Source organism: Accipiter gentilis, chromosome 34 (genome assembly GCF_929443795.1).
Source record: "Accipiter gentilis chromosome 34, bAccGen1.1, whole genome shotgun sequence".
NCBI lineage: Eukaryota > Metazoa > Chordata > Aves > Accipitriformes > Accipitridae > Astur > Astur gentilis.
Genome location: NC_064913.1, coordinates 11,145,646 through 11,269,197, shown reverse-complemented (window position 1 = coordinate 11,269,197; position 123,552 = coordinate 11,145,646). Strand labels below are relative to the sequence as shown.

The following is a 123,552-nucleotide window of genomic DNA, read 5'->3' as shown; positions in this document are numbered from 1 at the left end:
CTCTAGCTCAAGGCACTAATGTCAGGGTCCTACATATCATGCCCTCTATCAGTTCATACTTTTTCTTGAGCATTTCAGTCATCTTCTTGTTTTACTTTGGAGGAGAACCTACTCTGATCTGTGCTGTGAATCTGAATACCGAAATTTGACAACCGCTATGGATCATTGTATGATTTCACATAAATCATATGTGAAAATCATGATAGGTTGGAGGGAGCGTAACAAGACTAGAATATCAAATGTTCTAAGTAAACGGATGTAAGAAACTTCATCCAGTGCTTTTGGTTTAAAATACCAAAATTAAATGTTGCTAACCTAATTAAGGGGTGTGTCACAGTAAAATATGCCTGTCTGCAAGTGTTCGTATGCTTTTGGTGAAGACATAAGTTTCACGATCGTATTCAATACTATGGCAGGAAAACTTCCTTGCAGCAGGAGTGATTTTGAAGGCAGGTCTTGTAGCAAGCATGTAGGGCCCTTTTCTGACAACAAATGGGAAATTCAAAGCACGCCCTGCCTGTTCCACGGGTGCTAGAACAAGCTGTTTATACTAATGGCAGGCTGCGTTCTTTAAAACAAAAGTCTGGTTAAGGATGAATTCTCTTAAACGAGAATGAAAGTAGCCAGCAAACAATTTCTAAGTAAGAATTAGTGCAAACAAATGCAAGCAGCGCACAGAGCAAGTTAGGTGCTATCACCTCTAACAGGTTGCCTTGTGATCGTTTTAGCACGGATTGAATATTTTGTCTCCATCGGAGAGAACGTGTGGTGTGAAAATACTTGTTAGGTTGCAGCCTCGCGGCGTGCTGAAGGAAAACTGCCGGGCTCAGTTCTGAACGGGCAGAAGCCATCGGAGCACGCTTCCCGCGAGATTGCTGCTACTGCATCTGCAAAAGCTGTGGCGCCCACGTATCCCTTCCAACTTGGAAAAAGAAGGGGCTTTGACTTCTGTTTTCTTTTCTGCAGTGCTCACGGATTGCAGTGGTACCGGTGTGCTGCGTATTTTGTCCGCTATGAGGCCCGAATGATCCTCCGCGCAGCTGGGACCAGGCTCCACGGAACCTGTACGTTAACTGCCGCTGCGAAACACCCTGCGGGACCCCGACTGGATCGGGATGGAGATTCTGGGTATAGCATGTCCATATGCAGCAGCTTTGTGATTAGAAGCGTGCAAAATGATAACAACAAGTCACGTACTGTGATACAACAGAACGCTACGGGGAGCCTGAGCAGTATTCTCGCAAACTTGTTTTAACAAGAAAATTAGGGGCGTTTTTCTCTGCTCCATTTTGTGATAATAAGCAGATGCCACCTTCTGCCTTTCTCCGCTGTACAGTACGTGGGTTGTTCAGCCGTTCAGAAGTGACCCCTCTCTGAAACAAACCCAGTCACTATGCTGAGATCAGCATAAAATTTCACAGCATTAGAGCCCCTGCAAGAAGCTTTAAAGCAAGCTGACATACGTCCAGCTAGGCATGTAATGCAGCCTTCTTGTAGGAGAGGAAAGGGAGTTTAAAAACCAGAAGGGGTGGGGTGGGGAAGGTATTTGCGGTTCGGACTTTTTACCCCCAAAATGACCCACTGTACTTTCACGCCTCATCAGTGGACTAGGGCCATTGGTTAGATTTTTATCATTTCATAAGCAGCATTTGCCAAGGTGTAACTCTGCCACTTACTCTTTGACTCAGAGCAGTGTCTAGCTGTCTCGTGTATGGTGGCAGCTCTTATACTTGATGCAGGCACGCAAACAGAGCAGTGTATTTAATAATAAAACTTCTGAGAGTCTGAAACTACTGGTACCCCCTTCATCTTTCTGTGTGCACCAGCCACACCAGTAATATTCAAAAGAAAATCTAAATGGTAGGAGCAGGAAGCATCTGTGGTACTCTGTCATGTTGTGGGTTTGCCGACTGTTGTGCTGGAAAGCTCTTCCTGCCTGAGCAGCCAGTGCTGCAATAGCAAAAATAAAAAATAATGTACAGATGCAGGCTTTCCTTCACCCGACAAAGGCCCTACCCTGCTCTGGTATAGCAATAATGAATGCAGATCAATCAGCATTTAGGGGTGGCAGAAGTGCCAGAGGTATTATGAAGTGGCAGAAAAATAATCTGTAAGGTTTTGTGTCTCTCATGTGACCCAGTCTTCCCTGTAACAATCCCGAACCTGAAAGAGGTGCCTCTCCTGGGCAGAAACACCTTGCCTTACTCCTGTCCCTCTGGAAACTAACCTAAGGGAAGAGTGGAATTAAGATCTCCTTGTTCTTTTAAGTGTAGTAACAAAATATAGTTCAGCTCCGGTAAAATAAAGTGGTGGTTCGGTCTTTAGATACATTTCACAAAGGGGCAGGAGAGGAGAGAACAGTGACGTTTCTAATTCAGTGCCCCAGTTCATCTCTGGTCATGAGTGTACGGAGTCAAGGATGCTTTTTAGAGGAGGCATAGTAAGCGTGGGTGGTGCGGAGCTGGGACACAAGCGTTATGACATTGCTAAACCCATGCACGTAGCACAGCTGTGTGCTAGGCGCCCGAAGGCTCTGGTGGGTCAGACCCTGGCCTTCAGCAAGCATTTAGCAGAAGCAGCTAATGCCACAGATAAAACTTGGCACGTGCGCCAAGCTGTACAGTCGAAGACCGTCCCTGTTCCACTGAGCACACCGTTCTGCTGCCTTCTTTACCTCTCTGGATACCACGTTCCACCTCCTTTGCCACTACACGTAGACTCGTTGAACTGGAAGTCATAGTGGAGGACCCAGAAGATCAGTGGGGCCCACTGACCTTTTTTACAGCTTCATACTCCCTTCCTCTGCTTGTAGCTGCAGGTGTTCAGGCACCATTAGGTTCCTTGTTTTCCAATAATAGTGGCATATTGTTTTTCCTGACTTGTTTCTGTAATAACATTTGTTATCATTTCTCAGACTTTGTACCTGGCAGTTCTGGTCATTGGTTTCAAGCACTTGCTTTAGTTTTTGTGTTGTACCTTCACTGTTCACTCATATTTAATATGTTTATGTGTGTTTCCCCCTAGTCCTCCCTGGGTAAGTGCAGACAAGCAAGCACACGAAAGACAGAAAGTAAGGTAACTTCCATTTTCCCCTCCCATCAGCAGCAGGAAAAATAAATTAGCACAGGAATCCAGATGGTGGTTGTTACTGGTTGAGCATGAGGTAGCAGCTGTAGGCTGATGAAACTAGGAAAATGTATTGTCTAAGGGTGTAGTTTGATAACTTCTCTAAGATAACGTATTGGCTGAGTGTTGTCAAAAGGAGCAGTCCTGCGCTCGGCAGCAAGCTCCAGGCACTTACGGTGTGCCAGTTACCATTGGTCTGATCCTGAGAAGAACCAATTCAACGCGCTAAACTGGCCGAACACTAAACCAACAATAAATAAGCAACCACCACACTACTATTCGTGTTGGCTTAGCTTTCTGAACCACTTCACTCTTAGGGCAGATGATCACTAATGCCGACATGAAAAGAAGGAGCGATGATGGCCCTTTTGGCAGCTGCTAACCACTAGACTTATTTATGTCTGGTTTGGTACTACAATTAAGTATACATATGGTACAGGGATGCAAGAAAACTCAAAATTAACACAGTAACTTTATTTTAAAAGCACTTGAAATGAGCTAGTCTTAAACTAGCATATTTAGACGCTGTCAATGTACAAACCTTGAGACACCTTGCTGATGCTGGACTGGCCATTGAACTTCAGCCTGAGCTGGGAGACACTTAAACCAAATTTAGAATTTATCAACGTAAGCAAGACCTATTTTAAAAAACCCTTGAGTTCTGACTCTGGCCTAAACCACACTGTGAATCCAGGTACTGCCTACATACCTATATACTTCTTGCTATAAACTGCCATACCCAAGGCAATGCAAGAAACACAGAAACAGTCACTCGCTAGTTCTTCTGTATGACTCGGATACCACCCAAAAAATCCCCAACAAATAGCTAGTGGAAAACAAAAGCTACAGATGTGCTCAAATACAATACTACTGGTATCAATTTAACTAGCCAGGATGACAGAAGTCACTACTTCTGTCTTACACTTAACATAAAGTACAATAAGAAATGGGATCTGAGCAAGACATCACAAAAAACATTGGTCAAATCTGAAATATCAGGAGTAATGAACAGAAAATGTCATTAGCCAACTGGGACTCTGTTATGCTCATTTAGAGGTAATTTTAGCAAGTGGCCTTACTTAAAAACCAACTCTCTTTTATTTCTACATAATTTTGAGGGGTAAGTATTCCCTGGAGGCACACTAGTAATTTCCTGGAGCCCTGAAATCAGAATTGGGAGTCAGACATTAATTCTGTTTCTGATTTTGCTATAATCCCCCATAAAATCAGTCTATTTGGAGCACACGTTTTCAAGAGCAGTCTTCCAATAGCCTTCACCACTGTGTATGCTTCTACAGAAATGTGAAAGCAAGCAACTTCTTACCTGTAGAACAACTAATAGAACTAGAAAAATACTTAACAATCTCTGAATAAAAAGCACCGTATTAACGTATCTGATTATTTTTGCTATAATATGCACTTCTCGTAATGTTTCATTCAATCCCACTAGTTCCCCAAAGCCTCATAGTAACATCTATGCATCCCTTTCTGCTTTGTTCCTTCAAGTACGTGAAAAAATACTTTCTTGTCTTTGGTCTTCACTGGTGTATCATCAACTACCCAGTCTCACTGATACACTCTTGATTATTACACAGCCTTCAGTTCATGTTTCTGTCTCATACCCTGTTTGTCTATCTATGTACAAAGGAGAACCTGTGTATTTTTCTGAGTGTTTCTAGCAGCTTATTGGATTCCTGAAATAACCTGATCAGTTGTAATTGGAGGTGGTAAAAACAGGTGCTTCTCTACATTTTCTGTTTAAAGCTAATGTATATAGCAGTTTTCCTTTTGAAAAGTTGAGTCAAGCATGATGTATTAAGGTTTTATCATGCCTTATATTCTCCGTATCTTCAGTTTAATGGTTGAAAACCTCACCCATACAGTTTTAATGTAGTCTGGTTTAAAACAAACCACATGAACTTATAAAATACCTACTAATATGAATTCTGCTCTGTGCAAATACCAAGTTCCTCGTTAACACCCAGCAAATAGATTTACTGCAACCTTTTATTCATAAATTTGCCACCTAAGCCAGAATTTGGTTTCACAGACTTTGGACTTCAGTAAAAGCTACTTTTTTGTCTAGAATTAAGTGAGCTCTGCTATCAAGACCTCATCTTTCTAGTTAAATTTCTTATTTTAATTTCTCTTGGTCCTGTTTATTCCATTCCCTAGATCACGCTCCTTACCAGATTCTTTAGGTGAGGTGTTGCCTTGTGATACATACCTAAAAAGATACTTCGCCAAGCTGGGTACCTCCAGTTCAGTTCACTGTTCACCAGTTTTCATCAACTGACTTTTGCAGTTAATATCCGCATTATACTAGATGATGCTGTTGTTAAGCAGTACTAAATGGAAGATATTCTATAAACACCACTCTACGTGGCATCTGCTGAAGCATTAATGAATTTGTTCTAACCTTTGCTACATTGTACTAAATTCTTCCAAACTTGTTCTAATGCTCATGAACCCGGTAAGACACATGAATAGTTCTTGATTTTAAATCCACATTACCAAACAATTTGCTAAACTAACTTGATTCCAACAAATTGAATTTTGCAACTTGACAGTTTCTCAGCTATTGTATGCAATGGCAAAGAGCCATCATACCACATATCTGTTTAGAAAAGAACTGCTTTACTTATTTTTAGAAAAGCTAGATGCAAGCACATTGAAATAAAAATGTATTTACCAACATAGCCATGTTCCTGGCAACACAGAGCTCCATTAGAGCATTAACAGAAAAAAAAAAAAAGAAGAAAGAGAAAGATGTTCTTTAGATATGGAATTGCATGTGGGTATCCAGGCAGGTAGTGATGCCACTGCTATAAAACACCATAATAGGATTATCCCACAAAATTCCATAGTCAAACCAGCCCCGTTATCAGAACACAGTCAGTGGCTGCAGACATTCTCAGATTCAAGTAATGCACATACATACATTATAGAGAGTATGAGTTATAATCTGACATTGAAGGTAACACTAAGAGAGGTTTACATGCAGCTCAGTGCCTGCTTCAGCTGCATATTACTATGTCAGTATTTTTACTGTGCTGTTTGGGTACTTAGGGAGAAACATTAAGGAATTTAATCACTGTAGTCATTAGAAAGATATGTATCTTTTATACAAAAGCATCTAATTAAAAGGAACAAACGGAAAAACCCCTTTGGATAACGTGCCCCCTTTTATACAAATTCTAATGACTTTGAGAGAAGTTCTTTGGCAGAGTAATTGTCACTCTCGGCTTCTAATCTAGATGGTTATTTGGTTTAAAGTGCTGGTTTTAAATTATGCAGTTTTCCTTTACACATGTTTCCCTTCAGGCACTTTAGGTTTTCTTATTTGTTCTTCAGTACAAACACAACCTATACACTGAACAAGGGAAAAATCTCAAATATCTATCAGCTACAACATCCCTCTCATCATTTCTGCGGCCCCCCTCTGGACCTGCTCCAACAGGTCCATGTCTTTCCCGTGCTGAGGACCCCAGATGTGGCCGCAGTACTGCACGGGGGGTCTCATCGGAGCGGAGCAGAGGGGCAGAATCCCCTCTCTCGACCTGCTGGTCACCCTCCTTTTGATGCAGCCCAGGATACGGTTGGCTTTCTGGACTGTGAGCACACACGTTGCCGGCTCGTGTCCAGCTTTTCATCCACCAGTATTCCCAAGTCCCTCTCCACAGGGCTGCTCCCAATTCATTCATCCCCCAGTCTATATGGGTACTGGGGGTTGCCCCAAGCCCCACGCAGGACCTTGCACTTGGCCTTGTTGAACCTCGTGAGGTTTGCATGGGCCCACTCCTCAAGCCTGTCAAGGTCCCCTGGATAGCATCTCTTCCCTCTACCGTATCAGTTGCACCACTCAGCTTGGTGTCATCCACAAACGTGCTGAAGGTGCACCCAATGTCACCGTCTATGTCATTAACGAAGATATTAAATAGTGTTGGTCCCAAAACAGACCCTTGAGGGACACCACTTGTTACTCATTTCCATTTGGACACTGATCCATTGACTACAACTGTTTGGATCCAGCCATCCAGCCAATTCCTTATCCGTCTAATAGTCCATACATCAAATCCATACCGCTCCCATTTAGAGGCAAGAATGTTGTGGGGGACTGTATTAAAGGATTTAAAGAAGTTCAGGTAGATGACACCAGTTACTCTTCCTTTGTCGACTGATGCAGTCACTCCATCATAGAAGGCCATTAGATTAATCAGGTATGATTTGCCCTTGGTGAAGCCATGTTGGCTGTCTCTAGTCAACTCCTCACCTTCCATATGCTTTGACATAACTTCCAGGAGGATCTGCTCCATGATCTTACCAGGCACAGAGGTAAGGCTGATTGGTCAGTAGTTCCCAGGGTCTGGGTGTGATGTTCCCATGGTCTGGGTGTGATACTCCCTTTTCTCCAGTCACTGGGGACTTCGCCTGACTGCCGTGACTTTTCAAATAAGATGGAGAATGGCTTAGCAACTACACCTGCCAATTCCCTCAGGACCCCAAGATGTTTTTTAGACTATATGTTATGTTTCTTAGACTAAAAGTAACATCCTATATATTCCAAATCATCCTTGCATTTCAAATCTACATGTACCTACTCGATATCCTTTTCTTTTCCATTTTCTTGCTGCTGTTGGCAAACAGACTTTAATGGGATTTTGAAAAGAAAATTTCAACAAAACAAAAAAACTCCAGTACTTCACAAGTTACTTTACAGTGTTAATATTTATTTTCATAACCATTTTGATGTAGGAGAAAAAAAGGTAGGATGAGAGGTTGCAAAGATGCCGGGGGCATAAGGTATAATGGTTCTACAACTGCAAGACAGCCTATAATTAAATCTTTGTGCCCTGAGACTACATTCTTCTCCTGCATGTAGGTGGATGAATAACCGACACCACGCTGGCAAAGCATAGCTCACACTCCCCTCTAGCACCCACGGCGCACTACTGCCTGCTTGTGTTCCCTGTCTGCCAACAGCCTGAGGGCCAAAGGCCTCTCCGGGGGTCTGGACAGCTCTGCTGCTAACACAGTTGCTCCCAATATGATCCCACGTAATTAAAGTTGGGGTTCTCAGTTTTATTTTAAGGCAGGATTAACAGTAAGTTAAAAGTCCTCATCTCAGACGTGACAGAATTTTAGGTGGGCTAGTATATTACATTTGCCCCTTGTGCACATGCATTGTATTACCTCTGTTACGAAATCATCTGTGATCAGTGTAATTTATGTGGTCATTGCAACACACAGGCACAAAGGGTACGACGTTTGTCTATGTGTCCTTGAATTCTACACGTACTTTTACTAGGCCCTTTCCTACAGTGACCATGCATCCTGCACGAACCTTGAGTTACAATCTTAAAGTGTTCCTCCATATACACGATTTCTGTTTGGACATATACTACCTTAACTCAGCGCCTGAGAAATAAACTTCACAGCTGCTGAAACAACAGCCTACGCTTGGAAGATATTTTCTGATGCACCATTTATCATTGTCATCACAGGGCACAACAACTTAATACAGTAGATTGCACTTGTGTATCGCTGAACAGTTATTCTCAACCTTAAAAAGACAATGCCAACTCATAATTGTATGAAATTATTAGGAATTACAATAATCTTAAAATCGTTCTAAAAATAAAATCTATGCATGCTAATGAGAAAAAATAATCAGCGTAAAAACTATTACCTGCCAGCTTTATAACTACAGTCATCATAGCTAATTATATGTCTGCAGCAAGGGAATACTTTGCTTCCTACAAGCACTTGGGAGTCTTCAAAACACTCTCAGGTGAGGAGAAGCTGCAAGGAACAGACTAACTTCACAAGCCCTACAATTTGAGAAACACTCTTCCAGCAATTTGTAGAAAGAGGGATGCCGCCCTCTTTCTCTCAGTAATCGCAGTCCTTCCTTTGCTTTATGCCTATCACATGGCACTTTATAATTCAGGAATTTTGTGGGCTGGTACAGATTCCAGTTTATTGCTAGCACCTCAAAATGAGTAAAGGATGCTGAGCTGCTGGAAGTGTAGCAGCAGTGAAGAAGGCAAAAGGAAAAAGATTCAGTAAGACTGGGAGTGGTGGTCCATTTCTTTCCCCTCTCTGGGCTGATCTACGAACTCGGGAAGTCTCACCAGGCCTTAGCATAAGTGTAATGAGTCGGGCGGTTAAGTGTCCCTTGACCGTACCAGGAACTCTCACAGGGCTAAGACAGGAAGCCATGCGGACTGTCTCAAGGACTCCTGTTGCCTGGCGAAAACAAAAAACAAAAGTAGAGATAACTAGTACTTTCATAACAACCGTGAAACATATCCCAGTCCTCTCCTGACAATCTTGGAGCATCCCGTATCTGAATCTTAAGTCACTCCCTGACAGCCTTGGAGCCTTCCTTATCTGAATCACTGCTGATGTGAAACAGTACCAGTGCCGCTGGAATCCCAGTAATTTGCTAATGACTAAAGGCAATCATCTCCAGAACCTGTAAGCAGTGGTACTGAGTGAGACCCTTGAGCTCTCCTGAACCGCAGCGGGGAATTTTTTATGTTCTGAAGCTGTGAAGGCAAATTATCAGCCTGCATAACATCGATGCAAGGAGTGGCTAGCAGATTTTTCACGGAAACCTTCCTACCTACTTGTGATAATCCTGCTTTTTTCAGCACTTTTAAAGTTATTACTTTAAATGTCTGTTTCACGGTTAAACGCAATTGATTTGGAACTGTCCTATACCTGACGAATCTTACATGTTGGCCTAATTACTGACCCGATTCTGTAGATGTAAGAATTTAATGTCCGATGAAACTCTGTAAAATGCAGACCGGATTTTTTTTTTTTAAAAAAAAGAAGGTAATTGCAGCGTAAGCTCCTTCTTCAGGAACACTTCCATATCGAATGCCAGCGTTGCTATCGCATCCCTCCCTTTTGCTACTCGAGGTCAGCTCTCGTTTTACCCGCACAGCGGCGGGAGCCGTGTTTTCTCGGCGAGGCTGGTTCCCTTACCACGAAGCTGCACCGACATCGGCAGCGCTAACGCCAACGCTTCTGTGGTGTTGGGTTGGGGGGGGGCGTATTTTATTTTAAGAAGGTAGCTGGGCGTTTTTAGAGCACTCGAGGCCTGTTTAAAGACGATTCCGTATGACACAAGCACAAGCGCTGACCGGGAAACCTCGACAGGCTTCGTCGTCGTTGTTTATTTTAAATAATAACCCTCAGGTCCAGTTTCCCGCCTCCTGCTCCGGCACCCACCGCTCCGCGCTCCCTCGGCGGCCGCTCAACCTCTCCCAGCAGCAAGCCGCGGGGTCCCGACCGAGACGAGAGACTTTAATTACCCGGGTCCGGCCGGGATGGCGGCTCCGGGCCTCGCCGGTCCGGTCCGGTCCGTTGAATTCCCGCCCGCCTCTGAGGTAACCGGGCGCCGCGGCTCTACGCCTTTAAGAAGGAGTCGAGCACCTACACCACCGATAGATAGGCGCCTCTGCCGCCCCGCCCCGCCCCTTGGCGGATTGGCCGGCCGGCCTTCGTGGGCGGGTCGATAACCATCGGGGTTGGCGCCGCGGCTGAGGTTCGGGGTTCGGTTGGACGCGCCTTGGAGCGCGGGGGGTTTGAGGGGCCGCCGCTCCGGCCCGGCTCCATGGCCTCCGCGCTGGTAAGGGCCCGGCCCGGCCCTGTGAGGCCCTTCACGGCTCCGGGGGTGAGGGGAGGACCGCCGGCCCTCACCCCGTCCCCGGAGCCTGACGGTGCGCACCTTCTCCCCAGGAGGACCCCGTCTTGATCCGGCCTTTCCGAGGCCACAGAGCGGCGGTGACCGGCGTCGCCTTCAACGCGGAGGCCGCGGGGCTGGGTGAGTGCGGGGGGGCCCGGCCGCTCCTTCCCTCCTTCTTCCTCCCTTCCTTCCCTCCCTCTCTCCTTCCTTCTCTCTCTCCTCCCTTCCTTCCCTCCCTCTCTCCTTCCTTCTCTCTCTCCTCCCTTCCTTCCCTCCCTCTCTCCTTCCTTCTCTCCCTCCTCCCTTCCCTCCCTCCCTCCCTCCTTCCTTCGCTCCTTCCCTCCCCGGCAGCCGGCGGAGAACCGCCGGGCCGGTTGCGGAGGCGGGGCGGGCGGGCGGGCCGAGGAGTCTCTGCCCCTTCCTTAAGCGACAACTTTTTGAGCAAACCAGGAGGCGGGAGGAGGAGGGGTTTGTCCCGCGGCGAGGAGGAGGAGGAGGAGGAGGAGGAAGAAGTAAGTGAGGAGAGCGCCGGGGGTGGGGGGGCTGCTCCGCGCCTTCACCGCTTTCCTCCCCCCCCTCCCCACTCCCCCTTGCCAAGCCCCGCCGTCCCCCGGGAAACCTCCGGGCCCTGACGGGGGGACCGGCTGCCAGCTCTCGGCCGGCGACCCGAGCCCGAAGCTGGAAGACCCCGCAAGCCCCCTCCGTCCTGGGGCGGGGGGAGAAAGAGGAGGGGGGGGGGGAGCCCGGCGGTGGTTGACGGAGCTCCTCTCTGCTAGGAGCTGCTTGTAACCGCCCGCGATGAGGATCCGTCTGGCGAGAAGATGGACGTGGGTCCGCAAAAGCTGCGTGTTTCTCGGCTTCTTGATGATCGCTTACTTTGCGCTCGAGCTGTCGGTTTCTTCCTTCGGTGCCTCCCTCGCCGGGGAGAGCATCACCAAAGGGAAATGGGAGAGGCGCTTTTCTGACAGAGCAGGAGAAGCTGTGGATTTGGCTCGTCCCGTGTATGACAAATCCCCGCCTGATCCTTACGCCCCAGGAGAATGGGGTAAGCCCTCTCGCCTGCAGCTGACTCCCGAGGAGAAGAAACAGGAAGAAGAGCTGATCGAGAAGTATGCAATTAATATTTACGTGAGCGATAAAATCTCTCTCCACCGGCACATTGAAGATAATCGACTGAGTGGCTGTAAAACCAAATCTTACGACTACAGGAGGCTGCCCACGACGTCTGTTATAATCGCTTTTTACAATGAAGCCTGGTCAACGTTGCTGCGGACGATACACAGTGTTCTTGAAACATCACCTTCGGTGCTTCTAAAAGAAATTATACTGGTGGATGACTTGAGCGATAAAGTGTATTTGAAGAGTGACCTCGAAAAATACATAAGCAGTCTGAACAGAGTCCGTTTGATAAGAACCAACAAACGAGAAGGATTGGTTCGTGCACGCTTAATTGGCGCTACCTTTGCTACTGGTGATGTTCTCACGTTTCTAGACTGTCACTGTGAATGTGTCTCCGGCTGGCTGGAGCCACTGCTCGAGAGGATCGCTGAGAATGAGACTGTTATTGTTTGCCCTGTCATTGACACCATTGACTGGAAAACGTTTGAATACTACATGCAAACGGCAGAGCCCATGATTGGGGGGTTTGACTGGCGGCTGACATTCCAGTGGCACTCGGTGCCTAAACATGAGCGGCTCAGGCGGAAATCTGAAACTGACCCAATCAGATCCCCAACTATGGCTGGTGGCTTGTTTGCTGTCAGCAAGAAGTATTTTGAGTACCTGGGTACCTACGATACAGGAATGGATGTCTGGGGAGGGGAGAACTTAGAATTATCGTTTAGGGTCTGGCAGTGTGGAGGCATGTTGGAAATTCATCCGTGCTCCCATGTTGGCCATGTGTTTCCAAAGCGCGCGCCCTACGCTAGACCAAATTTCCTTCAGAACACAGCACGTGCTGCTGAGGTGTGGATGGATGAGTACAAAGAGCACTTTTACAACAGAAATCCTTCAGCAAGAAAAGAAAACTATGGAGATATTTCTGAGAGAAAGATATTAAGAGAACGTTTGAAATGCAAGAGTTTTAACTGGTATTTAAAAAACATATTTGCTGAGTTGCATGTACCAGAAGATCGTCCTGGCTGGCATGGTGCTATCCGCAGTGCAGGAATAGCTTCAGAATGCCTCGACTATGTCCTACCAGAACATCATCCTACTGGGGCTCACCTTTCTCTCTTTGGATGTCATGGTCAGGGAGGCAATCAATTTTTTGAATACACATCAAATAAGGAGATTAGATTTAACTCTGTAACTGAGCTATGTGCTGAAGTCCCTGAGCATGAAGACTTCATAGGTATGAGGAGCTGCCCAAAAGATGGATCTCCTACCCCAGAAATTATTATATGGCATTTCAAAGAAGATGGGACTATTTACCATCCTCATTCGGGAAAGTGCCTTACTGCTTATCGTACAACTGAGGGGCGTGCCGATGTGCAAATGAGAACTTGTAATGCTGCAGATAAAAATCAGATTTGGAAATTTGAGAAATAATCACTGCTGGTAGTATGAATCGAATGGACTGTAATCTCCAAGGTTTTTACATGTTTGATTGTATACCTTGGAATGTCTCCAGATGCATCTGTAGTGGTGTAGAAACTGCATCTGCTGTAGTGAACTGTATGGAAAGTGAAAGTAAATGCTGGGGTTTAGTTTCTAAAATGTTGAATACAGGTCTAATGCCTTTTATTTTTGTAGAACTTTTATCCGTTATTTTCGTACTTTGGTCTGTCTTGATTATGGTAAAACAAAGGCTTCTGAGGGGACTGAGGAGGGTTGTTGGTTGTTTTTTTTTTTCCTTAAAAAACCCCCCACACTAAACCTGTAAGATAATGTTACATGAAAGTAAAGAATCTTACAGAAGTAAAAGTTAGGGTTGTTGCAGTGGAATTAACTGACCTATGTTGCAGATACATATGTTATAATGTATCTAACACAGTAAGTAATGCTACAGTAGCATGTGATTGAATCTACATTCATGTGGGAAGTTGAATCTGAAGCCTTGTAATACTCTGCAGTTTTCTGGGAACTTACATGCTCTTAAGTGTTTTGGGGTGACAGCTAGCTCTATTACACTGAAGAAAAGCAAGTTTTTTCAGTAGATGGGCTTTGGCACTGCTTTGCAGTCTTGTGCCTATTCTGGAACACTTACCTCATGCGGGTGAGTCAGGAGCTCTCATGCCTTTAGAGGAGTGTAGCAGCAGCAGAACCAAGGACGTGCTGGTGGGTACCACAAATGGGAAGAAATAGGGGTAGCTACAAGTAAAAATTCTGTACATAGATAACGGAGAAGGAAAGAAAGCACAGAATTGCATTAGCTACTGCTGTTTCTTTAGTTATATATTTAATACTTACGTTGCCTCTGTGTAAACTTTTCCATGTTAAGCCTGGCATCCAAGGGACACATAGCTTATGTGACTATACCATGTATCTTTTTTTTTTTTTTTTTTTTTCTTGTCTGTTGGTGGGGTAGAGGAAGGAGACACAGAGGAAAACTTGGGCTGTTTTATGTTAAGTATTTTGGCAACAGCTAGCAGGCATCAGCCCTAGGTAGAGTTTTGAAATGATGCAGCATACGCTGCCTCTTTCTAGTCACAATAGTACCATGGGACACCTCGGGTAAGGTTGGGAAGCTGGAGTTCCTGACGTGAGGGGAGTTGAAAAGGCAAAGGGCAGCTTGGAGGAAACCAAGATTTGTTGGTTAGGTGGTTCACAAAACAGCTTCTTTAGAATGTTTTCTGTATCCTGTTATGCTAAGTTTTGAAGAATATTGATTCTAGAATCATGTCACTAATCTGTTTTAAGTGTGATTATAGACAGTAGATGTGATAGATGTATTGTGTTATTGGAAAAAAAATCTTGTATTAGTATCTGTGTTTTTTAGCTTTATATGATTTAAGTTGAACACTTCTCTTAATGTTTCAGGCATTCCAGCTTTTCTGATTACTTTCACTGAAGTGATAAATGTTTTTCAGTAGCTAAAGTGTAGTAATTCTTGACATGGGGCTGGTAGGTAGGAACTTGAGCTAGTGAGCAAAAAAGAATCTGGTACTTGAGGAATGTAGTAGGTGTGCATTTGCTGGAGGTGTTAGTAGGTAGAAGGGTTAAAAGGGAGGAAGTGAGACCTGAAATAAGTGAAGATTTGCCAAAAATAAACCAAGAGTAAGTTAAGATGTATTCTTGAATCTTAGTGGTTTTACAGAGTTGAGAGGTTTAGGTGGAAGCAGGCTAAGATAGAAGGGAAAGAGAAGAAGAAAATTTGGAGCTGGGGACGTAGCATTGAATCATGCTAAAAATGCTTGCCACTGTGTGGCATGGGTAGTTTTAAGTCTTTAACTTATTTTTAGGAGGTTAGTTGCAATTTGATTTATTTTTTTTCTTTTCTTTATTCCTTTTCTTTTTTTTTTTTCCCTAAACTGTTGCTTTTTGGTGGTTTTTTTTTTTTTTTTTTTTTTTTTGAAAAGGGAAGTTTTTTTACTATATAAGGGAGACATTCCTGAAAAAGTCCATTCCACTCTGCAGCAAGGAATTCTTTTGTGGACCTACAAGTTATGAACCATTTATCAAATTTTAAAAGGCAGCCACTCATTATGTACTGGGGTGGTAAATTATATAAAGTATGTGCTTTTGTGAAAAGCTTGCTGTAGACTCTTACATTCGGTAGAAATGACAGGAAAAAGGCCTGGGTTCTCCTACATGGCAGAGCATAAGTTGTATGTGCAATGCATGTTTCCTCAGATGAAAATAATTAAATGGTGTGAATATAGACTATGCAACTTTTATATGGTTAACTTTTTTAGGACTTGGCAAAAACTACATTTCATATAAGAAAACTACCTTCATGTTAAAACTGACAAAGTGCTCCTTATCTATTTAAGCAATAAGTCTAAGTGAAACTGCCTTTTAAAGTTTAAAAAGCTATTCTCTATGTATGTATCTGATCCCTTCCTCCTTCTCCCCACCACCTCCCATTCTATTTTTGTGTTTTTTTAAAAACTAAAAGGAAAAATAAGCAAAAGCAAATAACCTCACCATAAAAAAAATAAAATAAATAAATTGGGGGGGGCGGTAGGAGGAGGAGGGGGTTGAGAAGGAGAGGGAAAGAGAGAAGTAAAAAAACCTTAGCATTTCATTTCCACTAGTTTTGAACTGAGTTGCAGCAATTCTACAGAAATGCTCCAATCCAGATGGTTTTTCAGTGTGTTAAGATTTCTGGAAAATCTGAAACTCTGAAAGATTTTCGGTTCTGTTAGACTTTGAAAATTTGGGGAAGACTTGTATATATTTTAAACTACTGATTTTAAGTGACCTAAAAGAAATTGAATGTAAACTTAACACTGAATAAATGTGGCAGGGCTTTGGGGTTTCTTTCGAAAAAATAAAATCCAGAATGATAAATATTGGCTAGTGTGCTGACTCTTTTCAATTCTCTTCTGCTTGTTTAAGTACATACAGTATACAATAAAAACTGCTATGAATTTGAACTTATGGGACTTATTAAAAGTTCCTCGTAATTCATGCACTGTGCTTAGAATTCCAGATTAGTTCCCTTGACAGAGGTTCAATTAATAATTGTTTTCCTCCAAGTAGGAAATCTTGCAAATCACTGTTTAAATGTGTTTGTATATTGACATTGCAGGTTATCACACGGAGATTTGCAAGGTTCCTATGAAGTGTGTGGGTTTTGTGGTGGTGTTTGAATATTCACACACATATCATGTGTGCAGCCCTGTACTCCATCTGTCCTGTAATTCTTGCACTGAGTTAATTATGTTGGGGATGCCTCAATATTTTGGGAGGGGAAAAAGATGACCAAGAGGTATATCTAGCTGTTAAAGCCCGGCTGAGTATGTCTCTTCTGATCTTTGCCCAACTTTCTTATAGTCACTACTGTGGTATTTTGGGAAATGGGAGTTTAATGGTAATACCCTATTGCGGCAACTTGTATCTTCATATATACATGTGAATATTGATGGTATACATTTTCATAAATATACAACTTGCAATGAAGCCAGGTGCAATTTATAAGTACCAAAAAAACTTTTTTCATGCCATATGTGTAGCCCAGAGAGTTTAGAGAACTGCGCAAAGTGGTGTACAAAGGCCAAGTCTCTATTCTTTGGTGTTTGATTCTGTTGTGACTCATCACCAGAAAAGCAAATCACATAGAGACACGTCAGCTATACTTGGGTGTGTACAGAAAACACTGATTAAAAAAAAAAAAAAAGGCACTGATGTTATAAACTGGTCTAAGTTGCATATTGGAGTCAGCTCAGTGTGAATTTTCAGCTTTCTTCTTTCTAGCTATATTTTGCAGTTGGTCAAATATTTTCATTATTGCAGCAAGGGCAAATTTTGTCTTTCACCTCTAAATATGATTCTGGTTATGTTGTGTTTTCTGAGGACCTTGTGCAACAGACCTGTTTGTGGTATGGCCCATCCTAAAAAATTCTTCTGGACCTTCTGTGTTTCTTTTGTTTCAGTTCCAATACTTTAAACTAGCCTTGGAGATCTGTTGTGGACCATTTACTGGTGGTCTGGTAATTAAAAGTCAGACTGTAGGCTGCTGACAGAATGCATCAACTGGGTCTGATCAGCACTGCTGTAGGACTTCATGTGTAATCTGTCCTGGAAGGTTCTTGCTTTTGAAGACCTAAATGCATGGACAACATGAATTTGAGGGGAGGAAAATGCATAAAGGATTAAGAAGCTATCTTTAAATACTGTGCTTGAGTAAATTGGACCAGCGTTGTTATAAAGTAGGCAAAATCCCTTAGAATGGAATAAAAAGAAATAACGAAGTTTATTTGATAATAGTACATTTTTCATGTATAAAACTGTTTTTAAGGTTAGTATTGATAATGAAAATCAGTGCTGGCAACATCATTACCCTATAGACTCTTGTATTTAGTGCCTGTGGTTAGCTAAGATAAAACATTGACTGTTAGAGCAAAATGCTTAGGTGTTGGCCATATGCACCAAAACTGATTTCAGCCTGCTTGAACATAGCTTGAATAGCTTGGCTTCACTGAGGCTTGTTAATGGTAAAGGGACCTGGTTTTCTTGGCAGGATAGAGGTCAAAGCTGAATATACATTCAGAGTTTTGGCTTAGAGTTTCTTGCTCTGGGTTTACGCCTCTCCCATGCTGTTCGGACACAGAGTCACATCAGCTTGCGTGCTGTAGGAAAATAATTCTGCAGTGGGTTTGTCGGTTATTCACCCTTTCCCGTGCGGGTCCTGAACTGCTTCCCTGACACCCCTGGGCTGGTGTCAGCTGGGCTGGAACTGCACTATCAGAGATAATAGTAGCCTTTGAGTGGCATGGTAACGAGCGGGTGACTTTGAGAGAAAAACCTACGTAAGGATGGGGAGAGGGTGCTGTGTGAGCGTAGGCAACGGGGAGTCCGGAGGGAGAACAAGGCAGGCACTTGTGGATGTGCCAGGGAAAGGAGAACTTCAGATTGCTGCTTGTGTCTCATTAACCTTGGGATAATCCATCTGCGAGAGAGCAAACTACAAGAAACCAGGCTTTGAATTTATTGTACTGTCATCTTTTAAAATAGTTCCTTCGGGTTTTAGAACTGAAAGCAAAGAGAGCTGGTATTACGTGGCCTTCATGCAGTTCCTAATACCGTAGGTGCTTGGTAGTTCTGCATTGTTTGTTTTAGAAACTGTTAGTCTTGTCTGTTGCGCTTTTCCAATGTGATGCCTTCAAATTCTGTCCTAGCTTACACTTCACTTTTTCCTTTCTGTTTTACGCCACTCTCGGTCACATTTTTCTGAATCGAAGGGGAAAAAGGAATCATTCAAGTACAATTAGAAAGAGCCTGCTGTAAAATAGAGTTCTGAAAAGTTGGAGGGGGAAAACAGCATCTACTTCTGTGTCAAATTTAGGCCTATTGATATGGGCATAGGGATAGCCTGGTCCCACATCTTTTACCAGAAGCTAGCCTTTTGGGAGTAAAATAATATCTCTGTGCCAAATCCCTAAGGAGAGTTTAATATCTAATATTTTGTTCAAGGCTTGCCTTGACACATGTGCTAATAAACAGACTCCGTTCCTTTGTGCTATGTTGGTGCCTGAAAGAGGTTGGGAAGAGAATAGCCATCCTTTTCATGTCCTCTTCAACTTCCAGGAGGTTCTTGTTCTTCCTCTCCCTCCCTTTCTGTCCTAGGGGTAGAAATTTTATAACTGAGGGCTGGGAGTGTGAATCCCTTGGTTTTATTTGTCCTGCATGTTTGCACTTAGCAGAGATGAAGATAAGAGGGCATAGGAATATCACACTAGCCAGTTCAACTGTTCATTGCTTTTGCTGCATATCGTTTCCTGAAAATGATCAACCTCAAGTAAAAACTATGACTGCCTTCTCAAATGTAGATAGTACGGTCCACCTGCAAAGTGATTGCAAAAAAAAAAAACAACTTCATGCTCTTTCTATTATCAGACTGAAAACTTCACATTGTGATTTGAACTAGACAAATGTTAGTATTAAAAAAATTGGTACTTAAATAGGATTACAGAATTATCCTATTTGGATATTCACTTTAGTGTAGATATCTGAAGAGTTAGAAATTCTATCTTTGGTGTAGGCTGGCCTGTCTTTTCAGAGTTAAACACCTGATACTTGAAATAAAATCTATCTCAGAGATCAAAGTGAGATCACTGAAGAATTTGTCTCTTGTTCTTAGTATTTGGTGATGCCAAATCTGGATTCATACTTAATGACATGTGCTGAAGTTCAGCTTTGGATTTTTTGTTCTGTATCTTCTAAAGGACTTGTAAACCAGTTTGCTTAATATATGGGAGAGCTACCTGTTAAGAATTATCCTTTACTCCTCCCAGTCTTCTGATGTCCTTCCAAAAGCCTGGTGTTGGCATTGCTGCCCGCCAAGCTTCTGCTCAGGCCAAGTATCCATTAAAACCCAATAACTGCTCCCTCCCCCTAAAACCCAGTAAGTTCACTGGTAAATCCAAATCTGTAGTCGTTAGCTCTGATTTTTTTCTAGTAACAGTGAGCAGACTCATAATATCTTTTATTTCCTGCCAGCTACCTCCTCTTTGGATAGGTTTCTCATGGTGTGGAAGCTGAAGACACAATGCAGAGCTTATAAATTTGTAGGCCACGTGGAAGCGGTGACCAGCGTACAGTTCTCACCAGACGGGCAGCTGCTTGCTTCAGCTTCTCAAGATCGTACTGTCAGACTGTGGATCCCTTGCATGTGAGTATAACTGGGCAACGCTGGCTACGTGTTTCATTAACGGGCAATGCGAATATTGCAGTCTTTACCCAAGAAAAGTTTCTTTTTTCCTTCCCACATCCCCAGGCTTTGACAGAAACAGAAATTGGGGAGCACAAGCAACATGGTTCTTGACTGTGTTCCTTGTTCTTTGCTGAATACTCTGTAGTTTCAAAAGAAAAGTGTAGAAATTCAGAGGTCATAATTTCATGTGTGTGGGACTATGCTTGGTAGTATTTTTCTGGCTTAAAGGATACATTTCTTTTAATAAGAGTTGCATGGCTGCACTTCATTTTTGGGGGACAAGTGACAATGGAAACAAGTAGCATTTTCGGAAAAAAAAAAATAATTTTGAAATGACTTGCCTTTTTAGACTGTTCCCAAGTAGCAGTGATTACGAGCTATTCAGAATTATCTTAGAAAAACCAGTCTGACTTTAACTTTTAAGCATTTTGTGGATAACTGTACCAAAAAATATAATAACTTCTTTTTCATATACTGTATGGAGGCTAATGCTGCTAGTTAATTGCACTGCTCCATAAAATTGGTCATATTAAATACAATTACTTTGCAGTCTGTTTTTTCTAATAAATAATATTCAAATAAGGCAAAAAATATTGGTGGCACTGAGATTTAGCCTGTATACGTTGCTTTCTCACTTGGATAAGATTCCAAATATGTTAACTTTGAGTTTTATGGGTTTTAAAACTCTTTCGGTTTAATACAATTGTGGCTTGGTTGTGTTTTTTTTGTTTGTTTTGGGTTTGGTTTTTTTTTTGTTTTTCCTCTAGTCATGGAGAATCATCGGTACTGAAAGGTCATACAGCATCTGTTCGTAGCGTGAGCTTCTCGCATGACGGCCACTTTCTAGTTTCAGCATCCAATGATAAATCAATAAAAATATGGAGTGTTCGCCATCAGCGCCTTCTGTTTTCCCTATTCCAACACACTCATTGGGTTCGCTGTGCCAAGTAAGCTTTGTTTTTATTCTTCTTGTAAAGAAACAGAACTCCTAACAAGGAGTTTTTATTTCCTAGGGCAGAACTAAGAGAAGAAAAATCTGTGAATCATTATTTATCATTAATAATTAAATTTGAATAAATCACTCTTACACACACACACACATTTTTTTACATATCTCCTAGTTGAAGTCTGAAAGCTTGCTCTGTGTTAATGTATGCACATATTAAATCTGTTGCTGGGTATTAATTCTTTTACTTTAAAGGACAAATAGGGTCTTTGTATTTATTTTCAGTGAGTATCCTGTCTTTCCCCGGTCTTGTCTGTTTTTGTGCTGTATTAACTTATTTCACAGCATTCACTTGTTTCTAGATTTATTGTGCACAGTAGGGGTTTTCTCAACTAATCTTGGAACAGTAGTGGCATGAAAGAATGGTCATGAGTCAAAATGAGTTAAGCTTACGTAATTGGAAAAGGTAAAAGAAATGGCCTTTGTGCTGCAAGTTAAGATTCGCACTCTATTTGAAGGCAGGGCAGCTCTTCAAAGACAAGAAAAGCTTGTTTTTTGCTGATTTTTTTTTTTTTTTTTTTTTTTCGTTTGTCCATATTAATGGAAAATCTGCAGTCAAGAGAGGCCTGATTTAAACCTCTGGAGGAAGAAATTTAACACCGGTGAAGTGCAGAGCCTTACAAAGTTCCAAAGTATCTGATCACTGAAAAGAATGATAAAAGCTCTAGGAAATCATATGTGAAAGTTCTTGAACACTATTCTAATGTCCTTGTGCAGTTGCTCAAAATGAGAAATAATAATGATTGGTGAAATGATAGACAAATCAATCTTCCTGTTTAAAAACCTAGTCTGCTAGTCTAGGAATAATCATGACTGTTTTGCTGACAGTTTCCAAGTCTAGAGAGAGCTCACAGGAGAGTATATATGTAGGTTAACATTGAACGCAAGGTTCTTCTCTGTCCTCTTTGTCTTTTTGCCTATAGTTTTCTACAACAATCTTTTTGGCATCGGAAGTGACTACCTTAGGCTGCTGTTACCTCCCCCCCCCCTGCCGTTGGTTATGGCTCTGTTTTTAATTGTAGTTGATTGTGAAATGGAGGGGGGAGGAGTGGGGGAAAAGCTTTTCTTTTCAGTTTTATTACTCCATGAGAAATGTGAGGAATTCAAATGTCCTTTGAATGTTACACATTTTAATTCCAAACAGGCTTTCTTGGTTCTGGTGTTTTGCTACTTATGTCTCTAATGCTAATCTAGGTAGTGTCAGTTGTTTAGTAATGTATACACTTGCATGTTCCAGATTTTCACCTGATGGAAGACTAATAGCGTCTTGCAGTGAGGATAAATCTGTTAAGATCTGGGATACGAGAAATAAAACTTGTATTGATAGCTTCTTGGATTATGGAGGGTAAGTGTTACTAGAAAAAAAAGGAGAAATGTAAATGTGTAATTTTAATGAGATTAAATTCATGTTTTGTGATATTAATGTCTGTATTTGTTACATCTGAAAATAGATCAAACTTCTACTACCCATGTAAAGTAAAACAATTTATTTCAGATTTTTCTAAAGAGGTTAACTGGTTGCACTTATCCAAGTTTTTTTCAACAGTCAAGAAACAGACCAGAGAGAAGTCATATTGTTCTTAGGTTTTTGAACATTTTCATGTGTTTCCTCAGTTTCAATGAAGTATCCAATATCAAATAGCATTAACAAGAAGAGAAGTTTAAGAATTCTTCACTTGTTGATGAAAACAGTATTCTGTTAGCTTCAGTGACCTGCCTTATTTAGGTTTAGAAAATACTTGCTTTTACTTATTTGTGTTTTTCTTAAACATCTTGGAACCAGAGTTTTAATTAACAAATGCAATAGAATATTAATCTTGTATATCTATCTGCTTTGCTAATTTCATGGCCGCCTTCTCTATCCTTTTTCCAAGCTAAAAGGTGGTTATAGCTAAATGGTCTATTCTTAGACAAAAATATTTTACTTGCTGCTTACAAAGTCTTTGTAGACTTTCTTCTAGGAACTTTGTACTCCAACACAAACTGTGAAGGTTTGAGTCAGGACGATTATACTATCTTTTTAACAAAAGCCAGGATATGCAGTCTGATTTATCATGCACATCTTGTTTTCTTGTGCTTATTTCAGTTCCTTGAAATACCTTATTTGAGTTTCCATACATGTGGATTCCATACGAGTTTGCGGCAACTCAGTGTTAATATTGTGGGTTTTGTATATATAGACATACATATACAACCAAATATTTCTGTGGAAACACATAATCAATCTATTTTCATTATTTATATTTAGATTTTCAAATTTTGTGGATTTCAACCCAAGTGGTACGTGTATAGCTTCTGCAGGTTCTAATCATACAGTGAAACTGTGGGATATTCGAATGAACAAGCTGCTGCAGCATTACAAAGGTAAATACAATGTAGTTTGTTGTATTTTCTTTAGAAAAGAGCTCTTTGCGATGAAATGTGATTTATGTAGATTATATGATTTCATTCCTTATTGAGGAAACTGAACAAACAGATCATATTGGCATTTTCTAAGTAATCTTTTTGTAGTCTGGCAACCCTAAAAATCCAATCTGAATCCTGATTATTCCTTTGCAATGCTTATCTTAATTTTTAGAACAGAACTAAGCAAATACTTTGGAGAGTCTGCTATGCCCCAGCACTTTGGTTGATTTTCCCTTAAATGAAGTAGGTTGTTCTTTGAGAAGTAGAAAAGAGCAAAGAAATAAAGTGTACATTTCTTGTTAGTAGTTATCTACAGTCTTTGAATATTGTCTTCTGTAAATTAGTTCACAGAGCAGGGGTTAATTGTGTATCATTCCATCCTTCTGGTAACTATCTCATCACTGCTTCTACTGATGGTACCCTTAAGATTTTGGACCTCTTAGAAGGAAGACTTATTTACACTCTTCATGGACACAAGGTATATGCAATAATCCTATTTAAGTGGAGATCTTAATAGATTATGCAGTATCTTTTCAAAGGGAGAGTAACACTTATGCCATTGTGTCCTGTATCTTGCAACTTGCGGATAAACTTTAGCGGACAGCAAAGTGCTGTATTAATACACCTTGTCACAAGTGCATAAGGAAATGCATCAATTTTACCTATGACCATGCAGTCAATCTGTCAATATTGTATGCATGCTTAATGTTAAGTAATAAAACAGGTTCTGAATTAATTAATAATTCACTCTTTTGATTGTCAAAGTCAATTATTTGGCATGTTAGTCTTTTTGTCTATTGAAAAACAGTGCTTTCTAAGGAGGGGGAAAGCTTATGGAAGATAACTTTTGTAAAGAATGGCAGACACTTTTTTCCTTTTCCTCCTAATGCAAAACAAACACCACTTTTGATAATGAATCACTCAAACACATTGTCTTGAGTGATCTAATATATATTTGATAATTTTTCATTGCAGAGTTGAAGCATAAAATCTAAGGAAAATACCACTGTTTTCCTAGTATTGATCGTAATGCATTGTAATGCAACATCTTATGAAGATGTGCAATATTAACTCTCCAATCCAGTTGTTTTGCAAAACTTTCACTACAGTTAAATTGTTCCTTATTTTATTAAACTTGAAAGAATCTATTTATATTGGGTAACAGCATAAGTGTTTTTCTCTTTGCATTAAAATACCATGATTACAGTAATAGCGTAATTTTAATGTATGCTATTTTTTTTTTCTTTTAGGGACCTGTACTTTCTGTGGCTTTTTCAAAAGGTGGCGAAAAATTTGCCTCAGGTGGAGCAGATGCTCAGGTTTGTGGTATTGTCTCTTTAAATTAAATGCCTTAATCTTTGATACAGTGGATGGGAGTTAAATACAGTATGTCACAGTAACATGCTAATTACAGTATGTTCACGTGCATTCTGTCTAGTAGTGAGTTTTATAGACTTTGTTTAGCCTAAAGTTAAATTTGAGGAGAAAAATAAATACATCCTTTAAAAACTTGATCTTAACTACTTTCAATTGGATGTTACGATGAGAAGACCACAATACTAGCAACTTCTTTTTTTATATATCAAAATAATGATTATTTTTTTTTTTTAAAAATAGAAATATTTTAAGTGTTGCAATTCGGTGTCAACAAAGTAGTTGTGTTGCAACTAGTATTAACGTCTACACGTGCCACTAGGTTTTCACTTCTTTTGAAGTCACTACTCTGTAATTGTAAGAATTAAGTTGTAATACTGGGAAAACTTTATCTAGAATTGGTAAAAAAAATCTTGCAGTAGCTTTGCTAATTTACATTGGTGAAACAACAAAGTACTGGATTTTGTACAGGGAAGAGTTGTTTTGAGCATTTAAAACAAAAATTATTTTAAATTGGACAGCAAATCATACAATTAATCTTCATCTGCTGTGATAAATCTCACAATTACAAAAATACTATCAAGCTTAGAATCATCTCTATCAGGTCTTTACTTTCTCCAGAAAGAACTTTTGTATCCCAAGGCTTAGAGTTTGTCTGAAATATTCCTTAATACTAGTTGTCTTTTTCATTATTTCCTGTTATAAAAAATTAAAAGCTCAGTGTAGACATAGAAGCCATGCTGTAGAAATGAAGATCTTTTGAATTTACCATAAATGATGTTTATATTCTGTTTTGTGGAGTTTGAAATATGTTTCAGCTAGTTACAGAGACAGTCTTGGAAAATAATAAATACTTTTCAGTTAAAAACTTCAGTATCATTAGAAAGAATACAGTCTGTTTCTGGTTTTTACTTGATGCTTCAGGTAGCACACTTTCTAGAAAGATTTGAAAGCACTCAAAGAAAATAATTAAAATCGCTTTCTATCACAAGGCGTTAGGAAGAAGCAGTGCCAAGACTTGCAGTTATTGGAAAAGTGAAAACGTTAGCAAATTTCCAATATTAATTTTACAAGTACAAAAAAACCCAACAAAACAACCCAAGAATGGGGAAAAGATATTTACTCCTTGAGCCACTAGTCTAATCTTTTATTTTCCATACTCAAGGTTTTTTTAAAGAGAATTTTTCTGTTCCATAATGAACCTTTGATTCCTAGGTAATACTGAATTGTTGACCTTACTGTTCATGAGTACTTTCTTTTGAGTTTTGTGACGATTGATATATTACACTTAATTTGAGAGGAAGTGAAGTGCATGTAATAAACTATGTCACATGTCAGAAGATTCATCTGAGGAGCTGTGATGATGGAAAGGACTTAGAGTACTAAGTAAGCCTTACTCAACCTCCCAAATAAATGCCAGCATACCCTGGGAATGCCTGTCTTCTTGCAAGGTTCCTTTGAATTGGGGAGCCCTGAATGACTTGTGTGTTCAGTGCAGCCATGTCTTTGCCTTTCTTCTGCTCTGACTCCATGCTGTAGAGCTGGTGGCACATGGGATCATGGAGTGAGTAGGTATTATAGTGCAAAAATCTATAAGATCACTCATTTCTCAGCAGTTTGGTAGTGGTTTCACGCTGAATGTGTGAGAGGTACGATCCGGTTTCATCAGGAAGTGCTTTCTTAGGTAAATGTTGAATTTAAAAAGTGGTCATAGTAGGTCTAGTAATGAATCCTGGTTTTATTTATCTTACAGAAAGGCACGTTTTTATTTGTTGAAGTTTCTCCCTTTTTCTTGTGAACATTCCAGTGGGAGTAGGCTATTTATTTTGCTGAAACTTTCCTTTTGTATTCTAAGTTTTAAAATGTGCAGTGCTAACCGTTGTGTGGTAACTGCCTATGTACATATCTTTATCTATAGTAAACATAAGACTTTATTCTTCCGGGTCCATTTTCTGTTCGTGTATACATACATACTCCACAAACATCCTTTTTAGCTGACTTGTCCACAGCCTTCTTCCAGGTCTGCCAGGAGAATAGTTGTGGGACCTCTTCTCAACTCACTGTGATAAAATTCAGTTGGTTTGCTGTAAATGTAGGGTGTATTCATTTGAAAAGTTCTGCTGGCAGATCAACAACGTCAAGCTGATGAGCAGAGGCTGGCCATAAAAGTATCATCTGTCCCTTGTGCAGTATCCAAAAGATACTGTCTGCCCACAGCATGAGTTGGAGGCAGCTGATTCATTGTAAGTTTACCACAGATTACTTGCTCTATCCACATATTATTTCAAGACTATTGCATTTTCAAACAACAGATAAAATCTGTTCTTTCTCCGTCAAAGAAGAAAAAGTAGGATGTCTGCTTCTAGTTTCAAGTTTCTTTCTGGTTGGTGCAGAGCCAACTGAAAACTTTGTTTAGAAGCACATTAAGTGTTTGGAGCAAGCATTGGATGCTTCTTCTGTTTCTTCCTGTTTGCTTCTTTCCCCAATCAAAAAAAAACCCAGAACACGTAGAGTTCTGAAGTTCATGGTCTTCACACTTCTTGACTATATGTGCACATGACAAATTATTTCATTTACCTGCTTCCATGGAAGACATAAGACTTTTTACTTTTAAGGGAAAAAACAAAGTTATACCTATTCCTTTGGAAGGTAGTAGCCTGTGCTGTTAATTCAGCTCTTACCATATAGAAGAGACAACTCATTGTGTCTGGTAACTGCTTTGATGTAAAATACTTTCTTATGGAATAACTATTTTTCTAAGGTTGTGCATAGTTGCTTTTACAGTTTGCATTGCAGTTGAGATACTCAAGGCATATACGGATGTTTCCATGCTGGTTTTACTCTTACTAATTTTTGTTATCTGTGATGGTGAAGCTGCAGATTTGAAGTACGAGATACTCTGGGGAAATGCCTGTGTTGTAGTAGAGATCAGAGTAGGTGATGACAGCAGGCTCATTCTGATGTTGTGATCTATTAGTAATAACAGACTGAATAATTGTTTTGAGCACTGAATATGCTTCATGTAGTTACTGATATGATGGCTTCTTGCAGGTATTACTATGGAAAACCAACTTTGATTCATTTGATTATAAAGAAGTTCTTAAACACCATGTTAGGAGAACACATATTGATGATCCTCCTCATCTTCTTGATATTTACCCGAGGTCACCTCATCTCCATGATGAAAAGCCTCAGTCAGTTGAGGTGAGTGCAATATGAGTAGTATAAAGACTGAAAATGTTTTGGTGGAGGAGAGGGACCCTGATAGAATCCATCACGAAGTATTCTCACGTGTCTGGTTCTGTTGTCAATTTGGACATGAAGGTTTCTGATACTTAGCATTTTGGTCAGAACAAGAGCAGGGCAACTGCATGTATGATGAGCTTCGTAAACAAACTTCTTTGCCGGACTGTCATATTCATTGTAAGGTCAATGAATGAAACTAATTTTACTGGTTACAGCCTTCAGTGTAGGTGATCAGTAATGGAACAAACTCAATCACAGTATCTGCCAGCAGATTTAAACCACTCTTGCTGTATCAACAGTTTGCTTCAAGACCCATTCAAATTGCACCCAGTTATAACACCTGCTAAACACACACAGTAGCTTATAGCTGCAGAGTTCAGCTGCTTTTTTTTTCAGGTCAACTTTTCCAGATCTCTGCTGTTCAGATGCTTGGTGAAGACATGAATATTCTCTAAAGTAATATTCCAGATTTTCTCTTTTTTTTTTTTGGACTCTTGTGGTATATTTTCTGGCCTGATTTCAGGATTTTAAGAATGAAGTTGCTGTGTTTAGTTTTCTATTAACAGCACATTATCTGTAGAATATCTTGCTCTCAAATAAACAGGGAGTATGTTATATTCTTTAAGACAGAACAGTGTCTGATAGTTTCAACAAAACTGATATTATTGTAATGCACTACATATTTGTATATTTAATAATATAATAATTAGTAGGATCTCTTTTGCAGCTTATTTTCAGAATTAATGTAATAATAATTTAGACATTGTTAAAGTGAAGTTATCAAGTTTTGTTGCTCCATATATTTTTTTCTTATTTCCTAGTATCTCATCTGCACCTCAGACAAAATGCAGACTGATGGCTTTCTATTTTTCTTTTTCATGAGAAACAGAGATAGATGAGTGGTCTTAACTAAACTGAAGTAACAGTATTTTAAGAGATGCAGTAGATATGCAAGAGTTACAGGGAAGCAGGAAAGGTGGTTCAGACACAGGGTATTTAAAAGCATAGATGACCTTTTCAGGTTTGCTACAAGCCACTACAATGTCATCTAGACACTTGAGAGATGTTATAATACATTGCCCTGAGTTATGCTGAGCTAGTTAATTTAGTCCCCGCTAGCAGGAATGAAGATGGATTACCTAAGGATAAAGTTCAAGTGGTAGAACACAAAAAAAATTCAAGAGATGTACAAGTAGAACTCAAGAGGGAAGTAATTCTGTCCATACTTTTTTGAATTTGTAATGTCTCATGCTTCTCTAGGTTTGTTACTGCTTTTGTGTAGCTGTTACTTCTCTATCCCTGTTTTCCTCAATGTGGCAAGGTCCCTGCTCTTCCAGAACCTTGTTCTGGGGAAATAGTACACACAAAATGGAGCTGGCTTTGCTCAGAATTTACTCAGCTGGGTTCAGAGAGACAGTTGTAGCGTTTTCACACACCACGGCTGGAAATGTTGTTTGAATGAAACAGCTTGCAGGTACCACCTGGTATTTTGCCTTCAGGATAGTGACTGAAATGTGGAGCTCGAGTGTACTTTCACCTTGTCTCAGAACTTTTCCTTATTCACTCTTCAAAACTATTCACAGAGACAGTAATATTCAAGATACCTTCTCTTGTTTTTTTTTCTCTCCCTGCCTACTTTTTGAAGCATAATTAGCTTTTACAAGAAATTTCTTATTCATTTCTCCTCCTCTTCAGACCAGCAGTAGCATCAATTTTAACACAGTGTTGAATTTCTTGTTCTTGAATTATAAATCTTTACAACTGTTTTCCAACTGCACTGATCAATGTGATTCTTGAATATTCAAGTAAGTAGAGGATTAAAGCTTATAATCATTACAATTATTCAGACAACTTGGAAATGTAAGTAAATTGTTCTCTGAAGGCCTCTACTTTTTTCCATTGACCATAGAGGTAATCTTGGGTGACCAGCTCGAATACAGGTGTCTAGCAGTATGTCTAAATTTAGCTGAGATAAATCCCAGTCATTGTCTGTCTTTGGAATAAGGAGCTTTTGGAGATATTTGAAAATAGTATGTTTAATCAGTAATGCAGTTTTAGTGCAATACACTAAAAGAAATGCATTCCACTTAGTGACAGTTGTATTTCTGAATTTCCTGTGTTTATACATAATTAATCTTTCCTATACTAGAGATGTCTTTAAAGCAGATAGAAGATAGAAATAAGTTTTCTTTAAAAACATGGCATTGAGGTTTGAACTTAAGATGTGTAGAGTTTATATCTTGAGCATGAAAAGCTACTATTAATTTAGTTACATCTTAAAATTTTCAGTGTAATTTCAGTTGTATTTTCTTACCCGAAGGAAATCCAAATAAACGCTAGGTGGCAGTAGAAATAAGAATATATGGCTTGCTTGGAGCGAGGGTGCCAGTCTAGCCCAAAGAATAGCGCTTAGTCAATTTGAAAGCTAAATTTCTCTTGGTATGTTTGGAGCGGCTATTTCACAGCTAGCTACATTACTTTCCTAGGAAGTATTTTGTGCGAGTCATTTGAAACTTCCTCTTTTAATTTTATTCATTTTTAGGGTTTTGATATAATACCAATACCTTATGAAATGCATTATAAAAATAAAGGGAAGGGAGGGGGTTGAGATTGGATATGCTTTACTAAAATCAACAGAGGGATATCTGTAGGGGCATGATCGTTTAATTAAAGCATATGGCTGAGAATCACATTCTTAGTTGGGCCTGCTTCTTTTGTTCTTCCTGTAGTGCTCTGTCCTAAGCAGTCTTCCATTTCAGTCTTCAGAAATCTGTAATTCCTTACGTGAAAGATTCTGTAAAAACTTTCCTTCAAATATATTTTCTTGTGCTGTGAATCAAAATGTGATAATTGCATTATTGTATTAGAAGAAGATAATGAAAATACTTGATATATCAGTTTACCGGGTAATTAAAGGAAAGCTTTGGAAGAGTGTTTTTGAAAACCTTTAATACATGATAGTTCTTTCTACCTTGCTTTTTAGTGTTCTGGGTTTTCTTTCTTGTTTTCTGAAGTTACGTCTTTCCAAATAAGTCTGGGGAGATTATTTAGCAGCTAACTACATCACCTTGTCAGGAAATGTCAAGTAATTGGAAACTTTTACACTTAGCTTCATCCTATTACCTCATTAATTTGTAGTGCAATATTAAATACAAATATTTGCAAGAAAGGTTTAGCTACAGCCTTCATGGTTTTGTGCTCTTTTCTTTAGACACTTTGCTATTTCTGACTTCTTGTTTAACAATTCTATAGATATAGCTTTTAATATGTCGTATGACAGTTCCTGCACCACTAGTCAGTGTTTGCAATGCCCCTCATCCTCCCCTCTTCTCTGATAAAGCAGTAAGCAGAACTATAGGCAGAGGAGACTTTCATTCCAGCTCCAGGATGTGACACTTGCACATTTTCTTAACTTAATCATACCATGTATTTATTTAGCAACCCTGTATCGAGAAAAGCATTTAACTCATTCTACAATATCCCTGATGTATATAACAAGGACATATTATCTCAAAGAAGATGTGTCAAGAGCTATTAGTAATAATACTACAGCTTCTCCTCTACATTAGAGTATTGATAGGTGAGAGGCACCTGATGTCCTTCTGCAGAGTCCTACAGATGCCTTGTCCTCTCTTCGGTGCCCAAAGAAGGCATGTTGGAAAAAGAATGTAGGCTTAGCTGCCTATAGTGTGATTGACGTTCAGGTAATGTGTTAATTATGTTCATTACAGGACTGACTGAAGGTCAGAAGCAAATGACCCTGGTTATGCTGGGCACTAAACAAATGTAAGCTCTTCAGGACAGTTGTCTGTTTAAATATACAGGGTATGTATAGAGGGAGAAAAAGCAAAATTTGCAGTTCCCCTCTTCCTCGCCTTAACTCTGATGAAGTGCTAAGCAATACTATATGCAGAGGAGACTTTTCATTAGTCTTGTTTCTGTAGAGAAGAAACTAAAGGAGAAGTCCAGTTAAAATGGCAGAGCTTTCAGATAAATGGGAAATTATTACTTAGACCATGTTACTGGGCTTCAGTTCTCCTTTTTCCCTTTCTTTCCTCCAAGTCCATTTGACAAAACTGGAAGAAAGCAAGACTTGATCCTAATAACTTAAAATTCTCCCTCAATTTGTGGATATCAGCTCTGATGGCCCTGTAGCAGGATGGGTTTTCCTGATTGTCTCTGGGTAGCTCATTCTCAATTGATGCAACTATAATCTGAGTTAAAAGACAGAAAACCTACAAAAAACAGCTCATGGATGAAGAATGGTTTGTTGAAACTGCAATCCAAGAAGGAGCCAAACACTGCTAGTCACAAAGGTGAAATAGCTTAAAAACAGAATTAAGATCTCCCCTTAAGGAAGGCTTGTCATCTCTGATTTGTAAGTGCTGGAAAGTTTAAGGATCACTTTCAGCTTGAATAATCAGGTAACATCCGTATTTAAATGTATTTTTGCCTTCTAGCTTGCTAGTAAACTTTGTTCATCTTCTTCCTTCTCCCCCACACCCACATTTTCCAAGGAAGATTTTACTTCTATTAGTTTTAACAGATTTCTGCATGTAAGTTAAGGAAATCCAAATGAATGGAATGAAAAGGCTTCAGGCAATACAAGATGCTATTGCCTGCCTTCCCTGGCTACTAATTCCAGTTTTAAGATCTCATTCTGGCTACTTAACAAATGTATCTCTGACCTAAAAATCTATATACCAATGTATGGACAGGGTTTTTTGCTTGTGGAAATAGCACTGAAGCTGTTACTGGGTGAGCAGCTCTGGCTGAGCCAGAGTTTTGACAGCCTTCAGGTGAAATAGTAGGCTCTTTCTCCTTGAAAAGACAAAATAAAGTGACCCTTGTATCTAATAAACTTTCAGTAACTAAAATATAAACCTGTCACTAGGCAAGTGTGAGTTTTAGGGGTTTTCTTTATTTTTTTTTCCCACTTCCAAGTAAGATGGTTGGAATTAATTCTGTCTCTGATAAGGCCGCTTTTGGGTTACTGATGACAAGTTGAATAGAGGAAAGTTCATTTCTATTTACTACACCAGACTTCTTGGTGATTTGAAAGTCATCTAGTCTTCCTGTGAATTTTGTCAGTTCATAAAATAATAAGGATAGTACTTCCATACATCGCACTGAGAGGACAAACGTATTACTCTGTGATACACCTGGGTAATATAGTAGTAGGAAAAATACACACACAGATTTTTATAGGGAGGATATTTTGATCCTTAGGTGAAACCATAAGATAAATAAAGGCAGCAGCTTTCTCAAACTTTATATTCTGTATGTTAATGCTTCCCTTTCAGGAAAGGACATGAGCAAAATATTGCTAAAGTTAAAGATTAACTCCTATAACCAACCATAAGCGAGTAGTCCAACTGTGATATTAAGACATCGAAATCGCAGATGTTATGGTGACGTATCTGATCAATCAGCCTCTGACATTATCCCAGTATAAAGTAGTTTTTCCTGCAGTTTCAAAAACAGCATGATTTGTGTTTGGCCGGTTAACTTATCACAGATTTCAGCGTTACCTCCTACCTGTTTTCCACAACAGTGTTGTTCAATTTATTTGGCGATCAGGGTTGGCACGTCAGAAGCAAGCATGTCGACAGTCTGTTTGGTTGCGATAGAGGACTTGAGGAACTCAAGTGTGAGCTGGGAACTGATCGATCTGGGCTGCCAAGTGCGTGCTTGTTTCAGCTTTGGTGCTAATGGTGTACCCATTGTACCCAGTTGTTAGCAAGGCAACTGGGGCTTAGGGACTGGACTGGTGCACGCCGTCCTATGCATTGCTGAGCCAGAGTGGCTGCAGCTGCATTAAGCCTAGCTTAAGCTGAGTGGTAGTGGGACTTAGAAGCTGCGGTATGAGACCGAGCGAGGATGTGCCCTAAGTAAACTACAACAGGCAGGGGACCAGTGTAACATAAAAAAAATAGTTGTATATGGAAGCCTCCACAAGCGGAGCGCTACTGCTGTCCCTGGGCTGTGACAAGCTCATTGAGCGTCGTTGCTAGAAGGCAGCTCTGGAGTCCAGAGTCCGCTTCTGCCAGGGACAGTTCTCTTGGTGGAAGGAGGAATAGGAAAAAGGGTCTACAGCTGCCCCCACAAGTGATTGAGGCTGGAAAGTAAAACACTAAGGTGACTTTCAGGAGCCCTTATAGTTGTTGTGCACGTGCAAAAACTTCCAAAAGCACCTGCAAGTGGCAGTTACAGAGTTGGGAAATTTTCCGAATACTTCCTGCTGCTCGGTATTTCAGCAGCATCTTTGGCCACTGTTAATTGCATGGCTTCAGCCTTGGGCAGGTTTTGAGTTAGTTGTCTTAGTAAATCAATTTCAAACTAGTAATTTCATTTTTATTGATTTGTCATACAACTGAACTTCTTAATGCTTGCACCTCTTGTGGTAGAAATCCCCTGTGTTAGGTTTGGGTGATGGAAGTTTATGAAATATAAATTATATTTCTGTAATAAATGCATATGTGGATTCTCTTTCTGTATTATATGATTGCATTTTACGTGGTTGCAGGGTAACATCCTACCTTTATTTTTACAAATTGTAAAGCCTGTTTCCAGTCCTTAGTGAATAGTAGTACCTTAATGTAGCAAGTGGTCCTTTTTATTTCAGTCTTATTTCCCTTTCTCTACTGGTGCTGAAATAATAATATTATAATTCCTTTTCAACAGGTCGACCCTACCTTTGATGTGACTAATACGCAAACACCCGACCCACCTGTCATAGAGATTAGTTCATCTCTCAGCACTGCCGTAAGTTGCCTTCTGAGAGGTGGGGGGGGGGGGGGGAGAAAAAAGATAGGGTATAGCTTAAACTAGCAGGTTATTGGAAATGTGCTCTTTCTGTCTGTTTGAATGAATTATTTTTTTTTTAACACCTGTTGACTGCTCAGAGCTCAATATCTGAACCTATCAAGCTTTCTTTCACAGTTCCCAAGGCTAACCAGAAGATGGTGTAATAGCAAAGCTTTCACGTTTTACTAGTCATTTTACCCATATACTAAGCAGAAATTCTAATTATAAGCCCATGCTAATTATATCTAAATATTACTGTTAAAATTTGTGGCTTATTCTCAAACACTTCTTGTAACTCTTTGTCTTTATCTGCAAATAATGGGAAACCTAAAGAATAGTTGCCTCACTGATAAAATTCCAAAATTGTTTCTCTTATTTAATTTTTCTCCTTTTAAGGCACCTAGTAGTTCTCTAGGAGAAAAAAAAAAAGTAACACATTTTAAGACAGAATTATAGGATTAGATCCTTCTAGTGTTAGCTTTTCATATGACATTGGTATGGCATGTGGGAGGAAAGGAAGGCAGTGTTTTAACGGTAGTTTCGTAGGAGGAGAAATATGCTCTCCTGGTATGAAATCTAAAAGACGTACTGTTCTAGTATTAGGTTAAAATGAGAATTTCTCTTTTAGCTCTAAATCTGTTCCTGTGAAGGCATAAATTGTATCTTGAGCAATTTTAGTTACTATAACAAGAGTTTGTGTGGCTGAAGGGTTAAATGTGAATAGGCAGCAGGTGTGGTTTCTGCTGTTCTATTTTGTCATGAATGCTTTATGAAAAGGTATTTTGTGAAAGTACTTTATAAAATTCTTCAAGATCATTTATTGAAGATCATGATACAGAGGTTGATGTCTAAGAGAAGCCTTTTCTTCAAAACAAAGAATAGTATGATAACTTTTATTTGAGATGATAATTCCATATATATTAAGGTTTAGCAGTTGTGTTGTGTTTTCATATGGAAATATGGTTCTTTAAGGTAACTTCTGTCAAAAGTAATTTGCAGACTTACAGAAGTCTCTTTAGTGGGCTTGACAGACAGTGGATTGTGGTGGATATAATTTATTGGCTACCTATCACTTTAAAATACTCTGTGTTCATTACTTCCTGATCTTAATTATGATCACAGAATTCAAATGTATGGTTACACTGTAATTCGTTGTTACATACCTATAAATCTGCCAATCATTTAATCTCCTTCATTAAATCTTCTAATATGAGAGCAGTTTATAAAACTTAATGCCCAGAACTCATAGTGGGAATAAGTTGACCCACTAGAGACATCATCCTTTGGATTACTGGCTGGCCCGCTTTACAGTCTTTCTTGTTACGAAAATGTTGCTTTAGAATTCATCCATTTTGGCTCTCGGTAATCAGTACCTCTTTTTTCCTCTTTCCCTTTATCTTAATCTCCTGTTCACCACTGATTCTCACTTTTCTGCATCTCAGCATTCACTGTCTGCATCTTTTTTCCATCTAGCAACATTTTTGTATACTTGTTACTTGGACTACAGCCTTAAGGACAACTGCTCTGTCCAACACACCACTATTGAGACAAATCCAGAAACCATTTGCATGTCTTCTCTGCCACTAGCATCCTTCCTCCCCCATAGTAAGTAACGCTTTCCCCAACCTTGCCAGCCTGGCTGGTCCTCCCTACTTTCTAATGTCAATTCATCTTTTAGTGTCATCATCCTCTTCAGTGTCTGTCTGCTGCATTACCAGCTCCTGTTGTTTGTGGAATTATCACCTGTTTCTTAATCAGGCCAGCCATCCAGTCTCTTTGTGTCTTGTTCCCAAAGGGTTCTAGATCTCACCGACTTGGACCTTTTCATCTGCAGCTGCCTCAATTTCCCTAATGTGTAGAAGCCCTGCCTATAGAGGCTTCATGTATTCTTCATAAAAATCAAAGGGGGAAGGGCAGATGCTGGATTTCTTCCCGTCCCACCTTCACTGCCAGTTTTCCTCTTGATACTGTTTGTCCTCACTTGAATGATACTGTGTTTGTGCATTATTTGTGTATTTATTATTTGTTTAATCCTTCTCTAACTTGAGGTTACCAACCTCTAGTCTAATTCATCCTCCTCCCCCATCCCTCTCCCTGATTCCAACCCCCCGGGTTGTTCTTTTTCTACTGGTTATCAAAGACAATATCACTGTACACTTCTTTTTTTTTTTTTTTTTAAACTTGTCAAGACCCATCTTAAAGCTGCTTATGGCTTTTTGTTCCTACTTCTACTGGAAGAATGCTGTTCAAATGACTAAAAATCTTTGATCAGGTTGCCAGGTTAATTTACAAACGTCCTGTCTATACCTACTTATTCTTTTTGAAGTGTTTTGCTCTAGCTTAAGCAGTTCTTCTGCCCTTTTGATATGTGTAGAAAGAGAAAAATGCACTCTGCACTTACATATTTTTAAGGGTTCTTGTTCAATGTCTTTATCATGCATGAAACACAGCAGGGCCTAAGGGTTATTTACAAAACACCTTGGCAAGTCCCTGGATCACTGGAAGTAGCTAATCGACATATTTACTTCAGTTCTGCCGAAGAAGAGATACAGCCTTTCTCGGATCACTGTCTCAAGTATTTAAAGACTGGCTTATCTGGGACAAATAACAACATTGAAGCTTTTGTAGGATCTGTGATGAGTTCCCTAAAGCTCCCTGAAATATCTTCAGGGAAATTGGAAATCTATGCAAAACCTTGTAATGTTTTGTTGAATGGCTATCAAAAGTCCTGACAGTAAGTGGGCAAACTCCTGTAGATCTCAAGCCAGTCCAGAAAATACGAGAAAGTGTTCTTCCTGTTGAGAATCTCTTCTTCAGCTATTGGAACTGTGACTGGTCTTACTGCTCATAGGAAATATGCTATTACTGCCCCTAAGATGACTTGTGGCAGATCAAAAGGTATTCCTTTTCCTCCCTTCTGTAAAGATTTATTAATAAAAATGATGAGCAGTACAGGTTGAGTGGGATGTCTGGAGTCATTTCACCTAACCTCCCCCTTAAAGCAAGGCTGACTTTGATCAGGTTCCTAAAGGCCTTGTCCAGTTCATTTGTTAATAAGTGTAAGGATGGAGATTCCACCACCCCGCTGGGCGGCTTGCTCTAGTGTTTGACTGGTGAAAACGATTTGGTTTGGTTTGGGGTTTTTTATCATAATATATGGCTAGAATTTCCTATGTTCCAACCTGTCTGTTGCCTCTAATTCTAACACAGTCGTTCTCTAATAAGTGTCTGGCCCTGTCTTCTCTTGTCCACCCGTTAGATATTTGCGATGGCAGTAAGATCTTCCTGTATCCTTCCTCCTTAAGGCTGAACAAACCTGGTTCGGTGCCTTGTCTTGTATATCATGTGTTCCAGCCCCCTCACCATCTTGCTCGCCCTCCGCTGGATTTGCTCCAGGATGTCGATGTCTGGCTTGAATTGAGAAGCCCAAAACAGGGGACACAACTCTAGATAATTAAGTTGCTGCTAAGTATCACTGTCATCTGTTCTTGACAACTGTCTGCCTGGAGAAGATTTGGAAAACAAATATTTAAAAATTTATCACTCTTGATTCTTTATTGTGTATTTGAAATACATGTTTAGATATTTTCTTTGTAATTCAATTATATTTTGAGCTTTATCTGTATGAGGAAATACTGGTATTATCTCTTCCTCCCACTCCTCTTCTTCTTTTCAAGGAATTTTAATTTGTTGCTTCATCAAAGCCAACAATCCATAACAACTTCCACGCTTAAAATGCCTACTTATGTGGGTTTTTTCAATTTACCTACTTTTATTTTCCAGCTCCAAAGACTAAGGCAAGATATGCAGGTATGAATGTTCTCATAGGGATTTTGCTAGAAAACACTTAAATTATTAAACTCTCTGAACTCTAAACATGTTATCTTTTCAGCTTGTGTTCCAAGTTAAAGCTGTAAGGTCAGCTCTTTTTGAACATGGTGAAAAACGTGTTTTCATCCAAGATTCACATTGATGCAACTTCCTTTGTAAACTTTGTGAAGGGAATGTGGTCACTGTGTCGGTGGAAAAACTTCAGGGTAATCTCCAGTATGGAGCAGCTTTCTTTTGGACCATATTTACAAAGACATTAGAAATTCCTGTCTGTGTGTTATTATTGTCAGGGAAATAGCTTTGAATTTGATTCATTTATTCAGTTCTTCTGTGTGTTATTAAAACCAGTATAAACCCAAGCTATATATGCTTAGCTAACTGGAATTTGCATAATGCCCTGACTTTTCCAATGGTAAGAGCCTTCATATGTTGCAGATATCAAAAATGAGGTGTGTTCTAGCCTTTTACGCTCTGAAAATGTTCACTGAATTGGGGACAAGGTTTGGGGGCTAGGGGTGGTGTTTCTTTCTCCTTTCTATCTCACTGAAGATTCTGAAATCATTACTGCCTCTCTCCCACCCCTTCTTTTCCGTGTACCAAGCAGCGTAATATTGCTTTTGTTTTCTGAACCATTGAAAAGGAAAAACTGTAAGCCTTGTTTCCCTTTGGGAGTATTTCTTCATGTTTCATCCTCTGATCTTACTTTTTAGTTTTGAGGGAGGTTGGGTTTTTTCAAGTCTGTAAGGCAATACATCAGTAACCTCTGGTCCCTGATAAGCTGTTGGGAACAAGGGAAAGTTGATGATGTCTAGGTACTTTTTACTGACAGCAGCAGGAAATCACTGTAGAGGCTCTCTACTGTTCCATCCCCTGACTTTGCTCATGTAAACAGGATTTGGAGGAAGCAAAGCAATGTACTGTGATCTGGAAGTCAGAATGTTTGCGCTGGCTGGGAGATGTTTGCTGGTTTTTCTCTTCCAGTGCTAGTTAACGCTGAAAACAAGACGTGTATTGTTCATTTACAGTACGATTTCTACAAAGTTAAGACTGGATTAATTATTGGAAGGGGAAAGATAAGGATTGTTCCTGTTTGGAGCAAAAGGAACATACTATGTTTTAAAATAGAAAGTGACCAAATAACCTCTCTCTCCTACCCCCACCTTGTTAAATAAGTGAAAGCAAATAAGAGCAGGTGCAACTTTTATTCCTCAAGATAAAACAATGTTGCTTTATCTGTACTGCACTTGTAGCAGGTGTCTTGATGCAAAAAGTAGAAATATCTGTACTCTCAATTTACCCTATACACATTGCTTCCCTAGTATATATTTCAGGGTTTAGTTATTTTTGACTCAATTTTTTCTGCCTTTATTTTGAGTACAACCCCCCAAAAATGCACCCCAACCTAAAACCCACCCCATATATTTTGCAAAGACAACAATTATGAATGCAAAATTTGCATCTATTCTTCCCTCTCTGTGTACATGAAGGCTCACACAACTATTCTTCCTCACGGGACCTTACTTTGAAAAGACATTAGAGTAATGTCTCTTCCTTGCATGGCTTAACACAACTCCAGAATCCTGTAGAAGAGGATGACAAAAGAAATTTTATCTTAAAAGCTAGAAACACTGCATATTTTCCCTACCATGCAACTTCAATCCTGGCTCCAGCCTTACATGGAAATAAACATCAACTATCTTCAGTGAGGTTAAGGGGAGGCGAAAAAGGAAGAAAGGGAAGAATAGGAATTTCATGCATAGATGATTTCCTCTGGGGCCCAAGTCCAGTTCAGAAGGGAACAGCCAGTAGAGCAAAATTCATATGGCACTTCACTGTGCACGGTGGTTGCCTTTACTGCTTGTTATAGTTCATCTGAAAGCACAACAGCTTTCTGTAGTTCATGGATATCAAGGTTTTTTGGGACCTTAGACATTTAGCCTTTCACTTAAACTCTGATCGATGCGTGATATTCATACATTTTTCTCTACCAAAGGAAAGTTCTGGCACTATCCCTTTGAAAGGAAGACTGGAATCATTGTCCTCTAAGAAAAAGAGAAAAATGTCCTGCTTGTGTTCCTTGTTCAAAACTCAGTTGCCAATTAGACTGAGCTCTGCACTGAGGAGTGATCCCACCTGTAGAAGGGCTTCGATAAAAATTGAGAGTTCCCAGCCTCTCCCATCACCTTACCTTCCTTGCTCCCAGACAGAGAAATAAGAAAGGCCGCTCCCTGAATAGCTATGGATTTTTTCATACGCTGCCATTCTTCTGATTACCAGTAAATGCATATTTGAACAAACTGCCAACTCCATGACCTGAACTCCAAATCACAAACACAGAATGAAATTAGGGAATAATGTGAAGAGATCCCGTTTCTCCGAAGGTTTGAGGTAAAACTGCCTGCCCCTTTTCCGTGGATGAGCGTACCAAAACCTTTCGAACAGGCTCTGAATCTCTGATGCCAGGTCTTACAAAAACATAGAATAAATGCTGCAAATAGAGGGACTCGGAAGTGTTCAGTGCAGCAGAATAAAAATAAGAATTTGTAAATTCGGCTCTTGTGCCTTTGCAAATGAATCCTTCTCTTCTGTCCAGTCTTCCTCTTAAACAAGCAATTTTTAGTGTCATCTTGGCTTATGGCACGCTCCAGACAGGCTTTTCTACTCTTTGCATGCTATGCAGGTACAGCCTGTGGGGCTGGGGGAAGAGGATGGGCTGCCTTCTCCCTACAGCTCTGCAGCTAAACATGTTCAGCTGCTCTCGGGGAAGGAAAATCTCTCGTCCCTCCCAAAGGCTACACCTAATCCCTCTGCAATAACCATGAAGCAGTGGAGACAGCCTTTTCTGTTGCCCAGCTAGGGCCCTTCCGAAGAAGGTATGGTGTATACGAACAAAATGGCTCATCTTCTGTCAGAAGTGCCAAAAGGATGAAGCGTTTGGCATATTGAACAGTGAATTTCTAAACTTGCATTTTGAGCCGCTGCAGAGGCGCAGGCATGTTTAAAAAGATTTGTGTGCTTAATCTTAAAAGCAATATGCTTTGATTCCTCTAGCATCAAATAACGCTTAAAGATCAGATACGTGAAGGTGAAGTCAAAATTTGTAATAAAAGAAGGGTGTGATCCAAATGGCCCTTGCGTTTTGCAGCGATGCTATTCTAACACAGCGTGTAACTGCTGGTTTACAAGGAGAGAACAGGAAATGTGTTGTGCCGCTACATAATTAGGTAATAATACATGTCTTGATGTTCCTTAATAGGCTTCATTATATTCTTTGAGTGAACTGGAGCTTGAGAGAAAGTCAAGTTTTCATTGGAGACAGAATTCTGAATTTGGGCACTAGAGAGTGCAAGAATATAATATTTCCTATGCTATTTTTAGCCTGCTTTCCTGAGGAAATGTACCTTATGAGGTTGTACTGTTTATTTGTCTGTCTCTGTCCTATCTCCCTAATAATTTTTGAATCAAATAGTTGGTGGGGCTGTTTTTAAACCAAGTCTGGAAATAAGCGGTTGGTAGAATAAGGAAATATATTAGTGCTGCCCCTAAAGAAGAAGCCAGTGGGATGTGAGACTGAATTCACTGATGCTGGGCTAGGCACAGACTAACTACTGGTGACCTGCCCCATAAGAGTGTCACAGCACGTACGGAGAGAGCTTGAGTTACTGTAGGACAGGAACCTCAGGAGAGGGACCTAACAGGAAAAAAAATCTCACTCCTGCCGCCGTATGAAAGATCAAGCTTCAGCGTCTAGTTTCCTCACAAGGCAGTTTGTTTAATTACGTTGCCTTTGCCCGTAGCGGCACTATTAACAGATGCTATTGCTGGATCGTTGGTGGTGTTTTGTGAGATAACCGGCTTGTTGCGGATGACTTTGAGAACTGGCAATATTTTACTTTGTATAGGTTCTTAATCACGGCAACAGTGCAATGCTTCAGGAATGCTTTTCAAGTTGATCCGTGTCTGGATATTGTTCCTTTAGCAAATCAGCACCTTTCTGGGAACTAGAGGGATGGAAGTTCCAGGTATTATTTCTCTTTCAACTTCCTGAGATACTGTCCGCGTACGCTCTGACCTTGGCTGCCCAAGCAGTGTTTTGCCCCGCTCGGGCTGGGAATCCAAGCTGTATTCACAGTTCCCACAGCTGATTCTGCGGCACGCAGAAAATGCCCGACAGCTCTCAGCCCACACATCCCGTAACAACTGGTTCCTTCCTCTTCCTGAGGAAGAGTAACATCCTCTGAGAAGAAGCGTCCCCTGAGGAATGCAGGAACAGCAGCGAGCCTTTCACACAGGAAATTACTACTATAGCGCTTGGAGAAAAGTGTTTCTGTCACTTGGATTGTCAGTCTGTAATGAGCTTCCTGCTGACCTAGATGATGATTTACTACTGATCTAAATGCCATTTGTGAGTCATTTAGCTTAATGGAAGTTAATGAAGTTAGCATTCAGTAGCTCCCTTACTCCGTAAACACCTGTTTTAATTTTTTTTTCATGCAGTAGCACAAGTTAAGTTTTGGACTTCTTGGTATTCACGGGACTTTAATAACTCTGAGATTGCACATTTTGTGGGACTGAGAAACAAGGGAATGTTTAGATTAGTTCATATTGCGTGACTCTCTTAGAGAAGATTGCAAGGTTTTATTTTTGTTTATCTTAAGTTGGATAATAAAGCTGAGCTACAGATCAAGCATGTCAGAAAACAAGACGCTAAAGCTAAAATACTGCCCTTGAATTACCCTTTGTTCTTAAATACTACTGGAGTCTAAGTTTAGCGCAGCTTGCGACTGTGTGGTAGAACCTTGAATATGAAATGAAATACAGAGAGATAGATATAACCAGTGCTATTCAAAATGGTTAATGCACATTTGTTACAAAAGCAAACATATTAATGCTGTTTAAATCTTATTTTTCCTAAATGACAGGGCTTGAACAAGTGCTAGCAAATTCTATTATCGGTTAGATTACAGTGATATCTAAACCCAGAGGGTGCTTTCTGCCTAAAAGCTGGTGCGTTTTCCAAATATATCAATTCTTCTAATACAACACATCTCTCCTTGCAAAACTTGCTGCGTTACTATCTAGTTTGCCATAAGAGAAGTAGTTACTTGCTTCATGTGAGATAATGGAAACACTGAGTCACATCCAAAAAATATATAGGTTGCTTAAAACAAGACTGAGACTTTTCAAATAAAATTTGGCACTAAGGGCAAAAATGTTCAGATAGATGTTTGATATAGAAAAGCTCTGAAAGCATCTTGGTTTGTATCTTCTACCAAAATAGTTTTGGGGTCAGAAATTAGGTAGGACAATTATAAAGGATGGTTTCACAGTCATTTTAACTTAATGACTGGTTTTGTCTGGTTAATTCCATCCAAGTCAATTCCCTGATCTGCTCAGCTATCCAAACAGTAATACCAGCACAAAGGAAATAATGAGAAAAAATTCTTTGGAGATTAAGTAAGAGATTAGCACTGGCTGTAACCTAACTGAGGTTGCCCAGTGTCCATGAGCCGTGTATTCAATGTGATCGTGCTGTAACACGTACAGGTGTGTTACATGCGTGACACATCTGAACATCATCTTTTTTTAAGATGCAATGGAAAAATGCAAGCAAAGGAGGTGGTAGTAATGGCTTCCTTTCGTTCGTGCAGTCGGTGCGTTGGATTCAGCTATTTTTTTCAGCCTAAGAGGATTCAGCTTGCTTCAGTCTGATGGCTGTAACCTAAACAGCAGGTAACTGAGACAGAGGCAGAGTGGAGGCAGCTCCATCTTTCACGCTTGAATTTGAAGCACTGTAAAGTCAAAGCTGAAAGTATATGGCATCAGAGCAAAGCAAGTGAGAAGCAGTTCACGGTTAGCGATTAGGGTGTTCTTCTGGAAAAGAAACACTGGATCCCATTGCCTTTATGCATTTTGCAATAAATAGTGTTGGGGGGAGAGGGGGGTGCGGAGAAAGTGGGAGTTACGTGATTGATGCCATAAGTGGAGACACATGGCATCACTGTTCTGAAAAGCTGTACCTTTGGGGTTTGGTTTGGGTTTTGGGTTTTTTTTTTTATCCCCTCACAGTACGGTACTCTGGTTGTACCAGCTTGGGTTGGTGCGAGGGAGGGAGGGATAGAGAGATGCTGTCCTCTGGTTGTTCTAACTGCACGGGGGCGGGCTGCCTGGATGCCGAGATGTCAGTCCCACACTGCGCATCAGATGCCTGAAGCACAGGCGTCACAGTGCAACTCTGAGTTGACTACTATAGTATCTTTATTGTAGAGGAAGACCCCTTTCCTGACATAGAGATTTAAGTGAATTACTTTAAGAATAGGTTAAGGACAAACCAGTATCAAGTATTCCTCGCTGAAAAGATTACTCTTCGAAGCCATGATTTGTTCTTATAGGTGTTTCCTCATTTCTTACATGTCTCTTAGGACAGGAATTCTGTGTCCATGCTTCCAGTTTTTGCCAGTATAGTGTAACAGTACAATACTGCCTCTTGCTCAGTCCTTTCAGCTAGTTATAACGACATGTAAGAAGTTACTGTAATTCATCACGCGATAACCTTATCACATCATAGTTTTATCATTTCACTCAGTTATATATTACGTTATCGTAATTCAACATCTCTGCTTCCTATAGTGTATTAGTCCGGAGTGTCTTCATCTCTGAGATCTTACCTGTGTACAGAAGGTTGTATGTGGATAGCTGAATAAAGTCAGATTCCCAAGTAACCCTGCCTATTTTAGTAGGTTTCCAGTATGCCTTTTTGTGTTTCTGTAAACTTGATCTTCCAGATCACTAGTACGTTTTGCGTGCGACTGAAGAAAGAACCGATTTCAATGGAATCACTAAAAGTAGCATAATTCTGTAGTTTCTGATCTATCTGGTTTTGAAGAAACATTAGCTAGATAATTGACTTCATACCGCATTACAAGCTAAAATGTGTTAATTAAAATTGTAGCGTGCATATTATGGATTTTAAAAAAAATGTACTTTTATCAGGAACAGTTTGACTAAATATTTCACTAGAGAGGTCTTCAGTTTGACACACCATTTCTTTTCTTTCTCAAACCATATTGATTTGCTTAACGTTATGCCTTAAATCTTTGCTATGTATGTCCTAAATCAACTTTTGAGTGGTTTTCCCTGACACAATTCTCAAGCTGGCTGTGACCTGTGACCACACAGTTATCCTGTTTATCCTTTCTAACTACTGATGGAATGACAGCTTCCCTACTCCCCTGGTATTTCCCCATTATTACAGGACATATTAAACATCAACATCATTACCTTACTTATTAAGTTATTTCAAAACCACCGAGTTCAAACTATGTAACCCAGTAATCAACAGTATTTACATACAACATAAATCGTTTAGCAGTCTTTTTTGCTACAGTTGGAATAAAGTATTTTGCCAGAAATACAATTACAGCATTTATTATCTTCCAAAATGGAAGATAAAAATACTTAATTAACGACTTCAAAAAATTTCTGCGTCGCTCTTTAAAACCTCTAGCTAATAAGTATGCCATTGCTAGGACTTCTTTTGTTCCTGATATTTGTAAAGTACAAATAATCCTTGAGTAACAGAAGTTATGTAGCCTAGCTTCCTACAAATCTGCGTTTCATGGCTGACTGTAAGGTTTTATTTGAAGCTTTTTCCTTGCTTTGAGATAATTAGAAGTTCTGTTTCTCTCATATGCATTCTCTGGTCTCCAATAATGTGTAAACTTATGCCAGAGCCTTTCTCCCAGTGGGAGTACTTACTGATTTCTCTTCTTTAGCTGGCAATCTATTCTCTGGAAACTTATATGAAATGAGCTCTCTCTAGGATATCTCTTCCTCCATCAGACCCTCTTAAATCTGCAACAAGTTCAAAACCTCAAAGTGAGGTGTGGGGACAAGCAGACAGAAGTGATAGTCTCAGCATTGGTTCCTTAGGAAAGGGGGCTAAAATGGCTTTTTTATCGCTCCTAATTCTAATGCCTATGGAGTTTTTGCTGAGGCCTTCAATTATCCTGATCAGCTGTGTTTCATCACTTCTAATTTATGGTCATTTGTATTATTCTGCCTTTTACAGTTGTAAAAAGCAACAGTATATTTTATCCATGAAGGCTCTAAATCCCCAACAGGAATTTGGCGTTTAGGACTGGAATGTCAGCTGTTGATCTGGGATTATAGTGCCAACTGCTATCGTTTATATTGTCATTTTAACATCGAGTACAGAGTGCGGCACACAGTGGGGATATTCTGTCTTCCATATCCCACCGAGTGTGGCATCTCGACTAGACCACTACCTGTCATAACTGATACCGTACAATTGATTACGTGTTGTTTAGCTCTTCTATGCAGTTGCAAGCACATGGCCAACCTTAATCAAATCAAATTAATAAAGGGGATGTGACAGTATGATTTTTTTTTTTTGCACGTATTTTAGCATAGTTGTGTTTGTATTTCTTATCTATACCCCAGTGGATAGGATTTAATGCAGGTTTTTTTATTAATGCTAATTTAGTGAAGTATTTAGATATTCTTTATAACTTTAAATATCTTTCATTCAATTCAGTTATATCCTTAATCCAACTCTAACCCGTACAACCAAACCATTTAGAGAAATATGCTCTACTTTCAAAGGAAGCGCCACGTGGCCACGAGCACGAGGGAGCACAAGCACATTTCAGAATCTGAGCTGCTGTTCATAGTAGGAGTGTCTTATAAGTAAGCGTTATGCGCTTAATTTGATTGATCTCTGGGAAAGATTTGTGTTCATGTTGTCCATTATTATTATTAGAAATTATTTTCCTTAAGATGTGGGGACATAGATTGACAGGGAGTGCCACTGACGCTGTGTTTTCGTTACAGCATGGGAAATGATGCATCCGTTTGTACCTTGCACAGACATGCAGTTCCATAAATTCTTGCTTCCGCCAGGCTGCTGCTGGTGATAATAAAATACCAAAGTAATTTTCCTTTCAGAAGTTTTAAAAGCTCATAATATTAGTACAAATAAGGGAGTTTTTTCTAAAAACAGAAAAGTTGTAGAGAGACTGCAACTTAGTCATCGTTACAAAGCGAGAGAGCTTTAATTTGAATCCATGGTGATTCTTAACAAAATTTCCATTCTGTTGCTCGCTAAAGCATTAGACCTCAATGCCAAAGAAATGAGAAGCAGGAGTAGAATACAAGTTTCCAGTTTCTCTTTGTCCTGGTCTAACCAGTGCACCAGATTTCCAGACCAGACGTGGTAGTTCATGGAGATATGGTGACACGAGCAAGTTCTACCCTTGTGCTTCAGCTCCGAGTTGTACATGTACTGTGGCTTTCCGTCCTACTCGTGGAACATACTGACGCTCCTGTTTTGGCTGCCAGTGTGATTAGTCACGTTAAAAGAATGTTCTTTTACACCAAAAAGAAATGGTTGATGATGCAGATTCATTTTTTTTTTTGGTCAGGACTTTGATACAGCATTCATGCAAGAATATACTGAATTGTACAGACCTATATAAAGAAAATTGATATTGAATACTGTTTTAGACTGTGGTGGTTCTGATCTGGATGTCACCAATTCAAATATAATTCCAAGACACTTTTTGTACGCTAGAGCAATGGGAAGGTGAGCAAGTTAAACAATTACTTAGTATATATAAGTGTGTTGTCATATTTTTTCCCCACGTTGAACACACACGGAATACTAATGTTAATCAATGTTTTAAATTTGGCTTTAAAAAAACCCATAAAACCCCAAACACACCACAAGTGGTAGTAATGTAGTAGCAAACATAATTAAACATGGAATGTGTGCAGAAGAATTGCATGGGTATTTAACAAATTAATTTAAACCTGGGTGGATGTGTGAATAAAATAATACACTGACCAGTGGAATTTAGTATTTATCTTCAAATGGTAAACCCTTTATGTAGTGTTTTCCATTTATTTTCCTACATATATATATATATATGACAAACAGTTTTAAAACTTTGCGTGTTATAGGGGACAGAGCTGTAGGTTATTTCTATTCTAAGGTAATAAGAGTTTGTAAGGTGTTTTATGTAAGTGTGTGTATGCATATATATATATGGAGTGTATCCATGTATGTATATACACACACATAGAAAAATGTTACATATAAAAATACATACGTAAAAGTCTATATATAGGCTTATATATATCTATCCTTATATTCTGAGGAGATATTTCTTTGTGTATGCATTTTTTTTAATTCCCTGTGTGATGTTATGCTATTTTTTTGAAAAATCATAAATTACATTATTATTTTCTACTTATATACATTAAAAGGAGAGATGTGCCAATCCACAGTGAGCCTGTTCTTCAGAACCTCTTCTGTGCAAGAGATGCTACACCTTGCTGAACGAAGGAGTAAGCACTGGTCTTGTTTCTTGTGAGTTGTGTATCTGCTTGTAGTGCCTCAGCTTTTCTGGTCACATAAGCATCGCTACTCAAAACAGAACTGTAAGTGGAGTTTTCTCTTGTACCAAGAAAGAGTAATAAGGTGTGACAGCGATTGCATCTGGAACACAAAGTTGTGAATTCTCGCGGCCACTAGACCAGGGAGGTTGCTTCCCTTCTGCTGTGTTCGCCAGCTGCCTCTCTGCAGCTCAGTGCCAAAGGAATCCTGTAAGAATCATGATGCAGAGCACCCTCAAGTCGTTGGCCTCATAGCATTTTGCTGCTGAGAGAGGCAGGAATTTGTACTAGATTTTTTTTTTTTTTTTTTCCCCCCCCCTCTCTTGGCTTGGTAGGGAGGAAAAGCTGGCTGCAAATCGGCCAGCCGTGTCACATCACTAATAATATGAATCAGGTTCTTAATCCATAAGGTATTCTTACACAAAGAACTAAGGAAAAAAGGGGCTTTCTCCCAGCATCATTTGCAGAAGTGGAGAACAAACCCCTTTAGCTGACTACTTTTGTTATTTATTTATCCGTATTTATTTTAACAAAAGTCAGCAGCAGTGTGGATGTGACCATTGTGATATTAAGAGCAGCTTTTGAGGCAAAAATGGGAAGGTTTTATGCTTTTACTTGGCTAGAACACAATCTGTATAAAATAAGTTTTGTCCATATTTATGGGTTGGGTTTTTTTAAATTAAAATAAATAGTCATAAAAAATTCACTATGGGAGATGTTGTCGGTTCCAAAACAAGAGATTGCTCAATGAGAACGGTAGAGGGGCAAACTCTTTCTCGTACCTGAGGACCGGATTCAGTGATCAAGACCTCTTCTAGTGGTATGTTCCTGTGAAACTGAAGAATAACAAATGTTCTTGGAATTGTAACTCACTTAGTTGGGCACCGTACCTGCCCTTCCCCCTGCCCCGACCACCCAAATTCAGTCAGAGTGGGGTTGCCATTTATCCCATGCTGACAGTTACTCACCTCCAATGGTTTGTTAATTTTTGTCACTTTAGGTAGGAAGAAATTGGCTAAAATACAAATACCAAGTGTCAAATAGGGAGAAGATAAATCTTTAGAACTGGTAGCTAATGAATTGCTTGAGCAATGAAGCCCACTCTCTCAGCTTATCACAGAGATATTTCTTTAGGTTTTTTTAATTTGAATTCTGATTTTAACGAACTGGCAGAACTGCAGAACATATTCTTAAATCAGTAAGGTGTTTATTTTGGTTTTCTCAAAGTTCCAACTGTCACAGCCCAACATGGGAGAAAATTATGGAGCATTTCAAAATAAAGCTATTATTGGCAAGCCTAATGCTTTAACTGTAATTTTTATCATTGTTGAATTCCTTTTTTAATACAGCCCAGCAGAACCTATCTACCTACCAATCTTATGTGCCAACACATTTAGCATTTTAATTGGTGTTGAACAATGTGTGTATTTTGACAGAAGTTCGTAATAGAATACTAATTAAAATAAATGATTTTTTCAAGAGTATAACAGGCATGTCAGACCACTCCAAAGTTAACATTTCTTGGATATTTGTATGCAATTCTCAAATTTCTCAGTTTCTGGAGCTTCTTAATTTGATTCCCACACAGTGAGCTGTAAAATTCAACTGACTTAAATACAAAGTTATGCTAGTGCTGCTAAAGCAATTTTTGAAAATATCACCTCTGAACTAAGCTCAGCAGTGCTGAATATTGTTTTCACCTGGACAATCTTGGACAGCTTGTCCAAATCTTCAGCGTATTACTAATGCTGAGCACTGAAATAGCTCAGTGTAGGCTTTTGCTTCTCTCTCCAGGTATTAAATGAAACCTAACAAAAGCACATAAATTTGACTTTTCAAGGAAAATTTTGAAGCTTCATTTTATCCTTGTGGGAGTTTTCTGTGACACTGTTGAAGTATTTGATGTTCTTGTCAGATCATTCTTCATCGTCCATTATAGGTGTACCGTTTTATTAACAAAAGCCTTGGCCAAATGCTGAGGAACATTGTTCCTCTATTATGTAGTGAAATATTTTTTCCTGGCTATAGTCAGGGGATTTCAGTTCCAAGCTGTGAAATATTGGGCATCTTTTTTTTTTTTTTTTTTTTCCCCCCCTAATAGTAGTATCTGGCTCCTTGGCAAAGTCTTCAAGCAATTGTGCTGGCTCTGTTGGATTTAACTTTGGACTCTACTATGCTGGATTGCTGACTTAGTTTCTAATGCTTTTTACTCCTTGATATTTTCTTGTAAATAATTGGAAGGACATTGGTTGCTCCATAGAAGTAGGAGTAAAAACCCAATGGTATGGTTGCTAGCCATCCAGTCAAGTGGTACGCCCTCCTGGTGTTCCTCCTGCTCTGAAGGAAAGTCCAAACTGCCGGATCTCAGCTAATAACAGAGGATTTCTCTGCGAAATCTTTGTGTGGATACCCTGCACCTCCTAGCCACCCGTAACGGGACGCACGCTAGGTTTGTGTATTCAACAAAGTTTTATTGACACAAGTTACGTTGGTATGAAGGACCAAAAAAAAAAAAAATAAAAATTTAATACCATAGCACTGACCCCATTACCCTGACAAAACCCCTTGGTACAGGTGCAGCGGTGCCAGCAGAAAGGAGCCGCTGTTGGCTTTGCCTGTAACTTTGAAAGAAGGTTGTGTGTAGATAGGTAGGAGTATATGAGTACACACTTACGCGTGGGCTAGCAAAAATCGCGTGTGCTCCTTCTACAGCAGGGGGCTCTGCTAATGTAGTATGTAATATGTATGTAGTATGCTAATGTGGTGCATATTTGTGTGCATAAAGGCAGGCTCTGCAGCGCAGACGGTTCTCCCCTGGTTTTCCCGTGCAGCAGCATCCCACCAGACCCTGGTCTGTGGAGAGTGGGGCGCAGGGATTGCAGCTCCTCTCAGCTTTCTGCTCTCCTCTTGTTTGGAGGAGGTTACTCGCGTCCCTCAATCCTTCTCCTTGTCGTGGCAGAGTCTGTCTCTTCAGGATTTTGTCTTCGTTCTTATTGAGGTGGAGTTTAAGACAGAAGTATGTTCGTTTAGCTCTTCTCGTTCACATACAGTGTAACTTGATCAAGATTTGTTTTGCCCCAACCGGTTAAGAGACACTTACCTAAGAGAAATCAATTACAGAGTGTAAAGTATATGAGTTAGTTTGGAAAATTAAACTTAAGAAAATTGGCTGTGGTTTGGTTTTCCTAGGAGTAAGCATGCCTTCAAGAACAAGAAATTCCTTTGGGTTTGTTGAACGATCTCTTTTCACTGTAAATTCATTTTGAACACCACCAATGAATATACTAGGTGACTTTGCCAGCCATTTGAATGAGAGGGATTAAGTGTTAGCCCTTTTATATATATATATATTTTATTTTTAAGAGTCTGCCCGATAAATCATGCTGCTACCAGCTATTGTTTCTTTGTAGAGTTCAGCCAGACTTATTTAGCCAGCTCCTGGTCTAAAGCAGAGACTCTCAGTCAGTCTCTTAAGTAAGGGGAAGAGGACCGAGAGGGGCCGTGAGCAGGCACTGCAGAGGAACGGCTGTCACTTCTCTGCGTAGATGAGTTCCCGGGGAGGATGCTGGGCTCCCACTCGAGGTAATCCTGCCTCCTTCCCTCCGGGTGTTGGATGCCCTCTGTCAACCTCCACAATCTGCTACGTGGAGCATAGGGAGTTTGCCCACATGCTAGGAAAGTCCTAGGGTTTTTTACTTCTGGTTTTATTCGTTAGCATTTGTAGTATCAAATCTGGCAGAATATTCTATTTATAGTTTTGGAAAGGAGGCCTTGTCCATATAGGGTTATTCATTTGCTGTCGTTATTTCATTTCTAGTATCTATTTCATGATATTTCCGATTTCCGTTACAAGTATTCCTCCTGCCCTCCTTCAGCTTTTCCCTGCCCTAGTATGGATCAGAAGGTCAGGCAAAGTATGTAATATATTTTTTTATTAGGACTCCATATGGGTAAAAAGGAGTCATCACTTGAAGCTTCAGCATTGATTTTAGCTATAAGATGTTTCCTTGGATGTGCGCACATGCAGTCCAAAGTAATTTGGCTAAATTAAAATTGGCTACTTTATTTTGTAATTGTGAATAGTGGGAATGTTTCTATGGTTTCACGTTATCTGTCCTCGGCTTTACAAAGCTTCTTGCTGAAGCTATATTAAGATCATTTATTACCTTCCTTTACCTCTATTCCATATTGTTATTTTCAGTGCCTGCGGTGCAAGTATTTTTATAATTTATGAAAGTGTTTGAATATGGTCTTCCTGAACTGTTATATTTAGAATTGACTTCCTGGCAGGGTTATTCTCACCTTTGGAAGTTGAACCTCTGATGATTTCTGTCTGGTTTGTGTGGGATGTTCATGACATTTATTTTTTCATTTGTTAACTTTCCAGCAGTATTGCTTGTTTTCTGGGGGGAAATCCTCAGTTTTCTCTAAATGCTGGTTTGACTAGAACATGTTTGAGGGGGCTGTGGTTTTCTCTTCCTTTACGAGCTGTATAGCTACTGTATTTAGGTATGGTATTTCATTTTAAGGGTTAGGTTTATGTAAATCCAGTGGAAACAGAGCATAGCTATTCAGTTTTTGTGGATCCTTTTACTGAATCAGACTCTAACTGTGCAGGGAACTTTTGATGTTAGAAATTAACATCAATGACCAAACTAAAAAAAAATTTTTTATCTGTTTTTAAATAAAGCCTAGGTATTACTGATGATCTAAGAATTTAGAAAAATATTTCAGAAATATTATTTGTTTCTAACTGGATGCACTCGAGTATTTGTGGACTTCTATGAGTTTTTTGTTGGGGAAATATAATTAATTTTTATATTTCTGGGAGAATACAAGGCTCATTTTTGGTTCTTTTTCTGTGTTCTCTTGATGTGAATGGAATCTGGAGAAATTTTTTTCTTCTGTATTAGTTTATGTATATGTGGAACTGCAAAATACTCAGTGCATTGAGTGCTGTTTTACAGTGTTTTCTCAGACCATCAGCAGCAATCTGGGAAAAAGCTGACATGACAAAACCATGTAGCCAGTTTCTCGTTATGTGTGTGAAAGAACACTTGTATGATATAATTTCTTTACATAAAACTATCTGTTCAGGATATCTTGAGATGTGCCTGTGAAGAGAAGAGTTCATTATTTCATGGCATTACAGCAATGCTAAACTTAAGATAGCTGTAATCCTGAAAGAAAGAAAGAAATCTGATTGAGCAGACTATAGCTCTAAGTGCATCAGGATTTTGGTTAATTTTGTACTGATATTTAAAAAACCAAACCAAACACAGTAGCAACTAGTTTTCATTGCACTGTACTGGCCTCGTGACTCCTATCAACTCAGTTAGCTTCAGGCTGAATTTGTTGTTTTCAAGACTTAAGAAAGTGCTATTCCATTTTAGGTGAAAATGCCTCTTTGGCTAAGGAATACAGTCTGATAGTCTGGCTTGGTTTGTCAGCTGTGAGGTTGTATCCTGACCCTACTACTCGTGGTCAGGTTCTAAACTGAAGGTTGTGCTACCTGTGCCGGAGAGCAGGAGACCAAATATTTCCTTGTCAGATTGGATGATGTGCGCTTACATTAAGTGCTTCCAATTTTTGGTTTTAGCTTGGACAACCTTTTAAGAGCTAGAGAAGACTGAGATGCATAAGAAGCCATGAAAGACTTTGGATTAAGTGTGAAATTCTGTGTTACGAGTTGTTCTGAAAGAGACCTGCCGGAGCTAGAAATCCTTGGTAGAACTTTGATTCTATGCGCTGCATAATTTATCTGTATTTTACTGCTCGAATGCAAAACTTTGATTAAAGTTTGCAAATAAGTTCTGCCCGAACTACCTCATCAGATAGCAAGGGGCAGAAAGCTGGAGTTTGGCACATGGCAGTTTTTTGCTGTGCTGATTCATGTGCGTGCGAGAGGAGAGGAAATGAAGAGTGCTGTCATCAGCTGAAACTACAGGGAAGTTTTCTGCAGTAGAAACTGATAAAACAGATTGTGATTTAACATACTCGGTGTTAGCCTAATAGATCAGAGAGCTCTGGTTTATGTAGATCACTTATTGATTGAAAAAAATAATTTCAAAGCAATAGAAGCAATCTGTGAATAATTATGGCCTACGGAAAAAAAAACCCCAGATTAAAAAAACATCTTCAGAACGGCTCAATTTAGTATATCCACAGTGAACCATTTTTGTTCAAGGGTATGTTCATAAGATGGAGGAAAAAGCAGCGATAATGATAGTAGTGTTACTTCTGAGAAACTTCCCGTGATTTCAAGTAACCAAAAAACGTGGAAAATCAAGGTCTGGTAAGATGGGAGACTACTCTCTTATGCCTTTGCTCTTTGGTCTGTTTGAGCTTAATGCCCTACTTATGACTAATTGTTTGTACTTGTTTTAATCACAGTATCAGAAATGTTTTAGTATTAGTAGGCAAATGTACCATGTGTTCAAAATTTAAAGGATTATTTTTAAAAAGTAGACCATGCCAATTTTTGTGATTCATTAGGAAGCTTACCAATGTCACTTTTTCGTATAAGCCCATCTTAATTATAAGATCATTAAGATATTCATTTGGAAGCCGTTGTCTATGTTGTCTCAATCGAAGCTCTTAGAAGATTGAAGACTAATGATTTTCAGTTTAGTGACAGAGACTTGGGGTTTTTTGTATTTTTTTTCCTCAAGGGAATGTTTTTTCTCTATAAATAAAACTGCTCAGGCATCTTTATATATGGATGCATTTTACTCAGATTCTATTCTTACACATCATGAAGCAAAGGGAAACTGGGATGCAGAGTTTTTCTGTCTGATCTGTGAATGTTTCATGGGAAAACATTTGGGAATAGGCAGAGGTGATAAGGTTATGTGTAAGGATTTTTCACAAATTGATGAAGTACCACCCACAGAGTTTTGGCTATTTTGCTTGACAGAAAACAAAGATGAGCAGTTATAGTTTGCTGTTTGTGACATCATTTATAAGCTAAATTTAATTTTCTACTGAACATCTGCTTGGTAATGTCATGGTAATAACTTCCTATTGATTAATTAAATCTGTTCCTTCTCCTCCTTATTTGTAACTCGCATGAAGTTGCCCAAATGTGAGTCCATTTTATTACTAACGGGCTGTGAATGGAAACACTGTACACATTTTAATTTTCTTTTTAGCTCTGCTCAGAAGTAACAATTTAAAACTGATTGCCTCATTCAAATTTCTTCTCTCAAAATAAGCTATAGCTCTGAAGTCTTTCAGAAGAGTTTGGTTTTTTGAATTATAAGGCATTTTTACTACATTGCTGGCAACGTATAGAATTGTTGTTTATGAATTGGTAGTATTTAAAGTACTTTAGAAATGGGCTAATTTGAAGGAAATGGAACATCTAGTTCTTGAAACACTTTATGTAAAATAGACTGTTGGGTAGAAAGAGTTTCTTTTGAACAACTTTTTTATAAAAGATTCAGCTGAATGAAAGTGGTGGACATGAATTGACTGGTATCCAAAAGGAAAGGAAATCTACTGAGACCAGTGTCACTCCTTTATAACAACGTTTTGGCATTTGTGTTGCATTAGATTCCAGCAGGTTTGGACCTTTCACTGGGCTGGAGGAGATTGTAAATTTAGATCCTAGAAAAGGTTAAAATATAAAGCAGGCACCTCGAGGGTATAGCAGCGTACTTGATGTATGACGACATTTAAAAATCTCTACAAATTTCCAGGATGTGATAAAAATAACAACTGTTTTGGCACAACTTCTTAGGAAAGTTGAAAATTTGAAACTATCTTATTTAATTTCTCTCTTGCTAATTTTGAAAGTTCATTTATTTGCTTATCTGTATTTGATCCTTTCAGACTTGACAAACATCGCGGCCTTTACCTTATTTATATACGCACTTTTGTGTCACATTGTCCCTATACGTCTTTGAGTATATAATAGAAGAGTATCAGTTTCCTGCTTAACCCACTAAATTACAAGAATACTTTTCCACTACTCTGACTTGGCAGTGTTGGTGGCAATTTACTGAGCTACAAAGCATTTTCCACAGTCTATTCGTCCGATACATTGAATTTTAGATCAATTTTACTATAAGAAAAAATGTTTGGTGAGATTTTTAGTAACTTAGCATTTGCTCTGTTTACCTGAATTGACAGCTTTCCTCCTTGGGTTGGAAGAATCTCTTTAGGTTGGCTTTAATAGCAAAATTTGTAATTACTTTGTGGGAGCTTAAACTGAAATCTCTACTTTATTTCAGTCTGAAGTACAGCAGGCTTGTTTGAAAAGAAACTGAGAAACACCAACCTCAGAGTAGAACTGCTTTTAGAAGAACTTGTCAATGTCTAATAACCTCAGATCATTTTTCCTTTCCTGCTCCATTAATTCAAATTATTTTAAAATCCTAATACTTCAAATCACAGACAGCAAATTTTTAATTTGAGTGCCATTGAATGTTTAATCTATTTTTTATTATTTTTAAGTACTTGAGAATTAATAGATTATCCATAGGCTACCGAACTTGCAAAGCAGTATGCTTTTAAGCAAAGTCAGAGAGTTAGCAGTTGAAGTTTGCAGTTACATCTGCTTTGGCTGTGTTATTAAATTACTTGTATCGTTCAAACGGCAAGAAAATGAATGTACTTCTCAAAACATTAGTAGAAGTAGCCTTGTTAACATTAGACAAACTACACTAGGTTTGAAATGGTTTCTGCATGTGATAACCGGGCAGGTTTAGTGCTGCCATCCAAATGCTTGAGTTCTACCTGTCTTTCCTGCAACACGTCCCTGCCTCCAACTTTCCTGAAATTTGTTGCAACTTAATCAGTGACCCTTCTACATCTCTGTCAAATTTAGCTAATCCTGGCTGAGGTTTGGAAGCTTCGGGGCAAGCAGTCCAGATTTACAGACAGAAGCAAGGTTTCTGTAATCTCACGATCTTTCTATAGAAATCTCATTAAGTCGTCTATTCTAACAGACTCTCCTGTTGTAGTTAAATACAAGGATGTTCTTCATAGTATGATTGGTTGTAAGGCAGGAATTCTTTAATGTATAGCAATACTTTTTTCTTTAACATTTGAATGCCAAACTGAGCTTAATCTTTTCCATGTTAATCAGCATTTGAGACTATCTCCACCTTGTGATGGAGTAAGCGTGCCATAAAGCTTCCATTAATCCTGTTTCCCAAGGACCTCAGATATAACTTGGTAAGTCAGAAATAACAGAGTGAATCTGAGCTCTTCTAGGATAGAATTAACGGTATCTCATATAACGAAATCTGCAAAGGGAAGATATGGACAGTCTTAAAATGCAATAATCCTATATACTTCATGCTCATGTAAAAGTACAGGGGATGCATTGTGAGCCAGAATATTCTGAGATATTTCTTTTGAGGACTTCTAACACTTTAAAGCAAGGAGCTAAAGCAAAGCAAAATTAAATGGGAAATTTGTTTCCTTCCTACCTTGTCCAAGAATCAAATCATTTGTGTTCTGTTTCATTTTGTGCTAACGAGTGACTCCTTCACAATACACAATTCTTTGGAATAATTTGAACTTGACATCACAAGATTTTTCATACTGAGAAGAAATTGAAATTCCTGGTACTGGAAAGAGAGATGCAACTAAACCATCTAGTTAGGTGCGGGGAAGTTCTGGGTTCAAATCCTTTCTCCTATGGAGTTTTTATTCATTGTATCTCCTTATATATAAAATATAAAGCCTCTCATGGGAACAGGACTTACCTGCTCCTGACTGAACATCCTCACCACTGAACTAAAGCTGCTTTCTATTGACCAGTGGCAAAACTCGAACAGCATGGCTGGAGAGAGTGCCCTTCCTTCCACAGTTTCATGCCTTTAAAAGGCAACAGCCTGGCTGACAAAGCATTGTGCTTTGAGTTTAAATAGCTTTACACTGAGAAGGCTCTATAGTCCAATGCAAATGTCGTAACCGTTAGGACATTCTGTAGAACAGCCTCCGATGTTTGATGTGTGAAATCTGTAGTTGGACATCTAGCACACTTTTTTTTTTTGACACAGCCCAGTATCAATGCAAATCACTGATGGAATTCAGTATTAGTTGCATCAGACCTTTATTACTTGACATGCTTAGTTCGTTTGCATAAATCAGTCACCAAGCACAGAAAAGAGGGCTGAAAAGGAACTGGAGGTATCTTCTAGTTCATTTATCTGTTTCTTTCATCATAACGAAATCAATGAAAGTGACATATCGCCAAATGCCATGGTACTATCAAACCCTGAGAAGGGTTCCGTGTGGTTTTGTAGCGTTGCAAGTTAAGGCCTGAAATATATGCACGGGTATCTCCCTCTAGCCCTATCGACCCCGTGCTCTGCACTTCATGGGTTCTCGCTTTGTGGCTGAGCCCTGTCCTTGCAGAACTTAATGGAACAAGGCAGCTTTTAATCCAGAGAGGGCGGTGAGACTTTCTTCTTTGCCCTCCTCTTCCCCAGATATGAAACGCTCTTACCCCACCACAGTCTCTGCTTTCAGCCGTTCCCCTCCGGTCCTCTGCTGACTCCGTGTGTGTGGCATCTTCGGTTTGCTCCGGTGCTTTGCTAGTAAAAAGAAAAACCCCTCCAGACAGGTGTGGGCACAACTTGTCTCTTGCTTAGTTCTCTCTCATTGATGTAGCTAGCACAGCCCCAGCACTTAGGGAAGAAAAGATTTTGGAGAATCAGCAGCAGTGAGTCCAGAGAACAGAGCATGGTGGTTGGTCCGGAGTGTGCAGGATGGCACTTGAAGCCACAAATAGTACTGTGGATAACGCAGCAGTATAAACTCGTGATAATGTTGATATGATTTAGTATTACTTATATTTAAAATCATGATATTATCATAGCAGGAGTAGTAGTATTTTATCCATCACTCCGATCCTACCTGATTCAAAGGCAGAGTCAACTACACATAAATCATTCTTGATGGAAACTCATCAACTTGCCTAGTAATCTTGTAAAGGTTTGCCGCTAATTCTGCCTAGCACTTTATATTCTACAAGATTATTTTATAGACGTAGGAGAGTTTGGTTTTTTTAATGGCTGACACTGATTTTAAGACTCTTCCTTTTGAAAATCTGTTCAGCTTTACAACATAAATATGTTTGGGGTACATTGTAAATATTGTGTATTTTAAATACACCAGGTAAGACTAAAATTTCCCCTTTGCATAGCTAATGGATATTTTCGTCAGCTGTCGATAAATTTCAGAGAAAGTGTTAAATTGTAACCATTGAAAAGTTTTATTTTGTGAATGTTGTGGGTATTGGAAATACAGTTAGAGATAATAAAACTTGACTGCCTCAGTTCATTTTAGTGTAAAAATAAACGAAAATTATCTGAAGGTATAAAAAGTTCTCAAAGAAATCTCAAAAAGTGATTAATAAATCAGGTAAAGCTCTTATGAAGGACCTTCTAGTGGAATTAGTGACGATTTAACCTTTCACGACTCAAAAGTGCCATTAAGAACTTCAAGGCACAAAGCCAGAAGTGATTGGGAAGATCATGCTCTCTCGCTTACCCTGGAGCAATGTTTATACATCAGAGTTATTTCTCTCTTAACTTCGCATTGTGTGGGTCTATTTTGTTTTTTCCTTCTCCCATTTTTTGAAGGAATCAGTTTCTGAAAATGTAATGCCACCGAATAAACAACTAAAAACTACTTTTTTTTTTTTTTTTTTTTTTTTTACTCTGAAAGAAGTTAATTCATACTAAACAAAGGTTTTGTGCTATGAAATCAGAAGGAACCCTTGTGAACATCTAGTCATGTATGGATTTTTAATCCATATGACTGCTCTGAATGAATTCCTTTGTGAACTGCAGCTGACTTTTTGAAGAAAACTCCAGTCGGTAGTAGTATTTATTCGAGCTTTAATTCAAGCTCTAGTAGTACAGCAGGTAGTTCCTCAGTCATAAGTACCTGAAACATGTACCTAAAGACTGCTGAGATTTCTCTTACTGCCTCATCCATCACAGATGAAATTCTCTCTTAGGTCAGAATGAATTGAAGAGTTATGAGTTCGACCTGGTACAAGAAGCAAATCTGAAGGCCCCTGTGTGTGTGCATATATGTGTAAACAGATTTTTTTAAAAATTAAAAGCCAGAATTTTCTGCCTATCTTCTTGTATGGTTCCAATTAAATGAAGACAAAGGCAACTGAATCTTCAAATGTTGTTTCTGTGTTCAAGGATGATGTCGGCAGTGAAGATCTGCAGTATCGCCCTGCCTCAGTCTTGGCAACAAGTTCAAAAAAGAAGTCGGAGAACGGGAGCGAATCAGCGGTGCATAATGGGGACACGCAAACAGGCATCTCCCCCTCCCTGGGTAATGCTTTGGAGCACATTGTGGGGCAGCTGGATGTTTTAACTCTAGTAAGTATGCAATAACAGATAACACTTGCAGTGGAAAAAGATAATGCTGTCAATGGGGAAAAAAACCCCCACCAACAGAACCACATTCATAAATCAGAATATTAAAGTCTATGGGATTATTTTGAATAGTTGCATAGTCAAGTGACTTTTGGGTTTTTTCCTTTCAGCAAGTATTGATCGCACGTATCGTGTTTGCTGAAGTGAGAGCTTCCTGCTACATAACCATCAAGATTATTGTTGTATTTTTAACTCTGGAGGAAAAGAGTCACTGTTTTTCAGTAGCGAGATCTTGTGTAGCTTTGCCAGGAGCCAGTTGTTTAGCAGACGTTGTCAGATTCCAGCTTGAAGGCCTGCGTTAGCAGGGGATGAACAAAGTAAATTGGCAATGTACCGTTAAATCCCTTTTCAAACTCAGTGTTCAAGGTGTTGGCTTAGGTGGGAATCTAATCAGTGCAATAATTCCTGGTGTCAGTGAAACTGCACAAATACGAGCCCCAGTCAGTGGCTCCGAGTCACTTGTTTGCAAATGCTCAATACTTCTTTTTAGTAATCCAGGTTTAGCCAATCTGTGGTTTAAGATACTACTCTCTAGTCTGGAATATATTAACATTAAACCAAATCAAAAGGGAGTGGCTAAGGGGTTTTTTCTGTGTTCTTTTGCAATGTATATGTTAACTCAAGAAATAAATTTTGGGAAGTAAGGAGTCAAGTCATCAGTTGAAAATGATTTGTGTAGTAAGTTGGATTAAAAAGAAACTGCCAGCATGTGTCCAGAACCCTACGTTTTCTGATGAAGGTAATCTCTTGGAGAATGCCTTTGAATAATATTTTTTCTTCTCACTTCCTTTTTTGGGGGGGATGCCTTAGAAGTTTCTTTTAGGTTTTTGGAAGACATCATTTGGCGTCACCAGCAATGGCTGGTTTTCTGTAGAAATATGGATGAAACTTTCTCATAGTATTTCAGAGCAATTTGTATACGAATGTATATATTTCTCTCTCTCTGAGAAAATATTTTGTGAAAACAGTTTTAAACCTTTAGATGATCTCCATAGATACAAAGCCATTATTTTTAAATACAGTTGTAAATAGTGGAATAGCTGAGGAAAAGCTATCTTAGGATTTTTTTTCCTGTTGAGTTAAAACAATTTTTCTTACATTACTATGTTGCATGCTTTTATAATACTGTGTGAGTAATATAAAAACAAATTGAAATTACTGTCCTCTTCGTGCAGACTATTTCAATCCTGGAACAACGTCTGACTTTGACTGAAGATAAATTGAAAGAATGCTTAGAAAATCAGCAAAAAATGTTACTTCAGGGAAGACAGGAAGAATAAAAGATGAAAATGAACTGTATTGATGAATGTTTCATATATTCACAAGGAAATAATAAATGTTACTTCATTGGATTTTGCTATAAGCAAAAAATCCTTCTTTTCTAACAAGTCAATGTAATAAAAACTGAAGAAAAAAAAACACAACACTTTTTAAACATTGGTAGCCAGCAAATATTCTAGTTGTATATTGAATAGAGTATAGCCCAGCCAAAACTAATATTTTATAAAATAATTCCCATTGAACATTACAGGACTCTTATTTCAAACTAATAAGATCTTTGAATATGACTAAGCAACAAACGATGTGTTTTTATATGAAGAGCAGTTATTATGGAAGAGCACCATACAGGTTTTTTAAGTCAGGTAAGGATTGTGAAAAAATGCTCTTTGTGCGAAGGCAATGTTACTCAAGTGTGTAAATTAAATAAGACCTAATTAGCTCTAACTCCAAAAATGCTAGAGTTTTTCTTTGTCCCTTACTCCCAAATATTTTATCAAAAACTAGCGGCAGTTACTCCATATCTTCTAAACATTTTAGCGATGATTGTAAGGTGTAGTGTAAAAACTTTTAGTTACAAATATGAAAATGAAGTCATTTAAGCTTTGAAACTATAATTGTATCTGTGTGAACTGAGCTGCAAGACTGATGCAGTCAAGCACTTCTGCTTATCTCATCCCCATCAACATTCATTTTTTACATTTAGAAAAATAAAAATCAGCTTTGTACTTCTGAAGAATGTATTTGAACCAAACACAAAATGATGTGACATCTATATCATAAATACAGAGGTTTCTCATCCTCCGAGGACTTCTACAGGTGCTCAGGTTTTGCATGCTGTGAATGTTCCCCATCAGTTAATGTGTTATGAATGAAGCCATAAATCAGGAAAGACTTTGCAATGTCTGAAGATTTTGTTGTTTGTTTTTTGGGTTTTTTTTCATAAAAAATGCAATTTTTAGAAACGTGATTGTAGGTCTTGTTTTTTTAATAGAAATATGCTTTTAGTAGAATCTCTGCTTCTTTATGGCTACCTATTATTTTTTAAAATGGCAATTGCAGAACACCTGTTGTAAATCCACAATCAAAACTGGGCAGTCATCCAGTCCTGCAACTTCACATTTTGTATGTTGAAATATAGGACACTTGAAATGGGGGGGAGCATTTTAATCCAATTCAGCAACTGACTGTATATAGATAAAGCCCATTTCCCAGGCTGAACCTCATTAACATCAATAGAGCAGCTTAAGTACAGAAGTTCACTGTGTAAATACTGTTGCGGTTCGAGCCAAAGCAATGAGCAGTCAATTTTTCTTTTATAACTTTTCATTTTCTCTCCTAGTAATCGCCTTCAGATAGCCAGACATGACCTCACTTGCTTGGTAGACTGAATTTTACCAAGTACTACGTACTTTCAGCTCAGTCTTGAGTAGTACTGTTCATCATGAAAAAGCAGTCTCTTCTTATAAAAAATTTTAGATGCAACTTTCTATGCAGCATCTTAACCACAGATTTTTTTGTGAAAGGATGATCTTACCTATTCCAGTGTAAACAGCCTGACCTTTGATTATGCAATTGTTTATAATGCTATATAATGCATAGTTATGTAAATACTGTCTTTTAGGTCAGATGTACTTTGCTTTATGCATTTGCAGATACTCTTGTGGTCTTTGCCTTTTCTTGGCTCCATTAGAAGACACAAAACCATGTAACTATTGAAAACCTTTGCTTGTTTCTTGTTTTCTCTGAGTGGACTACATATATATATATATGTTTTAAATCTGTAGATTGTTTTTTATAAGCTTTTCAGGATTATTTATCAACAAGATTTGGAAATGTCTTTTACTTCTGTATTTTTTAATACATTCTCTGTTGAAGTTTTCCTTTCTGCCTTATTTCCTATCACTAATCCTTCTTCCTTTTCAGTACCCATTATCTGGAGCATTTACTACTTAATCCAGTTTATTCCTCTGCTGTTTGTGAATCTGGCGAACTAGCATAACATTTCCAAATTAAGATATGTTCTTGTCATTCTATCAGGCGGTCTGTTGGTACTGAAACTCAACACTCGTGTCTGTATAACTAGAGATGGTTGGTTGAGAGCAGGATGGAGGTATTTTCCTCAAGCTGTGATGGCTCTCCTAAAACAGAACCACAGCCAGCTAACGTGATGTTTCTTTTAAAGGAACATTGATGTGAGCTAGTTATCTCATTCTCTTGATCCATACCATTTCAAGTAAAGCTATAGAATAGAAAAACTTCCTTTAAAAGCACCTGAAGAGGCTGGTTACACTCGCAAGCATTTACTCCAGGGTTTGTGCTCTAGCAAATAACTGGTGACTTGATTAATTTGACTTAACTTGGAGAGCTAGAGGAAAATGACTGCTGTTTAGCCTTGTGCTTCTGCACCATGCGGAAAAATAATTGCACAGGTCTTTAAATGATTATGAAGAGTATAGCTGTATTGCAGACTGCAGTGAAGTACTGAGAATCCATACTTGTTCTAAACCACGTACCTGGTGCAGTCCAGTTTTCCTCAAGCTAAGTTAACCCTCGGATAGTAAATGTAAATAGGCCACCCTGCTGGAGAAAGACTGCAAAAAAATTTTAACTGCAAAAATGGCTCGATTACTTATTGAAAAAAATAACGCCAATGTCTGAATGACGTGCAGTAGATTCCCAAGGTTTGTGGGGGAGAGAGAGAAGGTGGCAGCGGGAATAACCTCTCCTGCCTGCCTCTGGAGGAACCCAACTTCAAATTCCTGAAGTGCCAATGCATTATGCAGTAGCTCAGCAACTCATCGTACGTGCTTCTGTAGACATTTCGAAACAAAAACGCTCTTCCAAATTGAAAGAAATGCTGCGAGTTACTACTGTGCCTTAAATTTTATTTGTGATTCCCATCAAAGTTTAGTGGAATTTTAATGGAACTTTTATCTTGGGCATTACGTAAAGCATGATGTTGAGGCAATAAAGGGATTTTTTCTCAGTTTTTTGTTATGGATGGCAATATGCACTTCCTTTGGGAGCATGTTTAGAAGTTCCTAATTATCACCATGGGGGCAGACATCAAATGGTTAAATGTTGCAATGTTGGACCTTAAGGCATGTCACTTTTTCTTTTGATCTGAACATAGAGGTTTTTAAATACCAGGGCAAAGTCAGACCGAGACATCAGTTTATGCCAATCATCATTGTGCTTTATGGACAAACCTGACAACTCAAACTGTATTCTGGATTTTTTCTTTTTTTGGAGGTTGTTTCATGGGGAGTGGGGGGAGGGCGGGGGGTTGGTTGGTTTTGTTTTTCTTTTAAACACACCACTACATTCTCCAAAAATCTTCAGTATTTACTTTTTAGTACTGCTGACATATTTTTATATAAACTTACAGTTTTGGAAAACCAGTTCCCGGAGGCGAATGTATCTGAACAACTCCCTCGTCTTTGGGGGATTGTTGTTTCCTGCTTTTACATGTGTAAGGTAATAATTAATTGTTTCATTATCTTTATGGCAAGAAACTTAAACTGTAGTTTTAAATTTTGATTAAGCTAATCTTCCGGCTGGAGAAATTGTGGTAGAATAGGTTCTCCTCACCATTTTAGGATGGCCTGAACAGATCCCTGTAGCACGAGGGATTCGAGAAATACAACTTCCCACCTTTATTTATTTAAATAAATAAGTTTATATAAATTATTTATTTAAATAAATTTATTTAAATAAATAAATACGCTGTACTATTTTTAGGGGAAACAGGTTTTTTTCTTCCTAAAGGTCTTATTACAGTGTTGCTGAATTGTTTTCGTTGCCATATCATAGCACAAAACCACTCTTGAGTTTTCTACGGAGCGACAGTAGCTGGGATGTGAATGTGTTTCCAGGGACATAGCTTTATGTAACCTGTTTACCTTGTAAGACTTGTAAAAATCAGAAATTCTGTACTCTTTGCCCCAAACAATTAATGAATATGTATGTTCACGTTGGATCCAGGAACAGTATGTTTTTGTCAGAGTGCCCCCTCAGGGACTTTTGCACGCTTCGGATGCATAATACAATTGAAGCCGTTTCTTTGTGAGAAAATAGGTTAATGACTTGCCAAAAGGCAGATGTTAATTGGAAAAAGTGCATACAAGTCCTTTTCTTTACAATGTATATGGGTTGCATTTGTTATGACTTGCATCCAAGAACAGGTGCAATTTCAATTGACTCAGCTACCAGGATGTGCTGAGTACACTCCTCACCAATTTCACCAGAAATTTTAAATCCAGCCAAAAAAAAAAAAAAGAGTTTCTAAACTAGTCAGTGAGTGATAAGCTGCATTTATGACCTGTTACAGAACATATTTATAACCTAGTATTGTACTCACACTTAAACATCTTAATAATATGAAAATAAGGTCTTTGATTATTTATTGGTATTGAAGAATTTTACTGGTGAGCACCGAGGAACCTTATACAAGACAAAACGGGTCATCCCTTCCAAAATCTTTCTTTTATAAGAGAGTTAGCAGTTCTGGACAAGGTACCATCAGTGTATTTGTAAATGCAACTTAAAGCAGAAAAATTGCTTATTTTCACTAACATGTTTCCTGCCACAAAGCTACGTGATCAGATCAAGGTCTTCACCTTGCCTCGCTTCATTTTCCCCGTCTTCAGCAGCAAAAATTAATAAAACAAGTGGAAAAAACCATCTGGGTGTGTCAGGGCCGGAAGAGCTGCTGTTTGGTAGTTTAATAGTTTGATTCCAAGGATCTCTGGGAATTTCTAGGCTACTTCTATGAGCCCACTGGAGCAGAGACTTCAGTTTGGAGCCATGTGCCTAACCTAAGCTCGCCCTTCAAAAGTCCCTCTCTCTCACCTGTGGAGAGCGAATGTAAAATTTGGCTGTCTAGGGAGCAGCGACGGTCTAGACCAGTACAGGAACATCTAGTTTAGGAATCCCTCGGGAGCTTTGGCGTTAAGGGGGGGCCCGAGTCTGCTGGCGGCTGGGCTCGCACAATTTTCCCCCGCCTACAGCAGGGACCTGGGCAGCAGAGGGCTCGGCGTCCTTGCAGAGGCAGGAGTGGGCTGAGAAGAAAGGCTGAGGGTCTGGATGCCACCTAAATACAGGATTCTGCAACTCAGAGGAGAAGTTGGAGTTGTAATTCCCTTTGTGGCTTGTGCCCTTACAGACCTGGGTAAAACAGAGGGACCCAACTTCTCTTCAAAGCTGCTAAAGAGGAAGCAATTGCCAGAAGAGAAGAAGAAAAGACAACCATTAGCTGTCTTTTTTTATCTTTTGTGCTTTGTATTGTAATGAAATAGTACCTCTGCCTCAAGTTTTTTCCTTTTCCTAATCCCCAGAGGAAATCTCTGCTCCTTTTAGACAGAGAAAACCTTAGGACAAAGAGAAAGTAGCAGGAACTGTGAGTCTCTGTGCTAGAGGGGGTCACTGAAGCCTTTTCTGGCCACAGTGGTGGAAGCCGAAGGCTTACAGCGCTTATTCCAACACCTGTATCAGAGAGAACATCAATTCTCTCCTAAGATTCAGAAGATTTATAAGATTCATAATCAAAGCATGCTTGCAGCGCTCTGCTGTATAGTGGGACTTTATGAACAAGTATCACAGGGACAGAAGTCTGGGAAGGTCAAAGCAGTAAACTCCTTTTTCTGATTTCTTCTCAGAAAGATTCAGGCGAGCCACGTGCAAAGGGTCCTGCTGCTTCGTGCTACCTTCATCTCGCACATCTCAAAAAGAAACGTTTAAGATGCAATGCGCTTGGGTGGCGAAAAGGACAGAACGCTCCCAGCAGCAATTCTTCCTCATGAGAGCACTTGTCGAACGCTTTTTTAATCACTTTTTTTAATTAATATTTTTCACCCTATGATACGTGCTGGGAGCACAAGACCCAGGATGTTTGCTAAAGCCTAAAAAGATCAACTTGAAAGAGAAAGATGAGATGGTTGCCAGTGGTTCCTGACTATGTCCAAGTTCTGCACTGCTTACTGGGGGTATTCTATTGAAATTAAGTGATGCTAGACCTAAAAATTGGTGGTTTGAGAAAAAGCAGGGCTTAGCTCTTAATCTGTATGGCTTGGAAATTCTTGTACTTCACAAAACCAGCTTTCACTTCTAAGAAAATTTGATAAATGTAGTAGGATGCCATTAACTTTTCAGTTAAGCAGTGAGCGTAATCAGGCGAAGCGTAGTAGATGATAATATTTGATTGCGTGTAACCATACTAAGTGGTTTTGGTCTGCCCTGATGTCCCTCTACGGCTTCAGCGCTGAAACACTGTGAGCTTTTGTGCAGCTTCTGCAACCTATTCAGTATAGGCCGAGCCTATAAATAGCTGCATTATTGAAAGACCGTGAGAGGTTCATTAGAGGAGTTGTGACAGCCTCCTTTGAGCCAGGGCTGATACAGTACCACTCCAAAGTGACCAAAGAGTTTCGGCATGTGGGTAACGCTAAACACGAAGCTGGGCTTTTGGCCATGCAGCAGCGTCGCTGCCCCACCGCTCGTCCCCCCCGTCACCCCGGCTGCGGATTCTCACAAAGTACGCTGCGCTTCTTGCCAGCTCCGGCCACGGGGATTTCTTTCCCAACAAAAGCACGACAGCACGCGGGACCTCGTGGTCACGCCAACCTCGTCCCAGCCCAGAGCCGGGATGGAGCCAAGGGCGTCTGCTGGGGACCGGGGGGCTCAGGGCATCCTGCCCGCCGAACCTACCTGCCGGCGCAGAGGCAGCCAGGGAGATTAGGCACCTTAAAATCACAGGCAGAAGTACTTTGCTGACTCAATAGGAAGTCTGCTGGCTGAACTCAGCGGGACTTCTCACGTGATTGAAGTTACGGGCTGAAAATGTCTTAATCCTGTGCGCTGTGTTCACATCACTGGGGAGCAAGGAAAGAAAATTTGAATGGCAGCTGATGGCTGGTTTCTTTCAAAGGTATGTGGAAAACAAATACAGCCGTTATAAGTCGAGCTTCTGGTTAGTTTAAATGGGTACTTTGCTATTTATATCACAGCTGTCTGAATTAGAACCTCCCACTCCTGGCTCTGGCACTCAGGTAAATGAAGAGTATGCAGAACTAAGTCCCCAATTTGTATGCAGACCTTATCCTCCAGTGTTTTGGGTGCTCCTTTGGAAGAGATGCTAAGATGAGAGAGGTTTCCGGTACCATTCAAAACCATAAAAGAGGAACTATCCCTCATTTTGTTGTTGGTTTTTTTTCTTTTATAAAGAAAAATGCTCTCAGCTATTCAGCTATTCCAAGTTGTGTATGTGTTTTCCACGTTTCTCCCTTTTCTCTAAATGCTTAAATTAGTAATTTCAAAATGAGACAAGTTATGCCCTTGTTACATAATCTGAGTATTGGGAGGGAATTATCCATATTTTTCTGTCTAATGGATTTGGGAGGAAGAGAGAGGAATACAAAACTAACAATCTGTAATATCTGAAAAATGCTATTCAGAATGAAAACATGATGCATACAGTAAAATCGCTCTGTTCTCACCTAGCATCTCACCACTGCTTTTACATTTCTGTACGTTGTAGGGTAACAAAGCTGACCCTTCAGCACTCTGTGAAAAACCAGACTGAAATGCCATTGGTAAGATTTGCCCTATATAAGGAGGCACTTACAAAACTATATATAACGTAGCCCGTTAGTGTTAGCTGTGACACATGCAGTTTCTTTCTTTTTTTTTTTTTTTTTTCACTTAAGGAATGATTATGCCATAAGAAACGCTGGCTGGGAGGTTTCCAACAGCACAAGTTTTTGTCAGAGAATGCTGATTTGTGGAAAGCAAAACGTTTCGCAGAAGCGTCTCTGTTTGGATGAACTTCCGATGAAACACAGGCAGGTTTCCACCACAAACCCGCCTGATTTCCTGCCAGCTCGCCTGGCAGCTCTCCAGGCTCCAGGACGGCTCTGGACTGAACCTGTGATTCTTCCTGACTTTTTTTTTTTTTTTTTTTTTTTTTTTTGAATTAGAGGGAAAAGGTCTTGGGAGAAATACACATTGGCTCTGCCTGGCTTTTTCTGATTGTTCAGAATTAGGTACTTTGATAATAAGGACCTCGCACAGCCCAGTCCCTTGGTTTCTTATGTGGGAGACATTTTCCTCCCTCCCAGAGAAGCTGCTCAGGTTAAACTGCCCTGGAAGTAAAATATTTTTCATACCACATTGAGCTTCATTTGTGAGCATTTCTGGGAGACCTTCCGATGCCAATATTGTCTCCTCCTCTCTATTTTCTAAAATGCCTAATTGCATTGCAGTTTCTCTGTACTAGCAGCGCCCTTCAGCGCTGTCTCCTTCACTCGCTTCTCCCAGGCCAGTTTCTGGTACAGAGGCTCCATCGACCTCTCCAGTGTCTTCTGAGCACTCGTGGCTGCTGGAATTATGGGGCTGAGGTGGTTTCTTGGGACCTTAGGCACAGAGGTAGACTGTAGAAAGCCATCTCTGTGGCTGGCTGCTTGTGCTTTGACTGCTGCTCCCTGGTTTATCTGCTCCATCTTCCCTTGGAGCCAGAGATATTTCGCTGCACTTCAGTCTGAATCACCTGGGGGGGCCGGTCGTTTCATTTTTTCTCTTTAATGTGGGGTTATCTGAGGGCAGGAGCTTGTGCGGGCGTGTGCCCAGGATCCGGGGGGCTCAAGAGGTAGAGCAAGCTGGGGAAAGCAGATAAATTCTAATTCACCTCAGGGCGCACGCTGTAGGCAGTCAACTTTATCGGCCTTTGTAGTCCAGACTCTCAACCTCGAACAAGCTCCTATACGTGTTTTTTCCATCAGCCTATGAGTTCCATCAGTATGTGAATTGTCTCTGTGTACTTGGGTTCACTTGGCTTTGAAAAGCATCCGAGGGAGAAGCAGCATTTGGTCAACATCGAGAAGATCTGGTGATTTAAACTCTGGAGCTGATTCTGTTCTACAACAGAACCCAGCTGTAAGCATCTTTTTAATATTCTCTTTAAGCATTAGGGTATCTCATTTTTTCCAGACCTCTCAGTTTTAATGATATTTTCTCAATCAGGAAACCCATTGCATCCAAAAGTGGGTTGTCCAAGAGGCTGGCTCAGCCAAGAGGATCAGACTGTATTGCTGTCATAGCATGGCCAGGAGCTATCGAGAAAATGGGGAAGAAAGGGATGTGCCCCCGTGTAATTTTCTAGGCGATGCTGTAAGCCCTGCCAGACCCTGAAACCTCCAAGGAGAAGAAGAGGCTGTAAGTTTTAGGGGTGTGAGTGGAAGAAGCAACGCCAGCAGAAGCTGAATGCAGGCAAGAGAGAGAGGGAGAGGACAAACATGAACCCCGTGACTCTGCTTAAGTACAGCCTCTCATAACTAGGTTGAACAGTCTTCCCAAACGTACCCACAATCTCTGCCTCCTTCATCACTAATACTTTGTTCTGCCTATGTTGTCCATCCTACTGTAGCCCACAAGTTCTTTGCTTATCTCTTCCTCTCTCTCTTTTCACCCTCTCTTCTCTCCTGTCCCTTTCCTCTGAAAAAATATTTTGCAGCCTACGATTAACACACTTGGCTGAAGTCTTGTTGGGCATATCAGGAAGTTTTCTGGATGGCTCATGGGTGGAGTTTCCCAAAAGCATCAATTTGGGATTAATGTTGTATAAACAACGGGCCTGCCAAACCCTGAATACCGTGAGGCAACCTCAAAATGTTGGGTCTTCACACAGATTTCTCTCGTGGGTTACCTCACCCAACAAAGGCACCGTGGCCTCCACCGTCACACAGCAAAAAATGACCACGGGCATAACCTCAGCACACGCCGGGAGGAACCTGCCTCATGGTCACTCATTTCTTTTGATCAGCCCAAAGCGTTGCTACCGATACTACTTGGTAGATGACTGTCCAAGGGGCCGTTAAGAAGTCACGATGGGTAACACAGAAGTGCAGGCGCATTTTCAAAGTTGGGTGTGATTTACCAAGCTCATTTCTGCCAGCTGTCGTGGGATAACGAGCTGTATAATAATGACATTGTCTGCAGCAGCTACGGGATCAAGTTTGAACCAGTACATTTTCTGCAAGAGGATTTTAAGTAAATATTAGAGTTCATACAGCACTAGTATGGCTTGACATGCAGAATCACTTAGCTCATTGGGGAGCCCTTACTCCTGGTTACGAAAGCGGTGGGCAAGAGCTCCTATAATTATTTCAATCACAGACTAGGAGTGCCACAAATAGCCCTCATTTCCTGCATTTCTTTTTGTAGGAGGCCATTCCCACAAATTTCCCAACATTTGAATGAAATTTTCCATGCTAGGTATCCTTTTCAGGATGAAATTTTCCAGAAATTTTCAGCCTTTTTGAAGAATGAAATAATACGTGACCCCCCATCCCCCTTTGGATCTTTCCTGGAGACCTTCTGGCATCAGAAAGCGTACGGACAGCTGATGAGAGCGAACTGGTGTAGGAGAGGTTTCTTCTGCGGACACAGGCAGGCAGCTCACCGAAAGCTGTGACAGATAACGACCCAGGCCGGACGAAATGTGGTTGCAGTGGGACCATAGCTCAGCATGGAGATTGAGACTGGGGCAAGGAGACAGAAGAGAAGATCTGAGAACCGCAGAGAGGACGGGGCCGGTATGAGACACCGATGAGTTTGAAGCAGGACCGAGGAGATCTGTAGTGTTGGGAGAAGTCAAGCTTGAGGCAATGGGAAGAAATGACCCTGGTCCATTGGGTTTTGTTTCCTACTGGTTTGCAGATCAGCCTCTTGCTCGACTAAACCTCTATCGAGCCGCTCGCTTGGCATCTTCCCCAACTGTGCACTTTCCCTGCGGCGTGAGTGGGGCACGGAGGATAAGACCCTGCTACTGCCCTTGGTTGCTCCACCTGCTCAAGCGGCAAAGGTCGATGTGGTGAACCTAAAAGCATAAAAAAAGATGCATACAGAGAAAACTATCTGGAACTGTATGTTAAAATCATTTTCCTAAGGCAGCTCTTGAGAATTGAATTTTATCTCTGCATCTGTATCATCAACCTGGCAGCTGTACTCTGTGTAGGAAGCAGTGGGATGGAGATGTGAAAAGGCTGGCAAGGAGGGGGATGCAAAACCCAAAACCTGGAGACTGTGAAGTTATAAGCAAGTGTTTTGAATTCTTGTTTGAGATCTGAGATGCTCCAAGGGAGAAAGCAACAGAGTTTGAAGCAAGAGACAGTGAACAGCAATGCTGTGATTATAAGTCCAGTCAGTAGCTTTTATGCCAACAGGAAGATGAAGAGGAGAGGGAAGGGCCTTTAGAGGGAAGTAATTAGTTCTGCGTTGGCACTGTGAAAAGTAGAAATGTGAAAAGCTGCAGATGAGATTGCCTGCTATCCTGCCTGAGAAAAGGGTTCTGCTATCTATCTAACCACGGTTTTATGAACTGTAGACCGCGTTTATTTGTTGCTCTTCCTATTTGATTTTATAATGGTGAGCGCATCCTATTGCATTTTTTTAAAATCAATTTGATGCTTGCAGATTGATTTGCTACGCTAACATCCTCTCCCTCTCTCGATCCGTTCAGCCTCTAACGAACAGCCCACGCTGCCTTCCTCTCGTGTGTTCACCACCCTGCTGACTCCGAGACATTTCCCAGCCTCCTAACTACCCTGCGGCACATTTTTCCCCTGCCCCCTTCTTGCCGATGACACCGAGTAGGCATCACCTTGGCTGCCGTGCCTGCTGCTCCGTGCCCGTTGAAGGCAGGAGGTCCCACTCACCTTCCAGATGCTTCCCCGTGTGTATTCCTCAAGCACGAGAAGCTCCGTGCCTGGAAAATATGGTGAGCTAAGCACAGCATCAACCGGGAGGTTTGATTTCCAACAAAGCCCGGCACTGTCACTGAAAACGCTTCACCTCAAGCCGTGTCGGCTGCTTCGCAATTTGCTTTTTGCCAGAGTCCCAGTGCTCAGTGCCGGGCTCTATGGCGAGGGGGGACAGGGATCCCTTCGGGGTGCACGGCCAAAATTTGGAGCGGTGGCCTCAGGTAGGCGCAGGGGCAAAGAGAAAGGGAACCTGCTCAGTGAACTAGAAATTCCCACACTCTGTTGTCAAACATGCTTGTTCACTGGTGTGGAAAAGGGAAGCTGAGGAGAAGAGAAATGAATTTGAATGCATTTTAATTGGGATTACGGGCATATGGTGCGGTGCCATTTGTTTTCCTCTTCCTGTTCTGCAGTGGGGCTCTAATACCTTCACACATTTGCCTTTATTTGTCATGTCAAAAGGGGAGACGGCAAGCGGCTTTTTCTCCCCCCTCTTTGGGGCCATGCTAAGAGCCCTCACTTCGCCCTGAACTTTGCCAAAGGAACAATCATGATTTTCAGAAAGAGCGCAGCCAGATTGCGAAAGCAGATTAAGCGCCTCCGACTTATTTTTATTAACCTTTTCAGCTGCTCCTTGGAGGACCTCTGCTATTTTCCAGCAGCAGAAAGGGCTGGATTCAAGGGGATGTGATGACCACAGCACCACGTGCACATAACTCACCAGCAGCTGGATAGTTAGGTTTTATTGTTATGATAGTATATTTAGTGTTTTGTAAAAAGCTACTTCGGGAGCTGTTTCCCTTGTTGTACAGCAGTTTGTTAGCTGTAAGATTCAGACATAAGCCTTTAATTATGCCTAACATCTCCGCAAAAGCCATTTCAGTTCTCTCCCCTGCCTCATGCAGCATCTTGGGATGCTCTGCATTTGAATGTGAACAAGCTATTGTTTAACACGGCTTTAAATCATTACAGAAATGTTCGGTGGCATCCGCTGGGAAAGCCTGCTCCCATCTGCCCAGTTCATTTCTCCCAGTCACTTTGGGAACCAGGGCCAGTGATCACAGAAATTCCGTTTAAAGGTTAAACACAGAGGAGCGTTATCTTCATACACTGTGCAAGCTAGTAACAGGTGAAGGTGTCGCTCAGAGACATTTAAAGAGGAATGTAAAGCTTGAGATTAAGCATCTTTCCCAGCTTTCACATCAGCGTCTTTCCACTCATTTTCCAGAGCTGTATATGACACAGTATAGGAGTTACAGGGGGCTTAGAAGCTAATGCCCACTTAAAATAAAATGTCTCTAGCACAGATGAAGGCAATCTGAATGTCCTCCTGCCTCCTCTGACACAAACCCTCTGCGGTAGACGTCGGTCAGCTCACTGCCACGGCATCCCAGCCTGACCCTAACTCCAAGTCTGCAGCTCCTGAATAAAAGTCAAGACTTTTCTTCTTCTTCTCAGAAATATGCACTTTTTATTATGGCTTAGACTTGCAGAAAAAGTATAAAACATTGCCTAATGTTATTCAGTATATCCTATATTTGATGCTCTTTTTGTCCCAGAGTTTCTGTTTCAAATAATGATGAAAAAAGTTGTATTAAATTTACATCAAAGGCAAGTTGGGGAAGCAGAAACATGAATAACAAACACATGCATAATGTGATTCCGAACAAAGAAACCTGTGCCGTCAGTGCGGGGATAGGCCGTGTGGGAACACATGTATGTCATTGCAGCGTATTGCTAACACATGTGGGGGTCATCCAGATACGTTCAGGGGCAGCCGAGATCCCTGTTTGAAGGTAAATTTGATAGAATCTGGTTTGTAGGTACGGTGGAAGTGACTGCACTTTACATCTTTATAGAGTGGCTACCACAATCCTTTATGCATTATCCTGTACAGGCTTCCATATACAGGGTGTGCCAAAAGGAGAGCGTAAAGAATATGTAAATAGCGAGCGTAAAGATTATTCACTGGAAAAAAAATTACAGATGATAATGACATTCTGAAAGTAGTTCATACACGTCTTTAAAATGAATGAAAAACAAAATTTCATTAAATCGTAATGAATTTCACCCACCCAGACCTCAGAGCTCTAAAGCAGATCAGCAGTTTTTCTTCTTCAGTAGTTTGCAACATTACCAGCTTTTCCAGTGAAACGCAGAGCAAGGCTGAGGGGTGACAGCTCTGCATGGAAGTGAGGAGCCATTTGCCCAGAGCTACTGGAAGGCTCTGGATGCAGGATTTTAGTTCAGAGCTCTTCCGCAGGAGCTGAGGACCTGCTAGTCTTTTGCAAAGGTAATTCAGACTGTTTGCTCTGGAAGTGATTTAGCACTTTATACTTGTTACACAGAACTAAGTATGCTTGACATTTGTTAGTAATACTCCTGTTTTGGTTTGGTTTCACCAGGTATTTGGAATCTTGAACAGACACTGCCTGTTACTCTGAACGCGTTTCTGCCTTCTTTTACTAACAGCCCCCGTTCTGCTGTCCTTCGCGTCACCCTCGAACTGAGGCAGCACTCCACCGACCGCCTGCTCTTTATCACCAGATTTTCCGAACGTTCAGCACCCGTAACGTTGCAGCAGATTTTCAGAAGCGGGCAGCCATCAGCTATGGCAATTACAGTTAGGGCCAAATTCTCAAAAGAACTTGGCATACTGCCCCAAATCTGGTCCCAGGCATGGATACATCGTGCTTTCCTGCAGGAATCACAGCTCCGATTTTTGGGAGTCACCTAATTCTGTGCCCCACAGAGCAGTCCCAGCTGGGAGGTGTGTGGTCAGGATGAAGGTGGCAGGTAAGTGTCTGTCACACATGGTGATGCTTGTTGGTGATGCTTGCGGTGCCGGAGAAGGACAGAAAAAATGAGAATCCAGCTATTCCAAAGTAATAGGTATCGACAGGAGGAATCCAGAAATACAACACGCATTTTTACGTTAATAAAATCAGGTGGCTGGCCCACTGCATGCAGGGATTGATGTGAAAATAGCCACTTAAGTTTTGGCACATTATAGCTAAACATACTAGAGCAGGTCTTTAAACCTTGGGCCCCTAAATTACTTTTAATGGATCTCCAAAAGGTATCTAAGGAAACCAAGATTTATATTCATTACTCTAGGATCTTAAATTTCCATCTGTATTGTCACTGAGAGATGCTTAGAGCTGCACAAATTCGAAACAGTTGAAAAAAATCACTGCAATAGAATTATAATCAACCTTAAAATAGTAGTTTTCAAGACCGTAACCACTAAAGTCAGTTGTAGAAGTAGGTTTCTTGAACTTTTGCCTCACCAAAGGCAGAGCCAAGGGTAAAATAAGCTGGATGAAATCAGTGAATGCAGCATTAGGGTTACCCAAGGGCCCGCTGGCCCTTCTAATTGACCCTTGAAAAGTATCCTACCTATTTTGGGTGCAGAGTAAGTGAAGGCGGTTCACCGATTTTTGGACTAATCCAAACGAATGTTAAAAGACAAACAAACAAGGGAGCAAACAAACAAAGAAAAAAGTCCCCAGGCCAAAACCAAACAAGCAACCAAAGACCCCTGCCAGTCTCTTGAGGCAGGCAAGGTCCCTTCCTGGGAACGCTCTCACGACTTGCAGGGAGGCCAAGCTGCTCCAGCTCCGATGTGACGCAGAAAGCCGTGACAACACGGCTCGAGGATGAGCCCTCGCTCCCCGGCCGTATTTCGGTGCATCGCTAGCATGGCTCGGGCCGCCGTCCCCCAGCCCCGCAGCGAGTAAATGCTCTCGCGTCCCCCAGCCCTTGCACGACGTCCCACCACGTGCGCAGGCGGTGGCCGAAGCCCTGCCAAGGTCAGCGGGAATTTTTGTCGTTGACTTTGGTGCAGGCAGGATTTCCCTCCCCGTGGACGCACACCTCCTCCTGGAAGCACGTGCATGGGAGTGTTTGCGTGTATACATACGCTTTACAGTACAAAGTACTTACAGGAAGGCATTTTCTCTCTTTAAAGATTTTTCTTCAACTTCGTATTTCGTGAAGTCAGACCCTCGCTGTCGCAGCCGCAGTTTCTCACGGCTTAATGGCGTTAAAGAGCCTTTCTCGCTCCCGGCTGCTGCAATAACAATCAGGCTGGGAGGAAGGGGAAATGAGCAGCGTAGCACACGCTGTACCTTCCAGCCACCAGCTATTGTTAAGAGCACGTTGCTCCAGACAGAGCGGCAGCAAGGCACGGGGTGGGAAGCAGGTGGAACCTGCCAGGAACACCAGTCTCGCAAAAGTTGATTTTTAATTCAGAGAAGTACCCCTGCTTCTCAGCTGCCTCTCGCCACCAAATTGGAAGACGTTTTACAATCCTGTTGCTCGACGCTTGAAAGCTTAACAAACGCCTTTACGGCAAACCAAGAGCTCATTTTCTTGTGTCGGCGCTTCGGTCGTTCATCTGCAAAGTCACCGAGCTTTTTTAATTCAACTCCCTACCATAGTATAGCATTTCATGTGCAACAGTTTGCTCTCAGGAAGCGCGTTTCCAGATGTTTTGCTGTAGTTTGGGTTCTTTACCGAAATCTCTTCTCCTTGCTCGCCCAGCTTGTTTTTCTTCTACTCTCTTCAGAAAGTCCCACCAGCAAAGGCTGCCCAGGCTGTGGTAGCCCCAATGGAATACTTTACTCAAGTCTACCCAGGTGTGTAGCCTGGCACGACCAGCCAGGTTTGGACTGCTGCTGGGTGGTCCAAGCCCAATTCAGTCACCTCACCCCCTAAATTCAACTGCAGTGTGTTGCTGGAGATCAAGTCTGCCCTTGCTCAGCCCCTGTGCTATTCTCAGACCCCCTCTAGAACGATTTATAAACATCAGTGTGGTGGTCCTTGCCAGAGTGCACGAAGCCAGCGGCCCACATATTCAAGCCCCTTCTTTGCTTTAGTGCGGGAGTTGCTGTCCTGCGGTGCAGTATTAAAGCCTATTTACGACCAGGTTTACTTGCCCGTGATCTGCAGCCTTTATTAATGCCTTGTTTTCAGATACCTGCCGCTGTTTGCTGAGCACTTGCGCACCGTGCAATGCAATATAAATGAGCGTGTTTGGCCCAGCTGCCGCACCATAAACAAGCATGATGAAAGAACATCGCATCTCTGGCTGCTACTACCCATCAGGACATTATCTCTGCTCCCTTGCCTCCACCGAGGCCTGGAGATGAAGTACTGCCTCGTATACACCCCACTCATGAAATGTCTTCCTTGGCTGGCTGTTCCCAATCCAGGATTATCCATCAGCTGCAGGACACAGCTGCTTGGCAAGGGAGTCAGCGCACCATGAGAAGGCCTGGCATTTTCTGTCCCTTACTAAGCATTTTCTCCACTTATCCCTTATATTTCTGTTGTGGTTTAACCCCAGCTGGCAACTCAGCACCACGCAGCTGCGCGCTTGCCCCCCCCCCCCCCCCCCACCCAGTGGGATGGGGGAGAGAAGCCAAAAACAGTAAAACTCGTGGGTTGAGATAAAGACAGTTTAACAGGACAGAAAGGAAGAATTTAATAATAAAGGAAGAACTAGAATATACAAAACAAGTGATGCATGATGCAATTGCTCACCACTCACTGATCGATGCCCCCCAGCCAACTCCCCCCAGTTTATATACTGGGCATGACGTCCCATGGTATGGAATACCCCGTTGGCCAGTTTGGGTCAGCTGTCCTGGCTGTGTCCCCTCCCAACATCTTGTGCCCCTCCAGCCTTCTCGCTGGCTGGGCGTGAGAAGTTGAAAAAATCCTGGACTTAGTCTAAACACTACCTAGCAACAACTGAAAACATCAGTGTGTTATCAACATTCTTCTCATCCTGAACCCAAAACACAGCACTATACCGGCTACTAGAAAGAAAATTAACTCTATCCCAGCTGAAACCAGGACAATTTCTTTTCTCCTTATAGTTATTGTTCCTCTTTCAACACAGCATCATTTTGGGGAAAGAAAATCCATCCCTGTCTCCTCCTCCCCCTCATGCAGCAGCTCTCGACTGCAATTGGACTCTGCTTGGATTTCTTTAGGAGTTAGCTCAACACCCTGCCAAAGCCGCAGGTATCTCCCCCAGCAACTTGTCCCTGACCATCTTCCTCCCCTTCCCCAGCTGCTTTCGCATCGCTCGCAGGTGATACTGCCCTGTTCCTGGTAGCCTGGCTTATTTGGCTGGGCTGGAATGACGCTGAAAAACAATGGAAAAAACCCCTCAGAAAAGGTCTTTCCTCCAAGGAAAATTCTCTTCTTTAAATAGGCCCTTTGCATTTGGGAGGAAAAACACAATTTTTATCTCATTAACGTACGATTCCCCAGTCATCTGCACTTCTGAGCTCTGTAGCTATTTTACGTTCGTTCTGAATACATATGATTTAACCTGGAGCTATGATGTATAGAGTCAGACTACGGGAAAAGGACTGGAGGCTCTGTATTAGTAATCAGTTCGGCTTTCTTTCACTCGGCAGTGACACTGGACAATAACAACTTACAAGTAATTTTGGACTGAACAAGATACATCTGTCCCTGTGCTGCACTGGAGACGCATCCGTCTGCGCCACGAGAGCTGTCGTCGTCTCCTCATCTATCACTTCCCACTTGTGGCATCACTTCATCTAATCAACAGTAACTTGCCGTCTGCACTGCTGAGAAACTTTGAAAATGTTCTGAATTTTGTACCAGGAAAGGCCATAAGGTGCACTTTGTATGTCAAGTGTCTCAGAAATCGGTTCTGGGCTACTGCAAACTCTTACTCAAAATACATGGGGATACAGTTCTATGTCCTTTACCGTTTTTCTGTTTGCTGCGTTGTTTTTGAGCACTGGTATAATGTACCCTAATAAAGCATTTTACATTTTGCTTTGCACCTTTCAGCATTGCGTTGCTTATGTCTGATTAAGAAATGGAGGTGGGAAGGGGTAAGAAGCCATCCTCACGTGGGACTGGGCTGGCACAGTCCAGGCCACAGCATGTCAACTCAGTGACGCAAAGTCCAATCTCCCCTGTACTGTAAGTGCCCTTGTACAAGTAACGAACTTGTCTAATTCTTACAGAGGTATAATGATGCCGGCTGGTCTCTCTAAGTCTGTTGCTATCCCAGTGTCTGGGCTGCTGAGCCGAATGGGGGGACAAATGCTACCGTCGGGACGATGGCTCAATCCAGATGGAATTCCTGGCTTGGGGGAAGCACCACGCAGACATGCCTGTACCGCTCCCAGAGCCAGGTAAAACAAGAATTAGGATGGCTGTGTCCTCCTGGGGCTAAGCCCAAACCCGCCGGCTCTACGCAGATCTGGCTGGGAGGCGAGCGTGCCGCCTCCCGACGCGGAGAGACCTCGGCTGTGGCTCTGCCGGAGCACGAACCTTACGCTCAGGCCAGTTCTTCTTCAAGCCACTGAAGTGCCAGCTCGCTGCACTGTGCTCCCAGCCCAACTCCCGGAGGATTTATTAGCCGGAGCGAAGAACCTGCGCTGGGGAGCGCTGGCTCGCTGCCACCGCAGCCAACACGTCTCTTCAGAAACCAGAGCGCTGGGAAGGAAATGTGGAAATATCTAAGCCTTCCGTGAGAATTAGAAGCGGTCGTACCTGTGTTGTCTGTATTATTTCCATTACCAGAGGTAGCCAACCTCCTGTAAAGGAGATCCATATGTCATTTTGGAAAACAGACCCTTACCGCAGTAACCCCTGCACTGGCCGCTCCACCATCATGCCTCGCAACTCAGGTATAACTGATCGTAGATGACACGTTATCGCTGGAGAGATGCTTACCCACGGCTCCCATCTTCACAGTATTTCTTTTTTAACTCCTTGTGCTAAGCAGCGTGCTTCAACGTTGGGCTTGCTAAAAGCACTCGTGTTCTTGTCATGTTCTCTTCCCAGAAGTCAGTGTTGACTTCAGAGGGAGCAGCGATGCCGGTGCTGACTGTCTCCGAGAGTCCTCCCTCACGGAGTATTTTGGGAATCTGGATGGCCAAAAAAATCAAATTTGACTTTTAAAAATCAAAGTAACTGAAATAATAAAAGGAAGTTATCAATGAACATCTTGCTTTGAAGCACTGTTTATAAAGATTAATAAAACATTTACATATTTTACAAATCCATTTCGGACAGGATTTCTAATTTGTAGGGAAACTTGACACTACTGTAGCTTGTCTAGATTGAAAGGAAAACAAATTTCAACATGTCAAAAATCTCCCCTAAAGTGGAAATTCCCACTTCTAATCTACTCTGACGATCACACAAACAACATTTCATATTTTTATGGCAGCGGATCAGAACGGCATCATTCCTTTCTTCCATATGGCAAGGACGATGCAAAATACTATCTGGCGCAAGAAGAAAAGGTAATCTGCAACAGGTCGGAATACAAAGAAAAAGAGCTTCATTGCAATGATCTTTTCCGAGCGACGTCCCCTCGTAGCTCAGAACCTCTCGGCACAAGTTTGGCACAAGCCAGCCCTGCCAGGGACACCAAGGTCGTCCCGCACCTCTCCGTGCCCACCACGACTTTTCGTGCTGCCTGGCCGGACCCGGCAAAGGGCAGCGTGTCCCCCCATACCGAGGGTGGTATTGTGAAGAGGTTGTGTTTTCATGGCCCAAACCGGTGAGCTTTTGGCAGCAAAATGGCTGGTTTGAATGGCTTTTTTTTGTCGGTGAAGAAGGTCTGTGCTTCCAGGCGTTTGCGGAGAGCTGGCGTGGCAGCCACTGAGGGAGCAACGCCGGGCCAAGCCGGAGACCCTGCCGGGCAGCACCAAAATAGCCAATTACTTCATAGCCCGTTAAAGAGTGAATGGCCTAAAAGTTATCCTGCGCTAAGGGAACCAGTCCTCTGTGACTCCCTTCCAAGAGGCCGAGGTGAACAATTCATTCGCAAGAGTTAAAATGTCCTCAAATGCAAACACACACACACAAAAAATAGGCTCATAAGATTCACTGTTCAAATAAAAAGTGACAGACAGAAGCCATTACCTCTTACTTAAGACAGAGCTATGGGGGGAAAAAAAGTATTTGCAGAAATCTAAGCAGCTGCCCTGAACCCACCATTTTTTAACATAAATGAAACATTTTTTGCCATGTTAGATCTCCAGTGACACTGCTTCTGCTGTGCTCCTTTGGCAATTTGTGAGATAAATTTGGGACCTGGGACATCTCGCCCAATTTGTATTCATTTTAAGGCAGAGTTTAAAGCATCTCTTGCTTATGGAGAAGGAATTCACTTCCCTCCCCCCACCCCCCAATGATGTATTTAAGTATCTTGCACACTTATTTTACAATCTTTTTAAAATCAAGCTGTCACGGCCTTGACATGTCTACTTAGAATTAATTTTTCTTAGACCAACATAAATGATATCATGTCTTCGCTTGTCTGAGGAGGACAAGAACATCTTGTAAGAATAAAATCCTCAAGATCCTTCCACAGTCATGCTTATCTACATCCCACAAGTAGGTTTTGGTTTTCTGTGTTCATAGTGAGTTGGGAAGTTATAGAAGCAAACCAAAGCGTGCTGCTACAGCTGTTTGTGTCCCTGGGAGCGTGCGTGTGAGGATCAGATAATTAGGTAACCAGTGGACTAAGCAGCTGGTATTTCTACCCATCTCGACGAGATAAAAAATTAATTCAGTTTTAATTTCATTTCTCAGAAATTGGAAATTTCTCTGATCATAGTGTCTACTGTGTAATTCTTAATCTCAGGTAGTGCAGTGCTGAAGGGTGCTGCAGGCCACAGATAAATATTTTATCTGTGGGCAGTCACATATGTTACCAGTAGCAAATCGCCTTTCATTTATACCAACGCAAAGAACGAACCCCACGTCCATTACGTAGTAAAAAAGTGAATAAATAAAAACCCATGCCCAAGGTACTGGGCTACCTGAGAACGCAGTTGCAAACCCGAACGGTGCAGGTGAACCGATCGCAAATCGAAACCAAACAGCTCCTGAGCGGGGAAGCGTTTTGCACCAGACGCAGGGGCCGAAAAGGCACGTGGGGGTCGCTGTCACCCCTGTGGTCCCCAATCTGAGATGCCCAACTTCTGGGCAGCCACCACGCCGAGCATCCCAGAGCCCATCTTCCTCCTCCTCCTCCTCCTCCTCGGTGAGGAGAAGCTGTTCTTCGTCAACCTTAAAGCAATACCCAGAAGAGGGTGGAGACTAATGTCTTTTCCATTATCGGAAGAGCTCACAAACAAGTCTTCCTTCCCCGCTTCCCCCCACTCAAAAAGGCTGGAAGCCTCTCTGGAAGGCAGCCTGGTACGGAGGGACGCGGCGGCACTCCCAGGGCAAGGCTGGCAAACGCCCGCGGGGACCTGGAGGAGCATCGGGGCACCTCCAGGGGAGGCCACCCAAAAACCTCTCTGTAACTCCCATCAGTGCCTGTAAGGCCATAGGTGTTTGTCTGAACTGCGGTGTTTTCCACGGGACCCACCGAAACAGAAAAGAAGAAGTGTTTGACTTTGGAGCAGCGCTGAGGAGAAACCTGCTGCCAAGGATCTGGCCATCCCTGGGCCTGATGGTGCATATATATCCCATCACGTTTATCGCTACGGGTGTCTCACTGACGGTATGCGGGTTGCAATGAGAAACCCGCTTAGTATTTGAGCCTGCAAACTCTGCCAACAAACAGTCGTCAACGTGATCAAGCCCCAACATCCATATCCTAATTCCTCACGATAGTATTTGATTTTAACATTCGCCACCCAAAACCCAGCAACAATAGGGGTTTCTAGTCTACGCATTATCGTAAGCTGCCTTTATGATTTCAAGCTTTTCTTTCTTAGGCATGAAGGCTAGAAAGGCTTGTTTCAGATACATGAAAATCAAGATTGTCATGAAATCGCAAGACTTGAGGAGCTAGGGCTGAGCGGAAAACAACATATGTCATGAGATTCACACTCAAATCGGGAGAGTGAGCCATACTGCAGTATAACTGCAGCACAGGTGTGCAGAACTGCGCTAACCTCAGCGTCAGGAAATACAGTTATGCAGTAGAAACGTCTCTTAAGCCTGTATTTCACGCAAGTCAGAAACGACATTTCTTTACAGCCACGGAAAACAGCCAACAAAACCTGCAGAGCCCACGCTACCCTCCCAAACCCTCCATACCACCGGTACGAAGGCGCACGGGAACTAATAGGCGGCTGCTACCCCAAAGCTGCATCGAGGCTGTGTTTTCACAGGGAGTTTGTCCTGGGGACTATTAAGAAATCTTTCCCTTCAGTTTCCCTATCAGGTTTTCAGATCAGAGCTCTTCCCAGCCTCTCCTCCTCCAGGCTGCTCGCAGTGTGGAGTGCTCTTTTCCTGTTTACCCTCACATCCCTTTTTATTACTAGGCAGGATTTTTTTTTTTTTTTTTTTTTTTTAAAGCACACTCAGGCGCCTGCTTGTTTTTTCTAAAGCTCTACAGGGATTTGTTGGCGTCTTTTGCAGCAGGTCATCCTGTTTTCAGACAAAGTTCCTGTCTTGTTAAAAACAATCATTTCTGGATGTCTCTGTATGGCTCCTGCTTTTAATCATCCTGAGTCCTTGAGCCATGCAATCTGCACCTCAAACATTTAGGTTTTGTTTGTTTGTAGCTAAAAAAAAATAAAAAAATAAGAAAAGGAAAAGAAAGAAAAAGCCCACAGAACATTTCTCAAACAGCCGCTTTTCTGCAGGACAGCAGACCTCTGCGCACCGCAGTAACACAGCTGTGCGCGGGCTGGACAGGCCAAAGTAGGGCTGGTCCATCTCTTGGGCACGGTTTGCACTCTGAGCACCTAGCCAAAAAAAAAAAAAGGAGTAACACTGTCTAGTGCAACCGTAATAATTTTCAGAGCAGCTCAAAGCTCTGCCTGGCTTTCAAGCCCACGGATGGACAGTAATAGGGCCAGTATAATGCTATATAACTTACTGGGTTTTAATTTTATGTTGAGAGAAAAACTCCGACAACCATCTGTCGTATTTCATCTATTTTAATTCTGTACATGCCCCCCACTACTGCAGCAAGGGCAACTATCCAAAGAGTACATCCATGCTGACAACACCTCCTGTGATGAGGGGACCGCTACCATTTTAATTCCACTGAGGCTGGGACAGATATTTTGGACAGCTTCGTTTGACACAGAGGCAGGAGATTACTCTCCACGGTTCCCTTTATGCCAACAGCAGAAGGTATTCTCTCTTAGGGGGCAGCAAGAGCCCCTAACTGAGGCTGCCCTGCCCAGCTCTGCTCTGTGCCATCTCTCCTCATTGCCCTAGTGAAGGGGCCCAGTGTCCTGCCTCTTAAAAGTTAGAGGATATGGATAAACCCTCAATAATTGGTGATATAAGATGCCAAAGCGTTTCACAAGAGTATTCAGTACACTTCACGTATAAATAGACGGGGGAAGTCGGTTCACAGAAGGTGATACTTCTCACCTTAAGCTGGGACAAGAAGTCAAGTCTCTTTTACCTCGCCTCGGAGGAAGGGCTGGATCTATCTGCCAAGCTGTGCTGTTGCCTGCAGTGCTGCAAGGAGGACTAATGGGAGTCTGAGCTCCTAAGCTAGCACTTTCCAGCCTTTTACCTATTGGGAAATGCTGTTATTACAATGGCAAAAGAAAAAGAAAATAAATAAACCAAACTTCTTCTTACTGGCTCCCAATTTGCACTACAGCAAGATGCATCTTAAAGGGTCTTGGGTCACCTCCTTGGAGCCGAGGGAAAGCTCACTCTCAAGTGTACCTCCAGGGTTTTGTGTACTGTTATGTTCCAGGAGGTGATGAAACGTATTTCAAAATATGTGTGTTTAAAGATGCCACAGCCTGCAGCTCCATTAAGAGAAAAGGTCTATTGTGTGCTTCCTGATGCTGAACGCTCATGCAAAATGATCATCAATCAAAGTTTCAGGCTTTGGTAAATTTACCCCTGACAGTTCTTATAGGAAGATGTTACACAATCCCTAACCCAAATGCTTTGATCTCCTAAGTCAAAGTCAATATGTCCAGCTGGATAAATAGCATTAAGCCCAGCACTGCTTCCTGTGTAAGTGATAAAAAATTGATAAAATCCTGACTTTCAGAAGCACAGGTGCTTTAAATCAATGGCATACAGTTCAGCAAAGCTATTAATACCACCCCTGGAAGTCCTGACTGGAAGCAAAAAGCTTTGAAATTTTCATGCTGCTTAGTTCAGAAATGGAGTTTAAATTAGGTCATTTTTAGGCGGCCACAACCACTGAGCCGTACTCTGGGCCGGCATCAATCAGAACCGTGCCGGTTGCTTAACTGGACCAGAGTCCCAGAGCTGCGATTGAGTCTCCCGCACTGCCAGCCTCCCTGCAGCGCAACGGGATTAGCTTTCAAGGATGTGCGCACAGAAACACTTCTACAGCCTTGTCCCTAGTCCCTGTCCTAACCAGTCCTCTCTTCACACACATCAGATCTGTCGTCCCTCCTCTTCTTTTCAGGGTCCTACTGTTTTTCAAACCCCACTTAGTCTCCTTGGACTCCTAATTGACCATTGTGAGAATGCTTCCTCCTCCTCCTCCTTGTATTATCACGGGTCCTCGTATTATCTGGGCGATAGCAGGGCTAGTGGGGTTTAGGCAGGTTTCCTTCCCTCCGGCTTACTCGCTTCCCAGCATCAATAATTTATTACAGATTCTGCCTTACTGTCCATTCCCCTCCTCCCCCAATAATAATGACATTCTTGAAAGCTTGAGATAAATATCCTGTTACAAAACAGATGATCAGGATGAATATTACTTTCATCCTCTAAGTCACTACTTGTGGGGGAGTGGAGATAGTCTGTTTAGCCATATGGATGGTTTTCCATCATTCACAAATGTCACTGACAGCGGGGCAAAAAAAAAAAAAAAAAGTTTTGATGTGATCTTTGGGTTGCTTCAGCTGAAGTTGATTCTTGGAAGGTAAAAATTCACCCTGGTCCAAGGGCCACTCCACAGGAAATATAGCCCACATTTTCTTATGAAAGCCATATGGGAAATTTCAGAAGAACATGGACCTTGTGCTAAGAAAACCCTTGGAGGAAATCTTTGACATACAGATCTTCTTAGGAATTTATTTAGATTCCTCTGAAATGATTGATACACCCATCTTCTCTCTTCCAAGTATACGGTGACTGTAGGTTCCTAGAAGTGCTACGTCTTCCAAAAAAACCCAAAGAAATTGCTTCCTAGAAACCCTTCTTTGGACATGAGGGAAGGAAAGAAGTCAGAAAGCAAAGTCCTGCTGCCACTTCTGGAGATGCAGTTAGTACTTCCTCCGAGAGTGAACCAGACCGTGCCCACGGAGACGTGTGAGGTGCCCTTTCACCCAGCGGCAGAAACGAAAATAGACACCTTGAGTTTCATCAAACGCCGTTGCTGGGCAGATTAGGAGGAGCTAAAGAAAACAGTCTCTATTTAAGAATACGTCAGCTAAGGCATTTTCTCCCCATGCCGTTAAAAAGAGCTCAGACGGAGACGGGACTAGGTGGGCAGCCTGTTCTCAGAGAGAGAGACCACGTTTCACCGGGGCTAGTATCTCAGGTTCAGCGGCCCCATTTTGTCGAGACCTCGCTCCTTCCTTCCTGACCTCAGCCACAGTTCGTCACCCCACCCCGAGCGAGCGAGCGAGCGAGTGAGCAAAAAAGTCTCCCGCCTGCTCCCAAACAAGCTCTTGCTCTAAGGGGTGGCCTTAGGCAAAAACAACCTCAGCAAATCCTTCGTTCCCCCGTGTAACCCTTTCATCGGTGCATCTCCAACAGTGCATGTAGGACACACATCAGATGCCCAGGAATCGCTCGCAGGCAAACTCTTCAACCCATAGTGAATGGAGGCAGCTCACGTGTTTTTGGAGGCCTGAGTATGAAGGTCAAGTGGGAATTTGGGAGGAAAGGAGACAAAGGGCACGGGGCTGGAGCTGCACGGATCCACAGGGCAGCTCTTGGCATAGGGGAGGTTTTGGGGTCACCTTCACCTTGCTTGTAATCCCTGGTTGGAGCTCGCATTGCCACAGCTGGACCAGATCCCTCCGGCACGTTTCTCCCATCTCATCTCTCCTGCCTTTGTGGTCAGAAGTTCGCTTTCCCCTTCTTTCTAAAGGCAACGTGCTGAATCGAGCTTAACGGATGATCAGAGCGACTGATCAATTCCAAGCCCTGAGAATAAAAAGCCCTTGGTTAATTCCTCTGCAATTTTGGCCTCATTTGCCTTCCAAAGTAATATGCAATATATTTTCGCAGGACTCGGTTACAAAATCGATACGGGTTATGCTTATAAGAGCAAAAAGCCAATCAACATCATGGGTCCTACTCCAGGCACTGCTTTTGCCTTACTATGTCAGCTAACCTAGTCTGAAAAACCACCGTAACACCACTCACAGGGAGGCGAGGCACTACATCTAAAGTGGTTTTCACAGCATAGACTGCTGTTATTCTAATGGCCATGAATTTTCCTATTGTTTCTTGCTACTATTTTAATGTTACAGTTGCTATTTTTTGTGGAACATATCGATGAAGGGAATTGGGTCAATTCACCTACAGTTGCCTCACCACTAAACCCAGAATACCTACTGCTCTATTTGTTTCTAGTCCAGTCTCTAGCTGGAGAATACTGCCCATCTTACTCAGATGAGATAAATAGCATCAAAGTGATTGACTCAAGCGATATCTGATACCTCCTCAATAGAGACAGACAGGTATGCAACTGACAATTAGCAGATCGTAGTCAGTATTTTCCCATAGCAGTATATCTCTTAGCTTTACCAACTAATAATGCAGTCAGTATTCATACATTCACTTTTGTAAGTTTTCAGGAAAAAAAAAGTCCAGCTAGCAAAACCCTTCCAAGGAAATATCCCGTTGTACGTTTCTGAGTTGCCCTGAAGCTGGATGGTGTGGGTAGGTGACCTCTCCCTACCTGTAACAGTTCTTGTCCACCTGACATAGCAGAGGCATCACGTGTGTTGTTAATGAGCCTCAAAGGAGCAGGAGCAATTCTTTTTAAATAATCAGCCTGTGTCTGATTCTAAGAGAGATTAATTTTATCAGTGAGCATAGAGAGCTCTTGGTATGCAAGAACTCATGCTTATTTGCCTCCAGTTCTCTCTGAGTAACTGCGTGAATCAACACGGGTGGCGGTTGAAAGCACTGGGCTGGAGTGAAGAGTGCTCTCATCCCGAGCACTCAAGGCAGAAGACTCGGTTCCTTTATTTACTTTGCATAAATCCTGGGGAGGAAATATGAGGCACTGAGAGTCCCTTTGTTTTTGCTCACTGGATTTAAGCAATTCCTCTTGCACACACCAGAACAATGAATCCCTTCAGTCCACCAGGCTGCGAGCGATATAAGGCCATGGATTCACGCTGCAGATCTCCAGAACTTTCTAAGTTTTGCAGAAGCAATTGGATGATTGCAGCGACTTCAGATTCAAACTTCGAGTCTGCTATTTTCAGAGACAAGTCACAAAAGGTACCCCCTTATGCTAAGAGTCTGAGCTGGCATCATGTACATATCATTAAGCCAGAACATCCAGGCCGAAGTTGTCCTCACTAATTAGGAAAATTCCTGGCCAAAAATATATTGGTTGGAGCCCAAAGAACACAGGTTATCCCAGGGATTCCTCACCGCACACTGTCAATGCTGAAGTCCTCTTCTTACATACTTCCAGTCTCGGTAAGGACTTTCTAACACAGCCAGCGTGCTGTGTGTGGACGAGCACCAACACAGCTGGTAGGTTCAGTTCTTCTTCTGAACCCACAGAGCATGTAACAGAGCCCTTTTCTCTGACCGACTTCAGAAAGTATACTTTTATAGGTGAAAAACATCCTATAGCCATTTGACTCTCCAAGATCCGTGGACAAATGCTGTTTTGCTAGCCGATCGCTCAGGCATGTCAGCTGGATGCCCAGCACCATTCAGAGTTGTGACCTGGCTCATTAATTGTACCATCTAAAAGAAGAGACAGTATATCAAGGTCATGATCATTTGAAATATTTCGTATTTATCCAGATTAAAAAAAAAGCCATCGGCTAGTTTGACTGGAGGGGTTTGGTACCAAAGGCACAACTCGGATCAAATAAGAAAGAAAACAGCTATCAGTTTTTGTTTCTTTCATATTTAATTTTTAGAGAGAAATCTTCTCTGAAGATGCCATTTGGACACTGACCTAGTCTGACTAATTTTGGTATCTTGCTCTTGGGAGACAAACCAGTTCTCCTTCTTTCCCTCTGAAACACATGTAGAAAAGCAGTTGCCTTGTAATTCAATCCACCCCACTTCAGTGGGGTACCGAACCTACTCACCTTGAATGTGGGCCATAATGCATTTCAAGCGTTAGTTTGGAGGTTGCATTAGCTTTCTGCAGGCCGAAAACTATATAGGCAAAAAAGTCAGGCAAACTAAAACTCAGGGGAAAAAAAAAAGAGAGAGAGAGAAAAGGTGTTGAGGGTGGGTGTGATGATGAAAATGCTGACGGGCCCTTGCATTCAGTGGCAGCAATTAGCTTTACCATAGTAAATTCCAGGCATATGGCATAGCAACTTTCGCACCCTCTTATATGATTTAAAACAGTTCTCACAAATGTTCGTCTCACTGTAACTGTGAAAAATCTCCTGTTTTCTCAAGAATAAAACCGCTCCAATATCTTGCCCTGACAACTGACGCTGAAAAAAATGCCCCCCGAATCCAGTTAAGGCAATGATGTGTGTTTAATGCAAGAGAACAACAATTAGTGTATTTTTGACTGAAAAGAACTCCGTTAAGCTGCCAGAAATGTCAAAAGTTCCTCACTACCCTGACACTTACGTAATTGTTCTGCGAACACCCACACGCCGGAATAGACCTACTCCACCAAAAATTGCAGGGCTGACTCACTGAGCGTTCCTCTACGTATCTGAAGACCTAACCATCTTGGATACATCATCCATAGCGTAATTCTAATGTGATTACCCTGATTCAATAAAGTTACACTTCACTCGGGGGGGGGGGGGGGGGGGGGAAGGATAATCTGTATCTTCGGGATCCTGCCCACCCATCGCGGAGGAAGCAGCCAAAACCGGCAGTGCTGCAGAGGGTATCTGCTCTCCCAAACTCTGCCGGAGCCCCATACAAGGGCAGGACTGGGATTAGATGTGGCTGGTCACGGTCTTCCGAATTCTCCTTGCTGAAACGAGATCCAGAAGCAACTGTACCTCCAACCTACTCAGTGTTGACCTCCCTGCTGTCATGTTCGCCTTTCTGAATCCAGTTATTACAGCTGGCCCTGAACTTTTTGATCTGCAGGACAGTGCTCCCCTCCAGGCAGCTCATCCTAACCCTGTGCAGAGGCACTGGCCTGGCGCAGACTGGAGAGGGAGCGGGACGCTCCTGAACGCTGGCCCTTGCCTCCTGCACGCTTCTGTCTTATTCCCATTCAAATTCTGTTCTGATAAAGGCTTAACTTCTCTGATCTGATGGGACTGCCACATGAAATGAAGAAGATTGGCGCAAAACAGGACCAGAAGCAAAACCAAAATAACAGACCAATGTTTATAACAATTTCCAGACAAAACCTCTAAGGGAGAGCAGGGAGGCTCCAGTGTGTCACTGGAAAGCATAGGGGTGTGGGCATCTCTACAACAACCTCTTGTGAACACTTGAACAGAGATTTACGTCCACAGTTTAGCCAGAATAGGAAACGTTGTGAAAGCGGTTTATACTTTACAGCTATACTACAAAACTGCTCAGAGAAAGTAATAATTTAATATAATTTACCTTTGTGGTATGCTGGTGGCACCAATGTACCAAAGGAGTAACATAAACTGTGACCGGGAACGGTGCTGTAATCGTCATGGCGTTGTGCTCTGACATACCAGGTGACACCCTGGTATTTGGATGGGACAGTCCTACCATTAAGTCCTCATAAATATCTAAGCATACTAAAGCCAGGATAAACTTCGCAGTAATTCTCTTGTCAACATTTGCAGAGATAACACTTGTACACCCCCAGTCTTCAAGGTATGTTGTATACTGCAAAGCTCTTAAATACTGAATCAAAGATGAAGAAATAACTACCGTACCCATTTATGGCTATACCTTGAGATGTATGCCTTTCAAAAGGACTCTACGCCTTAAATATACACTTTCCTAGTGATGTGCACAACACAATACTGCCCCAGACATTTTTAAGACTGCTCCATGATTAGGGCATTATCCTTTCCGTATTTGTTTTGTTTACACCATATTCTTTCTACTGGTTTCCCTCTCCCACCAACCAAAATCTCTCGAGCTTCCAGATGAAAAGAAATTGCTAGGCTGACCTGTGGGACTTTGGAGTTGCAGTGACTGACCCCTTGAGACCACTGTAGTTTGGCAGTTTTCTTTTTATGTCCTGTTTTTTGTTTTTGTTTTTGTTTTCGGGTTTTTTTTTTTTTTGGGGGGGGGAGAGGGTGGTGCAAAATGTAGCAGACTAAACTAAACCAGAAAGGCAGGCGCTTGCACCGCAGGACACGAAGACTTGCGTCACGTGCTGGAAGCCAGCAATGCCGCTGGTGCTTCAAATTTGGCATGCGATTGGAGCCCTTTTTTTTAACAGAGTAGGACATTTGGGGACCTAGGTGGTTTGGTGCTGCCCCCTCGATAAGCTGAAGCTTTTACCAGTCTGTGTTTGATGGCAGCAGGTCACCAGGGAAACCCCCAGACTCAGTAATAAGGAAAATCCTGCTTCTGTCGCTGCATTTACCCCATTTGGTGCAGGTCCTGCCTGGCCCAGGAGAGGTCCCCACGCGGGACTTTTTGCCTGTGAAAAGTAAAGCAGATGTGCTAAATGGGAGTCGGAGGTGCCAGGACATACATCTGTCCGCATCTCTCCCCCTGTAACATCCTGGAGCCAAACTGTGTGCTCGGCTCCGGCGGGTCCCCAGGACACATTCCAGTGGCCATATAAAAAACAGACAGCGGAAATCGAATTGTTCATGCCCGGGTTGGACTCCTAATTGCCTCTCTTTGGAACCAGAATATAAGATAGCTGCGCGGCATTTCTTTTCCTGAATATGCCCGGCCCAGGATGAAGATCTTTCTCTTGCGTAATTTGCTGTCCCTGCTCTGCTCCCTGCCCAGCTGATTGACCCTGCACTGTGCGGGCGCAGTCCTTGTTTACTCTTTTCACGGTCTAGAACAAGCCTTGAGTAGTCCCCAGGGTAGGCTTTATTCCCATGGTCGGAACGAGGGAGAGATTTGGGAGCAGGGGAGCTCGTAAAGGCAGAGGAAAAGAAATCTTTAGCACTGGGAAGAGAGAGTTGCTTTCTACGCTTGCCTGATGCTGTCAGGTCTGCTTCCTTGTAGGACGAGTGAACGGGATGAAAATGGGACAGTGCTACTGAAGGAACGTACTTTAGCGATAGCGCTAATGCCTCCCCAGGTAAGCCCACATGTTAGTGCCTAGTAAGCCCTTCCAAGCACATCAAAATGGGCAGCACTAAAGAGATTATCGCATTTTCTCAGCAGCCTCAGCTGGTGTGATGTACGTCCCCATATAGCGTGATACAGGCCGTCCCTGAATAGCAGGCAACAGCAGAGAGAAACACCGGCATGCAAAACACGCGAACAGGCTTTGGGCTCTACTGAACTCTTCGGTAGTGGCAAAGAAATAATCTAAGCACGTTGTTGTCCCTATACAAATAGCGTGATATTCCTGCACCGTGGTTCAGGACTTTTGAACAGGAATTGCTATTTTCTTCAGCCAAGGTAACAGAACCCATGTGAATCTGGATTCCAACTAGTAAGCTAATTTATTCATTTAATCACTGTCCCCAAATTTAAGGGCATATCAGTATTTTTATGCAATCGCAGTCCAGTAGCACTTTTAAAATCTAGTCTGCTTCTCTTTTTTGCCTCTATTATACAGTCCATTTTTTATTTGAAGGCTTTCAAATTAACATGCAATTAATGATAAGAAAACTATGCACACATATAGCCTTCTGTTCTCTTCATGTTTATTAAGACAGAGCTGCCCACCTGCGCTATGTTTCCATTGCCAGCAAAATGTAAACCACCGTGAAGTGATACACAGGTCAGTGCCACCAAACCTGCCACTACCCGTTTCAGTACCTGGTGGGGGAAAAAAAAAAAAAGGAAAAAAAAAAAAGGAAGAAAAAAAAATATTAAAGTGCTGGCCCGTGTGCTTGGCAAATACACTGTGAGCCTGGCTAAATGTGTGCCTTGCGCTGCCCTCCTGCAAGCTTAGTTTTATCCTCTAAGAAAGGAAAACCCTACAGCCATTAGTGATCTGCTGTCAAACAAATCTGCTCACCTTTGCAGACCCTGAGGAATCATTTGGAGAGCTCACGTGTGAGCTACATTCAGAAGGGAATTCAGTTTATACTACAAGAAGTCAAAAGAAAACAAAACCTCTTGAATAAATGAATGCCTGTAGTAGCTGTTAAGTATCTTAAAGCGTCATTCCTAAGTAATTGCTAATTACATTACTTTATTACAAGGCACAATTAAATATGCGCTTGAGGTCATCCAGCTATTTGCTGTTTCAAGGAAAGCACTTGAGTCAAAAGGATTTCCTAAATGGAGTCATTCAGTGTTTTATTTCTCCAACTTCAGGAATTATTTTAGATGTGAATAATTGGACATTGAATAATCAGTTAAATGCCATTTCCATAAATTGTTTGTGCTTTACATAAAACAAATAAAATGCTTTATAGGGCACTTTCCTTCTTCCTTTGAGGCACCCCGCACTAACCAGTTTTGCCCCGAATGCACGGTACTTTAGGGCCAGTTTGGTCTAGGATGATTCGTTTCTTTCTGTTTTCAAATAGATCATTCACACAAACCAACACAGGCAGAGCATTAATTCTCACTGTTACTGAAATTAAAAGGAACTGTGAGAGAGACTTACAGATAAACCTAGAGGTGAGAACCTAAAAGGAAGGGCTGGTTACACTAGGCACCATTTAGAGACAGGGAAGGGAACTGAGCAGCTCCGGGGGTGCAGTTTGTCCTCCCTGAAGACCCCCTGCAAGTGATCATTAAGAGAAATAACTAGCTAAACTGTGAACATCTACCTTCTGACATCTAAAGCTGCATGACTACCCAGCTGAATCACAGGCATCTGCTGTTTCAGTCAAAGCTGACAGTCAAGATCCTCAAAATTCATGCCTGCGTGTGACCTGTCAGTGGAGAAACCTGTCTCCACCGCATTTTCCAAGCTCTTGCATTCCCAGAGTTGAGTTGAGTTGGCATCTCATCCAAAATCCTGACGCCAGCATGTTTCACGCTCCTTGGCCTTCTCCAGCAGGCAATCCCCGAGCGTCCTCCACTCGCCCGACATTAACCAGTGCAGAGACGGAAGGTGTCTCCGCCACTTTGATTCAGGTCATCGGCAGGACGTGGAAAACCAAGGCTGGAGTCCCTGCTTTCGTTACTATTGATCGACGCAACAGGGGAAAGGTCTGGCCAAAGAAGCAGAAAACCCTTTCCTATTTTAGGCCCCATCTTCTCATAGAAAGACAGGCTCCTATCCAATTCTGCTCCAAACCAAGTAGAAGAGAGGCATAAACTTGCATCTTTAGAGGAAGAAAACACTTACATGAGGAAAACCACTTTCCCATCCCTGATGTCTAATGCAAGAAGAAACTTCATCAGTACTTAGCCTCCTGAGGATGCCTCTGCGTCGCTGCCTCGGTATCCCAGGCTGTGGAGCGTCTCACAGTGGCCCAGTTGGCCTGGTTTCAAAATGTCATAGATACCTGCCTTTTTGGTGCTTCTCTCTCCCATTACACTATGTAGATAGCCTGGCTGCCTAATTCAGGGCCAGGGCTTCTATTACAGGGAGAGACAGGAAGGAATTGGGCAAAGCAGCACTGAACTCTGATGTCCATCAGCCATGCAAGGCTTTCGTCCTCTGTGTCTGCATCTCTGGCCAAGACAAGCGCAGGTTATGAGCTCTCATGGAGATCTATTCAGGCCTCTACACATGCTAAGAATGAACAAAACGTTTACGGTCCAAAAGCCAGCAAAGTAGGCTTTTCATGATGAATAAGCTTTGAGCTGGGCTGAAGAGGTTTCATTTGCAGCCAGGGAGGTACAAAACCAAAACGAAATAAAACAAACCCCGCCCAGAAATAAACATTTCAGGGTTCAAAGGCTAACTGTGCCAGCGACTGGATGAATGAGGGGATCACGGTTAACAGGAATAGGCACTTCTTGCTCCCTGGGTACTGTAAAAACTTCTGGAAGTTGAAGGATAAGTGACCTCCTGGTGAGGCTTGGGTTGTAGATCTGGTCTCTGATAAAGCATCAGGCGGTAGCACGGTTAACCAAATCCTCTCCTGCATCCCCAAGCAACGGACAGGACGGCGTGGTTCAGACAGAGAGAGGAGAAGCGAGCGCGTACACGCGTGCAAAGACAAAAATAACAACGTGCCACGTAGTTTTCATTCTCCTTCGGAGTTCTTCAGGTGGTGCGTGCTGAGGGAGGCACTACTACAAATTCTAAGGGTGTCATCTGTATTCTTACTTGTTTAACTCTCCTGGAGCGCAGAATCTCCTGCCTGGCTCCCAACTCGCCAAATACCACCCTCAGACTGCTGCCATGCAATGAGCTGGCTACAGCCATCGTCGCTACAAGTCTCTGCCCCCAGCTCCACTTGGGAAATACAACTCTCTCGAGCGTGCTTCATCTAACGTTCTATTGCCTTCATATACTTAACCTCAGTGCTCATAACATTTCAATCAGATCTGACAGTACCAATGATAAAAATCTCTTTAAATGCTATCATTATTTATTGTTGCATTACTACTAGGCAGGTATCTCAATGGGTTTGATAAACTGCTTGCATAATATGTAGCTTTCAGTTAGAATGTTGAATGACTAAGATTTTTATTTTAAACCACTGCCATAAAACGTCACTGAAGATGCCCTGAAGATGATAATCAGAACATATTCTCTTCCTAAAATATTTTAGTCATCAGGGAGGCAAGTTTACCTTATATGAATATGGAAGTGTTTGATGGAAGTAATTTGGGGCTTGTTCTGTTTTCTTCGAATCCTAACTCTGCAGTGTGCTGATGTTTGTCTTCATTTTTAAAAATGTAATCAAAGTACAACGTAACCCCCAAGAACCATGTTAATTAATAATAACATGGATTACAAGGAACAAATTGTATTTATCGTTGTGTCAAGCTTGCTGGGAATTGTCACAGTGTTATACTGAAATTGTCCCCGTCTTTAACTATCAGGTCACATTCACTATAGCTTAATAGGACTCCTTCTGCTTGTTTTCTGAGTTGATCCCTATGTGACAACTGATCGTTTGAGGATTCTTCTGGCTGTGGCTCCTGTTGGGATGAAGGTTAACAGAGAAAATACAGCTTATTATTAGAATAAATGAGTAATAAGAAATGTTTGAGATGGTTGTAAGACAAGTATCCCATCATACGGCACCTTAAGAGATAACTACAGCTGAGGTGGTTTGAGAATTTCTATTTCGGTCACTCATGTTTTGCAGAACTTCCATTTCCAGAACTTTCATTTCTTAAGCCTGAAATCCATACTTTGTAAGGCGGAGGTTTAGGTTATATTACTTTGTAAAATTTGAACAAAAGTTGATCTGATAGACTTGAGAAGAAGGATAAACAAGGTGCCAATTTTAAGGGGGGGGGGAACAAAAAACAAATAGTGCTTAAATTATGACCCGATTATTCATTTTACTAGGACTGTGCTATCTGTCATACTAATGCAGAGTGACAAACAGCACCAGCCCCAAAGAATTTGCTGTCCTGCCTGAGCTCTGACGTGGGTGACAACAAAAGACTTAAATATAGCAGACGGGGGGGTGGGGTGGGGTGGGGGGCGAATCAACAAATAAATAAATAAAAATAAAGGCTCCTTGCTTTGATCTATCACCGCTCTGAACATTTAAACACCATACCCCGAATACGCAGAGCTGAACAGCAAGCGAAGCACCTGGTAGATCAGCCTGACAACTCTTCAGCGAGAGGTGGGCAAGGCGGGCTGGACGATTTGCCCCCACTGAGCGGTGGGACAAGGTATGTGGCGTGCGTCCAGCGAGTCGCGCATCAGCTTGGCCAAATCCCTCTGCTTAGGGGCAGCGCAAGGTTCGCGCAACGCTTCGGTCCCGCTCGAGGGCCTTTGAAAAAGGTAACGAGCAGGGATCCTCGCGAAATCCCTGCTGGGGAGGATGTCATTAATACCATCTGGGTGTCAGCCTGCCTTGAAACCGCAGCGACCGATGCGCCAACCGTCGTAACCATCCCGGAGGTTTTCTGCGCGGGACACGCAGGACCGTCCACGCCGCTGTCTCTTCCTCGGGTGAACGCTCTCTGCTCGCTACCTAAGGAACCTTTTTAAGCTGGGCTTAAAAAAGAACGAGCCCTAAAGCACAGCAGCGGTGTAAACGAGATCAGCCTCTTCACTTTGACCCCCAAGCAGATGCTGGCGACGGGATTAGCATCTAGACCGAGCTTCTCCCCATTTATTTCCACTCCTCGCTTTCCACTTGGAACAACCCCACTCCTCCGGGTCGTCGTCCCCCCCCCCCCCACGCCCCCAGCCACTGCTCCGCCGGGGCCCGCAGCCCCTCTCCCTCTTCCCCCGGGGGCTGCCAGGTACGAGGGACCGGACCGGACCGAACCGAACCGGGCGGTGCTGGCAGCGGGCAGAGACCTCCCCGTTCCCCCGGGGGTTGCCCGGGGGGGGCTCCGCGCTGGGCCCCCCCGCCGCAACCGGGCGAGTGCCGTTCCGTTCCGGGCTACCCGGAGGCTTTTTGCCCGGTCCCGTTTATTTAGGGTCACCCACCCGGGTTTGAATAACCCCCGCAGGTTTGTTCCTGAAGCGGTGCTGGGTCCCCGGCGGATAAAGCCGGGTCGCGTAGGAAGAGATTAGCTCGGGGTTTACCCTTCACCCGTGGAGAGATCAGCTGAGGACAGAGGCTACCCGCCTCCCTAAAAATGGGATTCCCGGAACGCCCTAATGAAAAGCCGGGCTGCGATCAGCGCTGGGGAATTGATGGGAGGGGGGACACGACAACGACACTCAGCCGGCCCCCCGCGGCGTCAGATTTAAGGAGAGAAAAATATGGAGGGAGAGGGGAAAAAAAATTAAAATAAAAATGCCCTTTTGTTCCACTGCCGGCGGCCGCCCCACGGCGGGTGTCCAAGGAGAAGGAAAGGAAAGGAAAGGAGGGAAGGGAAGGGAAAGGAAAGGAAAGGAGGGAAGGGAAGGGAAAGGAAAGGAAAGGAAAGGAGGGAAGGGAAGGGAAAGGAAAGGAAAGGAGGGAAGGGAAGGGAAAGGAAAGGAGGGAAGGGAAGGGAAAGGAAAGGAAAGGAGGGAAGGGAAGGGAAAGGAGGGAAGGGAAGGGAAAGGAGGGAAGGGAAGGGAAAGGAAGGGAAAGGAGGGAAGGGAAGGGAAAGGAGGGAAGGGAAGGGAAAGGAAAGGAGGGAAGGGAAGGGAAAGGAAAGGAGGGAAGGGAAGGGAAAGGAAAGGAGGGAAGGGAAGGGAAAGGAAAGGAGGGAAGGGAAGGGAAAGGAAAGGAGGGAAGGGAAGGGAAAGGAAAGGAGGGAAGGGAAGGGAAAGGAAAGGAGGGAAGGGAAAGGAAAGAAGAGGAAAGGAGGGAAGGGAGAGGAAGGGAAAGGAAAGAAGGGAAAGGAAGGAAGGGAGAGGAAGGGAAAGGAAAGAAGGGAAAGGAAAGGAGGGAAGGGAAGGGAAAGGAGGGAAGGGAAGGGAAAGGAGGGAAGGGAAGGGAAAGGAAAGGAGGGAAGGGAAAGGAAAGGAGGGAAGGGAAAGGAAAGGAGGGAAGGGAAAGGAAAGGAAAGAAGAGGAAAGGAGGGAAGGGAGAGAAAGGAGGGAAGGGAGAGGAAGGGAAAGGAAAGAAGGGAAAGGAAAGGAGGGAAGGGAGGACCGCGCCCCCTCACCTGCCCCCGCGTCCCCGTCCCCGTCCCCCCCCCCGCCGCGCCGCGGCTGCCGCTTGTTTGCACTCGGCTTATCCGGAGCGGAAATTCCTTTCCGTTTTTGTGAATGACAAACTCATTAACGATTCATCAACACAACCTGTTCCAGCCGGCCCGTCGCCGCGGCAACAACCCCCTTCCGCGCTTCCCGATTGGTCGAGCCGGAGAATGTCTCCATTGAGACGGCGCCGCGGTTGTACCCATTGAGGAGCCGGCGGGCTCAGCGCGGTCGCGGCTGCGCTGCGGGAACGGCACCGGCACCACCGGCACCACCGGCACCGGCGGCACCACCGGCACCGGCGGCACCGGGCCCGGTGTTTCCGCGCTAAGCCCCAGCTCAGCGCCACCCTTAATTGGATTTCATTCACTCGGGCCGAAGGAAAAGCCCCCCCAAGGGCTCGGGCTGCCGCGGCGATTAGGGCAGGTTCATTCAGGGATTCATTGACAAAAAAAAAAACAACCCAAAAAAAAAGAAGAAGAAGAGGAGGAGAGCGGGCAGGCTGGCTGCGCACACGCACAGAGACACTTAGACACACACGCACCCCCCCCCGGGGTTGCTTCTTTCTCCCTCCCCGTGACTCCACCGCCGCCCGGCGTGGGGGAGGCGAGGCGTGGGGGGGGGGGGGGGGGGGAGCTGCGTGATTCATTTTCCTGGGGAGGAGGGAGATAAGTTGTGCGGAGTTGGAGCGGTGCAGCTCAGCCTCATGCCTGTGTGAGCGAGAGAGGGGCGCTTCCAGAGCACTCTCCTCTCCCCCCCTATCCCCCCCCCCCCCAGTCCTTCCTCATGCTAGATACGTTCAGACCCGTCCCTTTCGCGTCGGAAATGGCGATTAGTAAATCCGTGGCGTGGCTCAACGAGCAGCTGGAGATGGGCAACGACCGGCTCCTCTTGATGGACTGTCGGCCGCAGGAGTTGTACGAATCGTCCCACATCGAGTCGGCCATCAACGTGGCCATCCCCGGCATCATGCTGCGGCGGTTGCAGAAGGGCAACCTGCCCCTCCGCTCCCTCGTTTCCAGCAGCGAGGAAGACCGGGAACGCTTCGCCCGCCGGTGCGGTACCGACACCGTGGTGCTGTACGACGAACACAGCCGCGATTGGAACGAAAACACCGGGGGAGAATCCGTGCTGGGGTTGCTCCTCAAACGCCTCAAAGACGAAGGCTGTAAAGCCTTTTATTTGGAAGGTGAGAGGGGCCCTTGGGGCTTGGGAGAGACACCGGGCTTGTTTGCCCGGGGAACCGGGGCTGGGGGGGTCGGGGAAGCGGCCCCCCGCCGTTCTTTGCCCGGGGAAGCGGCCGCAGTGTGCGTGTGTCCCCCCCCGGCATCGCACCAAGCTGGGCTGGGGGGCTTTTCCCCTTGGCTTCTTCCCCCTTCCAGCCCGGTATCCCTTCTCCTCGCTTTGTTTAAAGAGACCTAGAGGACTGGAATGGCCGTAGCGGAGGACGGGGCTAACGGGGGTCCCGGCATGAACCGGGGGGGGGGGGGGGGGGGCAGGAGGAATTGTCGCCCAAGCATCTCTCCGCAGGGCTTTAAGCTGGAATGTGTCGAGCTCGCCGCCGCAGCGAGCGATTTTCTTAAACCTTCTTTTAGGTTTGTCTGTGTGAGAGTGTGACATTTGTTTGATTTTATTTTTTTTTTTTTTCCCTTTTTCCCGGGGCTCGAGAAGGTGGGAAACAAATGCCCCTCTGCAGACAGGGCTGTCCCAGGGCAGTAAGTCGGTTTGCCATCTTGTATCAGGTTGCATTTTTTTTTTTTTTTTTTCTTCCTTCCCTCCCCCCCCCCCCCCCCCCCTTTTGCTTTTCTCCCCAGGTGGTTTCAGCAAGTTCCAGGCCGAGTTCGCCCTGCACTGCGAAACTAACCTAGACAGTTCGTGTAGCAGCAGCTCTCCTCCTCTGCCAGTCCTGGGTTTGGGAGGCCTCCGAATCAGCTCCGATTCCTCTTCAGACATTGAATCTGACATTGACAGAGACCCCAATAGTGCCACCGACTCCGATGGCAGCCCTCTCTCCAACAACCAGCCTTCCTTCCCGGTGGAGATTTTACCCTACCTCTACTTAGGCTGTGCCAAGGACTCCACTAACCTGGACGTTTTAGAAGAGTTCGGCATTAAATACATCTTGAATGTTACCCCCAACCTGCCTAATCTCTTTGAAAACGCCGGCGAATTCAAGTACAAACAGATCCCCATCTCTGACCACTGGAGCCAAAATCTGTCTCAGTTCTTTCCCGAGGCCATCTCCTTTATAGGTGAGACCCGGTTATTTCCTAACAGCTCGATGGCGAGGGGCGGAATTCAATTTCTCGTGCAAAATTCTAAAGATTTCGAGGGAGAAGCGGTAGCAGGGATTCTGGGGGATGCCCTGCTTTCGGGTTTTAAAGCCGGCTTAAGTTGAGGGGCGGGAGGGGACTTGTCGGGGGGTTCTTGAGGAGCCCCGGGGAATTTTAAGTGATGTTTGCAATTTGATGTTGCATTTTAAGTGATGGTTGCAAACGCATACCCGGGGTGGCTGGCTGAGGGATTTCTTCCTGAGCCGTGTGTGCTTTTAAATCTCTTCCTGGGGTGTGTGTGTGTGTGTGTGTGTGTGTGAATGAGTCCGGGGTTGATGGCTTATTCTTCCTTTTTTTTTTTTCTTGGTTTGGGTTTGTTTGTTTTTTTTTCCTTCTTGAGGTTACTGAAGAGCGGCGTAATAAAAAGAAACTATCCGGGAAGCTAACTTTAGCTTTTAAATACAAGTTATTCATAAGCGGTATCCCTGGCAAATGTATAGTCAGAGTTTTAATTAAATCTCGTGGTAATAATGATATACCTCTCGGGCTCGCTGCCTCGGTTAGCCAACCCTTAGACGTTATCCGTCAGCTTTGGAAACACGTCCCCTTGGGCTCGAGGAGTCCCGGTTAAAATTCTCACTCTCCTTGGCTTCGGGGAGGACTAAACTCGCCCCATCGGGGTGAGGTGGGGTGGGCATCGCATTATCTGTTGGGAAGCTGTGCTGTAATCCGGTCGAATGATACCGGTAATAGGGGAGAATGTAGGTAATCTGAGCCCAGCAGGAAGAAATGTGGGCTGGAAGCCACAAAGAAACTAATCTCCAGGCATTGTAATGCATTTCCTATTACAAAGGAACCCATTTTCAACCAATGTTGACATCCTGTTCCTCCTAATGGGCTGTCCCCAGTGACTTCCCTCATTCTTTTAAAATGCCTGAATACCTCCATTGTTAGCTGCACAACAGTTGGAGAATAATTTAATAGACCTTTGCAGTCTGCTGGTCTGTATAAAAGGCATTCAGTGACACATTGCAGGATTTCCATGCCGGGGCAAGGGGACTGCAAGAATTTAAGGCAAATCTCCAGGCAAAAGCGTGTCTTTTAAAACTGACTTTAAAACCAGTGTCATGCGGCGTATCCTGCTCCCTTTGTCTCATTCTTAGTTTTCTCAGCTCTCGGACTCGAGTGCATAGACGTAGGGGGGTGGATTCTCCTCTCGTCCTGGTTTCCAGCCGGTGAAGTTAACTCTTGCGTTGCGCTGCTGGCCACCGGGATCCGAATCGTCCGTCCTTCCCACTCGATACTAATCTCACTTGCGTTGAGGGATCAGTTAGCAGCCCCCTGTCTTACGTGTCCTTCTCTTTGTCTCCGCACAGATGAAGCACGGGGGAAGAACTGCGGCGTCCTGGTGCATTGCTTGGCGGGGATCAGCCGCTCGGTCACGGTGACGGTGGCCTACCTCATGCAGAAGCTCAACTTGTCCATGAACGACGCCTACGATATCGTCAAGATGAAGAAGTCCAACATTTCGCCCAACTTCAACTTCATGGGTCAGCTGCTGGACTTTGAGCGGACTCTGGGGCTGAGCAGCCCCTGTGACAATCGAGTGCCGAACCAGCAGCTGTACTTCACCACCCCTTCCAACCAGAACGTCTTCCAGGTGGATTCCCTGCAGTCCACGTGAGCTCCCGCCGCCTCCCTTCTCCTGTCCGTTTCGTGGGATCACTCCTCAACGGTTTCTCTTTGGCGGCCACAAAGCAAACGCAGCTTTCTCTTTTTCTGGCCTCTGCTATCCAAAAAGCAGCCGCCAGCGCGGGCTAGGAAAGGTTACGCGGTGTGGAATTGGCTGGTGCGAAGGGAGGGAAGGTTGGTGAGATCTCCGGGAAGGACCGCGGCGACCAGGCGGCGGGTGGGGAGCGCGCTCGTCCCTGCTCGCGCGGCGCCTTGGGTCCGAGGGCTTCCAGGGGCGGAGGGTAAGGGCGGACAGGCTGAGCACGTGTTCTCTAGAGACTGGAACCGTCCCGCTTCCCTCTCTGCTTTCGGATCTGTGACGCGCAGCTTTGTCTTCAGTGAAGACCGGTTATTTTTGTTGGTTTGTTTTAATTTAGAGGAGCCAAAGAAAGAGATTTCAGCTTAGCGTATTTGGAGTACTTGGTTGCCGGGAGCTCGGTAGTATTCTACTTGATCAATGTAAATATTTAATCTTAAATCGATTTGCAATTATTTTTTTTTTTTAATTCACATGTATTCAAGAAGTCAATCCAAGGGACATCTCTGTTTTTGTTCTCTTCATAAATTCTGCTTTATTTGTTTGTTCTTTTTGTTTTTAATTGCAAATAATATATTTGCAGCATGCTTAATTTTATTGTTCAACTGAAGCAAGCTTTCCATGAGGGAGAACTAGCAATGGTGAGAAGTTTGCAAAACACGTTTTGTGAGCAAGTACAGTCTCTTCTTTCATATATCTTTCTTTTCCTTTTGGTGATTTTTTTTTTTTTTTTTTTTCTCCTCACACTCTTGATGTAGTTTCCACATGATATATATATATTTTTTAAATTAAATTAATTTTTTTGCCTTACCTTTTGTAAATAGATCATCTGGGAGGAGGTTTGTCTTTGAATGCGAAAGATTTTTGATCACTTTTTAAAACTTTCAGATGTGCTAAACAGTGCATTACCTCTGTACAAATTCTTCAGGGAGCTTCACCTCAAATGCAATATTTTGCATCTTTTTCTTTTTTTTTTTTTTCTTTTGTATAAAACTGGAAGTATGTGCAAGCATTTGTACCTGTGTGTACGCACAGTGAACCTGCACATGGTTGCCAATAAGGGAGAGTCTAATTCACGGTGTAAAAGTTTTAAGATGGAATTTATTATAAGAATGTAAAACCTTAAATTATTAATAAATAAATAACTATTTTTGGCTATTGAGAACCTGGCTGGCTTATTCCCCCTTTCCCCTCCGTGTGGGTGTAGTTAATTGCACATACACATATGGTTATGTTTAAAGGTAATGATTGCTCTCAATAGCTTTTGTACAGCCCCTAAGACAATAAAGCCTTGATTTCCCCTTTGCTCCACTGGTGCCTAAATGAATAAACAGTGCATGTGCTGGATTCTTGTCTTGCTTTGGTGAAGGGAATGCTTTTGAAGGCCTTTAGGTTAATTGCAAAATATTCTGGCATCCCTTTGCTACCCCAGGGATGCACCTGACCCTGGGCCGTGAGGATCTTTTTTTTTTTTTTTTCTTCTTCTTTTTTTTTTTCTTCCCCCCTCCTCTCTCAGAGTAAGGAGCTGCTGTTTTCTGGGTTTGTTTACAAGTTTGGGCCACTCTGTTACAGGTGCCAGGAGATGGGTTCGTGTTCTCCTTTTCTGTCTGGCAGGAACTCACTTCACAGAGATCCATCAACAGCCTGCAGCCTGTAAATGATTTTTCTGTCGCTGTTCAGCTCCGTTGCAACTTAGCAGGTGAAAGCAAGGAGGAAAAGTCTCTCTATACCCTTAGTCACCTCATTTCCTCTTTGGCCCCTTCAAGTAGTCCCGTCTCTGCAGAAGGAAAAAGGGGGATTATAGCGCTTGCGAAACTTCCTGCTGCAACTTATTAACATCCTTCCTGAGGAGAAGTGGCCCAAGGTAGGGTGGTGCCAAAATCCGCGTGCAGTACCCTGGTGATGGGCTGATGCTGCAGCTGGGGCTGTCGGCCGGGGTTCTGCAGAATTCCTGGCAGCCGGAGCACATTTCAAGTAATTTTAGAAACTGCAAGTGTGTGAAAAGCAAAGCAAACAAAACATGGGAAAAAAGTGAGTCAGTGTCTCATGCAGTAGTGGCCTAGATTGAGTGCATAAACTGTGAAAGTAGAAGTGGGTTGCAGTTAAACTTGGCTTGTGCTAATCCAGTTTTGAACGGTTTCCGCTCTTGGCATTCCCTATGCTGCTCTGTTCAAAGTGGAGATTTGCAAGCAGCTCTAGCAATTTCCTGTCCAGCTGCAGCTCAAGTGACTCCCTTGGGTTTTTTTCTTTCTTTTTTTTTTTTTTTAAATTTTTTTTTTTTTTTTTTTTTTAATACGGTCTGTGGATAATTTTAGCCAGTTTCCTCTTTGTGGATTATTAATCTGCTTTCCTTGTAGAACCTACAGAGCCGTGTCCCTACTGTTCTGCTGAAGTCAACAGATGGCCTCCCCGCCACTTCCTCTCGTTTCGCTGTGGGTTTGTTGTCAGGCCACTTCTGAAATTAATAGTGTTTTCTGGCCGGCTGCCACAGGCCATTACCACAAAGGGGAAGTAACACATCTGAATAGCAGGAAGCCGGGCAGGGTCACAGCGTGAACTGAACCTGTTGAGTGCAATCAGGCCTCTCCCGTTCAGCAAGTGGAGGGCTCCTCTTCCCTCCCCCTTTTTTTTTTTTAATACCCCTCGCCCGGAGAAAGGAGCCGACGCCGAATGCCTCAGCTGTTTGCACCGGGCAAATATTTCCGGCTGAACGAGCCGCGGATGTTAATTGCGACGAGGTGGCCGGTAAGGTGGGGAGGTAAAGAGCGGCGTGCGGCCGTGTAGGCTGGGACAGGAGGGCTTTGGCTTTCTTTGCGAGCTGCTTTGAAAAGTTGGTGCTCGCAAGGGTTTCCTGCTTCCTTCCTGCTGCACCGAATGACTAACACCGACTCGGTACTTCTGCAATTCATCATCTTTCGGGACAAGCAAGCAAAGACGACCAGCTTTGCTCGCGCACACACACACACACACACACATAGAGCAGAGTCAGGCAGCAAACTTGTTCCAGATTTTTCCTCGAGCGAGGCCTGAACCAGGGCTGTTAGTCAGAAACCTCGGCTGAACTTGAACCGGGACTGGGTGAGAGCGACTCCGGTCCCAGGCAAACCCAAACCAGAACTGGAGCCAACCCAAAACCTGGTTCGCCCTCAGATTTTGCACAGGGTGTTCACACTCGCTCCCGTGCTGGCTCTTAATTACAAATGCTTCGGAGGGAAAAGCGGCGAGGGCTCTCACCAGCAACGTTCAGGCTCCCCGGTAACTCTGCCCCAGCACGCTGAAGGGAATGGCTCCCGCTACACAAAACGTTTGCCAGCTTTTCCGAGGCCGGGCCCTGCGTGCTCCTGCTGTCGCCCCCAGCACTTGTTTCAAAATAGCTCGCTTCCTTTCTCCCCTCCCTCATTTCAGAACCTGCTGGGATGGGGCAGAGGTCTTGAGCTTCTGGGGGGTTTGGCAGCTATTGTAGTTCCTCAGCTGGTAAAGTAATTTGTAAAGGGAAGAATAAATCCTTTGTGCTTGTAGGGACAGGCCTGATGTGTATAAGGGAAAGGGGAGGGGGAGAATATCCCCCCTTTGCAGCTAAAAAAATTGCAACCTGCTTCATATTATGATGCAGGAGTGTGAGGTACTGAATTCCTTCAGAAGCTATGGAGATATTGGGGAGGAAAACTGCACCCTTGGGAGCGATCGGAGCTTTCTCACCCCATCCATCTGTGCCTTTAACGCAAAGGGTGAACTTGTGTCCTGCGGCATCCATGTCCCCTTTGCTCTGGTAAGGCCAAGGTTCCCTTCAGTGTTTGGGTGCACGTTAGCACTTTGCTTTCCATTTTCTGTGCGATAACATCGGGCAGCTCATTGTGCTGGTTCCCCTTCTTGCAGTTCCTCTTTCGTGCCCGCGCCTTTCAAACCACTTTATGGCCTCCTTCAAAATGTCGTCCTACTCTTTCTGGTTTTTCTTGTTGTAGCCATAGTTTTCTCTTTCCCCATTCTCTTTCTTGTCCTTTTTTTAATGCTGCTCTTCCCTCCGTGCCTTCTGTCCTTCCACAGACCTTTTCCTAAGCTTCGTGGTCCTTTCTTACCCTCTCTCTTTTTCCTGTTACTCTGTCGCTGTTTGTCTCGTTTCCTAAATCGACTCCACTTTCTCCCAGCCTTAAGCCTCCCTGCTCCTCTTTGTTTTCACAGTGCAAAACAGGATGAGTCTCATGGACTCGGCCGGCTGTAGCGAGCTATAGAAAGGTGTACATGAGAGGAAGAAGTAAGACAATACCACTGCTGTTCTCTGGCCGCTTCCTAGCGGATGACCTTATTCCCCATCTCCGTTCCCCGTTGCTGTGTAGATTTGGCTCTGTGTGGCTTCCCTGGGTCTTCTCTATGTAGCACCCAGCTGCTAACGGGGAAGGTGGGTGCGAGGAAGCCTTTCCTCGGGATCCATCCAGCATCACAGGGCACTGACCCCGCTCTGAGGGGCGAGGAGGGGTGAGGAAAGCAGGGAAAGACCGAAAATGTGGCCGCCAAAGGCAGCTCTGCTAGCAAAACTGAAGCCAGGTTTAACAAGCATGCGTCTGGAGAGCATTTCTTTCAGCTTCTCTGAAAAGCTTATCCAAAAATTTCTCCCTGTTGAGAAGCGTGATGACACTTTATTCAGAGCTCCAGGAGAAACAATTGCATGTGAACATTTAAATGAGGCTACAGCTTAGGCCCTCTCTCCACACCGCTATAAATCACCGAAAGCTTTGCCTGAGTGAAGATGGTGGAACAAATTGCTAAGCTCAGTTCGGTGCCCGCCTAGACCTTGAGTGTGCGTGTTCAGCATCGCTCAGTTACCCCGGGAACACAAGTATGGGGCCAGACCCCTCCATCACGTAGCAGCGCGTACGAGTAACTCCTGGGACTCCAGCGAGATGCTGCATTCAAGGAAAGTGCCTGAGTTTGCTCCAAACACCACGTAACTGCAAGGAAATAGAGGCTACCCACTGGTGTTTTCTCGTGGCGTGGGGTGACGTCGGGGTATACGATCTCTGCCCTTTCCTCTCCACCCCAACAGCCAGAAACAGATGGTGCTGCATCGCGCGTCTCCTTTCTTCGTTGCCAAATTTGAGAGAGAAGCATGTGCTGTAACTTAGTCGATAGCCCAGGCAGAAAGCTGGTGTGGGAGCTGCAGTCTTCGGAGTGAGGTGCTTGTCTCTGTAAGGGAAGGAAAAAAGCGTGTTAGATGCTTTCTGTTGTTTGTTATCGTAGGGATCTGCAAGCGCTGAGGGAATTTTGGAGTGCTCACAGCCGTAGCTTTTCCTCATAAGGCAAAGATGAAGGATGTTGACTTACCACAAACACAAGGAGATGATTATCGGACGGAGAGTGGGGGTATGGTGTCTCTTTAGGAAATATTTCTTAATGACAGAAGTTGCGTTCAGGACTATATTTGAGAGATGCAACAGAAAGCGCGCCCTGCTCTACTTCACAGCTGCGATCCCCAGGACGCAGGAAGCGCGCAGAAATGCTGGCACTCTCCCATCCCAGGCTGTTCCAGCACTGCAGATACCAGCGACATAAAATGATGCTACGTGGGAGGTCTATTTACCATAATGTGGAGACCATGGTGAAGCACTTTGCTCATTTTGCCAGAGACACAAGTGTTTTGGGAAGTCCCGCTACCGAGATCTTCCACCTTCCCACATGGGGAATGTCCTTGCTTAACTCCAAGACTTTTATTTTAATGAACTTCTCTGTTTTTCTGCTAAAGCTGTGTTTTGGAGCATTACGGAAGTCTCTTTTTTCATCTTTTTTTTCCTGCTGACCTCAACTCGGTGGGAAATAAATTTCCATCTGCAAGTGAAGCCATCTGAAAAACATATTGATGGCTGACACTTGGTTTAGTCAGGGCAGAAGTTCTTTATAGTTTAAAGGTGGCATTTTTTCCCTTTGCTGGGAAACGCTGTCCTTACAAAACCAGCCTGGAAGCACTAGTATTTAGTATTTGTGAAAACACATTAGCTGTTCAGTTGGTAGGTTGGACGCTCAAATGATTTAAATCAGCATAGCAGCAGAGTCTACCAGTGGAGACTCTGCCACAAACTGGTGGCCGTAACACTCTTGAACCCCTTGAAGACATTATCAGCTGCTGTATGGAGGCCATTAGTGGCACTAGTGATTTTTGTAGATCCTTTTTCCCTGCATACAGTAATATTATCGGATTCTGGAACTAGACTTAGAGCTAGAAAGTCAAAATGTCTCAATGTGGTGGGAGAGAACTTTTCTCCTTATTTTAAAAAATGGTAATTTTAGTGTCCTGGGGACCTACTAATAACAACAACAAATCAGGATCAATGAGACTTCACCTATCACTCGATTGATTAGGATTTCCTGTGCTATCACTGATCTAAAACGCATTTTCTGTGTCAGTATTTCTACCACATTCATTTGTGTGAGGAATTTCTAGGTGAACCCTGCTCTCTGTGAAGAAATGTAGTGCAGCACCTCTCACCTGGGCTGAAATTCAGCTCATACTGAAGCCCAGCACCGAGCTAATATTCAATTTAAGCATTAGGAATTGAGTAATGCTCGGGTTCTGTGCCGGATGTTTTTGTTATAAATAAAGACAAAATGTGTCTGATTTCTGGGAATACAAAACAGGAACAACAACTCAGTCTTTCACACACACCTTTACAGTCCCTCACCCAGGTTTTTTGTTTTAAGTGAAATTTTGCAGGCGACTGTATGTGAACAAAAGCTTTTTTATATTTGCAAATTACTGTCAGAGCAGACAGCAGACAATGTCTATTATTAAGGTGGACGAGTGCTTCCTCTTAAAAGAGGACTTTTCTTTTCAGAGGTTTACAGCTTTGCTAGACTTTGTTTGGACTTGAATATAAATGCCTCGGGCTGATCTATAAAGATGAAAAGAAATGAATATCCCTCTGAAAATGTCATCCTAAAAGACTTGGCCCTTTTTTCTGAAGAAAATGCCTTGTTTTTTGTCTGTGTAACAAAATCTGTTACTGTTTCCTCGAACATCTTTGGCTCTCTGTGCCTGGAGGAAGGGACATGAAATCTGGCAGGGTGTGTCGGGAATGCGCCTGGCGCTGCTGCCGTGAAAAGCTCCTTTTGCCCAAAATTTCAGCAGTTGGAAGATGGTGATTTGCACATGCCAAGCAACTGCATCTTGAACTTTCTTTAAAAGTTAGCAGCGGTAAAATTTAGCCGAGCAGGTTCCCGCTGTTGAGCTGCCAGCGACCCCCCCGGGAGGAGGGAGGGGATGGGTGATGTTGTGTCAGCGAGGTAGAGGATCGTGCAGAAAATTTTCCCCCAAATTGGTAAGTTTGATTGCACAGCTATACTGTTTCTGTCCGTGAGCGGCACCGATCACAGCTGTCTCGAGTGTCTCTGCGCTGTGCAGTATAAATATTCTTTACATCCCTGTTTTCCCCAGGCAAAGTATGGATGAGATCAGGCATCTAAGAACGGGTTTGGTGTTTGGCAGAGGAGAAAATGCATGTCAGCTGACAGAAAGCAGGGTACCTTGGTGTTGTTGCTGGAAAGGCAAGAGATAAGAAAATGTAGCTGTTTCTGGGGTTCCTCGGCAGTTAAACTTTGTACGCTTCGAGGTGTCTCGGGTGGCAGCTAGGTGCGCAAGTTCTTCTCTAAGCTTCAAAGTGCTTGACTTTGCAACCTTAATAATATTCTTCTAACAGTGTTTTTACTTCGTGCCAGCAACACCTATTTCAACCTCTCTGTTGAGGTCTAAATGAATGGCATTCCTATGGCTTTACACAAGAGTAGCAGAGATCACGCTCAAGCCTTCGGTTTGTTATTACAGTATTAAGGTTTTAAAAGACCCTGTCGATTATGGTGGAATAAAATTAACAGGATTCTCATTTTTTATGCTTCAAAGTGTATGTAAGCTCCCTTTGGCAGGGATTTAATCATCTGGTATGTTTATACAGTACCTTGGCTAATGAGAGCCGGTTAGAGCTATGGGACCTTATTGTGATGTTAATAATAAATAGGATAATTATCTGAGGTCAAAAGAAAATTTCCCTTTTTCCTGAGTCCTGCACAGCCAGGTACAGCGCGTAGCTTGACTTAAATAACGTGCATGTTGCTATATTCCAGAATGACAGTTCTCATCTACATCCTTGGATTGCTGAGTCTTATTACAGAGTTCAGTGAGCTTATTCCTGTCAGTAAAGTTATTCACATGCTTAACTATTGGGAAAATCAGACACTGGGGCATTCTTCTGGCTGTGAAGACGCATTGCACACTGCAGGCTGCATAATAATTGATAATATTGACTAACGATGGAAGAAGCTAGAAATTCTTGGGCAGGGCAATTTCTCACATTACTAGAATTTTCCGAATTAACTAATGAGCTAAATGCCCTTGTGTTTTGGCTGCTCAGCGTAAGGAAGGAAGAAGCAGTTTGGTTGGGAAGTGCAGAGCCCTCACACCCTGGGGGGAGCTGGTCCCACGGAGGAGCATCAAACAGGGAACTTATTTAGGCAACTCAGTCCTAAGTCACGAGCCACTTTAAAAGTCCATCCTACCCTTTTGCTTTTGAGAGCATCACGGACAGGATTCATAGTTCATGTTGTTGCAGCACTATAAATGGAGTCCCTGAAATTAAGCTGAATTAATACAGTGATGAATCAGGCCCAGGAGCCGTGCATGTGAGTGCCATTACTTGAGGGAAAACAGGAAAAATAGACTTTCTAATGTATTCTTGTAAATGTGAGTTACTGTTTTTCAAGAAACATAGGAAGGAACCTGTATTGTTCCAAAATGAATGTCAGATGATTCTGTTCCTTGCGCCTTCTACCTACGGTGATGATGAGGATTGATTCATTCCCTGTAGAAGTTTCTAGGTGTTTTCGTATCTTGAGTGTCTGCCTAGAAGTCACAATTTTTGTCAGGCAGGTCTTTGATCTGTTGGTAATCACAGACCTGGCTAAAGACAGTGGGTTTGCTTCTTTCGGACTCAGTACCGGAGAGTTTAATAAATGCTCTTTCATACAAAGATGGTGGGAAGCAGACATGGGTTATGGCCCAAGGCAAGGAGTGCGTGACAAAGCTTGAGCGGTACTAAAATACTTCGTCTATGCGTGCGAGAACAAGAATATGATGGGCAAGCTGTTGTTTGTACAGAAAAGAAAAAAGTCACCAGACTATAAGGGAAACAGTCATGGTCATCACATTGAGATGGAGCAGACAGTCAGGGTGCAGGGTACGGTCTGATGCTAGGCCAGGCAATCAGATGATCAGATGCCTCTGAAAAGGCAGTCTATTCCCTTTCTCCTTCTTCTCAGTTTTCACTTGTGTCCTCTCGTTTCTTTCTTTGCTGTCATAAGCACTTGCCTGTCTGCAAAGCTCTGCAAAACTTACTAATATTTTTTTCTAGCGATCTAGCCCTGAAAAGCATCAGACACCATGCAATGCTGGAAATAGGAGGATGCAATTAGTGGCAAAAGAGGGGCAGACAGAACTGAATCTTTTGGCATTAGCTTGAACTGAGATTGGTTTAGCTATAAAATCCAACTATGGCCTAGGTGTCTAGGCATAGAATTAATTGGAAAGACAGGCTGGGGAGTTTCTGGGCAAGGAAAGTGCTTCCTGATCTCTGCTTCTGTTGGGTTCATGGAAAAAATCTTCAAGAATTGAAATGGGATGGTACCAGAGGGCACACCAGACTCACACACTTGATTTCTTTCCTAAAGGAAACAAGCCTGCAAGATCCCCAAACTGGCCTGCCAGCTGCCCAATGGCTTAACACACCCACATGCGAAACTACAAGTTCCTCAGAGGGGGCAGCCAGTTTTTTATTCTGCAGCATCATTTTCTGTCTACTTTTTCTTCCCATTTTGAACAGACGTTTGTGTAACAGCCACAATGTGCTTATAAATCATATTCTAAAACCAAAAGCTGTCCTAATTGAAGAAGTATTGTGTGGTGTTTTGGTGGGCATGTTTCACTGGTAGCTGCAAAATACCATTTTTCAGAGTTAAAACAGAAAAGACTATGGATGGAGGCATTTGACTTAGGAGACAGGTTTGCATTTCAGTCTGAGAAGTATCTGACTAAAGACCAATTTTTTATATGCACGCAAATACAGAATTTCTTCACGGTACAGTTACACTGGTTAGTTTAATCTGTGAGGCATTTAAACCAGGCAAAAGTTAACTAGTTTTGGTGTTGCTGCTAGTGCAACAGAGAGCAGTTACTTCTAATCTGAACCTTGAAGAAACATATCCCGATGTCTGTTGTACCACGGACACCGCTCCTGTGTCAGGTTTCAAAAAAAAGGCACCCTTCACTTTGGTGGATTTTGGCATTGTTGTTGTGCCATCTATCTGGGGTAATTCACGTGGCCATAATTAACATAAAAATGCACTTGTCATTTTCCATCTCCATGTCAGAAGAATGCTTTAAAAGAAAAAAAAAAAAAAAAAGCTTTGTGTCCATGATTAGTCATCACCGCTAATTTATTTTACTCTGATAAAATTAAAAGAAAATATATGCAAGCCCTACCCATCACAAAAGAAAGCTATTACTGATGGAACCTCTTTCATTTAGCTCATGTATGGAGAAAGTTTACATTTTCATGAAGCTAATACCAGCCTGGGGTTCCTGAAACCCCTGGGAAATGCCAACAAAATGACAGGGAACTAAAGAAGACTGGCTATTGCCTTTTTTTTTGGAGAGACTGGAAAGTCTCCTGTCCACAGCCCAGGGCAGGAGACATCTTTCCCCGTCCACTCAAGCGTCCCACCACAGAGCTGAGAGTTGGTTTTGTTACCATTGGTCTTGTACAAAACACTTTTTCTGCCATGACGGTACCTGTACCACCTACTCTAGGAGCCTTCAGCTTTTCAGAGGACCCACAAGAGGATCCTTCCGATAGCTCAGCTTGGAAGCAGAAAGCCGTATCTGCTTTACTGGGCTTGGCTTAATCCAGCCGGCAGTTGCAGCACCATTAAATACATCTTTGCCCTGGGAACTGAGCTGCGAGGTAATTCCACTGCTGTGCTAATTGCCATCACCTACCGAGGATTTCCAAAGATCCCCCTTTCCTGTGTCAGCGGAAGCGTTTCTGTCCATTTCCCGAAGGTGAGGAAGGCGGCCAGGGTGCCATGGCAGGTCCCAGTGGGATCTGGCATGGGAAATAGCTGGCCTCAAGGTTTCCGCTCTTCCACTCCCCTATAGGGACTCAAAATCCACCGGCAGCAGCAGGCAAAGGCCGGCTGGCAGCGACAGGGGAGAAGAAAGTGCCACCGATCCGGCCGGAGCCGTCAGCTTTGATACCGGTGAGGGGGAAGCGGCGTATTTGTTAACCTCGACGGCAGCGAGCGGAGTTAATTTTGGAGTGACTCCATGCTGTGGAATGAGGGCTGCCCTGCTCTGTGACGGATTTCCAGGCAAAATCTGTGATCTTATTCTGAATGTTTAAAGATTTTCAGTGATTGGGCTCTAATTCCTTGAAAAACTGGAATGTCTCCTCGACCTATGCTATGTGCAAGCAGCGGAGGCACAAAAATCAGCCTCGTGCTGTATCCGGGACCCCGCATGGACACCACTTTCTTCTGGAGCACGTTTCCTCCACCGTGTACGTGTGAGTCTGGGCTTGTTTATCCTTCTGTCCACCCAGCAAGGCCCATTTGTCCTCAGGACTCTTAAGTCAAGAGCAGAAACCTCTCCATTTCTAATGAATTTTGCGCTGGGCCTTTTGGGAGAGAGAGCGAGAAGATATTTAAGAAATAGCATATTTAATTTAGTAAATCAAACAGCTTTAGGAAACAGGGTGGCCCAAATACAACGTGACATAAAAAATAAGATATTTTACTTTGTCTTGCCGAATAAAGAGACTAAAAATAAATTCCCAAGTGAACGTAAGTCAATAGATCCTTTATTGCTAACTATGTTTTCACCTTTTGAAAGAAATGCTCTAGTCTTCCCCTCACGTCTTCCATTCAGCTAGTTTCCAGAGCAAAAAGCAGTCAATTCTGCATTATCTCAGTAGGACGGTTTTAATTTTAACACTATCTGCCCCGATCTCTCTTTGTCCAGTTAACTTTCCTTGACCTAGAGTTCAACCCCTTTTACAAAGTAACCTCAGGCTTTGATGGCAGTAATTCTACCTTCACCCCAACGGATTCTGAATACACAACCTCCAGGCCCAAAGGAGAAGATTAGCAGACTTTACCCTAATTACTTGTTATTGTGTAGTTGTTAAAAAAGATTTTGGCTCCAGAAAATGAGGCTGTAGCCAGACAGAAGTTAGCCTGGGGTTCAAAAGTCTAGCAATCTTTGGCTCCACAGGCCTATAAAAGCAAAGTGTTGACTGAATGCAAACAGCCTGCATGGGGAGAGGCCCCCTCGGAGGGGGTGACAGCAGGCCATCCATCACGGGAGGCGGCGGGGGTCCGAGGAGTCCCTCTAATGACTCCTCGCTGGCCTGTTAATGGATAGCTCCATTTGATTCCTGTCGGTGGGAATGCCAGCCTTCGCGACGGCTGCAACGCGCGGACCTTCGTGTGCGTGCTCTCTTCTTGGGCTCTTGGAGAGGATGAGCCGTGTTTGATGCAGAGCTGGAAAACGTACCCCCGGTGCAACGTACTAACCTGCCGCTTCTCTAGACGCTCGTTTTAGGTTGGTGTAATGAGCACTTATCAACAATTAATGATGGCTGTCGCATAGGGGGAAGGATCAGGAGTGCCTTTGGTGAAGTGAGAAGCAGTCAGTCAACTCCTCACCTTCAAGCATCAAATGTCGTGAGAGGTCAAAAGGTTTTGTGAGGAATGCAAAGTTTGGAATATTTTTAATTAAGCTACATCCTTTGAAATTCTTTCAAGTCAGTCTTCAAACAAATCAGGTCTTAAATCAACACCCTTTAAAAGCACATACACCTCTGGTAAGTGCCTTCATGCAGGCTCTACTGAGTATCACAGAAAGTGGTTAATTTAATTTTATATGAGTCATTAAAAACCTCCACTTATTTTTGTGTTCATTCACCACAGGATATGTTAATATTCCTTTTCTCCAAATACCCCAATTCCTTATCCTATGTAAAGTTGGTGTGTTTGTGTCTGAATGGGTTTACTATCTGAATTTACCAGTGTCTTAAATGCAAGGGTTATGAGGAGAGTTTGGAATACCAATGTTTTTGTTAACCTAAAACATGCCTGCTTCTTTGTTTGTTTTTTTATAATCTATTTTTATGAAATGCTTGTCTCTTAGAGAGTTACTGATTGGGGGATATTTTCATCATCCTATAAATAGAAGCCGCAGTTGACATACAAATAACTATACTCGTCACTGGAGTTTAAGGCCCTTTTGGAAAGTTTTACTTGTGTGAAAAGATTCAGCAGCTGGCTAAATCCCACAACAAATTACATAAACCAGCGAAATCAAACTTGACCCAAACATTTAAAAGACACTGAATGCCATTAGAAAGTAGTAGCTGATTTGTCTTCCATCCAGGCTGTCATTTTGAGATCTGTATGCTTTCTGTGTTATTTTTGTGACCAGCACACATGGGATTCAAAAGACTCTCTGCTAACAAAGACCTTTGATCCCTGGATTAACTCTTCTGACACTCTCCTTAAGCAACTAGGAAAATAAAATTATTACCTCATTATCTATTTTGAGAGAATGCTTTAACCGCCTTCTGAGGAGAAGGGCTGGAGGGGCCAACCGAGTCTCCCAAGTGAGAGCTGATGGCGAGGGCTGGCACCTATTGGTGTGAATAGTTTACATTCCAGACGTAAGCCTGGAAGCAAAGCCCTTCTTTTGGGAGCTCCGGTGTCTGCCCTGGCTTCTCCAGGGCCCTGTCTGTGCTCCCAGGGCAGCTGCCCCACGGGTAGTCTCTGACCCCAGGCCAAGTGGTGCAAGGTGACTCCTGTCCACGTTGCTCAGGAGCAACTTCTCTCTTTAGGGCGGCGTGGCCGGATTTGGGATCGTTCTTGGCCCAGGTCTCCTCTGGACCCGCGTGGCCCTGAGAGCTTCTTATTAAGCATTTGGGATTTACTAATTCAAAGTATGTATTGCTTGCTCGTGGCGTGCCATGGCCGCACGTAGGGGACTGTGGACACGAGGTCTGTCGGAATAACGTCCGACGATTGCCGTAGGCTGAGGGAGTTAAACCTGCTGCGGTCCAAGTCCGTTTTGTCTGTCTGGAGTGGAGCCTGGAGCAAACTATTCTGTCAACAGCGTCCAGGCTTCCTCTCCAAGGCAACTAGTCATTTCGCTTCAGAAGGGAGCCTGGGAGTGAGCGAGCATATATGCGGCATGAATGATGAGAGGATCCGATGCTGGCAGCAAACAGGGAGCTGAAGTATGTGACAGTGGAGACGTCTGTTGATCTTTGACGGGGGCCTGTTTCATCCATGGCAAGGGTATCATTTATGCTTGAAAATAACCCACATTCAGGACTTGATGCAGCCAACGTTTCCTTAGTTTAAACTCAGACACTCAGTTTTCAGCAGTGGAGCTGCTCGGCGAGGGCCTTTCTTGAAAGCTTGGCTGCAAGTCCCTTTTCACTCTGAATACGGTTACTGCACAGGCACAGCTACTTCTGTTGACAAATTTGGCCTAATCTGGAATGAGGACAGTAGCTAATGAAATTGTAGCTTGGCTCTACTCTGAAGGTCTGCATTTTTGCCACTCTACTTTGAGCTGGTTCAGTTCTAAGCACGTCACTTATCTTGTTTCATGAGAAGCAGAACAAGGAAGCCCAGCTTCCTATGGATTTCCATCTGACCTTCCCACGATAATCACAGTTTCTCTCAAAAGCCTGTAAGACTTCCCCGGTCCCCTCATGTCTGCTACACATCCTCACATTAATCCTAACTTACTCCTGTTTCCTCTATTTCCCTGTTTTTTCCTCACCTCATTTCACCCCCATGTCCCTTAACTACGGGCGGAGGTAGCACAGTGCAGCACATGCTGTGGCCCATATGCATGCTGATCAGAAAGCAGACACACGCGTGGTAATCGTGCAGCCAAAAGGTCTTGCGGAGCTCTTATTGAAACTTTCCTCTGCTTCTCTTTTCTCTAGTTTGCATTAGTTGCTTTCCTCTACCCACCTGTTGATTTTCACAAGGCTTGTAGGAACCCATCTCCCATTGGGAATGCTGCCTTTTTGTCTGACGTGATTGTCAGCAGCTGTCAGATTTAAAAGCTACCGGGGTAGGAGGCGAATGACAGACAAACAAATACAAATGGAAAGAGCACGAACAGAGAAGCTCAAGTTCCTCAGGAAATGAGGCTAAAGAGAAGGTGATGGTGAGATCACCTTGGAGCTCCGCCGGCAGCCGGCGCAGAGAACACAGCTGCCAAGCAGGGCAAAGCTCTTCCTCAGAGCTGGTTTCTGCCAGTTTTTCTCAGAACGTAGTGTGACCAGGGTGAAAAGGAAGTTCCTCTAAATGTGATTTCTTTATGCCTTCTTGCTAGGTTGGCGTATTCACAAGGAATGTCAATGCAGTGCCTGGGAGACACCGATACCACGATATCACCGGTACCAACGGGCAGAGTTCAAACAATTAAGCCAAGAGGCTTTTTGGTATGTAACAATGCAGTGTTACACATTATTTACCACTTTAGCTTCACTTACACCTTCAATACTTAAGTCTCCTAAGGTGAGTTAACTGATGATAATGCATATATTTATTTAGATGCACACAGTGAAGATCTGTTCTCAGTTACATGCCTGAAGTCAGCAGGGTCCAAAATCAGACACAGTGCATATCCAGAGTAACAGCCTCCAGAGACCTTTTGCATTTGCACTTTCGATGAGTATCTTTGTGTGGACAAAGCTGACAATTCATGCTTATTTTTATTTTGAACTTTACAGCTAACGCACATGACTGGACCAAGGGCTATGTACCGCGGAGGGTTTTAATCCTAAAGCAGGAACAAAGTGTTTCTGAGGAGCTTAAACCTAAACTCATGATAGAAAACCCTGTTGGTAGAAAAGGCTGCTAACCTCAGTATGTGCTTACTCCTTTAACCTTTAATTTTCCTGGTGCCTAGAGTTATACGTCTGTGGTTTGTCACAGAGATCTCTTTTGAGCAAACGGACACGTGGGTTTCATCTGAGACCAGCAGTAGCTGTTCCATCATCTAAGTTCCTTGGGAGACACCTCACGCTCAGAGCAGCCTTAATATACACCCGTAGCATAAAGCCTTTCAGAAAAGCAGTGCTGGCCACTTTCTTTTGAGAAGCCAGAGATTTAGGAGTCCAGCTTTTTTTGTAATGGCTTATATTTCTTCTCTAGAAGATCTGGAGCCCTTCTCAGCATGAGAGATTTCAAACCCAACTCGCAGGAGGACCCATCTCTTTTGTCAGTCACACCACTGTTCAGCAAGGGGCCAGGACTGCAATGGCTTTGCAGAGCTCGCCTATAAGGGACAGGCTGACTGCTAGGACCGTGGAGTCGTTCCTTCTCTTTCTCACCAGTCTTTACCTTTTTGCTTCATACTTTAGCAGTGGGAGAGAAGAGTTTTCTCAGTTCCAGGCTAATCAATAACCTGCCTACCCACGTAATCATTGCAGGGGAGATACGGCTCTAATCCTCTGCAGGCAAAAGAAAGACACTAGAGCCACTAGGCTGTAATAGAAAAGATTGGTTGCTTCTCTAGGGGTACCACGTAAGGAAAAAGTACAGATTCACCCTGTCCAGAGATGAGAATCTGGGGGTTTGGACCTCAAGGATATTGCAAGATCTTTCCTTGCAGGTGTCTCTCAGAGACCTTAACTTTCCAAGAAAAAGTGATTTCAAACACAACCCTAATCTTGGTGTTGCTTATTGACTAACTCTGACTGCCTCAGTAAGCGGGCTGTTTAGATTACTTGTCTGAGGGGAGTAACTCCAACAGCTGGTACTGGATGTTCAGGTGTCTGACACACTCATGTCCCTAAAAGTACAGCAGGGTGAGTATAACTTCATCCCGTACTTCTAATAGGTGCTTAAGCCTGAACAGAGGACATAAGACAAAATTTGAGAAGCCACAACACTTGTTAGTGTCTTCTACAGGGCAAGTAGGCAAAGCAGATAACTCAAAAAGATAGCCAGACCATTCACTCTATAAATCAACGCAGCCCAAATCACTCATCAGAGAGGAACATGAGGTCTATAAACAACAGCTCCTTGCCACGGACAAGTTAAATCAATGATAAAGATCTGAAACACATAGTGCGTCAGAGGTTTCCTTCTTTAAGCTCTCTTGTGTATTTGCCTCTCTCTGTTCTTACACGGCCCCTTTTACAACAGAAACAGAAAGCCTTTTTTTGCAGGACAGCACAACCCTTTATTCAGAGAGCCAAAATGAACGGGCTTGAGTGCCAAGAGTCCTTCTGTAGCCACATCTCTTCTGTGTCGTAGGAAGTATTGATGGCTTTTTGTTTGTCATTTCAGCTGCACAGACTAGAAATATATGTGGCTTCACTGTGTACTTTCTATTCTAGGCATGAATCCCATTGGCCTTTCACATGCAGGAACCCCTGGTAACCTCAGCTGAAGTTTTCTGGGGTGAAAGAGAAGGGTTATTCAATGGCTGGAATGCTACTCCGGGCCTTGGGAGATCTTGCTTGTGATCTCTTCACAATATTTCCATACTTTTTTTTTTTTCAGTAAGTCATATAGTCTCTCAGGTCCCCATGTGTAAAACAAAGGTAACAGCACTTCACACAACACTGTGAAGGTTAGCACAGGACATACCTTTAGCAAAAGGGAAGACTTCTAATGAAAGTAAACCACACAAAAATTACTGCTGGTATCTAAATCCTTCTAACAACAGTTCTTGCTTTTACAAGTAAGCCACACAGATGCCTAGCAGGATTATAGATCTGAACAGAAATCTTGGCGATACCAAAAAGTGTTTATTGAAGAAACACTGCTATCACTGTAGATTCTACCTGTGGAAAGCTTTTTTAAAGCTCATAGAAAATAATCCTAGGTTCAACTG

General features: G+C 42.7%; 3 protein-coding genes across 5 annotated transcripts; all 3 read left to right on the top strand.

Moving 5' to 3' along the window:
- The first annotated feature begins 10,690 nt into the window (after nt 1-10,690).
- POC1B (POC1 centriolar protein B) lies at nt 10,691-64,799 on the top strand. Of its 2 annotated transcripts, XM_049792258.1 has the most exons (12): nt 10,691-10,768; nt 10,879-10,963; nt 19,931-20,102; nt 20,912-21,091; nt 22,388-22,495; nt 23,399-23,514; nt 23,901-24,034; nt 24,807-24,875; nt 27,982-28,134; nt 34,861-34,941; nt 61,407-61,589; nt 62,822-64,799. In XM_049792258.1, the coding sequence occupies exons 1-12, from the start codon at nt 10,754-10,756 to the stop codon at nt 62,924-62,926; spliced, it is 1,401 nt and encodes a 466-aa protein (XP_049648215.1). In that variant the 5' UTR covers nt 10,691-10,753; the 3' UTR covers nt 62,927-64,799. The 2 variants fall into 2 exon arrangements, with proteins under 2 accessions (XP_049648215.1, XP_049648216.1); XM_049792259.1 differs by lacking the exons at nt 61,407-61,589; nt 62,822-64,799 and adding an exon at nt 36,457-36,580.
- Nucleotides 10,879-16,266, top strand: GALNT4 (polypeptide N-acetylgalactosaminyltransferase 4). Of its 2 annotated transcripts, none has more exons than XM_049792256.1 (2): nt 10,879-10,963; nt 11,602-16,254. In XM_049792256.1, exon 2 carries the CDS (start codon nt 11,624-11,626, stop codon nt 13,373-13,375), a length of 1,752 nt encoding a protein of 583 aa, XP_049648213.1. In that variant the 5' UTR covers nt 10,879-10,963; nt 11,602-11,623; the 3' UTR covers nt 13,376-16,254. The 2 variants fall into 2 exon arrangements, with proteins under 2 accessions (XP_049648213.1, XP_049648214.1); XM_049792257.1 differs by lacking the exon at nt 10,879-10,963 and adding an exon at nt 11,243-11,337 and having other exon boundaries at nt 11,602-16,266.
- Nucleotides 64,800-102,012: 37,213 nt separating the features above from the next.
- On the top strand, nt 102,013-106,767 carry DUSP6 (dual specificity phosphatase 6). Its single transcript, XM_049792366.1, has 3 exons — nt 102,013-102,750; nt 103,376-103,813; nt 105,211-106,767. The coding sequence occupies exons 1-3, from the start codon at nt 102,348-102,350 to the stop codon at nt 105,516-105,518; spliced, it is 1,149 nt and encodes a 382-aa protein (XP_049648323.1). The 5' UTR covers nt 102,013-102,347; the 3' UTR covers nt 105,519-106,767.
- The last annotated feature ends 16,785 nt before the right edge of the window (nt 106,768-123,552 follow it).

Excerpts from the sequence above, each read along its gene's own strand:
- DUSP6 (XM_049792366.1), top strand. The coding sequence starts at position 102,348 with ATGCTAGATACGTTCAGACCCGTCCCTTTCGCGTCGGAAATGGCGATT. Across the intron at positions 102,751-103,375 it reads TAAAGCCTTTTATTTGGAAG|GTGGTTTCAGCAAGTTCCAG; the intron begins GTGAGAGGGGCC and ends TTTTCTCCCCAG. Across the intron at positions 103,814-105,210 it reads CGAGGCCATCTCCTTTATAG|ATGAAGCACGGGGGAAGAAC; the intron begins GTGAGACCCGGT and ends GTCTCCGCACAG.
- POC1B (XM_049792258.1), top strand. Across the intron at positions 22,496-23,398 it reads AGCTTCTTGGATTATGGAGG|ATTTTCAAATTTTGTGGATT; the intron begins GTAAGTGTTACT and ends ATTTATATTTAG. Across the intron at positions 23,515-23,900 it reads GCTGCTGCAGCATTACAAAG|TTCACAGAGCAGGGGTTAAT; the intron begins GTAAATACAATG and ends TCTGTAAATTAG.
- GALNT4 (XM_049792257.1), top strand. The coding sequence starts at position 11,624 with ATGAGGATCCGTCTGGCGAGAAGATGGACGTGGGTCCGCAAAAGCTGC.